Source organism: Canis lupus, chromosome X (genome assembly GCF_048164855.1).
Source record: "Canis lupus baileyi chromosome X, mCanLup2.hap1, whole genome shotgun sequence".
Taxonomy (NCBI): Eukaryota; Metazoa; Chordata; class Mammalia; order Carnivora; family Canidae; genus Canis; species Canis lupus.
The window spans coordinates 37,289,117-37,433,295 of record NC_132876.1 but is presented as its reverse complement, the minus strand read 5'-3'; positions in this window follow the sequence as shown (position 1 = coordinate 37,433,295).

Genomic DNA, 144,179 nt, shown 5'->3' with positions numbered 1-144,179 from the left:
CCCAAAATAAGTTCCTCTGAAATGTGGTTTTGTAGGAGCTCATTCCTATGACCTATAAGATTTGGATGAGTTATAAGGGATTACAAAATCCTGGAGGGCATTTCATGAAATAGAAAGTATTATGCAAATGCAAGGAATTACAAAAATAATTACTATTATTATTCAAACAAAAGTTTGTTGATGTGAATATAATATATTCTACACAATGACTGTGCCTTCATACGGACTTTTTCTGGTTTCTGTCCCTGTAACAATTGCTCTCTATAATGAATTAACTAGACTATACTGTGCACTGAAAGGAAACTGAGTTAAGCCAAATTATTAACAATTTTTTTTATTATGCTTTCAAGAAGCAATTACTCTTGAATTATGTGAGCCAGCCTCCTTTTGCATCCTGGGTATTCCAAGAAAATAAAATCTTACCCAAAGTCCCTAATTTCAAATCACCAGTGCACAATACCTCAAATCAAAGGGATCTCACAAATAATGATATATAATGTATAAATTGAGGATGTTTTATGTAAGTATACATAATATATAAATTTTGTTCATTATGGAGAATATAAATGTGTGTGTGTCTATGTCCGTGTGTGTGATTTCAACATCACTAGTTCTTTGATGTCAGCCTAGCAGTTTTCTCTTTTAGTCCTGCAGACCTTATTTGTGACAAGAGTCTGGATCAGGTGTCTCACATATAGTAGGGGCTCGAACAATGTTCTGGATAATGAAACAATCTGTGTTAATTAAGTATTCAGAAAAAGCTCAGCAAAGTCATTTGACTGAGTTAGTAAATTGGTTGCCATGGCAATCTCTTTTCAGATTGGAAAGAAACCATAGGAGGGTCAAGAGCAGATTTTACACAAATTGGGGATGAGGAGAGGGGAGAGAAGCACCATCATTTTTTTTTTTTCATTTTTTTCCTGTTCTGGAGATGAATAGGTATATAGAAAAGGCAATTTATGGTTTTCATTTAGATTAGCAAGGGAGTTCTTTCAGGACAAGGATCAGCTATCACAATAAAATGCCATTTTCTTGGCTGAGTTCTGCCATTGGTAACCCTCAATAATACAGGTGGAAGGAGAAAGCACTATAATGACGTTTAGCATTGCTGTTGTCAGGAGCTTGCTGAGGGCTGTGGACAGGCAAAAGGCACAAAGATTTTCCTTGCCTGGAACCACATACTTGGTGAGAAAAAGTAATGCGATTTTTATTAGTTTGTTTTGCCTTATTTGTTTCTTGGCTGGAAAAAAGACTGCCCAACTCAGTCTGTGATTGAATAACAGTTGAATTAATGACAGGTTTTCAATCAGATACCAATTTGTAATCATTTATGCATGCCTTTTATTTTTTTTAGAATTGCATACTATAGAGTCACTATCAAGGTATAGCTAATTAGCAGGCAGGTACATTTTGTGTTGTTATATTCATAAAGAAACAATATAGTAGCATGGAAAGAACACTAGACTCAAAAGTCGGGAGATCAGGGTTATTATTCCAGCTTCATCATTTGCCAATTAGGTGGTCATACAAAGAACTTGTATAAATTGTATGCATGTATAATTGTATAAATGTCACAGGGAAAAATTTGAGAGCAATATTAGCTGCTCTACCTATCTCATGAGTGGTTATGAGAACCAAGTGAGGCAATTTGTGTGTATTACGCATAAAAGTAGTGTATAAGTGTCATCGGTTTTATGGGCATGCAATCTGCACAGTTGTACAAGGTCCCATACTTAGCCCCATACTTGGTTTCATAATCTATTGTCATTATTTTCAATAATTTTTGAACAAGGGGCCCACAAATTATGTAGCCATATCTGGATATATTATTAGAAAGAAATATCCTCTTACATAATAAGCCCTATTTTTGAACTGTGGCTATGAATCTGGGCAGTGTATCCCTATTGTTCATTGAATTTCAAACAGGAAAAACTGGAATGGATTAGTGAATGAGATGCTATAGGCATTTTTGAGGTTGTACACTTTTCATGTGATATCAAGCAAATCACATAGGTCAAGACTGAGTTAAAGTTAAGTAACAAGATTGAGTTTAATAGGTCTAAATGTGAGAAATAATTGCACATCATGGTCTACATCCATTTTCCACAAGTATATTTGATTTGTTTGGAGCATTTTAAAGGGAATCGAGTTCAGTGTGTGTGTGTGTAGAGGGACTGAGTTCTTAACATGATAATTGTCAGTAAGAACAGGATCAGGGGGCTATGTGGGAATGACACAAACTTTAGTCTACCTGCTGTTTTAGTTGACCCTAATTCCATGTAGATTTTGTTTTCCATTCCTAGTAGTCGAACTTGTTAGGCCACAATACATAGGGGATCTCTTCTGAAACCTGTCATGGCATTTATTCTGCCTGGTGCCATGTAAGATAGCTAGTCTACGTAGAGAAAAAGATTAAGAATACATAAATATCAGAGTCCAGTATGTAGCCTTATTGTGTGATATCTTCATGTGGGAACTTAATAAAGCTCAGGGCCTTGAATCCTACTGTTAAACCATGGAAAGAAAGAAAGACTTTAGGCTTCTGCTAGGAAATATATGACTTGTAAAATTCACCTGATTTTCAAATGCTTTACACATCTTCTCTCACCAAGATACCAAAGACCTTCTTGAACTAAGGAAACCTTACTTCAGACATATGGTTTCCATTGCTGATGGAAATGCAAAGAAGACTGGAGTGAATTAGTACATGTATTGTCTCTTCCATTCACAAATATAAAGAAAAAATGCATAGCTACTTTAAAAGAATGGATTTAATTAAACAGGGAAGACATTGTAAACCTATATGAAAGTTGGAATTTCTAAAATAATATTCTGGGTAGAAATTACAGTTAACACTAAAATTTTACCTGATTTCTTGGCAAAAAATGAAAATGTGCTAAGTGCTACTTTGTGTATGTGTTTCTTCCCTGTTCCCTCTCTCCACAAAAAATGTTTCCAGTTTACATTTGAGCTGAAAAAACTCCCCCTTTTGACCAACAGACATGTGAATTTAACTATCTGGAACCCTATACTCTTTGTTTTTAAGATTTTATTATCTATTTGTGGGGGAAGGCATGCAGGTGAGAGAGAGCATGAGAGTGGGGCAGTGGCAGAGGGAGAGGGACAAGCAGACTCCTCAATGAGCGGGGAGCCCAAAACCAGGCTCAATCCCAGGACCCCGCAATCATGACCCAAGTCAAAGGCAGATGTTTAGCCGACTGAGATACTCAGGCTCAGCCCTGCCTTTTACTCTTTTACTGCCTAGTTATAGCCTTACTCTAAATCACAGTGGGAAAATGCATTTCCTATACATTTAGCTTTTATGAACTACACGTATGGCAAAATACATAATAGGAGAAAACAAAGATAATTTATAATGGCCAGATAATATATGTAATTGACCCTCAATCCTTGAAACTATTTTTTTTCCTGCCTGAGTAATGAACAATTTTCAACATAAATGGAACAGTACACGCTATCTACACAAAACTAACATATGAAACAATATATAGAGTCAAAAATTAGGGATGCCTGGGTGGCTCAGTGGTTGAGCATCTGCCTTCAACTCAGGGCAGAATCCTGTTTCCTGGGATCTAGTCCCACATCAGGCTCCCCATGGGGAGCCTGCTTCTCTCTCTGCCAGTGTCTCTGCCTTTCTCTCTCTGTGTCTCTCATAAATAAATAAACATAAACAAAAATTAAAAGCATGCCCTACATGAATATTGAGTAATCATTACTGACATTGCTAATAATACTGTATTGTAAATTTGAACATTGTTAAGAGAATAGATCTTAAAGGTTCTTATCACACACAATAATTTGTAGCATTTGTGGTGATGAATGTTAACTTATTGTAGTGATCATTTTACAGTATCTACAAATATCAATTCATATTGTACACCTAGAACTAATAATAATGTTATATATCAATTATATCTCAATAAATAAATAATATCCTTAGTGTTATTTTGAAATAAACTAGAAATTCTCATGCAAGTCACAGTTATAAACAAGAGTCAGACCTTTCATCAGGCAAGATATTAAAGGAATACAAATTTGTCCTTGGTAGCACCTATTTTTGTCTTGAGTTCTCTTCTGCCTTTTGACCTCTCTCCCCTGGCTTTGAGAACCTCTCTATGAAAATACTCCATTTAAGGTTGTCCACCCCAAGCAACAATGAAATTTTCATTTTGTCCTTTTTTACTTCTCATCAGGTTTGGATTTGGATGGATTACCTAGTACCTGTGGTAAAATTATGCTATTTTTTGGAATATCATTAGAAAGCTACATCAGATTTGTCCACTGGGTGATTTTTTTGAGATCATCAAGCTAATGTGCTGCTCCTATGAAGATGCTGAATGGCCACTAAAGTTTAAATCATCCTTTCTTGGGCAGCCCGGGTGGCTCAGCAGTTTAGCGCCGCCTTCAGCCTAGGGCCTGATCTTGGAGACCCAGGATTGAGTCCCACATCAGGCTCCCTGCATGGAGCCTGCTTCTCCCTCTGCCTTTGTCTCTGCCTCTCTCTCCCTGTGTCTCTCACGAATAAATAAATAAAATCTTTTAAAAAATCATCCTTTCTTTCAAAACTAAACATCTCTTTCTTATTGGAGAACATTGTCTCCCTAAAGCTGGTTTATGTTTTAGTGCAGAAACCAGAAACTTGGTAATTGAATCTCCCCAAAATACTTTTACACCAGCATATGAGGATTTCTTTCTGTTGTTTTCATTTAGTTGCTGTCTAAGCTCAATTCTGCTCAGTTTTTGAGACATAGCAAGATTATACCCCAAAGGTGTTAGGAGATTTTAAAATTTTATAACAGCTCCTCAAGAGTTGAAAAAAGAAGTTGTAAAATTGGATAACTAGTATTTCTGCTTCCCACTAATTACTTTGGAACAGTTACAATTGGTATTTGTGACTACATCAAAAGTTGTTCTTAACTTTTTGCATCCTAGACTTGCAGAATTTTAAAAAATACTCAAAGAATCTTCTTCTTGAGATTCACTTTGTTTTGCAGTTACTAATCTCCTATGCAATGCCTCATTTTAGGAGCTGTCTTTTCTACCAGACTGTGAAACAAACAAAGTATTTATTTTATTTTATTTTATTTTATTTTATTTTATTTTACTTAAAATCAACTTATTAACAAATAGTTAATAGTGTGTTATTAGATTTAGATGTAGAATAGTGTGTTATTAGATTTAGATGTAGAATTTAGTGAGTCATCAGTTGCATATAACACCCAATGCTCATTCAATCAAATGCCCTCCTTAATGCCCATCACCCAATTATCCCATCTGCCACCCACCTCCCCTGCAGCAACCCTCAGTTTGTTTCCTAGAGTTAGGAGTCTCTTATGATTTGTCTCCCTCTCTGATTTCACCTTATTTCATTTTTTTTTCTCTTCCTCTATGTTCATCTGTTTCTTAAATTCCACAAATCAGTGAAAATATATATTTATCTTTCTCTGACTAACTTATTTTGTTTAGCATAATACCCTTTAGTTCTATCCAATCATTACAAATGGGAAGATTTCATTGTTTTTGAAGGCTGAGTAATATTCCATTATATATACATATATACATATATAAATATATAATTATATATAATATTCCATTATATATACATACATATACACAAATATGCATATATATACCACAACTTCTTTATCCATTCTTCTGTCAATGAGATCTGGGCTCTTTCCATATTTTGGCTATTGTGGATATTGCCACTATAAACATTGGGGTGCATGTGCCCCTTCAAATCACTAACAAACAAGGTATTTCTAATGTCTTCCCCAGGATCTGGTTCCATTGTGGCATCCTCCTTGAATCTACCTATTTCTGTCAGGCAGCAATTAAGGCTTTAGTGTAAACCTTTACTTTCCTCTTTTTTTTTTAAGATTTTATTTATTTATTCATGATAGTCACACAGAGAGAGAGAGAGAGAGAGGCAGAGACACAAGCAGAGGGAGAAGCAGGCTCCATGCAGGGAGCCCGACATGGGATTCGATTCCGGGGTCCAGGATCACACCCTGGGCCAAAGGCAGGCGCTAAACCGCTGGGCCACCCAGGGATCCCCTTTACTTTCCTCTTATGTCAGAATGTCTACCTTCCTGTTAGCTTTTTCATTTACAGCAGTGCTACTCAAAATATAGTCTATAGATAACTATAGAAGTTGAGAGTAAGCATTTAGAAAACTTGATAGCAATGTAGAGGGAGGGGAAACTGATCCTTTATCAGAAATAGCTTAAAAACTAATGTTTTAGGCCCCTACTCTGATTAACTGGATTTTGATAACAAATACTTCAGTATATTGAGATGGAAAGTTACTGCTTTGAGCTGACTTATCCATGTTCTGGAGGCACAAAGGAATAGTGTTAAGAATAGGAGTGTTGATCCTAAGACTGTAATTTGCTCAGAATGTGGTACATAGGGAAGACTTGATTTTCTGAAGTATAAGACAATATATAGCACATTATCTGAGTAATTCAGTTAGGGAAGCTTCTAAACTAAATGGTATATTAGGAAGTCTTAGATGGCCTTTTCCCATTAGAGACTCCAACCTATGTAGAGAGAAGTTACCTGGGTGATTTTTGCAAAATTAAACCTGTACTTTTCCCAAGTTAAAACTTAAGAGCTTAGTTTTATTTGGTGATAAAGAGTAAATATGCTTTTTCATCAAAGTGAAGAGCTCATCTGACAGAAGTAAATTTGATTTTCTTGAAAAAGAAATTCTGTCTCGGGAGGAATTATATTTTATTTTATTTACCATAAGACAGGATCAGGCCCACCAGTTTCTAATTCTGGTAGTGAAAAAACATTTCACCATAAGTATATATACCTCCTTTTTCTCAGAATGTATATAACTAATACTTCTTTATTAGTCCTATAAAGGATCAAAGGACTTGAATACTTCTTACTCTTTCTCCTTGAAATGGCAGTAAATCCCTTGATTAAATCTGACCCTCATCTTGAAGTGAAATGAGAATATGAGCATATCTCAGAGATCTTGCAGGTTCGGTTCCAGACCACCACAATAAAGCAAGTCAAATGAGTTTTTTAGTTTCCCAGTGCATGTGAAAGTTATGTTTACGCTATACTGTAGCATATTAAGTGTGCAATAGCATTATGTTTAAGGAATAATGTGTGTATCTTAATTAAAAATACTTTATTTCCTGGGCAGCCTTTGTGGCTTAGCGGTTTAGCGCTGCCTTCAGTCCAGGGCTGATCCTGGAGACCTGGGATCGAGTCCCATGTTGTGCTCCTTGCATGGAGATGCTCCTTGCATGGAGCCTGCTTCTCCCTCTGCCTGTGTCTCTGCCTCTTTATCTCTCTGTGTTTTGCATGAATAAATAAATAAAATCTTTTAAAAACTTTATTTATTAAAAAATGCTTTCAACAAGTCATAATCTTGGTGGGAGATCTTGCCTTGGTGTGGATGGCTGCTGACTGATCAGGGAGGTGATTACTGAAGGTTAGTGTGATTGTAGCAATTTCTCAAAATAAGACAATAAATTTGTTCGTGTCAGTTGACTCTTTCTTCCATGTATGATTTCTCTGTAGCATGTGGTGCTACTTGATAGCATTTTTTTTTTGCATAGTAGAACTTCTCAAAATCAGAGTCAATCCTCTTAAATCCTGCTACTATCTTATCAAATAAATTGATATAATGTTTTAAATCCTTGTTGTCATTTCAACAGACTTTATAGCATTTTCACCAAAAGTAGATTCCATTTCAAGAAACCAGTTTCTTTGCTCATCCATAGGAATCAACTCCTCATTCATTAAAAGTTTTATCATGAGATTGCAGCAATTGAATCCCATCTTCAGGCTTCCCTTCTAATTCTCCTCTTGCTGTTTATACCTCATCTACAGTCACTTCCTTCAGCAGAAGGAAGGAATCAATTTCTTTCAAACTCTTGTTAATTTTGATATTTTGACCTTTTCCTATGAATTGCAAATGTCCTTAATGACATCTAGAGTAGTGAATCCCGGGCACCTGGGTGTCTCAGTTGGTTAAGCATCTGCCTTTGGCTCAGGGTCCTGGGATTGAGTCCCTCATGGGCTCCCTGCTCAGTGGGGAGTCTGCTTCTCCCTCCTCACTGCTTATGGTCTCTCTCTTGCTCTCTTTCAAATAAATAAATAAGATCTCTTAAAAAATTAGAATGGTGAGTCCTTTTCAGAATTTTTTCAAATTATTTTGCCCACATCCATCAGAGGATCACTCTCTTTGGCACCTATGTTCTTACAAAATATATTTCTCAAGTAATAAGACTTGAAAGTTGAAATTACTCATTGATCCATGGGCTGCAGAATGGATGTTGTGTTAGCAGGCATGAAAACAACATGAATCTTGTACATCTCCAGCAAAGCTCATGAGTGACCAGATTAATTGTTCATGAGCAGTAATATTTTGAAAGGAATATATATATTTTTTCTGAGCAGTAGGTCTCAACAGTGGACTTAAAATATTCAGTAAATCATGTTGTAAGCCGATGTTCTGTCATCCAGGCTTGTGTTGTTCCGTTTGTAGAACACAGGCAGAGTAGTTTTAAGATCATTCTTAAGGGCCCTAGGATTTTCAGAATGGTGAATTAACATTGGCTTCAACTAAAAGTCACCAGCAGCATTGGCCCCTAACAAGGGAGACAGCCTGTCATTTGAAGCTTTGAAGCCATTGACTTCTCCTTTCTAGCTAAGAAAGACCTAGATGGCAACTTCTTCTAGTAGAAGATTATTTGTCTACATTGACAATCTGTTGTTTAGTGTAGCCGCTTCTACTAATTATCTTAGCTGGATCTTCTGGAGAACCTGCTGCAGCTTCTACATCAGCACTTGCACTTCTATGCTATGGAGATGGTTTCTTTCCTTAAACCTCATGAACCAATCTCTGCTAGTTTCAAAGTTCTTCTGCAACTTCCTCACCCCTCTCAGCCTTCATGGAATTGAAGTGTCAGGGCCTTGCTCTGGATTAGCATTGGCCTAAGGGAATGTTGTGGCTGGTTTGATCTTCTATCCAGACCACTCAAACGTTTTGCATATAAGCAGAAAATAAAGCTATTTCATTTTCTTATTTGTGTGTTCACTGGAATAGCACTTTTAATTTGCTTCAAGAACTTCTCCTTTGCATTCACAACTTGGCTGTTTCATGCCTTCCTCACTAAGCTTCATCATTTCTAGCTTTTGATTTATTTATTTTTTTAATTTTTATTTATTTATGATAGTCACACAGAGAGAGAGAGAGAGAGAGAGAGAAAGAGAGGCAGAGACATAGGCAGAGGGAGAAGCAGGCTCCATGCACTGGGAGCCCGACGTGGGATTTGATCCCGGGTCTCCAGGATCGCGCCCTGGGCCAAAGGCAGGCGCCAAACCGCTGCGCCACCCAGGGATCCCTGATTTATTTTTTAAAGGTTTTATTTCTTTATTCATGAGAGACACACACAGAGAGAGAGGCATAGGCATAGGCTCCCTGCAGGGATCCTGATGCAGGACTCAATCCCGGGACCCCGGGATCATGCCCTGAGCCAAAGGCAGACATTCAACCACTGAACCACCCAAGTGCTCCACTAGCTTTAGATTTAAAGTGAGAAATGTGTGACTCTTCCTTGCACTTGAACACTTAGAGGCCATTGTAGGGTTATTAATTGGACTAGTTTCAATGTTGCTATGTCTCAGGGAATAGGGAAGCCCAAGGAGAGGGAAAAAGATGAGGGATAGCAAGTTGTTGGAGTAGTCAGGACACATACAGAATTTACCAATTAAGTAAATTTATCAATCATATGGGTGTGGTTTATTGCACTCCCAAAACAATTGCAATGGTAACATCAAAGATCACACATCACTAACAAATATAAAACTCATGACAATTTTGAGATACAGTGAGAACTACCAAAATCTGGCACAGAGATGTGAACAAATTGTGTTGGCAAAAATGGTGCTGTAGACTTGCTGGATGCACGGTTGTCACTAACCTTCAATTTAAAAGTGAAGGGAAGGAAGGAAAAGAGAGAGAGAGAGGGAGAGACAGAGACAAATAAAGAAAACCCACTATATCTATAAAACATTAAAAAGCTAAGCAAATAAAACAAGTTGTGTCTGTATGTTACTAAAGCTGACGTTTATTTAAATTAGTCAAACTTTATTTTGACTCTGTGCTTCCTAAATGGTAGATTGCAATTTGAATGAAACAGTACCTTGTTACTCTTTTAATTTACACTGAAGTGATTTTAACTGGGTTTATTCCAATTTTTTCTAGTGAATGTTCTGTGCTTTGTTTTGTTTCACCATGCCTGACAAAAGTGCAAATGGAGTATACCAAAGATAAGTGAAGGCTTCCAAGTGCTAATATATTATTTAAGAAAAACTCACATTATCTTCCTACAAATCCAATTCAGCTGCTCTGTTTTGAAATTATTCCTAGAAATGCTATCTTCATAAAGCAACAAAGTCACTACAGCAACAAAACCATCTGATGTGTTATGAACATTTCCGGACTGTATTTTGATGGGAATATTTCTAAATATGACAATAACAGCATGACAATCAATTAGGTAATAAATTAAACAATGCTCGATTTGAATTCAGAGAGCACATTTGTAAAAGCATTTGCTTGAACCATAGTGTATGGTCTTTTGCCCATATTCCACGTTTGAAACCATTGTGGTACCCATTCTTATTCTGCTTTACAAATAGGGAAGGCATTTACAATCCTTGTAGTTCTCTTCATATGGCTTTTTAGATGAAGCTTTACAAAAACTTTCAATAGGAATAAAATGTTCTTTCTAACATTTACATATAAATTGTAGCAAAGCTCTGACTCTGAACATAATTTTCTCCATTATTTTATCTTAATAATTCAGTAACAAGGTAACTTTCTTTTAGAGATGAAATAAGGATTCTATAGTCCCCATATCATGTATAATTCTTTTTTTTAAGATTTATTTATTTATTTGAGAGGGAAGGAGGGGCAGAGGCAAAAAGAGAGAGAAACCCAAGCAGACTCCAAGGTGAGTGTGGAGCCCCGCATGGGGTTCCATCTTACCACCCTGAGATCAACCTGAGATCAACCTGAGCCAAAACCAAGAGTCAGATGCTCAACCAGCACCACCAAGGCACCCCTCATGTATCATTTTTAACTGCATTTCTCCATTAGTAGAATGAAGGACAAGATCTTTGGGGTATGTAAACTTTTTTTTGAGGGGGGGGATGTAAAGTTTTAAGACTACAGCATCTTTTCAGGATTCATGCCTAGGGCTAGCCAAGCCTAATAAAGCTGGCCTACTAGGCTTTCTTTCAGTAACCTTGCCTTTTTCTCTGAACATTCTATTTACTTCTGTTCTTCCTATTGCTTTGTTGGCTTTGATCCATTGCTCCATCTTAATACCTTATTTCTATGTGATCTCTGGCCCTTGGCTACTTGTTCAATTTTTTTATATCACTTTCTTGTCATCTGAGTTTTGGAAATAATTTATAGCTAGACTATTATTTTTATTTATACTTTTCTCTTATACTTTGTCTTGACATTTCTTATGCTGACTCATAGGCCTTTTCTTTTATTCACTGATACTCAAGACCTTGCCATATATCCAAAGAATGAGGTGTCCTGGTACCATAGTATACTCCCTTCTCCAGTAGCAAGGTTAAGGAAAGTCTGTGTGTGTTACTGATTATCATTTTAAGTTGGCTTTCTTCTGCTTTGGTTGATTGTAGTTTGGGTCTCATTGTATCTTAGTATGCAATACAGTATTTTATAGCATCTAAACTTAAAAACTACAAGTTATTAGATTACTTTCATAGAGTTTACCCTTTGTACTATATAACCAGTTTTTGCTTAGCCTTTGTTACCTGTTTTTATCTTGAGGAAATACATACTCTTTCCTTATTTTGAATTCGTGAGGACAGACAGAACATAATTTAAGTTAAATTATGAGCAAAAAAATGGAGGGGGTCACCTGGGTGGCACAGTCAGTCAAACAACTGACTTTTGGTTTTGGCTCAGGTCATGATCTCAGGGTTGTGAGATCAAGCCCTGCATCAGGCTCCACACTCAGTGCAGAGTCTGTTGAAGTTTCTCTTTCCCTCTCCCTCTGCCCCTAACCTGCACTCACTCCTCTCTCTCTTTCTTTCAAATAAATAAATAAATCTTTTTTTAAAAAGACTTAAATTATGTGCAATAAACTGAACTATGAAGCCTGACCCATTTTCATCCTGATACTCTAGCTGGCAGAAACATTCACTTAATCTAGAGCACCGGTTGTTCATACCACTTAGTTTATGTGTTTTTAACTGTTATTATTTCTTTTAATTGAAGGCTTTTCTCCCTATGCACCGTCTAAACTCCATACTATCATTGTATTCTCCATATCTAGCATATTGCTTTATATAACTATGGGCTCACTTTATGGACTGATAATATGCAATGAACCATGGAAATAAAAGGAAAGTGTTGGTATGTCCCTTTCAGAGGTCATTCTGAGAAGCTCTAAGAAGAGAAATTTATTAAAGAAAGACTCTAGAGAAGTTAATAAATCAACATAACCCCTCTAACTGGCTTTTCTTCTCTTAGAACTATAAAATGAGATGATTCAGCAAAGAATAAATTATGATAAAAATGCTTTATTCAGATATAAAACCTTAAGCCTTTTTGAATAGAGTTTGACAACCTCATGACATTTATGCTAATTCATGTGCTTGCAAATTGGTTCACACGTGCTAGGCTCTAACACCTTAGCAACTAATATATTCCAGATTTAATGCAGTCATAGTGTATTTATACTTTCATATAATGTTTCTTTCTTTCCTGTCAACAATTATTAGCACAAAATGTACTTGGACGATGTGATACAAGCACCATGTTGCACTTTCTTCTACTGTGGAATAACTATCCAATTAGATCCACTGACATGTTGAAAACATGTCCATTGTACCTATTTTATTTCTGCTTTATCCTTTTGTTTCATGGTAGACCAACAGAAAGCTCATATGTGTAACAGACATGAGTGTTTGCTACATAATATGTTCAAAAATTGCTATCTGAGGTACATTATGCCTTTTAGTTGGTACCCCAATTTTCTATATATTGTAATATAGTACAGCAAGTATTCTGGATATATTTTGAATTGTGATGCCAACCTCAGGGCAGGTCAGCAGTTCCTAGGGAAAAAGATACATTCTTAAGGACATCCACAGAGCCATTTGCACATACAGTGTGAAATATGAGGAGCACTGACTATAGAACTGTTTATAAAAAATACTGAGAACACGGGATGCCTGAGTGCCTCAGCAGTTGGGCATCTGCCTTTGGCTCAGGTTGTGATCCTGTAGCCCTGGTATCGAATCCCACATTGGGCTCCCTGCATGGAGCCTTCTTCTCTCTCTGCCTATGTCTTGGCCTCTCTCTCTCTCTCTCTTTGTCTCTCACGAATAAATAAATAAAATTTTTTTAAAAAATACTGAGAACAGACTTTGGAATCAGACAGATCAGAGTTTGCAAACTACTACTTGGTTTTATTAGTTGTATGGTTTCAAGCAAGTCACCACCTCTTTGTGAGCCTTGGTCTCCTAATCTCTGAAATAGAAAAGAATAATACATTTTATGTTTATGTATTAACTGAAATACAACAAATATTTGACAGTCATTGATTTTTCTGTCCCTTTCCTACTGTTCTACCACAATATCTAAAATTCCCTAATTAGATATTCATCTTAATGTTCAGGTGACAATACTACAATCTCTCTTAAAAGCACAATATTCTTAGAAAGAAAAACATATTAAACAAGAATGTTTTAAAATCTCAGGTATTACTTCATAAGGCCCTGAGGGAGTGAAACCAGATAGTTCTAGTGAGGAAGAAGTAGTTGGCAAATTTGAGTATAGATATTTTTTCCCCAGAGGTTGATAGAATAAAGCAAGACATTGCTGTTATGGGATATGGGCAATGTAGTCCAGACAATGGATACCGAACGATAAAGAGGACTCACAAAAGAAAAATGAGTAAAGGAGGCTCATCAAGAAAGAATGGTCACACAAGGGATGAACTCAGCTGCTTCTAAATTGTGCTAAGATTAGGCTGGTGAAAGGCAGTGTTCTCAATGTGGAAACATGTTCACATCATTGATTTGGATTATTGAAATAATGACAGTAAAGTACATGATGTTTCAGGCACATATCCAGTCATTTCACACTTGTTAACTTATTTATTGCTTGCAGTAACTCTAAGAGGTAGGATATACTATCATCTTCATTTTACAGATGAGGAAATAAGACACAGGGCAATTTGGTACTTGACTAAACATGACAACCGGTGGGTAGAAACGCCAGGACTTAACTCTAAGCAGTCTGCTTCCAGAGTCCATGTATTTAAACTTGGAATAATAGCTGGGTTTTATACCTAAAACATGAATTTATATCTTTAATTCCATATTCTTAAGGGATAGATAATTAGTATATTGGAAAGATATACAGACTGGAAAGCGGGAGACCTGGGTACTAGTATGAGTTCCATTGTTATAGGAACCTTGAACAAGTCATTTTCTGCCTTCTGGACCTCATTTTCTTGATCCATGAGATGATAGATTGGAGCTAAATAATTTCATGATCCTTTGCAATTATGGTTCTATCAAACATTATAAGAATTCATTATTTTTAAGGTCATTCAGAATTTTATTATGTATTTACTCAGGAGATGCTACATGTGATTTAAAAAACAATCATTCTAATCCTCTCTTTAGCAGCTATAGAGTTTTGGTGAAAGGTATAAGTTCATTTGAGCTTTGGAATATATAGGTACCTGCTGCTGATTTTGATTACCATAAAAGCACACTGAAGTTTCTTTTAGAATCTTCCTGACTTTTGAATAATTTTCTCTTTTTCAAGGAGTAAAAGCATCATGTTCTCTTTCTTTCTTCCTTTCATTTTTAAGGGCTTATTTACCAAGAGGAACTATTGACAACTATTATGGGTAGAGTGCACCCCTCTCCACCCCACAAAGGAAACCATGAAGATTCTACCACGCAGTGAATTAAATATCTTTTTCTCTAGCAGCAGCTTAAGTTAAATGGCATTTTAGGCAGCATAAATTTCATGAAATGGCAGTAATTTCACTTTTCTGCTCTCTGGGCAGGACTGGGGGAGGGTGTTGTACAGTTGGACTGGTAAAGTTATGGCTGTGTTCTATTTAGATTGAGTTCGGATTAGGTATGTTTGATTGAACTGCTGAGCTAATGCAGCAGCATTTTCATTTGACGCAGATATATAACTCTGTGTTTATCAGCTGCAGGATTCAGCATTACCCTCCTGGTTCCAAAGATCAGTTCTCAAAATGCGACTGCAAAGTTTTCCCAAGTTCACCTTCCAGATTTTTAAGTAAAAGCAAAAGAACAAACACTGGTGTTAATGTACATTCCTAAGAAGAAATCTGGACGTGATTAATGTCTCTCTCTCCTGTGGGCCCCACAACACTTTGTTTCTGGCTCTATTAAAGTACTTATTTCATATTGCTTTGCCTTCAAGTTAGCTGTGTACTTGTTTATCTTCTCTGTTGACTTAAATTCCTTGTGAATAGAAGCAGCTTCCCTTAGTGTATCCTCTGAGTGCCTAGCACAGCGCCGAACACAAAAGAGGTGCCCAATGCATAATCATGGAATGAATCAATTCTGTAAAATTCAGGAAGCTGTTCAAATTCTTTGAACTCAATGTAATCTTGAACCGAAAACTTAGTTTCACAAGACATTAATGTTCTGCCAAATTAAAGAGTGCTATACACTCTGGGAGACCAATCTAACCTACTAGGCCCTATTGTTTTTTTGGTTGAGTCTACCTTCTTGCTGTCATATAGATGCTGTTTGCCTTATGAAAATATATGGCATATAGCAAAAAATGCTGACTTGTTATCTGGGGTATATTAGCAACTACCCAGGGTATTTTCTCCTTGTCCCCAATTATTCACAATATGAATGAGGAGAGCAGTGTGAGCTTCTAATTTTAAAACTTCCAAACATATCTGAGACCTCAGCAAAAGCCAAAATAAAGAGGAAACTTTTCTCCCATTTTTATGCAAAGGTACAGCATGTATAATTGCTGCAGAATCCATCATCCTATCTTCCAAGATAGGTGACAGTTGAAGTAAGACTAAAGATCAGTTTGAGGTTCCCCAGAAATAAGAAAATCTACTATAGTTCTATGGCTAACAGTCTATGTCATTAGATGATACTAGTTAGTGGTAGTGTAACTGTTATATGTGAGACTCTTTGTTATGGATTGAAGTGTGTCCCTCCAAAAAAGATACGTCGGAGTCCTGGGCACCTGGGTGGCTCAGTTGGTTAAGAATCTGCCTTCAGCTCAGCTTGATCCCAGGATCAAGCCTGGCTGAGCAGGAAGTCTGCTCTCCCTCTCCCTCTGACCCTCCTTGCTGCTCATTCTCATGTTCTTTCTCTCAAATAAATCAACAAAATCTTAAAGAAAAAAAAAAAGGATATGTTGGTATCCTTACCCATAATACCTCAGGATGTGACCTTATTTGGTAGTAGGTTTTTACAGAAGTAATCAAGTTAAAATGAGGTCACTAGCGTGGGTCCTAATTCAATATGACTGATTTCCTTATACAAATGAGAATAGGGAAAAGGTGAGCATCAATGAGCCAAGTGGAGAGGACTGAAAGAGATCCTTCCCTCATAGCCCTCAGAAGGAAGCAAACTTGGAGATGCCTAAATTTTGGACTTTCAGCCTTCAGCACCTGTGAGACAATATGCTTATGTTATTTAGGCCACTTACCCTGTGGTATTCTATTCTGGCAGTCCTAACAGACAAACAGTTATAGTACAGAAATTCAGGATGCCGGAACTGGAGGAGATCTTAAGATCTGTTTCCTTCTTTGCACCCTGCTAATGTATAAACATTTATATCAAAGTGTGGTTCTTTGCTTAAGAGTGGAAAACCAATTATGTATATAGTGTCCAATGAATTGTCCAGTATTTTTCCCTCCATCAAGAAGTTCTTGTGGTTTTTTTTTTTTTTAAAGATTTAGCATATGTAACTGGGTTTTTCCCAGCTTGATTGAGGTATAATTGATAAGGTGTACTATGTGATGATTTGAGATATAGATAGATAGATGATAGATTATGAAATGATTACTGCAATTAAGCTATTTAACATATCCATCAACTCACATAGTTAGCTTTTGTGTGGGTGTGTAGTGAGAAGACCTAAGATCTATTCTCTTAGCAACTTTCAGGTATACAATACAGATTTATTAAACTATAGTCACTATGCTCTACACTCTAAATTTGTCATATGACTGAAAACTTGTGGTTTGACAAGCATCTTTTCATTTTCCCCAGCTCCAACCACCTCCATTCTACCTTCTTCTTCTGTGAGTTTGACTTAGAATTTTGCGTATTAATTTCATGAGTCTGTTATGCTAATTTTACTTATTTTTTCTTTTTTAAAATTATGACTACTTCCATCATTTCCCCTACCCCCACCCTACACCTCTGTCAACCACCAATCAGTTTTCTGTTTCTGTGGGTTCTTTTTTTTTTTAGATTCCACATATAAGTGAGATTGTACAGGATTTGCCTTTCTCTGTCTCACTTCTTTCACTTAGCATAGTATTCTCCAGGTCCATCTATGTTGTCAAAATGGCAGGATTTCTTTCTTTTTAATGACTAATATAATATATATATATATATATATATATATATATATATATAATTCATTCATCTGTTGATCTGTTCATAGACATTTAAATTGTTTTCATTTCTTAGCTAGTGTGAGTAATGCTTCAGTGACTGCAGGGCTACTGATATCTTTTTGAGATAATGATTTTATTTCCTATGATTTTATTTCCTATATCTCTTTGAGATAGTGATTTTATTTCCTTCTGATATATACCAACTAGTGCTATTGCTGGATCATATGGTAGTTCTATTTTTAATTTGTTGAAAAATCTCCATACTACTTTCCATACTGGCTATACCAATTTTCTTCATCTATTGAAATGATCATATGATTTTTATCCTTTATTCTGTTAAATTAGTATATTATGTTTATTGATTTTCATGTGTTGAGCCATCTCAGGAATAAATCCCACTTGATCATTGTGTATGACCTTTTTAAATGCTGTTGAATTCAGTTTGCTAATATTTCTTTAGGATTTTTTCCACTTATGTTCTTCAGGGATATTGGCTTATAGTTATTTAGTTATTTTTTTGTGGTGTTTGTCTGCTTTCGGTATCAGGGTAATCTTGACCTTGAAAAGGAGATTGGAAGTGTTCCCTCCTCTTTAATTTTTTTGGAAGGGTTTGAGAAAGATTGGCATTAATTCTTTTTTTTTTTTAATGTTTAGAAGAATTTCCTAGTGAAGCCATCTGGTCCTGGGATTGTCTCTGTTAGGAGGTTATTGATTACTGCTTCAATATCTTTACTCATTATTGATCTATTTAAATTTTCTATTCCTTCATGATTCAGTATTGATATTGTATATTTCTAGGAATTTATGCATTTCTTCCAGGTTATCCGATTTGTTGACATATAATTGTTGATAGTATTCTCTTATGATACCTTATATTTCTGTGGTATTAGTTGTAAGGTCTCTTCTTCCATTTATAATTTTATTTATATAAAGGTTCTCTTTTTTGTTTCTTTTGTTTAGTTCAGCTAAAGTTTTGTCAATTTTATTTGCTCTTTCTATTGTCTTTCTATTTTGTTTCTTTTTACTCTAATATTTATTATTTCCTTCCTTCTGTTAACTTAAGGATTAGTTTTTTCTTATTTTTCTAGTATTGAGCTGTAAAGTTAGGTTGTTCACTTGAGACCTTTTTTTTCCCTTAATATAGACATTTATCACTATAAAATTCCCTCTTAGCACTGCTTTTGATGCATCCTATAGGTTTTGGCTCATTGTGTTTCCATTTTCATTTGTCTCAAGAAACTTTTTGATTTTGCCTATGATTTCTTCTTTGGCCACATTGATTGTTTAGGGATATATTGTTTAATTTGTACATATTTGTTAATTTTTCAATTTCCTTTTGTTATTGACTTGTAAATCTATACCATTGTGGTCAGAAAAGATATTTGATATGATTTTAATATTCTTAAATTCATTAAGACTTGTTTTATGGCCTAATATACAATCTATCCTGGAAGGTTCCAGGTATGCTTGAGAAGAATATATATTCTGTTGTTGGATGAGATGCTCTGTATATGTCTGTTAGGTCCATTTGATCTGTAGTGTTATTCAAGTCCACTGTTTCCTCATTGATTTTCTGCCTGGATCATGTATCCATTGTTCAAAGTGAGATATTGAAGTACTCTACTATTATTATATTGCTATCTATTTCTCCCTTTAGTTCTGTTAATATTTGCTTTATATATTCAGATGTTATAATGTTGGCTGTATATATATTTACAATTGTTATATCCTCTTGACAAATTGATCCCTTTATCATTATATAGTGACCTTTGTCTATTGTGACAGGTTTTGACTGGGAGTCTGTGTTGTCTGATTTATTTAGTATAGTTATCTTTGCTTTTTTTGGTTATTATTTGCATGGGATCGTTTTTTTTTTTCATCCCTTGATTTTAAGCTTATGTGTATCCTTAAGGCTGAAAGGCAGCATACTTTTGAATCTATCCTTCTTCCTTCCTTCCTTCCTTCCTTCCTTCCTTCCTTCCTTCCTTCCTTCTTCCTTCCTTCCTTCTTTCCTTCTTTCCTTCCTTTCTTCTCCATTCAATTACTATGTATCTTTTGATTGAATAATTCAATCTATTTTAATTTAAACTAATTGTTTATAGGTAAGGATTTACTGTTGCCATTTTTAAATTACTTTATGACTGTTTTCTGGTTGCTTTGTTCCTTTCTTCCTCTCTTGGTGTTCTCTTTTGTAATTTGTTGATATTTCTTTTTTAGTGGTATGCTTTGATTTCTTTCTCTTTATTTTTTATATTCCTGCTAGAGTTTTTTTTTTCTTTCTGGTTACCATGAGGCTTACGCAAAACATCTTATAATTATAACACTTAATTATAAGCTGATAATACCTTAACTTGAATCATGTACAAAAACTACACTTTTACCCACCCACCCACCCCCGTTTTATGACACTGATGTCATTCTTTACATCTTTGTATGTTGTATATCCATTAACAGATTATTGTAGCTATACTTTTTAATATTTTTTAACTTTTATACTTGAGTTAAAACTGACTTATGCATCAGTATTACAGTATTAGAATATTCTGAGTGTTATTATATATTCATCTTAATCAGTAAATTAAACATATTGTCATAGGTTTACAGGTTGTTACTTAGTGTTTTTTGTGTATGTAAAACTGAAGGTCATTTAAAAGTAAATTATTTTGAAATCAGAAGGAATTTTCCTTGTAGGAACAACATTATAAAGGAAGATCAGGTCACATGTTAGCTCATAAAAATATCTCTTTAATCCACAATGTAGCTGACCTATTTTGTTAATTGTTTTGTAATCCCAACCACCTTTTAAACAAAGATGGTTAGTTAGATACATACTTGTATTAAGAAAAATACATTTAGTATACTCAGGGCACATCTCTTGTCCTACCTCTACTTTAATCAATACTAGGAGTCAAGGGAAATCTGTTCCTGCTCCTTTAGAAACAGGAGCAGCAAATATCTTCTGATGTGACCCCAGTGGAAGAAACCTCTTGGCCTTCACTGGTATGAGGAGGATAGGGATAGCAGCTCTGTAGTGGTAGTTTTGACAGCAGAGTAAAAGCCTTTAGTAAAACCCTTATTGGCAGGGTTTCTTGTTATATCCCCAATATTATCCCCAATAGCAATAACAATGTCAGAGGTGATAATAGTGATGTCAGCACTGGTGGCAGAGAGGAGATGGCAAGTTGCCCAATCTACATGGGCTCCTTCCCCCTGTATGACTAATCCATAAATAAAGAGTAATTGGAAAAACCAGGGACTTAGAATCTGAAGTCAATTTCTTTAATTATTGTATGATTTTCAATAAGCTACTTAAATCTTTTATGCCTCAGTTTATGCATTAGTTGAATGTGGATAATAATAATAATTTAGAGGATTGTGTTGATATAGTTATATAATAGTGCCTAGCTCATGTTCAGCACATGAGAGGTGTCCAATCAATGTCCCAAAAGTCAAGTCTATACTTCTCATTTTGAGAATGTCACGTAAGAAAGAATCAATGACCTTGTATGAATTCAGTTCATTAAATATGTTTTCCTTTTGCCAGTGAAACCCACTAAGTCTATGATTTCCCTTTCCAAATCTACATCAATTGTTGTACATGATTGTTTGTTCCTATGTGGTTTATAACTGGTTGTGAGTTCATGTTTTCTGAATATATTTTTTAAAATAACAATGTAAGAATAGTCTATTATTTGAAGGGTCTCTTTAACTTCTAAGTGTGTCTGCATGTTTTTCTTTTCCAGTCCTAGAAATCATATCTGTTCAATGATTTCTCAAATTATTAATAGCAACTTTCTAATATTTACCAATTCTTTGTATAACCATGTGGTTAGCTGCAAGCCCTGTGGATTGGTCCTCATTTTCTTTCCCAATGTCATGTTTACCTGTTTTTCCCTAAGTGATCCCTGTATTTGAAACTTTCCACTCTCCTCTAATGCAAGCTGCCCCTTGTTCTCCAACATTTTCTTGAATCTTCTTCTTTGCTTGATATATTTGAAGTCTGATTGAGTAAATATGCTTCCCTTTCAACTTAATTTTCCTTATTCAGTTCGTATATAGCTATTGGATCATAGGTAGGGGTGACTTTAGTGGTCCTGAAATAAGTATTCTATAAATATTCACAGTGGTACATGTTAATATATAATAATATTTGTCCTATAAAAATGTAGCTCTCACTATTCAATACTGAGCCATTTTATTTCTTGGACATTCTCCTGCTAACCTGATTGTTCCTGAGAATATTTAGAAAAATTTCTATGATCTTCCATCTCAGTTTTATTAATGTTTTATATATTTTCATAATTTAGGGGGACTTTGGTTTCATTGTATTTTGTTTTCCCTTTTTAAAAATTTGAATTCAATTAATTAGTTTCAGAGATAGAGTCTAGTGATTCATCAGTTGTGTATAACACCCAGTCATCATTAGAATCAAGTGCCCTTCTTAGTGCCCATCACCCAGTTACCCCATCCCCCCCACCTCCCTACCCTCCAGCAACCCTTAGTTTGTTTCCTATGGTTAAGAGTCTCTTAGGGTTTGTCTCCCTCTCTGATTAATGCTTGTTTTATTTTTCCCCTGTTTTTCCTTTTATTGAAACCCATTATTAAAAGTTTTCCAAAGAGCAGTGTCTTATTGTTTAGTCTGTAGTAGCAGCAGCAGTAGTAGTAGCTGATGTTGCTGTTTTAATGTGCTGAAGTGCCTTATTTGTTATGATGCTAGAGCTGAGAGTACTAGGCAGTAAACTTGGTATAATCACATTATTCCTCCTGAAAAGTTTTGTCCAATCACATTATTCCTCCTGAAAAGTTTTGTCCAGAGGAATAAAAACAAAGTAAACAAACATTGATGTATTAATATCTCTTATTTTATTTTCATATAAACCTGCCTGTCAGCTAGTTGATTTGTTTTCAGCTGAGCTATGTTATCTCTGTGTTTGAAATCAGATAAATACTGAAGTTACATCTGGGCAGGTTTCAAATGAAGATTTTAATTTTATCCTTAATTCTTGTTATAAATAGTTCTCGGGACTATATTTAATAAATATTCCAATTACAGTAATTGCTTTGGCAACATATTTTACCATGATTATTTTTCTCTTTCCAAATTGTACCTTCCATAGCTAGACATTATGTTCTTGTCATTAATCTAGTTTATTCTCAGCTTAATTTTATGTTCACAACTTATTTTTTAAGCTATGTGATAAAGAGTAAAGCCAATTTAAAATAGTTTGAGAAAATAAAGCAGGCTTGTTATGAAAGGGAAACATTAAAAATATTAAATTATTTAAATGGTGTATATTGGCCTAAATTATGTGGCTTCAGTTGCTTATGTACCTATAAAGAAAAGAGAGGAAGCCATGGGTAGGCAAGGCTGAAGTTAGAGCCACTAATCTGGCTGACATGGTGAGGCATTCCAAATTATAGTGCCAAAGGATGGTGGTGAGCTCTGGAATTGTCCTGGTTTGCCTCACTATACAAATGTTCCAGTGTGGGGAATCCCTGGGTGGTTCAGCAGTTTAGTGCCTGCTTTCAGCCCAGGGTGTGATCCTGGAGTCCCGGGATTGAGTTCCATGTCGGGATCCTTGCATGGAGCCTGCTTCTCCCTCTGCCTGTGTCTCTGCCTCCCTCTCTCTCATTCTCTCTCTGGGCCTCTCATGAATAAATAAATAAAATAAACAAACAAACAAATGTTCCAGTGTGGTTGGAGGAGTTGAGTCAGCACAAGTATCCAGCCCAGTGGTTCTTAAACTTTGCACATGGTTGTGCATGGATGTCATCTGCAGAGCTTTAAAAGACTTATACTAGGCCTCTCCTGCAGAGATTCTCATTCAACTGGTATGGGGTGAAGTTTGGGTGTCCAAGCACACCCTGCCCCAACCAAAAAGATTCTAATGTACAGTCAAGGTTGAAAGCCACTGGTTTTACTAAGTATTGTGATAATCAGAACAAGAGCACTAGACATGCTGAGTGGTTTGTGTGAAGGAGGACTTGGGCTCAAACAAACCAAATCATCAACTTAGTTACATCGCAGGCAAATAAGACAGGAGATGAGATAAATGATCTAACTGATAATAGGTAAGTGGTTATACACTAGACATCTACCAAGCTCAGGGAAATAAAAATCACTGAGCACATAAAGAGGCTTCTGAGGATGTTTAGCTACCATCGGAGAGCTTATTAAACTTCAATGAGCAGGGAGAATTATAATCCCTGGAAAAGATTTCAAACGTCTTCCATTGGTACTGTTCTCTCAAGATAAAATAATACTTATCTAATAAATTAATAAAAACAAAAGTTAGATTGGTGTGTGTGTGCAAATCATGATGTTGGATTTCTCCAAATGGAAGTTAGTTTTGATTTCATATTATAAACTCATAAAAAGAAGACAGTCAAAGATAATCCTTCAGTACATAAATTAGTTGGAAATATTTCTTTCATTGGTTCAATAAATATTAAATGAGTACTGTATCCCAAGTTTTGTGCTAGCCACTGGAGATAAAGCTGTGAGCAAGGTATAAACAGATTCTACCCTCAAAAAACACAGTCTTACACTATTACCATATTTTACTAAAAGATTTAAACAAAATAAGTTAATCAGAGAACAACAAATACCATATGATTTTACTAATATGTAGAATTTAAGAAACAAAGCAAATGAAAATAAAGAGAGAAAACAAGTGAACAAAGAGGAAAAAAAAAAGAGAGAGACAGAGAGGCAAATCAAGAAACAGACTCTTAACTATAGAGAACAAACTGATAGTTACCAGAGGGAAGGTGGATCAGGGAATGGGTTAAATAGATAATAGAGATTAAGGAGTGCACTTGTGATTAGCACCACTGTTGTATGGAAGTGTTGAATCACTGTATTGTACACCTGAAACTAATACTACACTATATGTTAACTAACTGGAATTTAAATACAAAATTTAAAAAAACAGAAGTTTTAAAATAGTTATATTTAAGCAAACAGAAAATCAGCTACTGTAGAGAGACAGACAGAAATTTTTATATAACATGAAGAACAAGTTATATCCTTCTCTTAGTTGAATCCTTTAAATGGAGTTGGGACTATTTTACACTTCACAATTCAGTAGATTGTAGCCATACCCATTTACCCTTTTGTAGTCATTCACTCCAACCTCAGCACATACACCTTAATCTTTCTACAATACAGAAAGCCAATCTTAATCTGGATTTGCATAGACTTTTATCCCCATTTCTTTCATTATCTTAGCTCTTTCATTATTTTTATTTATTCACTTAAGAAATACATTCTAATCACTGTATGTCTTTCTTTCCACATTTTCCCATATCAAAACATCAAACCAACTTGGCAGATAGCAAAAATAATGTACCATAGACAAAGTTATGTGTCTCACAGTTTGCATTCAACTAGAATCTGGGCAACCAAATTGGAAATGCTTGAATAGTTTCAGGGCAAATGATTGTTCAAAATTGACATTATTGAAATTATGCAAGGCTATCTTTAGAAATATTTGTAAATATACTTGGCATATCAAAATAAAAACTGCTGCCACTCCATCAGGATAAATTTTTACCCAAACGAAAGAATTTCCCTCAGGGTGTTAAGACATAGTGCCACTAATTATTACCAAATTTATTCTGGAAAGTTCATATTTGCTACCATATAGTATCAAATTTGTGTTGTTGATGAAGTACAAAAATGCTAAATACTGTTTATGGGTTAATGGTGTTTTTCAAGAGAAACTCTAAGTCAAAGTACTAATGGCTGTAGTCTAGATTTCTGCAAAACCTAACTAGAAAGGGTAATTCTCTTTAGGAATAATTGGTTATCTTTTTAGATGTTCATTTTATCATATATATTTTCCGTTTGAATTGAATCTTTAAAATCCATAATAATTAACAACTCCCAAAATATTTCAGTATTAAGAAAATCGTGGTAGCTGAATGTGTACTCACTGTTACTTATAAATATATCATAAGTAATTTAAAAAAACATTCCACAAACATTTTTAAGTATTTCCCATGGAAATAGTTCTATATAAGTGAACATCTGTGTATCATATAGCCAATTAGCTTCCAGATTGGTAATAGTAATATTTTCACTTCTAAACCAGTCTAATTTATATTACAGCTGTGTCTCCAAAGCACCAGATAGTCAACTTTTGCCAAGATCTTCATGCAGTGTAGTAATCTAAATCATTCTAACAATATTAGATAAAACTATCTACAAATCATGAGTTAGATTAGTTCCTTTATTATTATTGTTCCATTATTAGCTTAATAATGGCTTGGCATACCAGACAATAAATTATTATACTATATGTTATACGGCATTAAATTTTAGTGAAAGAGAATGAGGTTTTGCAAGTAAATGATTAAATGTTTTAACTGAGACTAGACTTTACTGACACTGAAAAGTGTTGGAAAACACATTCAAATAAGTAAGCGTAATAGTTTGACAAAAGATTCTGAAGCCATGTCATGTGCAGAAGTAACTAAAATCTTGGTCAAATCACCACATTCTTCCTTCCTTGATTCATCATGTGTTGATTACAAATTGAATGTTCTGGGAGTTGTATTAGTTTCTGGGAACACAAAGATGAGTAAAACAAGATTCCTTTACTTAGAGGAATTCACCATTAGGTGAAGAAAGCAAATCAATTAAATACTATTTACAATATACATCCCATTCAGTATTTGAAGTCCTACTATCTAAATATTTGGACTAACCATTTGCAAAACATGTCTATTCAAAATTTACTATCTAAATTTTAAACTTACTATTAGGACTCCTTAGGTACTCCAACAAAAATGATTACCTTGCACAGGAGCCCTGTCCAAAGGATATGGAATATACTACAATAGTATCTCAACTGTTCTCCTGATAGCATTGTATCTTGTGTTCTTGTTGTTTTAACCTGTTGTGGATTATCATTATCATTTTCCCACCCGTTCCTGGAGGGTTTCTCCCTTTGTCAGCCTCAGTGTTTGCTCTTTCATTGCTCATAGTATCTGTTCTTTGCAATGCAGAAGAAAATGTGATTAGTATAGAATACTGCTCAATATCATGGGATAGTGCCCAAAACAGATCCACTAATGAGTTTATCCCATATTAAATGATTATGTATTTATATTTGGGGAGCAGGAAGACAACAAACACTTATTTTTCACAGTTCTGGAGGCTAGGAAGTCCAGGATCAAGTTTCCGGAATGGTTGACTGGTAAAGGCCCTCAACCTGGCTTGCAGATGGCCTCCTTCATGCTGTGTTCTCACATCATGGAGGAGAGAGAGCTATAGCTTTCTGGTCTCTTCTTATAAGAATAATAATTCCATCATGAGGATCCCACTCTCATGACCTCATGTAAACCTAATTACCCCCCAAAATCCCCACCACTAAATATGTATTTGGTATTTTAACTGCTGTATGTTCTGCACAAATCCTCGATGGGTAGCAATTAAGACATTTTAAAATTTTTTAGTGATGGTTGAGAAACTAGAATTTTGGAGAAGAGCTGGGAATGCATTGTTAGCTTTCCTACCTGAAATAATGAAAGATAGATGTCTACTATCAGTGAACTCACATTCCAAAATATTTTAATTAACAAATTAAAGTCAAATATTGAGAGAGGCCAGATTTGAGCTGCAGAATTCTAAGAGACTATTTCAGAACCACCTCCTCTCACAACGATTTATGGCATTGATTGTGATGATGATTTCAAGGGTGTAGACATTTCTCCAAACTCATTAAGTCATCTACATTAAATATGTAAACTTTATGCATTCAATTATACCTCAAAAAAGTATTTCCTTTTTATTTATTTATTTATTTATTTATTTATTTATTTATAGTATTTTATTTTTAAATAATGGCCACAAACTAATATGAATTTTAATTTTAGCTATTTTCATATATATTGAAAAACTTACTATGCATTAAAAGGTTGCACTTATTGAATATAAAGTTTTTATAATCACAGAAAGCAGCATAGTGAGGATCACTGGACTTTAATCTTGGCAATAAAGTAACTACACAACTTTGGAAAAATCACTTTACTTATTCATGCCTCTGTAAAATTAGCATAACTATTATTTGGGCTTTCACATAAAGTTGTTGTGAGTCTCCAATAAGTTAACATATGGGGATGTGCTATGAAGAGCTCCATTACCATATAAATGCTAGGCATTAGTTCTACCTCCTGAGTAAGAGGTAGTGGCAGTTGTCACCTTGGGCCTGACCTAGGAATGTAGGAAGACTTACCACAGCAAATGTTTGTCAATTAGTCATTTCCCCAAGCCTACTTAAGCTCATTTTTGGCCATGACACCCTCTCTGGAAGTTTTATTTTGTTCTGAAAATCTCTACTTTAGTAGGCTTTACTCCAGTGAAACTGTCTTTCTTTGTTCTTTCTATATATGCAATATTCTTGAGGACAACAAATTTTGGAGAAATGATTTTAACCAACTGAAAATGAAGGGTCTTGTGAGGCTGCAAGGTTTTGGAGCTTTTAATAATCAGTTGACATTCAAGCTGTGTCTATATTACAAACAAATGATTGGGAAATGGCTAAAGTAAGATGTCAGTGTTAGTTTCGTTGTATGAAAATAACATATGTCCCATAAAAAGTTACATCAAAATGCTTATTTCAAGCAGTGGTGTTTGCGAGAGATTGCAAGTCTGATTGCTTTCTCTTAAGCGTTCCTAGTCAAGTATTACCCTTTTTCAGTTTATTCTAATTTTCTTTCTAGATTCTCAGAAACAGGGGTGGGAAGTGATGAACAGTAAACCTGGCATTGAATGTGAGTGGCTTTATATTTAAAGGTACAAGATGTCTAGAGAAAAGAGCAATAACTTTAGCATAACAATACCAGAATGGGACCTGCCTCTGTAGTTATATGCACTTGGACAAGTTGTTTAACTCACTCAGCCTTAGTTTCACTACCTGTAAAGTGGAGATAATGACTCTCTTCTCACAAAGTTCCTATGAGAATACAACTAAAATAATAAATGAATGTAAACCTTGCTATAGACCATTATATAAATTTGGGGGCCTAACATTATTTTGATCTTCTGAATAAAAATGTTTTCTTGATAGGAGTGACCATATTGTTTTGACTTTGAAAAAATAAAAACACAGAAAAGAGTTGAATCCATTTTCTGTCCTCCAAAGCATTTAGAATTGAGAAGAAATCACTATTTTTGTTTTCTGTGAAATTGGATCATGGGTAAGCTTAAATGTACAATTTTAGTGCTGGAGGTCTAGGACATGACAATCCAATATAACTTAAAACAAATAAAGAGGAGATCTTTGGGTGGCTCAGTGGTTGAGTGTCTGCCTTGGGCCTGGGGCGTGATCCTGGAGTCCTGGGATTGGGTCCTGTGTTGGGCTCCCTGCGTGGAGTCTGCTTCTCCCTCTGCCTGTGTCTCTGCCTCTCTCTCTCTCTGTCTCTCTCTCTCTCTCTGTCTCTCATGAATAAATAAATAAAATCTTAAAAAAAAATAAAGAAAGAAAATGGTAGCCTGAGTATGTTTCTAGTGCTCTCCCCTTCCTGTCTCACTGCTTAGATAGTTAACCACTAGAATAACTCTGTCTGATTATTGGGACTGGCAGATAAGGTCAGATACAATTGAGTCTGTGAGTTGTCCAGAAGAATGTGCAGATTTGGAGATGCTATTGTTTTTAACTACAGGGCTGGTTGAAGACCCAGCAATTTGGACATCAGCAAACTCCTCTTACCCTGTAAGGATTTGCAGGCCATCAGTGAATATATGTAGATCCCATTTGAGCTAGAAAGTATATATTTAAGATTCCTAGAAGAACTTACAAATTATTATGGCGGTTGGTGTGTGTGGGGGCCTTACTGAAAGGAAATTTAGTCAATCTAGCCAAACTATAGCATCTGAATAGAGAGGAAAGAATCTATAAATTATAGCAAATACTAAAAAGAATGTATAAGATATATGTCACCTATTAATTTGCATGTTAATGTGCTAAATTACCATTGCAAAAGAAAATCATTCAGATTGTATAAAAGGTACATTCTATAAGAAAATCTCATAAACTGAAGTGACAGAAAAGTTAAAAATAACAAAGACAAAAAGATACCAGGCAAATGCAAACAATAAAAGAATGAGATTGGCAGTATTAATATCAGAGATACTAAAATTTAAGATCAAAGGCAGCAAATAAGACGAAGGGTGGAATGATAATAGTATAATTAAGGTGATTATGTAGTTTTTCATCCAAATGGGAGACTTTTATGAGGCCTTATTAATGACTCTGGGACAAAAATAATGAAGAAAATGTAACAGTTTTAACCATTTAATGTAAAAATATGGCGACAAAGTACAAAATAGTCAAAAATATATTATGCAAGGAGAAATAGATAAAACTATAATTACAATAGAGATGTTAGTATATATCTTTCAGGTTTTGATCTACTAAGTGACTTTAAAAATAGAGAAAATAGAATTTGTGTAACCTCAGTAAGTTTGATATAAAACTTTGAACATTACAAATAGAGATTGTATTAGTTCATTCTCTTGACAACAATTTAATAAATTTAGAGGTCAACATAAAGGTGACACACTCCCAAACTTACACATTTAAAAAAAATTGTTAAGCTTTAAATTGAGGTAAAAATAAAATGTAAATGAAAAAAAATTTTTTTTTGAAAAAATTTTTTATAAAATAATAAAAATAGGGATACTTCATATCAACCTGTAGCTTACAGAGTCAACTGAGGAAAGTATTTATTTTTTCTACTTTAGCTATTTAAAACAAAGACTGAACACAATGAACTAAATATTGAGCTTCAAAAACAAGTAAAAGAATAAAAATTAACCAAAAGAAAGAGGAAGAGATTAATAAAGATAAATGCTGAAATATAAAATAGTATTCGTGCAAAACAGCCATATAAGTAAATAACAACAAAATATGCCTATATGAAGAGTGAATATAATGGCATAAGGAAAGAGTCACTTAATAAAAATGTTGCCTAGTTCAGTATAACCAAAATTTATAATGAAGAAAATATTTTGAAGCCATGGCATTTATAGATTCTTTATGTCAGAGTATATATATTGTTTTCCTGAAAACATATTTTTTTCTCCTCCTTATCACTACTCAATCTGATATCCTGACCCCAGGTGGCCATTTTCCTCTTTAAGTAGTGTGAAACTAGAACACAATTTTCATTTCAAAAAAAAAAATCCAATTTCTAACACAGAGGCACAATATTGCACATAGACAGCAACCCTTGTATCACCTTAATGGCTTAAGTTCCATGGAATAAGTTCGTTTTAGCTGCTGTTAAACTTTGACATATTACATCCTTCCTTCTCACATCTGCTAAGGAAAAAATTAGATGAAATGAATAAGCTGGAACCTCCAAAGATCTGAGATGGTAAACATTATAAAAAAGACTGTATGTAAAATTAATACCTTTTAAAATACTTCCTTTGGGCCTTACCTGTTCTCACTTCTTAAATGAGGAACATGAGATAGGATTCTCACTCAGTATACAATTGGATACAGGGCACAGACCATTTATTTGGTTCTCAACAAATATTCATTCTTTAGTTCCCATTGGAGTGTCAACAAATGGAAAGAGCTCTCTTTGTAATCCTAAAACAGGATTTTCCCAGAATTTGATATTCAATTCTAGTTGTTGGTTCAGTCCTAATTGGTGACTAGGTATTTTCACCTTTCTATTTGAACCCATAACTCTTCCTCCATCACCTTTAAATCTTCCTGTGAAGCAACCAGAAGACAACCTCTGTAGGCTCACTCTGTCACATCTGCACACTTACTTGCATTTATGTTCATATACTCCAGCTTCCTCATTTTAGCCTAGATAAAGTGTCAGTACTTCTAGATAAGTTCATCTCCTCCATTTGTACACTAAATATCATTCCTTCTTCACTATTTAGGGACATGGATCCAGCACTTCTCCCTTCACCATGAGTTTGCTTCTCTAATGAGTTATACCCATCACAGCACTGCTATATAATTCTTATGTAGTTGTCTACACAATGAGCATATACCTTGTGTCCAGTCCAGTGATAAAAGCTGTGAGAATATCTTTACCCAAAGTAAAAGATAGGTTTCTTCCCATGGAAGAGATTCTATACTGCTTGGTAAATCATTACTTACCTTCTTTATTTTTGCATGGTGCTTTCTACTTTCTAGTGAGGTAAGTAGAACAGGTATTATCACCATCCTCATAAACATCTCTTTATCATCTTTTATTATTACCATCTTTACCATCAGTCATCATCCTAGAAGCAGCTAACATTAAATGAGTATTTATTTTATGCTAAGTGTGTTACATCCATTATCTCATTTATTTTTAAAAATGCTCCAAATATAGTAGGTTCTATTATGAACTAATGCTCATAGAAGTCATATGATTCACTCTGACTTATTTCACTTAGCATAATTCCCTCTAGGTCCATCCGTGTTGTCTAAATGACATGATCTCATCCTTTTGTATAGCTGTGTAATATTCCTCTCTCTGTGTGTGTGTATACCACATCTTATCCATTTGCCTATTGCTAGATGCTTAAGTTGCCTCCATGTTTGTCTATTTTAAATAATGTTGCAATAAACATAAGGGTGTATATCTTTCTGAATTGGTGTTTTCATTTTCTTTGGGTAAATACTCAGTAGTGGAATTATTGGATCATATGGTATTTCTATTTTTAATTTTTTGAGAAACTTCCATACTGTCTTCCACAGTGGCTATACCAATTTACTTTCCCACCAATAATGTACAACAGTTCCTTTTTCTCCACCCTAAAGAGGCAGAGTCAGAATTTGAATTTAGGTTGATCCGACTGTAAAGCCTTCTCTTAGTCACTTTTTTCAAATGATGCAACTGAGGCTCAGAGTGTTTAAGTAACTTGACCATGACTAGTAAGTAAGTCTTTCAACTCTTTTCACCACTAGGATAAAATGATGATCAAAGTGTCAGAGATGTGTGCCATAAGAGCTCAGAGAAGAGAGACATTAGTATGCCCCAAAGAACCAAGAAAGGACATAAACAGTAGAGACAGGTTTTTAACCTTGCAAGAACTGTGCTCCATTATTTCTTATCAAAAAGTGATAGGTGAGAACTAAGTAAAACTTTTTGGATAAAAATTTTGTCTTTAGGTATACACTATTCATCATTAAATGCTTACAAACACTATGAGAAATTTAAATGTAATTAATTTTTTTTTCTTGTTAAGCTACTATTTGACATTTGGAAATGTCAGACTATTGCAAGTTGAAAAGAAAATCCCAATAGCTACCTGGAGCAAGGCAGGGAAGTTGTTGGTTGGTTCCACATTTGCTCAAACATAATGTGTCTCCTGTGGCATGCCCAATGGACTTGTCCAAGCCATTACGTTATAGACTCTATATTTTAATGGACTTCATTATTGAAAGGCTTAAATTCCGTTGAGAAGATTGTTGCCTTTTATAATAAGCTCTACCTTCTTGTTGAAATTGCTAATAAGTCTATTTCAGAAAAATAATGTAATAGATATTTTCTGTATCTTTATATTGTTTCCAACTCATGTTCCAGGTTGCCAGCTTCCAAAAAGAGCATGCCAGCAACAGTATCCATATCCCATGATATCAGTGATTTTATTCATAGTCATAAGTGTTGGTGTTATGCGCCCTCTCACCTGCCCCACCTGTCTAGGCCATACACACACACTAAATACCTCAGTGATCTTAAAGTTAAAAAAAAAAAGTAATTCCTACAAAACCATAAAAAAAGTAGCGGAAGACTACCCATTAATGTTAGGTATGACTTCTAAAAAGTAATAAAAATGTTCAAAACTGAGAAATTTTAGTACATAGAAGACATTAAAAAGGGCCAGAAGCTTTGAGCTCTTGTCTTTCCTTTCAGTATTTTGACTTGTGTACTTTTATCTCTTAGGTATCCCCCATCTACTCCTAAAACACAAACATTTCCTCCACATTCTTTCTCATTTCAACACCATGTTAGGCCACGTTGCTTGATGATAGGAGTAGAGTCTAGCTATTCTGTAGACTTGGAGCAGCTAAAGAGGAATGAAACATTTCATTTTCTAAAAATAAAAGTTCAAATGCTTAGAAAAGTGTTATAAGGAATTAAATGTGCCAAAGAAGTACCATCTCCTTAGAAAGAAAAGATGAGGATTTATTCTCCACCCTCAATTGCTTAAATCTTCCCACTGCCTTTGCTCTAGGAGGTAAATATTGAATCAAAAGAAACTGATATTATTTGCTCAAACTCTGGATCACCAGTCTTACATAACCCGATACTTTTTCTGAATATAAATATGGAAAAGATAGCTATTCAATGTATTTTCAACAGTGCCACCCAAATAATAGGTATCCATAGAATTCTAGCATTGTGCCTTTTGGCCCATCTGTTCAGTGGACCCTTGCCCACTGCAAAAAGATGTAAGAATAAATATGCCCTTTTGGTGAATCTCACCAATTACTACTACTCTCCTCTCTGGCTTGATAGTGTAAGAGCCCTGGAGAGATATATAATTATTGTTACAAACCTAATGCTTTCCATTTTCTGAATTGAAGCAAAACCTATTGAATTTGCAGAGAATGTCCCTGAAGCAAAAAAGTAACAGCTGGGCCCTCTTTGGTAATGGGTCTGCAGGACTGAAAAAATAAAATCCAGCATTTAAATGGCATAAATGAGTGACTAATAGGGCTTGATATCTCACAGAGTACAGGAGTCATTCATCCATAGTGAATTTTTTTTATCATGATGACAGGAGGATGTGAGAGGAATTTTAGGGCTCTGTTTTACAAAATGTGCCTTTTGTGTTCATTCACATCTCTTTAAAGAATCAAGGAAATGAGTAAAGAATAAGAAATGAGTCAAACATCCACATTGTCCACCAGAAAGTATATCTATAATGAATACTTGAAAATGAATGACTTTCCAGGGATTTAGGCTTTATTTTTAGGTGTGGATAAATGAAACTGATGCCTTATGCAAATGTCTTCAAAGCTCTCAGCAAAATGTATTCTTTTTCAAACTCACTAATATATTTTGATTGTTAAGTTCTCAAATTTGAGCATGTTTCTTAATTACCTGAAAGGCTTATTAAAACACAGATTATTGGGCCTTAGTGTCAGAGTTTTTTATTTGATGGGCCTGAAGTGGGAACCAAGTATAAGTTCTAAGTTTCCAAGTGATTCTGGTGCTGCTGAACCAAGAACTTCCAAGGACCATACTTGGAAAATGACTGGATTAAAAAGAGGTATCATTGATATTAATGGAGATAGTAATGAGGAGTTCTAGTTATGTAGCATACTTTCAAATGGCTCATAACACATAATGACTTCTCATATGTCACCTGAATATGTCTTGCAGGAACAGGAAGAAGTAATTATTCTTACTTTAGGGTTGAGAAACTGCTGCCTGGTTTATAAAATTATTTGTTGAGAAATTCTAGAATATGGTACTTTCTGCTGTTTAAGCTCCACCTCCCCAAACCTCAAAATTTCCCCTACACACACACACACACACACACACACATACACACACACACAGATCTGGACATTTGTAAGGAAAGTCTTTATTGAGTGGGGGAAGTAGAGGCAATTACAATAGGAATGGGGGACTATTGGAGCAGAGAGACACTCAAAGACCAAGCCAGGGAAAGCAAATAAGCAGAAACTGTTGGATAGGTAGCTGAGAAAGAGGAAGTGGAGTTGCTAAAACTGTTAGAGGAATCTTGAAGCTTAAAACTTACATCAAATGTTGCAATAACTGGAAAATTGAGAAAATTGTAGATCTGGGCTTGAGAAGGAGCAAACAAGTGAAAGAATGGGAAGTTCATGTAAGTTTAGGGCTTCCATGTCCTTGTCAAAATAGCCTATAATCATGTTAAGCACAAAGGTTGATTAGCCTTTTGAATCCCCAGCTGACTGGGATATCCTTGGAAGTAAAAGTTACAACTTCTATTCCATATAAAGGCCTACTGTTGTCTTTACTTGAGAGTAAGGATTTAATCGAATCAGAATTTAGAGAAAGCAATGTTATAAATGATGTGCTTTCCATTTTGTCTTCTGTTATATGAAGACTGTTTTCCAGGAAAAAACAGCTGGTAGCTGTTGTTGGGCTACCAGCAAGCCAAGTTCTTATCTGGCCTTTTCTTTAAGAACCTTTTTTAGCATAAAGCAAGAAGAGACATAGTAGGAGAAAAATAGTTTTTGTCAAACCATATATTTAAGAAACTTTTCCTATAGACCTAGTTTCATTAACTGCCAATAGTCACTTTTGATAAAATAATTCAGGAAAAGGAACTTCTACATATAAAAATGTATTTATTTGTATATCACCCCTTACACAGATTATTCTGTGATGTTCACATGAGTTTTGTAATCAAGAGAGTTCTCAAATTGGAAAAGTTAGAATGGTAGAGCCATTCTCTAAAACTGAAAAAAAAGTAAACATCCACGACCTCCAAATGGCCCAGATCCTGATTATTACTTCATTTTGGCAGTTTTCTCCAATGGATTTAGGTGTGGTCATCAGCATCCATCATGCTGGCAGTCTAAATGAACATGCCAGCAATGTCACAGTCTGGTTCGTATACTATCTATAGACAGAGTCTGAATACCTTTCCTCATCTAAGGAACTAATCAGACACACAGCATCTGCCACATTTGGACCCCAGCCCCTTTGCAAATTTGTCAAAAAGGTTAACAAAGAAAATGCAAAAAGAAACTTGAAAAGCAAATAAACCCTTATTAGATAACAGTTCAATGCAATTCTAAAATAATCACAACTACTGTCTTTGGGCCATTTTTACTTATATTTTAGCATTGATACCTCAAGCTTTTTCTTGTGCTTAATTGTAGTTAGTTCTATATTAACCTTGTATGGCATATCATTTTTGAGAACTACATAAAGAAATAAATACTAGAGTGAAGGATTATGTTTCTAAATCAGTACCTGGTGCTAAGGAAGTCAATGTCCAATTAAGTATTCTCTAATTGCCATAATCATGAAAAAGACATACTGAATATTTATTATATAAATCACTGGACTGGACTAGACATAAAGAATGCAGAGTATTCCAAGACATGTACGTACTGTCAGTAAAAATAATCTGATAAGTTTCTGTACACATAGTACATGCCAAGTTGGTGGTACAAGACTGTAGCAATAAATGCTAGCCCAGTTCTGAAGATAAAGAGATGATTGGGTTGGCCCATTATTTCTGAGAGGAGGTAGGGCATATTTAAAGAACATATGTTACTTAGAAAAGTTGATTATAGGGGGAGATATAACAGACCAGAAAACAAAGACTATATGTGGCATGTTTTGAACAAATACGACTCAAGAGAAGCATTAATGTAAAGAAATGTCTATACCCCTGATCCTAGTCAACTGTCTCATTAGAACTCGATAGCATGATATATCCGGTGAGAGCACAAGCCTTAAAGTTAAATTCTGATTCTTCAATTATTAGAGTCACTGAATTTCACCCTGCCCCCATTCCCCATTTTCTAAAACAAAAGCACACACACACACACACACACACACAAACTGACAACAATAATAAGCAAATGGCAGCATCTATCTCTTAGGATTATTGTGACAAGTAAATGATATGTACATTCATAATATACATACCTTAACACAGAATGAACTTAATTCAATTTCTATCTCCCTGTAAATATTTGCTGTCCACCACAAAAGGTAGTGATAACAGACCTATAAAATATACCTTACCAAAGAAAAACAAATCAAAATACCTAGTGCACCTAACAATGATTCAATAGTCATTACCTTTGCTTCCAAGAGGTAGGCTTTATACCGTCAGAGAAGGAGAAGTGCCATTTTCAATTGAGATTTAAGTTTCACAATTTTATTCTCTTCTATCTCTTGACCATGATTTTTTTTGTCATTTAAATTCATAAAATTCCATTTTGTAACATACAGATTCTCAGGGCTAAAAGAGTCCTTAAGTGTTAATTCTATACCAACCATTTCTGTTTGAAGAATTTTACTCACTCATTTGCATTTTGATAGATATGGCAGTAGCAGTGTACCTTTAGAAAGTATCAGTAGCCTGAGCTCTCAGTTCTGAGAGTCATTAAAATTCCTCTTCATCTGCAATCGGATTTCATCTGAACTGAACCTAACTTGTTAAAACTAAGAACCATGCCAGAATCACTCTGCATGGCTGACAATATATGTATATTTAATTTGACTTGTCTGGTGAGGGCATGAACTATGTGATGCTATAGGAATAGCAAACTACATAAAGTTGCATAGATGAGCTGTTTTCTTGGGCTTCCCTGCCTCTGTGCTTTCTGCTTCATCTCTGCTAAAATTATCTACTCCTCTATCCTGTCCCAGATACTCACCTGACAATTCTCTTTCCTTTAAGCCCCATCTAATTCTCCCAGACCAACTTAGATGCTGCTCCTTTTGAACTTTCATTACACTTTCTACATATTTCGGTATGTTCATGTTGTTTATAGACATAGTAGACCACATAGTGAACTGATTAAATAACTGTATCTTCCTTAAGAAGTGATCTCTTGGGGGTACAAAGTCATCTTTGTATCCTAACACCTAGTATAATGTATAGCACATAATAAATACTTAATATAAATTTGATGAATGAATGAATGAATAGAATCAAAGTCACTTTACATCTCAAAGGTTGTCACTTTTTTTCTCTGCCATTGCCCTCTTTCCTAATTCTGGGCTCTGACAGATTCATTAAAGAAAGGAATGAAATTGGAGATAGAATGGGTGGGAGGCTTAACAGCCCAATGTCACAACTGAAGATAGAACTCAAACTGCATATTCTATTATCACCGAGTTAGCTAGAACATCTCCATATACGGACCTCACATTAAATGTAGGATAAAGAGATCCCCTGGCACTTTACATGATGGTTTTTAGCAATAAAGCTGTTTATCATTAATATGATCATTATTCCTATTTGAGCACCTCAGTGGAATAGGGGACCAAACATCCACTGTCTCTTGCCTGTAATCCTGTCACAGCAATATCTGCTGAGAAAGAGGACAAAGCAAACACTGTTGTTTTCTTCCCCATTAACTATATTTTCACTATGGTATTATCTTATTCAGAATCAGAATTTGCTCTGTGTAACGAAGAACATGATATTAAGTTGCTGCAAAGCCGAGGAAGGGTTTCTTACTGCTGTGACTGCTTCAGTAATCACTAGCTGCTGATAGTGCATATAACCAGAATGAGCTTTACAGAGGCACAATAGAAAGGACATTGATGTCACAAGCTAGAAAGATAATTTTAATTGCTATGAGGTTTCACACTCATTGCCAGAAAACTAAAGTTTCCCGGTTGATTGAAGAGCAGATCCTTCTCTTTAAATAATAATTCTTCTCTACTTCTGGAAGTTATTCAAAACTTCAATTCTATTGCCTTTTGTATCTTCACAAGCTTCCTTTTAAGGTCAAAAGGGTAAATAGAATTTTTCCTTGGGAGAACATGTTTCTCCTCCCCAAGGGACTGGTGCTGAATCTTGGTAGAGAGGTTCTGGGATGTTTCTTTTATTTCAAAATTTTGAATGGCCGCTGAAGATCTTAAAAGGGAATTAGAAATTCAGAGGACTGCTTTTTAAAAGTGCCATTGTGCATTAAAATGCTGTCTAATCCAGGCGCAGGGTAATGTAGTCTAGAGGAGGTAAGGTAAAGCTAGGAATGTATTTAAGAGGAGAAGCCTGAGGTAGACACGAAGGCCTTGGAGGGATCACATAGGACTTATGGTAAATAGAGGATCCAAGGTCATGATGGTTAGACAAAGGGAATGGAAGAAGCACTCAGGGAGTACCTATCAAGTACCAAAGCCTGTGCTAGGTATTTTACATACGTGTGAATTGGGTCTTAGGTATACCCATTTTGCAGAGAACAAACTGAGAGCCAGAGAAGTGAAGTAACTTACCAGAGTTTACACAGCTAGTGTGTGATTGATCTAAGATTCAAAGTCAGAACTGTATGAAATTAAGAGGATCTTGTAATGAGGCAATAAAAATTCCAGGTGAAGGAAGAGCTTGGTTCTTGTCTCATGGAGTTGAAGAATGAATCTCAGGGACACAGGAGCGTGAGCAAAGTGATAGAAGTTTAAGTGAGGATACAAAGAAAGCTCTCAGAATTAAGAGGGATCCAGACAGCATTGCCACTGTGGGCTTGTAGGGTTGATCTGTTATTGAGAGCCCAATTGGGAACCTAAATCCTTTTAACATATCCATTGATATCACCACTGAGTAAGGACTAGTGATAACATCATTGGCTTACTTCCTTTTTAGAGTCTGATGATTTTTTTGTTAGTTACAAGTAGCTGTTTGTAGCAAGACACCCACCCTGCCTACACCTTAGGGCAGGGTGGTCTGGCTTGTTCCCTTATCTCTGGTTTCCTTACACCTCAGCATTTTGGGGATTTTGTGAGCCTGCTTCAGTGGCCCCCTACCTAGCCCTGGCTAGCCCCATTTGTTCCTAACTCACAGGGACTCCACAGACATAATAACAAAAGTGTTTAATAATGGTTATTTATATTGCTGAACGTAAAATTGCTGAACAGCACATGGCTTGAATAAGCCTTTAGCCCTCTATGATATGTAGTTTGTTGATGATGTTCCTTTAGATTTTAATTAAGCCTTACTATTTGCTCAAACTGTGTATCATATAGTATGGAGCATTATAGTGGACAAGAAGAAAGAAATGAAATATTGCTGAAGGAGGTAAGAGTTGGTAGGGGTGCCTGGGTGGCTTAGTCAGTTAAGCATCTGCTGTCAGCTCAGGTCATAATCCCAGGATCCTGGGATGGATTGTGCCCTGTGTCAGGCTCCCTGCTGAGCAGAGAGTCCCTTCTCCTTCTCCCTCTGCCCCTCCCCTTCCCATTCGTGCTCACTCGCACTCTCTCTCTCTCAGATAAAAAAAAAAAAAAAGAGTTGATGAGTCCCTACAAATGAAACCAAGGCTCTTTTTCTTATTTATTTATTCATGAGAGAAACAGAGAGAGAGAGAGAGAGGCAGAGACATAGGCAGAGGGAGAAGCAGGCTCCATGCAGGAAGCCTGACGTGGGACTCCAGGATCATGCCCTGAGCTGAAGGCAGACACTTAACCGCTGAGCCATCCAGGCGTCCCAAAACCAGGGGGTTTTTTTAGAGGGAAGCTTTCTCTTTTTTACACTTAGAAGATTGTGGCATTGGGGAATCTAACAGTGCATGAGATCAGGTATTAGAAGGCCATTAGCTGATAAAGAAACTGAGACACAGAGAAATGAAGCAATTTGCCTGAGATGGCACCTTTAGTTGACAAATATCACTGAAGTTAAGTCCAGTCTCTTGACTCCCAATCCTGTGCTTATTTCTGGATGATTTCCTCCCTCCCCCTACTGATATGTAGAGATATTTTAAAAAATCTTTCATTCATAGGTGGGGGCTTAGCTTTGCTTCTGAGCCTGTTTAACATAAAGTTGATCGGTATATTATTTTTCATTAAAGTTTTTGAAAAGGGCAGGTCCTGACCGCCTGCTCTTGCCAGCAGAATGTCTTATGATGTATTATGGCAATGACATTCCACTGATTGGTCCACAGACTCTCACTAGACCTCTTTGGAAAAGAAGCAAGAATGTTAAGAAGCCCTCAAGGAAAATATGACAGAAATAATGTATTCTTTCAAAAGAACAGATATCAGTATTTGCTGTTGATTGGCATTTTTATATGATGTGTTTGTTTGGCAGACAAGAGAGGAAAGAGAAGACACAAATATGAAAGGTCATTTTAAAACGTTAATGAATATTTTTACAAGGATTACATTCAGAATTTGGATACTTTTTAATACATAGTAAAGGCCAAGTTATTGCCCTCAAGGAGCTAAGCATCTAGGAGGAGAGAAAATTGATTCCAAGAGTAATATTTACTTAAATGAGGATGTCAGGGCTAGAAGGAAATTTCTTTTCCAAATATCTCAGACTGATTCCTGTCTGACTTCTCTTGGGATTTGTTGTTTGGCAATATTATAACATCAGAAGCTATTCAAGTTCCATTTTTAAGCATTTCTAGTTATTAAATACATTCTATTGATGTGAAATCTATTTAAAATTTTAATTTATACCTGACCTCTTTCCCCTGGAGGTACATAAAATACATTTTATCATATATATAATATATTACATATATATAATACTCTATAATTATTATTCTATAAAACATTCTAAAATAAATATATTCTATTTATATATATAAAGATACCGGCCATATACTCTTTTAAGCTTCTCTTCCTAAGCTAATCCCTCTCGTTCTTTTTCAAGTGGCATGATTTCTTGAGCATTCACCAATTTTGGTCATCTTTCTCTGAATATACCTGTAATATGTCAAGAGTTTTCTTAAAATATATAATTCAGAACTTATAACAGTGCTCTTGAACCATCCTGACCAGTTACAGTATACAAGTCTTACTGCCTTCATGGTTCTCCACACTATCTTTCCATGGATGCAGTCTTACATAATAATAGTTTTTTTCTTTTCTTTTTTTTTAATTTGCATGCCACTTCCCATTGCTATTTTATCTGAGCTTAGAGTCATTTCAATATGCACTCTTTTCCCCCCACATAGATTGGTAAAAGAACATGCCTAGTAGATTTCATTATTTACAGCTAAATGCTAGGGTTTCAGTATAAAGGTGACTCAACTATTCTGTCTCTGCTTCCACTGATCCTGCAGCTCCTGGCTAACTTTATTTCTGTTCTCAAATTTATTTATTTATTTTTTTTCTTTTTTTTTAAATTTTTATTTATTTATGATAGTCACAGAGAGAGAGAGAGAGAGAGAGGCAGAGACACAGGCAGAGGGAGAAGCAGGCTCCATGCACCGGGAGCCTGATGTGGGATTCAATCCAGGGTCTCCAGGATCGCGCCCTGGGCCAAAGGCAGGCGCCAAACCGCTGCGCCACCCAGGGATCCCTATTTTTTTTTTAATTTTATTTATTTATGATAGTCAGAGAGAGAGAGAGAGAGAGAGAGAGAGAGGCAGAGACACAGGCAGAGGGAGAAGCAGGCTCCATGCACCGGGAGCCCGATGTGGGATTCGATCCTGGGTCTCCAGGATCGCGCCCTAGGCCAAAGGCAGGCGCCAAACCGCTGCACCACCTAGGGATCCCTGTTCTCAAATTTAGACTGATCCAGATGAATATATTAGTTTAGCCCATCATTGTACAATATTAGTGAATCTTTATTGGTCCATATTATGATTCGAGCTACCCCATAGATTGCTGTCCAGTTTTTAGATCGTTGCCATTGTTTCAGACATCAGTATCAGGTCCAGCCAGTTGTGGCTTAGTTTTGCAAACACATGGGGCAACATTTTATACAGGAAAATGCTCAAAAAGGAGCTGTAGGCCAGGCATCTTTTAATACTTTGAAACATTTTTGTATAATAAGTACTTTATTACCTATAAAACTTGAAAGTGTTTTGGATTTTAATTGTTCTCTGTTTCGCTTTTCATTCATTAAGAACCATCATTTTGTTATTTTAGTGAAGGGTCATTTGGTGGCAAGGAAAAGAAATATAACCAAGCTAATCAAACTAGTTTAATCAAAGAGAGAAATTTATGGGAAGGATATAGGGTTATCTCAGAGAATAGATTGGAAGTGAATCTAGGACACACAGAAGACTTTCCAAAACTGAAAAGCTACCAGAAACCATCTCTCTCTCACTCACTCTCTTTCTGGGGCCACATAGTCTTGATTATTATTTTCTCTGTGCAGCTGTTTTTATTTTTCCTCTGTCTCTCTTCAGACTGGCTCCATTTATACATGGGCTCTAATAGAAGTCTCAAAATAATGTATTTAGCCCTCTTCCAAATTCAGCATCTGTAGCTAAATGATCCAGCTCCTACAGATTGCTCTGATTTATCCAGCCCAGCCATTGGATTGATTTCTCTTGAGTTAGGTCCAATCATCTGTGATAAGAGAAGAGTGAGAGTGTATAATGCAAACATGCTGCTAGGAGCCATCCCTGCAAGGAGAGTAGTCTCAGAGAAGAGGAGAAGAGGCTGCACAGGAATCCCAACATGCAACAAATACATTTTTCCTTTTTCAGTTACAGAGTATTTGCCTTGATAAGATCCTTCATTATAGCAGAGATACAAATAGCAAATAAGCACATGAAAAGATGATCAACATTACTAGTGGTTAGAAAAATGCACATTAAAACCATAAACTCACATCTAATAGAATAAGGGGAAAGGTAGTGGCAAGGATGTTAAGCAATTAGAACTCAGAGCAAACTAATAAAGTCATTTTGGAACACAGTTTGGTAGTTTCTAATAAAGCTAAACATATGCTTGTCATATGAGGCAGCAGTCCTCCTAGATATTCACTCAATAGAAATGAAGAAATGTCCTCACTAAAACTTGTACATGAATATATATAACAGCTTAATTCATGATCACACACACACAAAAAAACTAGAAATAGTCCCAACTATGCATTAACTGGTAACTGACTGAGCAATGTGTGGTACATTTATAAAAAGGAATATGCTCAGCAATAAAAAGAAAAGACCTACTAAAATAACCAATTACGTGGATCAATCGCAAAAGCATTATGCTAAGTGAAGAAAGCCAGACTCAAAAAGGCTATATGTTATATGATTACATTTTAGGATGTTCTAAATAAAAGCAGAACTATAAGGATAGAGAATAGATCGGTAGCTGCTAGAGGCTTGCTGTAGAGGAGCGAACTCCTCATGTACAAAAAAAAGAGTCTTAAAGTGACAGAAATAATCTATACATTGATTGTGATTATGGTAATTCAGCTTTACCCATTTTTCACAATTCATCGAGCTGTACACTTAAAAAAAGATTGAATTTTACTTTATGAAAATCACGCCTTGATATATCTGACATAAGGAAAACATTTACTTTCCTTGACAGGGAAGGCAGAAGTAAAACAAAAATACAGTGGCAGTGGTCAGGACTGGTGTAGCTTAATAGAAAAGTAATCTAATACTATTTATGCAAAGGGAATTGAAATCAAGTTTCACAGTTTCAGCTGTAATCTCTCTGCTGGCCTTAAAGATGTAGATAACCCACTAAATACCCAATTTTAAGACTTTCACCACAAACTATATCTTTGTTCATTCAACAAACACCTATTAAGCATATACTGGAAATACCATGAATATTCAAATATGCACTAAATTGAACAAAGTCTGTAGCTTGTCTCTCCTCTGTCTCTTCTTATGCTGACCTTGTACCTACCTACCCTTCCATTTATTCTCAGCAACCCACTCTTCTTTTACCCATCTTTTCTCCCATAAACAAGCTGTGGAAAGAATGCTACTTTAAGGTTATTTAAGGTAATAGCAGAGGGGCAGAGTCAATATGAGGGCTAGAGAGATAGTGAATAAAGGTTTTGTCCTGTTCATTTACCTAATAAGTAAGGGTACTTAAGGGTTTTTTGGTAATGATAACCATATTCATCTTTAATGAAAAAGAAATTTTTTATACTAACTGTGGAATTCAGTATGAACAGTTCTAAGTTCTGCCACCAAGCACTACTAATACTTTTCCTGATTGTAATGTTTGCTTTATTTTTAATACCTATTAAAATGGGAAGTAGTGTGCACTGAAAAGTATTTACCTTTTTGAAAGGTTTGCTTCTCCTCTCTCTGATTTAGTTTCACAATTTACAATAAATGGATACAGTCCCTTGTAGCTTGTTCCTTATTTGGGAAATCAAATCTATATATGCAAGAGGTATTTTAAAAATCATTAAAATGTTATTAAGTGAACATTTTTATGTTTATGAACTAAAATGACATTTGTTTATTTTCTATTCCTTGCATTGACCTTTAGCATTGTTGAGCTTGATGGTATTGTACTTATTTACATTTGAAACTCCATTATAGAGAAGGCTTTGGCAACATTTTAAGAAACAAGAAAATGGAATAGCAAATCTAATGCAATTTACGGGTGCTGTGCTATTAGCAGTAACCTGCTTATTTGTCTTTTGATATAGCTTACCTAAGAGAGCAAGTATCTGGAGATTTTAAAACAAACAAGACTGAATAACAGCCAAGGACAGAATTTTGGCTAAGCAGAATCTAACTAATAGAATCATGGGTTAAAATCTATTTATGATTCAAATAAACAAGATGAAAAATAAAACAAATAAACCAGTTGATTACTTAGCTATTAGGTTACATATTTATTAGTACTATTAGGAAGAGTTATTGATATATACTGATTTTAAAAAAGAGTGCATTTTCACAAATGGGATAGAATTTTACAACTCTTCCATTTCATAAGAAAAGAGCATATTCATATTTTGCAAAAATGGAATGTCAAACCTCTTAACCCTTCCAGACTAGGAGTTTCCTAAATGTGTTTTTATGATGCAGATTACTAAAGTATAACAACTAAATAATGACCTTGGCAAGTGAAAAATAAATCAAAGTTAATTTGTGAATTTATAAGTTATTCTGAAAAATATAAGTTATTCTATGTGTGTTGCAGATATTCCTATTTCTGACAAACAAGGTTATCAGTAACTTGAGCATACCCATAGGAATAATCACTAGCTAAACGCCAAACACAGAATGAGCACTCATTCATTCGTTCATTCATTTATTCATTCACTTCTTTTTCAGAAACATCTATTGACCACTCACTATGTGCTAGATGCTAGAGACAAAGCAATGAAGAAGAAAAACACTTTTGTTCAGTCCATGTTTGGGGGGAACTTAAATTTAGCATATATACACTTGTTTATTGAATAAGTTATAAATGGTTATAAAGTGAATAGCCATATAAGCACCACCTAAATCAAATAAAGTATTATTAGAACTCTCAATCTCTTCTCAGTTGCAAATCTTCTATCTTAACTTGCCACAATAGCTACCAAGTCAACTTTTTTTAGAAATCACCATTTTGCCTTTCTTTTACAGGTTGATCACCAAGTGTTGTATTGCTAAGCATAACAGTTTGGTTTCCTCTACTTTTGAAATTTATATGAATTGAATTATTCAGGATTTATGATATTGTGTTTGACTTCTTTCACTCAATATTATGTTTGTTGTGTGTGTGGGTATCACTTTCAATGCTATTTAGTATGCTTCTGAATTTTTATTTTTTATCTTTAATTTTTTTAAAAGATTTTATTTATTTATTCATGAAAGATGCAGAGAGAGAGAGAGGCAGAGACATAGGCAGAGGGAGAAGCAGGCTCCTTGCAGGGAGCCTGACGTGGGACTCGATCCCAGGACCCCAGGATCACTCTCTGGCCAAAGGCAGATGCTCAACCACTGAGCCAACCAGTCATCCCATGACACAGAATTTTAATACCTTCCCAGGCTTAAATTTTTTCAACATAAATTTAACTCATGAATATTCTAATTTTTCCACAGTAGATATGTTTTACTTATTCTCAAAATTCACATAAATGGATTCATATAGCAGTCACTCTTCTGTGTCTGCTTTTTTACTCTCAAAATGTTTCTGTTGGGATTTATCCATGATATTGTATGTAGCAGTTCATACTTCAAAAAAATTTCTCAAAATATATAATACTATCTCACAAGTTCTGAGGTTCTTTTCATTTTTTCAATCATTATCTCTGTTTCAGATTGGTTAATTTATATCTTTGAATAATAAGCTTATTTATTTTATAATTGAATAATTTGATAATCCATGATCAGATTTATGTTAAAAGAAATCACGATGGCTGTAGTGTAATTACTGCATTGACTGTTGAGACAGTGGAGGCCAGGACAATGGTCACTACTAGATTGTAGTGAAAGATGACATTGGCCTAAGCTAAGTTCATTTCATGGAAGTGGAGAAAATGCAGACAGGTTCTGAAATGTTAAGGAGATAAAATAATGCAATTTGACAACTGATTAGAGGTTGGTGATCAAGAATAAAACCCAGGTTTCTTTGTAGGTGTGTGTATGTATTACTCCTTGTCCTCTATGAAGCCATTATCTAGACTAAGAAATGTTTAACTTTGATCAAGATTTCATTAGAGGGGTCTGGCCTGGAGGTAGAGATGTCCAAGTCATCAAAATATCAATGGTAATTGGAGTCAAGGAATTGTATGAAATTACCCAAGGAGTGTGTGTTGTTGGAAGAGGGCCAAACACACGGTCCCTAACTTAAAAGACTGAACAAAGGAAGAAGCTAAAACAAAGATTGAAAGACATTGGTAGAGAAGTAGGAATTAAATCAGAAAAACAGTGTATTAGACACTATCATGTGTTAAAAATGGGAAGTGAAGTCAAAGAAGATAATGATGGCCATGGTGTTAGAAATTACAGTGAAGAAATGGGAATCTCAGCAGATTGTTGCCAGAGTAAACCACGTTAAGAGATAAATGTGAGATAATATGGAAACAAGAAGCTTTCAATATTTAACATAATTTTGATTATAAAGAGGAAAAAACTGGTAGGTGAAGGGAACTGAGGTTAAGATTTTTATACTTAAAACAGGAAAGATATAAAAAATTTAAAAAATTCATTAATGCCTTCCAAATTAGATGTAAATATGTATACTAATATAAAAATCCATTGTATTTTTATATACTAGCAGTAAATAAAATGTCTATTGACCATAACATCAAAATATAAAATATTTAGGAATTAATCTAACAAAGGATAGCCAAGATTTCCGCCCTACAAAATATGAAACATAGCTAAAAGAGTTTTCAGAGGCCTAAGTAAGTGGAGAGATATGATATGTTTATGAATAAGAAAACCACATTTTAAGATGGCTTTTTAAAAATACATTGGCAAGCTGATTATAATATTTATATAGAAATGCAGTAGACCTAGACAAACCACAGAAATTTGAAACACAAAAGGAAAGAAATGTTGGAGGAGTTATACTACTTGATTACAAGATTTAGTATAAATTATATTAGTTCAGTATGGCATTGTTGAAATGATGGACATGTGGATCCATGATGCAGAATAGAAAGTTCAGAGATAAACCTACACATATACATTATCAATTTAACAAAGATGGTAAGGCAATTCAAAGGTGGAAGGAAAACTTTTTGAGAGAGGCAAGCAAGATGGCAGAGGAGTAGGGATCCTCAACTCACTTGGCCCCACCAACTTACCTAGATAACTTTCAAATCATTCTGAACACTGATAAATTTGACCTGAGATTTAAAGACAGAACAGCCAGCCCGCTACAGAGAGAAGAGTTTTCGCTTCTAACAAGGCACTCTACACAGAGCAAAATCACTAGAAGGAACAACTCACCACAAAAGAAAGAATCAGAAACAGTACTCTGCCACAGAGTTAAAGAATTTGGATTACAATTCAATGTCTGAAAGCCAATTCAGAAGCACAATTATAAAGCTACTGATGGCTCAGGAAAAAAGCATAAAGGATTCAATAGACTTCATGGCTTCATAATTTAGATCTAATCAGGCCGAAATTAAAAATAAATTATTATTTTTTTAATTAATTTATTTTATATTGGTGTTCAATTTGCCAACATATAGAATAACACCCAGTGCTCATCCCATCAAGTGCCCCCCTCAGTGCCCGTCACCCAGTCACCCCCGCCTTCCGCCCAACTCCCCTTCCTCCACCCCTAGTTCGTTTCCCAGAGTTAGGAGTATCTCATGTTCTGTCTCCCTTTCTGATATTTCCCACTCATTTTTTCTCTTTTCCCCTTTATTCCCCTCCACTATTTTTTATATTCCCCAAATGAATGAGAACATATACCTCAGTGTCCATCAAAAGATGAATGGATAAAGAAGATGTGGTTTATGTATACAATGGAATAAAAATCAATCAATAAAAAAAACCCTTGAAATGCAATCCAAACTGGAGGTCCTAACAACAAGGGTTAATGAAGTGGAAGAAAGAGTGAGCAATATAGAAGACAAGTTGATGGCAAGGAAGGAAGCTGAGGAAAAAAGCGAAAAACAAGAGACCATGAGGAAATATTAAGGGAAATAAATTATAGCTTTAGAAGGAAAAATCCACATACAATTGGGGTTCCAGAGAGTGCTGAGAGGGACAGAGAGCCAGAAAGCATATTTGAACAAATCATAGCTGAGAATGTCCCTAATTTGGGGAGGGAAACAGGCATTCAGATGCAGGAGATAGAGAGGTTAGCCCCCCCCCCAAATCAATAAAATCCGTTCAACACCTTGACATTTAATAGTGAAACTCGCAAATTCTACAGATAAAGAGAAAATCCTTAAAGTGGTGAGAGACAAGATTTCTAACTTATATGGGGAGAAATATTAGATTAACAGCAGACCTCTCCACAGAGACCTGGCAGGCCAGAAACGGGTGGCAGGATATATTCAGGATACCAAATGAGAAGAACACACAGCCAAGAATACTCCATCCAGCAAGGCTCTCATTCAGAATAGAAGGAGAGATAAAGAGCTTCCAAAATACGCAGAAACTGAAAGAGTATGTGACCACCAAACCAGCTCTGCAAGAAATATTAAGGGGGACTCTGTAAAAGAAAGAGGAAGCCCAAAGAACCAATCCACAAAAACAGGGACTGAATAGGTATCATGATGACACTAAACTCATATCTTTCAATAGTTACTCTGAATGTGAATGGACTAAATGATCCCATCAAAAGACACAGGGTATCAGACTGGATAAAAAAGCAAGACTAATCCATTTGCTGTCTACAAGAGACTCATTTTAGATGTAAGGACACGTACAGCCTAACAATGAAAGGTTGGAGAACCATTTACCATTTAAATGGTCCTCAAAAGAAAGCAGAGGTGGCCATCTCATATCACATAAATGAAAATTTATCCCAGAGACTGTAGCAAGAGATGAAGAGGGACACTATATCATACTTAAATTGTCCAAAAAGAAGACCTAAAAATCATGAATATTTATGCCCCTAATAGGGGAGCTACCAAGGATATCAATCAATTAATAACCAAAGTAAAGACATACTTAGATAATACACTAATAGTAGGAGACTTCACCTTTGCACTTTTTGCAAATGACAGAGCTTCTAAGCACAACATCACCAAAGAAACAAGGGCTTTAAATGACACACTGGACCAGATGGATTTCACAGATATATAGAGAACTTCACATCCGAACGCAGCTGAAAACACATTCTTTTCAAGTGCACATGGAACTTTCTCCAGAATAGACCACATATTGGGTCACAAATCAGGTCTCACCTGATACCAAAAGATAGGGATTGTCCTCTGCATATTTTCAGACCACAATGCTTTAAAACTATAACTAAGTCACAAGAAGAAATTTGGAAGAAATTCAAACATGGGGAGATCAAAGAGCATCCTGCTAAAAGATGAATGGGTCAACCAGGAAATTAGAGAAGAATTAAAAAGATTAATGGAAACTAATGAAAATGAAGATACAACCATTCAAAATCTTTGGGATACAGCAAAAGCAGTCCTGAGGGGGAAATACATCGCAATACAAGCATCCATCCAAAACCTGGAAAGAACTCAAATACAAAAGCTAACCTTGCACCTAAAGGAGCTGGAGAAAAAAAAAACAGCAAATAGATCCTACACCCAGCAGAAGAAGAGAGTTAATAAAGATTCGAGCAGAACTCAATGAAACAGAGGCCAGAAGAACTGTGGAACAGATCAACAAAACCAGGAGTTGGTTCTTTGAAAGAATTAATAAGGTAAATAAACCATTAACCAGCCTTATTAAAAAGAAGAGAGAGGAGACTCAAATTAATAAAATCATGAATGAGAAAGGAGAGATCACCACCAACACCAAGGAAATACAAACGATTTTAAAAACATATCATGAGCAGCTATACGCCAAAAATTAGGCAATCTAAAAGAAATGGACGCATTTCTGGAAAACCACAATCTATCAAAACTGGAACAGGAAGAAATAGAAAACCTGAACAGGCCAATAACTAGGGCAGAAATTGAAGCAGTCCTCAAAAACCTCCCAAGACACAAAAGTCCAGGGCCATATGGCTTCCCAGGGGAATTCTATCAAACGTTTAAGAAGGAACCAAACATATTCTCCTAAAACTGTTCAGAAAGATAGAAAGAGATGGAATACTTCCAAACTCGTTCTATGATGCCAGCATCACCTTAATTCCCAAACCAGGAAAAGACCCCACCAAAAGAGGAGAAAGATAGACCAATATCCCTAATAAACACAGATACGAAACTTCTCAACAAGATACTAGCCAATAGGATACAACAATACATTAAGAAAATTATTCACCATGACCAAGTGGGATTTATTCCCGGGACACAAGGCTGGTTCAACACTCATAAATCAATGAATGTGATAGATCAACAAGACAAAATACAGCATTCATTTCTGACCAAAACTCTTCAGAGTGTAGGGATAGAGGGAACATTCCTCAGCATCTTAAAAGCCATCTATGAAAACCCCACAGCAAATATCATCCTCAATGGGGAAACACTGGGAGCGTTTTCCCTAAGATCAGGAACATGACAGGAATGTCCACTCTCACCACTGCTATTCAACATAGCACTAGAAGCCCTAGCCTCAGCAATCAGACAATAAAAAGAAATAAAAGGCATTCAAATGGACAAAGAAGTAGTCAAACTCTCCCTCCTCGCAGGTGACATGATACTGTACCTTGAAAACCCAAAAGACTCCACCCCAAGATCGCTAGAACTCATACAGCAATTCTGCAGTGTGGCAGGATACAAAATCAATGCCTAGAAATCAGTGGCATTTCTATACAGTAACAATGAGACTTAAGAAAGAGAAATGAAGGAGTCAATCCCATTTACTATGGCACCCAAAAGCATAAGATACCTAGGAATAAACCTAACCAAAGGGGTACAGGATCTATACCCTAAAAACTACAGAACCCTTCTGAAAGAAATTGAGGAAGACACAAATAGATGGAAAAATATTCCATGCTCATGGATTGGAACAATTAATATTGTGAAAATGCCAATGTTACCCATGGCAATGTACACATTTAATGCGATCCTTATTAAAATACTATGGACTTTCTTCAGAGAATTGGAACAAATCATCTTAAGATTTGTGTGGAATCAGAAAAGACCCTGAATATCCAGGGGAATATTAAAAAATGAAACTGGAGCCGGGGCATTACAATTCCTGATTTCAAGTTGTACTGCAAAGCGGTGATCATCAAGACAGTGTAATATTGGCACAAAAACAGACACATAGATCAATGGAACAGAATAGAGAATCCAGAAATGCACCCTCAACTCTATGGTCAACTAATATTTGACAAAGCTGGGAAGACTATCCACTGGAAAAAGGACAGTCTATTCAATAAACGGTGCTGGGAAAATTGGACAGCCACGTGCAGAAGAATGAAACTAGACCACTCTCTTACACCATACACACAGATAAACTCAAAATGGATGAAAGATCTAAATGTGAGACAAGATTCCATCAAAATCCTAGAGGAGAACACAGGCTACACCCTTTTTGAACTTGGCCACAGCAACTTCTTGCAAGATCCATCTATGAAGGCAAGGGAAACAAAAGCAAAAATGAATTATTGGGACTTAAGATAAAAAGCTTCTGCTCAGCTACAGAAACAGTCAACAAAACTAAAAGACAACCTACAGAATGGGAGAAGATATTTGCAAATGATCTATCAGATAAATGGTTACTATCCAGGATCTATATAGAACTTATTAAACTCAACAGTAAACAAGCAAACATTCCAATCATGAAATGGGCAAAAAACATGAACAGACATTTCATAGAGGAAACACAGACATGGCCAATAAGCATATGAGAAAATGCTCCGCATCACTTGCCATCAGGGAAATACAAATCAAAACCACAATGAGATACCACCTCACACCAGTGAGAATGGAGAAATTGAACAAGACAGGAAATAACAAATGTTGGAGAGGATGTGGAGAAAGGGGAACCCTCTTGCCCTGTTGGTGGGAATGTGAACTGGTACAGCCACTCTGGAAAACTGTGTGGAGGTTCCACAATGAGTTAAAAATAGAACTGCCCTGTGACCCAGCAATTCCACTACTGGGATTTACCCCAAAGATACAGATGCAGTGAAACACCGAGACACCTGCACTCCAATATTTATAGCAGCAATGTCCACAATAGCCAAACTCTGGAGGGAGCCTCAGGATCCATGGGCAGATGAATGGGTCAAGAAGATGTGTTATATGTATACAATGGAATATTACTAAGCCATTAGAAACCACAAATACCCATTATTTGCTTCAACGTGTATAGAACTGGAGGGTATTATGCTGAGTGAAGTAAGTCAGTCGGAGAAGGACAAACATTATATGGTTTCATTCATTCAGGGAATATAAGAAATAGTGAAAGGGATAATAGGGGAAAGGAGAGAAAATGAGTGGGAAACATCAGAGATGGTGACAGAACATGAGAGACTCCTAACTCTGGGAAAAGAACAAGGGGTAGTGGAAGGGGAGGTGGGCAGAGTGATGAGGTGACTGGGTTATGGGCACTGATGGGGGCACTTGATGGGATGAACACTGGCTATTATACTATATGTTGGCAAATCAAACTGCAATAAAAAATATACAAATAAAAAAGAAGGAAAATCTTTTCAATGGGTGGTATTGATTCAACTGGGTATCCATATGTAAATAAATGAACAATTAAATAAGTGGATTATGTAAAACCTAGAGGTACTAACTGTCTAGAAGAAGACTTAGCAGAAAATCTTTGGGGCAGCCCCGGTGGCCCAGAAATTTAGCACTGTCTTTGGCCCAGGGTGTGATCCTGGAGACCTGGGTTAATTCCCTGCATGGAGCCTGCTTCTCCCCCTACCTCTCTCTCTCTCTCTTTCTGTGTCTGTCATGAATAAATAAATTAATTAATTAATTAATAATCTTTAAAAAAAAGAAAATCTTTGTAAGCTTAATATAGGTGGTTTCTTTGACAGAACAACATAAGTAAAAAGAAAATCCATAAATAGGGAAAAAGATAAAATTATTTTTAAATACTGCTCTACGAAAAACAACCTTAAGAAACGTAAAAAGCAAAACCACAGACTAGAAGAAAAATCTTGCAACACATATAATAAAAAGGAACTTGTATCCCGAATAGATAATCTTTAATGGCAAAAAAAAAAAAAAATTCAATGGCAAAAAGACAACTCAATAAAAAATGGACAAAAGATATGAAGTCATTTCACCAAAGCAGATATATGAATGGCTAACAAGCATGTTAAAAATGATCAACATCAGTAATCATCAGAGAAACAGGGGATCCCTGGGTGGCTCAGCAGTTTAGCGCCTGCCTTCGGCCCAGGGCGCGATCCTGGAGTCCCGGGATCAAGTCCCACGTCGGGCTCCTGGTATGGAGCCTACTTCTCCCTCTGCCTGTGTCTCTGCCTCTCTCTCTCTCTCTAAGTCTATCATGAATAAATAAATAAAAATCTTTTTAAAAAAATCATCAGAGAAACAAACTAACCCCATGGCGTGTGTGATATCAAAACAAATCAATACCCATTTGAATGGCCAAAGGTAAAAAAACAAAACAAAACAAAAAAAAAACAACCATACAAAATGTTTGTAAGGATAAAAAGTAACTGAGACATTCCCACAGTGTTGGTAGGAACATAACATAATACAAACACTTTTAAAGGTTTGGTGGTTAAATAGTTAAATATACACTAGCATATTCACTTCAAGATATTTATCCAAGGTGTATGCACAAGTACTTGTGTCCAAATTTTCATAATAGTTTTTATTTGTAAAACTGCAAACCAGAAACTATCTAAATGTTCATCAATACATGGATGGATGATAGATGATAGTATATGAATACAATGGTAGAAAATGGAACAACACATGGATGGATGATTTTATATCCATACAATGGTACAAAATGGAACAACTACTGATGCAGTCAACTACTTGGATAATCTCAAAATCATGATCCTCTTACAGAAGTCACATAATCCCCTCAAAAGTATGCACTGTATGATCCTATTTGTATAAACTTCCTGGAAATGCCAAAAAATCTACAATGAAAGATCAGTGGTTGCCTGGAGACTGGGGTAGATGGAGTTGATAATGTAAGATTTTAAAAAGGCATGGTGGTATTGGGAGGAGATAATTAAAATACTCATTATCTTGATTGTGGTGATGGTTTCAGAAGTATATACATATGTCAAAACTTATCAGATAATATATGCAGTTTATTGATGCCAAATTTGTTTCAAAATTATAGAAAAATGTAGGTTTCCGTACATAAACATTAGAAAATACTGGCAGTTCAAAAAGAGGGGGAAAATCTCATCCTTTATATGTAACTCTTTATCACAAAAAGTGGTGCAAATCATTTCTAGTCCAAGATGACTCGCATGTTGATTTTCTGAATCTCTTCCTGGCCAATATTATGTCTCACTGTAATGAAGTGCCTAATACTGGAACATAAGTCTTAAGAGCTTGTTCTCTGATATCATGGAGATCTCGGTTTGAGTCCTCTATTTGTCATTTACCGTCTATAAGATATTAAGCAAGTTACTTAATCACCATAAACTTAGTTTTCATATCTGAAAAATGGAAGATAATGATAGTACCTCCTCAACAGGATTGGTATGAGGAGAAAATTTTAAAATAAAGAATCTTATATGCAAGCTACATTGCAGTTTGCCTACATATAATAAGTGCTCAATAAATGCTAATTAAAAAAATAACATCCATGTGGCTGATATTTTCTTTCTATGTGTTTATGGCACAATTTCTCCAAGGCAAATAAGGCACACTGTTTAGTTTTTATGGTTTTTTAATGAGCAACAGTCTGTGTTTTTTTTTTTTTTCTTTTTGAAGGGAACAAGGGTCTCATTTTGAACTCAGATGTTTTTTCTTTTTCTCTATAAAGTGTCAATTAGGTCTTTGTCTGGGGACACCTGGCTGGCTCAGTTGGTAGTGCATGTGACTCTTGAACTAGGGGTTGCAAGTTCAAGACCCACATTGGGTGTAGAGATTACTTAAAAATAAAATCTTTAAAAAAAGAGTAGGTCTTTGTTTGATAGTAAACTTCTCCCATTAAAACTCTTGTAAAATCCCATTTTGAAATGTTCAAAAGTGGCTTTTTCATGATTTCTTGAAAAACTGCTGTTGATGGATAGATATTACCCTTTTAGTATGGAGACAAACTACAGGTGTTTTCTTTAGTAGTAACACAAAGATGAAAAATATCACTATAACCTTACAGCATTTTGGTAATATTTTATATCTATTTCTTAAAAATTGTAAAAAACATATGAAGGCTGAGGCACTTGGTTTTGTCGGGTGACATAACTATAGCTTATGGCCCCAAGCATTACCTTTGATTTTTACTTACTCTTCAGCCCTTAAGTTTGACACTTAGTGTGAAAAACAGTATTCACTTCAGTGAGCCAAGTTTTCATACCTCATTCCAATTCTCACCTTTAACTTGCAATTTTATTTTGAATCCCGTTACCTTGAGGTCACGTAATATATTATCCAACATTTTTCATTTAAGTGACCAAAAATTCACCACACATTCATATTATAGGCAATGAAGGCAAAATAAAAAGAAATGCTAACTGAATGAGACCTACAAAACTTCATGTTACCAAAGATTAAAGTTTAATGGACAAAATTGGCCATCTTCCTCTAATCTAGTTGAGATCAATCAAGCAAAAGTTGTATTTGACTTTTATATAATTCCAATTAACCTTGTAATCACATTTTAGTCAGAGTGAATACATGAGCAAGGTAGGTCATCATAATATTAAAAACTTCTATTCTGTGTAATTCATTTTTAAGTATTAAAGATGTACTTATTCTGCAGGAGAAAGTCCATTTTCTACATATATTTTTAAGAACGTATTTGCTGAGACAGATTTGTTAGGTCAAAGAAAAAAAGAGCCAAAAGACCATATTTCAATTTTTCTATACATATATATAACAGCAACAGATGTTTATTGTTTCTTTTATGCAGGCATTTCCTAGGCCCACTCCAGGATCTCTGGAATCTTCATTTGAGACCTTACCTCTGACAGATGGATCCTTATTATTACTTTCTTGAACTGTGGCAAGCTCTAGAAAATAGTCCATAAATGCTAGGTACTCTCTTTCCTGCATGTAGCCTGTACCCAATCACTCTACCAATTCTACTGAGATTTCACAGATTTAAATAAGAGCCAGAGTTGCTTCCTTGATATAAGAAGGTGGGGGAAACCAGCCATTCTACAAATACAAAACTATATCTTCTTCCTAAACAAAAAGAATGTGTTTGACAAGAGAGTCACTGGCAGTCAGTACAAAGACATTTGACCTGAATTTTCCATGACCTCTATTATCATGCAGATCCCAGTAGTGACTTAAATAAACACTAATATTTGTCAAGGTAGGGTTTACAATTTTAGAGAAGATTTTTGTTTTTTTGGATTTTGGATATTTCTTTTTTTTTATTGGAGTTCAATTTGCCAACGTATAGCATAACACCCAGTGCTCATTCCATCAAGTGCCCCCTTCAGTGCCCATCACCCAGTCACCTCCACTCCCCGCCCACCTCCCTTTCCACCACCCCTTGTTCATTTCCCAGAGTTAGGAGTCTCTCATGTTCTGTCTCCTTTTCTGATATTTCCCACTCATTTTTTCTCCTTTCCCCTTAATTCCCTTTCACTATTTTTTATATTACCCAAATGAATGAGACCATATAATGTTTGTCCTTCTCCAATTGACTTATTTCACTCAGCATAATACCCTCCAGTTCCATCCACGTCGAAGCAAAAGGTGGGTATTTGTCGTTGCTAATGGCTGAGTAATATTCCATTGTATACATAAACCACATCTTCTTTATCCATTCATCTTTCGATGGACACCGAGGCTCCTTCCACAGTTTGGCTATTGTGGACATTGCTGCTATAAACATCGGGGTGCAGGTGTTCTGGTGTTTCACTGCATCTGTATCTTTGGGGTAAATCCCCAGCAGTGCAATTGCTGGGTCATAGGGCAGATCTATTTTTAACTCTTTGAGAAACCTCCACACAGTTTTCCAGAGTGGCTGTACCACTTCACATTCCCACCAAAAGTGCAGGAGGGTTCCCCTTTCTCCACATCCTCTCCAAAATTTGTGGTTTCCTGCTTTGTTAGTTTTCGCCATTCTCACTGGTGTGAAGTGGTATCTCATTGTGGTTTTGATTTGTATTTCCCTGATGGCAAGTGATGCAGAGCATTTTCTCATGTGTGTGTTGGTCATGTCTATGTCTTCCTCTGTAAGATTTCTGTTCATGTCTTTTGCCCATTTCATGATTGGATTGTTTGTTTCTTTGGTGTTGAGTTTAAGAAGTTCTTTATAGATCTTGGAAACTAGCCCTTTATCTGATATGTCATTTGCAAATATCTTCTCCCATTCTGTAGGTTGTCTTTGAGTTTTGTTGACTGTTTCTTTTGCTGTGCAAAAGCTTCTTATCTTGATGAAGTCCCAATAGTTCATTTTTGCTTTTGTTTCTCTTGCCTTCGTGGATGTATCTTGCAAGAAGTTACTGTGGCCGAGTTCAAAAAGGATGTTGCCTGAGTTCTCCTCTAGGATTTTGATGGAATCTTGTCTCACATTTAGATCTTTCATCCATTTTGAGTTTATCTGTGTGTATGGTGTAAGAGAATGGTCTAGTTTCATTCTTCTGCACGTGGTTGTCCAATTTTCCCAGCACCATTTATTGAAGAGACTGTCCTTTTTCCAGTGGATAGTGTTCCCTGCTTTGTCAAATATTAGTTGACCATAGAGTTGAGGGTGCATTTCTGGATTCTCTATTCTGTTCCATTGATCTATGTGTCTGTTTTTGTGCCAATATTACACTGTCTTGATGATCACCGCTTTGCAGTACAACTTGAAATCAGGAATTGTAATGCCCCGGCTCCAGTTTCATTTTTTAATATTCCCCTGGATATTCAGGGTCTTTTCTGATTCCACACAAATCTTAAGATGATTTGTTCCAATTCTCTGAAGAAAGTCCATAGTATTTTGAAAGGGATTACATTAAACGTGTAAACTGCCCTGGGTAACATTGACATTTTCACAATATTAATTCTTCCAATCCATGAGAATGGAATATTTTTCCATCTCTTTGTGTCTTCCTCAATTTCGTTCTGAAATGTTCTGTAGTTTTTAGGGTATAGATCCTGTACCTCTTTGGTTAGGTTTTTTCCTAGGTATCTTATGCTTTTGGGTGCCATAGTAAATGGGATTGACTCCTTAATTTCTCTTTCTTCAGTCTCATTGTTAGTGTATAGAAATGCCACTGATTTCTGGGCATTGATTTTGTATCCTGCCACACTGCCGAATTGCTGTATGAGTTCTAGCAATCTTGGGGTGGATTCTTTTGGGCTTTCTACATACACTATCATGTCATCTGCATAGAAGGAGAGTTTGACTTCTTCTTTGTCCATTTGAATGCCTTTTATTTCTTTTTGTTGTCTGATTGCTGAGGCTAGGACTTCTAGTACTATGTTGAATAGCAGTGGTGAGAGTGGACATCCCTGTCTTGTTCCTGATCTTAGGGGAAAGGCTCCCAGTGCTTCCCCATTGAGAATGATATTTGCTGTGGGCTTTCCGTAGATGGCTTTTAAAATGCTGTGGAATGTTCCCTCTATCCCTACACTCTGAAGAGTTTTGGTCAGAAATGGATGCTGTATTTTGTCAAATGCTTTCTCTGCAGCTATTGAGAGGATCATATGGTTCTTTGGTTTTCTCTTGCTGATATGATGAATCACATTGATTGTTTTACGGGTGTTGAATCAACCTTGCATCCCGGGGATAAATCCCACCTAGTCATGATGAATAATCTTCTTAATGTACTCTTGTATCCTATTGGCTAGTATCTTGTTCAGAATTTTTGCATCGATGTTCAACAGGGATATTGGTCTATAATTCTCCTTTTTCATGGGATCTTTTCCTGGTTTTGGAATTAAGGTGATGCTGGCCCCATAGAACGAATTTGGAAGTACTCCATCTCTTTCTATCTTTCCAAACAGCTTTAGTAGAATAGGTATGGTGTCTTCTTTAAACGTTTGATAGAATTCCCCTGGGAAGCCATCTGACCCTGGACTTTTGTGTCTTGGGAGGTTTTTGAGGACTGCTTCAATTTCTGCCCTGGTTATTGGCCTGTTCAGGTTTTCTATTTCTTCCTGTTCCAGTTTTGATAGTTTGTGGTTTTCCAGAAATGCGTCCATTTCTTCTAGATTGTCTAATTTATTGGCGTATAGCTGCTCGTGATATGTTTTTAAAATCGTTTGTATTTCCTTGGTGTTGGTAGTGATCTCTCCTTTCTCATTCATGATTTTATTAATTTGAGTCTCCTCTCTCTTCTTTTTAATAAGGCTGGTTAATGGTTTATCTACCTTATTAATTCTTTCAAAGAACCAACTCCTGGTTTTGTTGATCTGTTCCACAATTCTTCTGGTCTCTATTTCATTGAGTTCTGCTCGAATCTTTATTAACTCTCTTCTTCTGCTGGGTGTAGGATCTATTTGCTGTTTTTTTCTCCAGCTCCTTTAGGTGCAAGGTTAGCTTTTGTATTTGAGTTCTTTCCAGGTTATGGACGGATGCTTGTATTGCGATGTATTTCCCCCTCAGGACTGCTTTTGCTGTATCCCAAAGATTTTGAACGGTTGTATCTTCATTCTCTTTACTTTCTATGAATCTTGTTAATTCTTCTCTAATTTCTTGGTTGACCCTTTCATCTTTTAGCAGGATGGTCCTTAACCTCCACGTGTTTGAAATCCTTCCAAACTTCTTCTTGTGATTTAGTTCTAATATCAAAGCATTATGGTCTGCAAATATGCAGGGGACAATCCCAATCTTTTGGTATCGGTTCAGACCCGATTTGTGACCCAGTATGTGGTCTATTCTGGAGAAAGTTCCATGTGCACTTGAGAAGAATGTGTATTCAGTTGTGTTTGAGTGTAAAGTTCTGTAAATATCTGTGAAATTCATCTGGTCCAGTGTATCATTTAAAGCTCTTGTTTCTTTGGAGATGTTGTGCTTAGAAACCTGTCGATTGTAGAAAGTGCTACACTGAAGTCATCAAGTATAAGTGTACTATTATCTAAGTATATGTTAATTTTAATTATTAATTGATATACTTGGCAGCTCCCACATTCGGGGCATAAATAGTGATTATTGTTAAGTCCTCTTGTTGGTTAGATTCTTTAATTATGATATAGTGTCCCTCTTAATCTCTTATTACAGGCTTCGGAATAACTTTAGTTTATCTGATATAAGGATGGCTACCCTTGCTTTCTCTTGAGGGCCTTTTGAATGGTACTTGGTTCTCCAACTTTTTATTTTCAGGCTGTAGGTGTCCTTAGGTCTAAAATGAGTTTCTTGTAGATAACAAATAGATGAGTTTTGCTTTTTTATCCAGTCTGAAACCCTGGATCAAACCTTTTGATGGCGTCATTAAGCCCATTCACGTTCAGAGTTACTATTGAAAGATATGAATTTAGTGTCATCATGATACCTATTCAGTCCCTGTTTTTGTGGATTGTTCCCTTGGACTTCCTATTTCTTTTACAGAGTCTCCCTTAGTATTTCTTGGAGAACTGGTTTGGTGGTCACATATTCTTTCAGTTTCTGCCTAGCTTGGAAGCTCTTTATCTCTCCTTCCATTATGAATGAGAGCCTTCCTGTATAAAGTATTCTTGGCTGCAGGTTCTTCTCATTTAGGACCCTGAATATATCCTGCCAGCCCTTTCTGGCCCACCAGGTTCTGTGGGGAGGTCTGCTCTTAATCTCATATTTCTCCGCATAAAAGTTAGATATTTCATTTCTCTTGCTGCCTTAAGGATCTTCTCTTTATCTTTGGAATTTGCAAGCTTCATTATAAAATATCGAGGTGTTGAGCGGTTTTATTGATTTTAGGGCGGGATCCCTCTATTTCCTGTATCTGAATGCCTGTTTCCCTTCCCAGATTAGGAAAGTTTTCAACTATGATTTGTTCAAATACATATTCTGGACCTCTGTCCCTTTCAGTGCCCTCTGGAACCTCAATTAAACATAGATTCTTCTTTCTGAGGCTGTCATTTATTTCCCTTAACCTATCCTCATGATGTTTTAATTGTTTGTCTCTTTTTTCCTCAGTTTCCCTCTTTGACATCAACTTGTCTTCTATGTCACTCACTCGTTATTCCAACTCATTAACCCTCATCGTTAGGACTTCTAGTTTGGATTGCATCTCATTTAATTGAGTTTTAATTTCTGCCTGATTAGCTCTAAATTCTGCAGTCATGAAGTCTCTTGAGTACTTTATGCTTTTTTCTAGAGCCACCAGTAGCTTTATAATAGTGCTTCTGAATTGGCTTTCTAATATAGAATTGTAATCCAAATTTTGTAACTCTGTGGGAGAGAGGACTGTTTCTGATTCTTTCTTTTGAAGTGAGTTTTTCCTTCTATCATTTTGCTCAGTTCAGAGTGGCCAAAAACAAGTTGTACTGGGAAAAAGAGAGATGAGAAAAAAGAAAAGAAAAATAAAAAAGAAGAAGAGAAAAAAGGGGGCGGGGATGCAAACAGAAAATAAAAAACAAGGGGGAGTATCCTCTGATTCTATATACTGTAAATCCTTCGACTTCCCCTGGAACTTTCCAGTACTTCTTTATCTATAACATGCTTTTCCCCTGTCCTTCTAGCTGGTCTTCTGGGGGAGGGTCCTGCTGTGCTGATTCTCAGGTGTGAGCACCTGGGGGAGCTGCCCTGCCCCCTGCCTGGTGCAGGGCTCAGTGGGAGTTTTTTATCCTGTTCATTGTGTGAGGCCACTGTGAGGCTCAGTGGGGTTTGTTTATCCTGTGAGGCCCCAGGTGGAACAACAGTGGCGGTGGCCAGCTCTCCAGCCCTGGAGTCAGCTCCCACAGTAACTACCGCAGCCTGGATGCTACAGGGGCCTGGATGCTACAGAGGGGGCAGGGATGGTGCCGATCTGTATAGCTCGGGGTGCCCAGCGGCTGGAGCGTCCTTGCTGTCCTGGGCCCTCCTGGCTTCTGCCTGTCCTGGGGGGAGCCGGATCCTGGGCTGTGTCCCCCAGCACCCTGGGCTCCGGAGCCTGCGCCGCTGGAATCGAGCTCCTGGGCCGCACAGCCCCCTCTGCGCGGAGCCGTTGCCTGAGATGCTCCCGGGTCCAGCCGGGCGTGTGCTGCAGCCCTTTAGGGAGGTCAGCTGCGTGGTGTGGCGTGCTCTCCCCCCGGGCCAGGTCCTCTGTTAGTGCCCCTGGGAGCCTGACAGCATCCCTGCCCCTCCTGGAATCCTGCTCCAACTCCCTGCGAGTGCCTTTCCCTCCTGAAGATTGGTGAAGCTCCTGCTTCTCCAGGACAGGGCTTTCCTATCCTGGGGGCACTTGCCCCGCGGCCTTATCCCACTCCTGCTGGGGCCCCTCCTCCTTGGATGCTTTTTATTTCTTTATTTCTTTTTTCCGCGTCTTCTTACCTTGATAGAAGTGGGAACTCTTCTCACTGTAGCATTCCGACTGTTCTCTCTAAATCTTAGGACAAATTCATAGGTTTTCAGGATGATTTGAAAGTTATCTAGGTAATTTGGTGGGGACCGGTGACTTGGGGATCCTACTCTTCCACTATCTTGCCCCGCCCTCCTATAAAGAAGTTTTACACTCCTTATTTCCTCTGCTGTTCAACAATAAAACCTGTAAGCATTAGGTGTGCAGAAAAAAGCTAACCTATCTAGGCAATCAGACAAGAAAATAAAATAATAAACATGAAATTGGAGAGGAGGAAACAAAATTGTATTTGCAGATGACACTATCTTATACATAGAAAATCCTAAGAAATCCACTAAAATACCGTTAGAATTAATAAACAAGTCCAACAAAGTTGTAGGATACAAGATCAATATACAAACTATAATTGTATTTCTATATACTTGAAATGAATAATCCAAAAATAAAATTAAGAAAATTCCATTTATAATAACCAAAAATATGAAATACTTAAGGATAAATTTAATAAAAGTGTAAAACTAAATCTCTCAGAACTATAAAATATTACTGAAAGAAATTAAAAAGGAATAAATTCCATTTTCATTGATTGGAGTATTTTATATTGTTAAGATTGTAATACTCCCCAAATCAATCCATATATTTGACACAATCTTCATAAAAATCCTTGATGGCACTTTCTTTTGCAGAAATAAGTAAGTTTATCCTAAAATTAATATGGAATTTCAAGGGATCTAGAACAGCCAAGCCAATGTAGAAAAAATAGAACAAAGTTGGAGGACTCTCACTTATCAATTTCAAAATTTGCCTTGAAACTACAGTTGATAAAAAGAATGTGATGTTGGCACAAATATAGACATATAGATAATGGAAAATAATTGAAAGTCCAGAAATAAACACTTGAATTTATGGGCAATCGGTATTTGACAAGGATGCCAAAAAAATTACTAGGGATAAGAGTAGTCTTTTTAACAATCATTGTTGGGACAACTGGATATTCACATGCAAAAGAATGAAATTGAACTCCCTCATACTGTACATAAAAATTAACTCAAAACCAATCATTGATCTAAATGTAGGAGATAAAATTTTTATTTTTAAAAAAATTTATTTATTTATTCATGAGAGACCCACACAGAGAGAGAGGCAGAGACATAGGCAGAGGGAGAAGCAGGTTCTTCGCAGGAGCCTGATGTGGGACCAGATCCTGGATCCCGGGATCACAACCTGAGCCAAAAGCAGCCTCCCAACTGCTGAGCCACCCAGGTATCCCAGGAGATAAAATTTTTAAAACAATTCTTAGAGGAAAACATGGGAGTAAATCTTTATGGCTTTGGTTATGCAAAGCACAAGTGACATCTTAGATGTGACACTAAGAACATAAGTGCCAAAGGAAAAATCTGACACATTGGACTTTACCAAAGTTAAAAACATTTGTGATTCAAAGGACGCCATAAAGAAAGTGAAAAGGTTATCCGTGGAATGGAAGAAATATATTTGCAAGTCATACATCTGATAAGGGACTGTATCAAACATATAAAAAGTATACTTATAACTCAGTATTTAAAAGAAAAATAACACAATTTTTAAAAAGCACAAGGGATCTGAATAGAAATTTCTCCAAAAAAGATATACAAATGACCACTAAGTACATGAAAAGATGCTCAATATTACTAGTCATTAGTGAAATGCAGACTAAAACCACAATGAGGTATCAGTTAACAGCTGCTAAGATGGCTATAATAATAATAGGAAAGGAAGGGAGGGAGGGAGGGAAAGAGTGAAGGAAGAAAATAGCAAGGGGTGTGGAGAACTTGGAACACTCACATTGCTGATGGAAATGTAAAATGGTATAGAGGCTATGGAAAACAGTTTGGTGGTTCCTCAAAATTTTATACACAGAATTACCATATAACCCAGCAATTTCACTCCTAGATATACTCCCAAAAGAACTAAAAACTGGTTGGTATTCAAACAAATATCCTTACAGAGATATTCAGAATAGCTCTATTCATGGCAGCCAAAGACTGGAAACAACCTGAAAATCTATCAACTAATAAATGGATTTTTTAAAATGTGGTCTCTCCATATAAAATAATATTATTTAACCATGAAAAAGAATGAAGTTCTGATGCATACTACAACATAGATCAGCCTTGAAAACATCCTAATTTAAAGAAGCTAGCCACAAAAGGCCACATATGATATGATCAAATTTATATGACATGTCCAAAGTAGGCAAATCTATAGAGATAGAAATTAGATTAGTAGGTGCCAGACACAGAAGATAGGAATGGGGTGGGAGGAGCATGACTGCTTAACAGATACTGAGTTTGTTGTGGGTGTTATTAAAGTATTCTAAAATTTATTTTAGTGATGGCTAATGATAGTGAATAGTGAATCTATGAATATTGGAGTGCTCTTGGGGACCCCTGACACAGCTATGACTATGGTGGATCTCACCTAGAATGACCCTGATTCACTGAAATATGATTGCAATGCTATTTGGGAAAAAGAAAGAGAGAGGGATGGGGGATGGCAAAACCCTAGTGTCTGGGTGGTTATGGAGCTAAGCCGTTGTCTTTGATGAAAGGTAAAAATTACCTATGGATTTCAAAATGATAGATCCAACACCAAGAGAGTTGTCTCCCTGGAACCCCTAGATGTTTTTGGTTTGCTAGCTAAAATAAGGGGGAAATATCAGCCCAGGTGATGCCTTTGGTTTGTGTTTTCCTCCAGGTAGGAGGAGAAAGAACCCAAACATTCCCCAGAGATAGGCTTTGGATGGGAAAAAGTCAAGAAAAAGTAGTTTGTAGCTATTCTTTTCACCAGGTGGCAAGGGACATAATGCAAAAAATCCTGAAGTTGGGCATTGAGTGGACCAAAAATATTAAAGATGTGCATTGCTCACTCCTTCAAGTAGGATGAAAAAGGTTAGATCAGCTCACAGGGCTGGAGCAAAGGTTTAGATAAAACAGAGGAGAAAAAGAAAATGAAACTACTCCAGCCTCATTGGTGTCACTGCTACAGCAGCCACCCTGCTCCCATCTTAATCTTTTCATTGCTAAATTTACTGCTAGATGTTTGAGTAGATTTGTAGGGAAATAAAAGGGGTAGGGTGATTTTAATGACTGGTCTTGTACTTTACGGCTGTAGTATATGGGTGCATGATAAAAATTAATGTCAAATGTTATATACTTATAATTTCATAAATATTAAAGGGAAAGCCATATACATGCATACACAATTTCATGTGAAATGAAACAACTTCCTTGCTTTTTGCTGCTAATGGTTGTATTGGAATTTAAACTCTAAATTTTGGAAACAAAATGATTCTCTGTAAGCAGTGATTTTTTTTTTTAATGATTTTTGGCCCATTGGAACCTCTAGAAAACGGGAGACAAGACAAAAAGAGAGGTGATCTTTGCATGGAGACACACTTTTAGAGTTTTAAAATGTACTTTTTTGGTTTGCTCATGAGCTCTTATAAAATTAGATTTGTGACCCATAGAGGCTGATGATTTTCCTGCCTGATGCGCATGTTTGAGAGCTGGGTCAATTTGGACTCCAAGACCGACAAAATAAAATGGGCTTAGGGAAGCCTTACTTTGGCTCGTGGATTTGAAACACCCAGTCTGGCTCTACCACATCTGAAGGCTTTGTTGCTCCCTAAGAAAAGCCACTGCTGGCTTTTGGGATCCTGAATTCTCAGATCTTAATTTCCTGGATCTGACTGAACTGAAACCTTTTACAGTCTGCTGTGGGCTATTTTCATCTCAGCAAGATATGTGCTGAACTGAAAGCAGGCATGGGCTCAATGAATAGAACCCAGATTCTTGGACCCTTACTAATTTAGGATACCCCTCTCTGAGCCCATAAATGACAACATTATGGATGCTGCCTGGACTGGCTGGGTCATTTGCAGATGCCCATGGAAAGGGCTTGTTTTCCGATGAAGCCATCTGAAATTGGGCTGCCCATAGGCTTTATGTTTCTGACACAGGCTAACTCCACTTCTAACTTGTGATTACTGAGAAAGTTCCAAGTCCCAGGAGGGCATGTTACCAGTACAGTGACCCTTGTACCCGCTCCTGACTGACTAGACTTTCATCCCTAGCTCAAGGAGACTTGATGTTATTGACATGAAGTGTGTTCTTTGGCTTTCTGGATTAGTTGCAGTTTGCAACAACAGACTGACAGCCTGGTGCTATTTCTTTCCCCCTTTTCCTAATAAATATACCTAGCGAGGCAGTTTAATTATTAAATTCTGCTGTCCCCCAGAATAGATGGATTTTATTTTTTCTTGGCTTCTCACTGGATAAATGGTCAGGGGAAACTGGATTGGGGGTGGTGGGAATTGGGTAATCTTATTTTTAAAAACAAAATTAGAGATTCAAGATTTTTTCAGGATGATCTCCTGAACATGAGTTGTCTTTCTAGTTAAAATATATGAACATGTTTTTCCATAAACATGATTCTGTCTTTCTTGCATACAACCCTTCCCAATGAAAAGTCTGTATGAGATTATGGGATAACTTAAAATATAATAAAGTTAGGGGGTGCCTGGGTGGCTCAGTTGGTTAAGCATCTACCGTCAGCTCAAGTCACAATATCAGGGTCCTGGGATAGAGCCCTGTGTTGAGCTTGCTTCTCTCTCTCTCTCTCTCTCTCTGCCCCTCCCCTCCACTCACGCTCTCTCTCATACTCTCTCTCGTGCTCTCTCTCTCTCTCAAATGAATACATTAAATCTTTTAAAAAATAGAATAAAAACAAAAGTTTAAAAATCATAAAGCTATGAACACTGAGTGGAACACACTGATTTTACAATGGAAGAAAAACAAAAACCCAGCACCTTGGGAAGGCAGGAGGGAGAGAAAAGGGAACTAATGATATTTGTTTTCCAAAACTCCTCCTAAAAGTTCTCTCCTCTTTCCAAAGAAAAACCTTCCATGCTACCTTCTCAAACTGCTGCAAGTGCTTTGAATTCAAACTGACAGCAGAGCCTACTGTCACATGAGATAGTGGGGACAGTGCCAACTATGAGACCTACTGAAAGAGCTCCTGCACTTTCCACACAGAAAGAGCTCCTGCACTTTCCACACAGAACACCGACCTGTGTAGGCCATGCACATGAGGCAGATAAACTGTTGTCACAGACAGGCAAAACTGTTGGGAACTGATGGCCCTTCTGGCAGTCCCTCTGAAACCAGTGACTGAACTAATTTTCTTGGACTGAATGAAGAATACTAGCATGGAAGACTCCACATAGGAGGTCACAGTAGGGCCCTGTTTACCTGTTAATGCCTGACTAATGTATGTCCTGCTTGGGATACCCAACCAACACAATCTCCTTGTTTCCATAAGAACCCTATATGTTCCATGGGATTGTATTTATGTGTGCACCCTGGCTATCATGATGTTACCTTGGCCCTGGAAGACACTTATGTCAGTTTCAACTTACCTGCTACATTTGTGTTATAACTGAATGGATACCTCAGACCAAGTAAAAAAAAAATAATATAAAAATGTAGGGAGAGAGCCACCAGCTTTCTAAGATAGACCTTTATGATTAATGGGATTTGTTTTAACTGTCTTAGTCTAGGGCACTAGAGGGTATCACTGAGGCAAGGCCAGTGTACCTATGTGACTGACCCCAATTAAAACCTTGGCTGCTGAGTCTGTAAAGAGCCTCCCTGGTAGACAACACTTCACATGGATTATCTCAACTCTGTTGCTAAAGGAATTAGGTCTGTCAGTGCAACATCATGGGGAAAGATTCTTGGTAGCTTGTGCCTGATTTCCTTTAGACTTCATCCCATGTGTCTTTTTCCTTTGCTAGATTTCCTTTGTGTCCTCTCACTGCAATAAACTGTAGCCATAGTTATGACTTTTGAAAACTGTGCATCTTTCTAGAGAATCACTGAACCTGGCAGTAGTCCTAGAGACCACCTAAACAATAGGCAAATAAAATAATTCTCCACATTTTCATAGATGACAAAATAGAGGCTCAGCTCTACTTCCATCATCAACAGACCCAAGGTTTGGAGTTACTATAGGAGCTGACTCTATAAATCCCATGTATTTCTCACTATACCCCAAATGCTTACTAGAGATGCCAAGCCTTTCATATCAAGTTATATCTTTCATTGCTCTATTGCTACTATTTCATTGCCCTATTGCTAAATTTTCCTTTACAGTCTTTCTCTTTCCAGAAATAAGACCAGTATAACCTTCAGAGGTAGATTTATAATTAGTAGGTGGGAAGGAAACTAACATTCCCTGAGTACTATATACCAACAGTTGCATTGCTACTCACAATAAATATCTCTATAGTAGTTACTGTTGTTCTATTTTATAGTTTGAGAATAAGAAAGAATACATAAACTATCTAAAATCATATTCCTGATAAGTAATGGAGCTGAAAGCTACATCTAAGTCTGTGTAATCCTCATGCTTATACTCTTAACAACTATACTGAGTCACTATTTCTCAATCAACAGCAATGCTTTGAAACACGTTAATATAAACAACAGTGGAACACTGATTGTGGTCTACCAAATTTGCAGTGTTACAATCCCAAGAGCCATCTATCTTGGCCAGAAAGCAATGAAAAACTCAGACGCATCAACTGCTGGAAGAGAAGTCCATTGCTACAAGTGTTCTGGAGGACAGTTTGTCAATATGATAATCATGCTTTTAATCAAGTATAATGCAAATGTTAGTCTGCTTGATATTATCTCATTGTTCCCTTAAGGGACTTTTCCAAGTGCTTATGTTCTGCACGCTGTGGTGAGTGAGTCTATACAAGAGCCCTTTTAAGAGCCACAGTTCACCACAGTGAAGAGGTCTTCACTCTTTCATTCCTTTTTTTTTTCTTTTTTCTGTTTTTGATTGGATGAGTCCTTCTGCTCTGTTTGAGTTCATTTATTCTTTTTTTCTGCTTCATCTAGTCTGCTATTGAACTCTTCTATTGTATTTTTTAAGTTATGGCGTACTTCAGCTCTCCTATTTGGTACAATCTTATATTTTTTTCTCATTGTTGAAATTCTTATTGTGTTCACCCATTCTTCTCCTGAGCTTGGCGAGCATCTTTATGACTATTATTTTGAAATCTTTATATGGTAAATCACTTATGTTTGTTTTATTCTTTTTCTGAGGTTTTATCTTCTTCTTTAGTTTGAAACATATTCCTCTGTTTCTTCATTTTCCTTGATTCTCTGTGTTGGTTTTTATACATTAGATAAAATAGCCACCTTTCCCATACTTAAAGAAATGGCCTTGTATAGGAGATTAACCTTATTGTTCAACCCTGCCATAAGTAGGCCAAAGAACCAGGATAAGCAAATAGACCTTTTCCACAGAAGAGTGAGGTTGTGTTTCTGTCTAATTCTGCATTGTGCCTGTGGGTACTATCCTGCCAAGAACTATCTCTACAACTTTTATAGTCCCAGAGAACACAGGAATGCAAGCCCCTCTGGCCTCCAGAACCCGGAGCTCAAAGCACATAACCTGAGTGGCAGCCACAAAAACTGGATCATCAGATGTAAAAATTGGATTGCTGGATGTGTCTAGAAGCTCCCCTCTGGGAGATACTGGTGCTCTGGAATGTGGCAGAGGGAGAATACAAAATGTCACCCACTGGCTAGAGCTAAGTAGAGGGGGCATGCAAAGGTGGCACCTGTCAAAAAAAGGAAAAAAAGAAAAGGAAAGGAAAGAAAAAGTAAAGAAAAAAAAGAAAAAAATGGAAGTAGAGAAAAAGATGGCATCGCTCAGCTTTAGCAAGGCAGAGGGAAAGTATGGAAGATGGTGTCTGCTGGAGCATAAGATGCTGGAGCACAAAGATGGCATCTGCTTGAAAAGAAAAAAAAAAAGGAGAAAAAGATGACATCCGCCAGCTTTAGCAAGGAAGAGAGAGAGCAGGAAGATGGCACCCTTCAACCTCTGTCCCCAGATAATATCCCAGCAGGGCCCTGCCCCTCAGACCAAAGATTTAAAATGAGCAAATGAGCAAGTGAGTCTGTTTCACATAACTCTAGGAACTTTTCCAAGTGCTTATGTTATGCACGCTGTAGTGAGTGAGTCTATACAAGAGCCCTTTTAAGAGCCACAGTTCACCACTTCTCAGGAGGTCTTATTGGCCTTCGAAACCCTATTAGTCTTCAAAGTCAGATGTTTAGGGGGGCTCATATCTGAGATGCTGATCTTCAAAGTTGGGTGCCTGATGTAGGATACAAACCCTTTGCTCCTCAAGGAGAAGCGTGGGGCTTTGAGTTCCCTCCTGATTGTGAGTCACCATGCCAGAGTGGTATTTATAGTGACATTGTGTCTCAGCTTTTCCTACTCACTTTGATGTGGATTTTTTTCTCATTCTACTCAGTGTATATGAGTTGTTTAGCTTGCTTCTTTCTTCAGAGGAGATGGCTCTCTGTAGGTTCAGTGTGTTGTTGGGAGGACATGAGTCCAGACTCCTCCTACCTCTCCCACATCCCTCCTCTTTTCTTAAAGATGTATAAATTTATTTTTCCCAATTTTGTATTTAAATTCCTGGTAGTTAAAATACAGTGTAAAATTAATTTCAGGTGTAGGATTTAGTGATTCATCACTTACATACAACACCCAGTGCTCATCACAAGTGCATTCCTTAATCCTCATCACCCATTTAATTCATCCCCTCACCCACCTCCCCTCTAGTAAACCTCAGTTTGTTCTCTGTAGTTGAGTGTTTCCTGGTTTGCTTCTCTCTTTTTTCCCCCCATGTTCATATCTTTTGTTTCTTAAATACCACACAGGAGTAAAATCATATGGTATTTGTTTCTCTGACTGACTTATTTCACTTAGCATAATACTCTCCAGCTCTATCCAAGTCATTGCAAATGAAGATGTATACATTTCTTAAAACTTTGAAGATATTTAACAACTTATTGAAGTCAGGCAAATAAATTCTTAATATATTAACTCCGGAAACCTGAAAGTCCTAAGATTTACATTTTAAAGGATTTAGAAACAATTTCTTCTAAAAGCTCTTAATCTTACATTCTTCATTAAACTGAGACCTTTTGAGATTTCTCCCTGGCCCATTGCCTTGATAAATTAGCAGTAACACATGAAATCATGGATAGATGAGAGATTAATATTCACGTTATACAAATGTAACAAATAGCACCATATTTCCTATTTAATGGAACAACAATTTCTTCTGCAATTCTTTGGTGCATTATAATAAGCCTTTGGACACCCCATTTTCCCCACTCAAAGGGGGCCCATTCCTGCCTTTGGTCCTAGCCTCTCTGACAACTTATCAAGACTTAAAACACTGGCTGAATAATCACTTTAGACTCCTATATGAATGCAGATAAAAATGTCTCAGAAGATCATTGATACTGTTCTCTTCTTTCATATCTTAAATCTTCACTGGGCTGGTCAAAGGCAGGTAGAAATGGGTTAAAAATATTAGAACTCATGATAATTTTGCCTAGAAATCAATGAAGATTGTTACCATAAAGCATGACAGAAGAGCCCAGACCAGCAATCTTTTCTAAAAGGATGATAGTAAAGATATGAAGAAGAAACAAAAGCTACAGTCATGGATGATATTGACCTCCCACTCCAAGTACATGATGGCCCCCACTGTGGCCTTTCAGAGTGTCTCTGTAAAGATCAAGAATGTCACCATGCAGCCCCAACTGAAGGCTGGGTAGTTGCTGCATATCTCCTATACCATTGGTTCCACCATCTTGATGTGGTTCTTGGAGTAGCCATGGTAGGAGGACAAAAAGAATGGGTTGAGCCCTTGTGGGCTGCCACAGGGCATGGGGTGGTGGCCTCAGGCATGGACCATAGCTTCAAGCATGGACCATTGCCTCACATGGTGGCCACAGGTACGGATGGCTTTGTGTGATGGTGCCAGGCTTCTGGGTCAGTAGCCACACCATGTGCTCTCTCGATATTTCCACCTTTGCCCCACTATTCTTATTTATTTATTTTTTTATATGAACTTTAGATTCAAATTTTAAGTTAGGAAAAAAATAACTGTTGGTATTTTTGGCATTGTAATATATTTATAAGTTGCCTTATTATAAACTATGCTGAATTGTACCATTTCTACGGCATGTCTCAATTTTATTCATGTCTACTTTTACATCTTTTGGGAGTGTTTTAAATTGATTTTTTTTCAAAAAAATTTAATATGTTTCAATTTCTCAGGTAATTTATCTTTTCTGTAATTGTAAATTAGCTTATTCTTTCATTCTTTGCATTCTAATTTGTTTCATTTTGTATATATGAAGGTCTTTTTTTTATTTATTTCCTTTGTTCTATTGCTTATGGATGTTATCCATTGCATTATCTTTGGTTTTCCAGGTGTACAAACTGGAAATGTTTTTACATTAATAATGGTGATAATTTCACCTTTTTTTTCTGAATTTAATATGTCTGATTTTCTTTACTGGTTGAGTTGGGTAATGAACTTAAGTACAATCAGGGTTCAGTAGGGATGGTGGATAACCTGTTCTTAGTCTTCAGTGGGAATTGTCTTTAGTGTGTCTTCATTAAGGATGGAACTTGTCTTTTCAACTGCAGCTGCATAAAATCAGAGTAAGGAAGTAACCATTAATTCCTATTTTATTGAGTGTTTTATTTTAAATTTTTTAATTCAGGGATGGTATTGGATTTTGTCAAATGCTTATCACCTTTTATGGAAATGATTACATAATCTTTTCTCTCTTTCAATTTGTCGGCATGATGAATTACATTAAGATTTTCTACCTTTATTTTACTGTTTTTATTTTTAACTTTTGGAACCATTTCTTCATTTTTTTTATTATTGCAAGCATTTAAAGCTCTGAATTTTCTCTAATCTCTCTTTTAGTGATATTGCTAAATACACTAAATACAGTGTATATTGTCAAATACAGTGTTTTTGCTTTCACTATTTTCTCGAAATCCTATACCTTCTGTTTGTACTTTTCCCTTGACCTAAGAATTATGTGAAAGAGATGTGTCCCAATATATAGATGAAAAAGGAGTCTTGTTTTCTGACCTTGTTCTTAATTTCTAATATTATAGTATCTTTTTTTAAAAGATTTTATTTATTCATTCATGAAAGACAAAGAGAGAGAGGCAAAGACACAGGCAGAGGGAGAAGCAGGCTCCATGCAGAAAGCCCGACACGGGACTCGATTCCGGGACTCCAGAATGACGACCTGAACCAAACGCAGATGCCCAACCGCTGAGCCACCCAGGCATCTCTAATTTTATAGTATCTTAATAAAATATCTGTACCAATTGTATTGTTGAAGAATTTATTTCTGTTGTCTTTGTGAAAAAAATATAGGGTCGGGCAGCCCCAGTGGTGCAGCGGTTTGGCGCCTCCTGCAGCCTGGGGTGTGATCCTGGAGACCTGGGATCGAGTCCCACATCGGGCTTCCTGCATGGAGCCTGCTTCTCCCTTTGCCTGTGTCTCTGCCTTTCTCTCTCTTTCTCTCTCTCTCTCTCTCTCTCTCTCTCTCTCTCTCTCAATAAATAAATATATCTTTAAAAAAACACTAGCCTTTAAAAATATATATATATATATATAGGGTCGATTTTCCTGGAGCATCTGTGGACAATTGAAAAGAAGATACAGGGATCCCTGGGTGGCGCAGCGGTTTGGCGCCTGCCTTTGGCCCAGGGTGCGATCCTGGAGACCCGGGATTGAATCCCACGTCGGGCCCCTGGTACATGGAGCCTGCTTCTCCTTCTGCCTGTGTCTGTGCCTCTCTCTCTCTCTCTCTCTCTGTGTGACTATCATAAATAAAAATTAAAAAAAAAGAAGACACACTCTATATATTATTGAACTTCTGAGTTCAGTATACAGTTGTCAGAATTCCCTCATTATTTATGCTGTTTGGGTAAGTTATATTCTTTCTTATGTTATGTCTACTTGCTGTCTTGGGCTTAATTTGGTGAGTTGAAGTCTTCTAATATTAGAGTATTTCTTTTATATTTGTAATTCCCTTTCTTTTACAATGTATATTTATTGATGATTTTTTTTTTTGAGATCTTGCATCTTGAGGACCCTTTATGTTCCTATTCTTTCTTGCAATGCCTGTGTTGACTTCTTATGGGGCTTCCTAAATGGCTTTGCTGGTTTTATCTATTTTGTGCAGAGTTACATGTTCTTTGGATTTCACAGGTTTCTTCTGTTTCCTAGATTCACTGGAAATATAGTTTACAATTTTTTTCCTCATGCTTATTTTTGCTTTTGTCTTGTTTCAAGGAGATGGGCGGGGGATATTGAGAGCTAATATATCATATTTTACTGTAAGAATCCTATATCTGATCATTGCCATTTAGCTGATCAGAAAACTAAGGCTCAGAGAAATTAATAATTTTCCCAACATTACATGACTAGTATGTGCCTCTGTGGATTAGGACCTTAGCTTGTATCTAGTCTATTCATTTCCACCTTATGGCTTCCCACACATACCACATCTACCCTACCCAAGTTTTAAGGTAGGCCTGAAATATACTTCCTTCTTTATTTTTAAGTTTGTATTTATGTATGTTTTAATTCCAGTGTAGTTAGCATACAAGGTTATTTTAGTTTCAGGTATATATAACATAGTAATTTAACAATTCTATATGTTACTCAGTGCTCACCATGGTAAGTGTATTCTTTAATCCCCATCACTATTTTACCCATCCACCCACTCACCTCTCCCTCTCTGATAACCATCAGTTTGTTCTCTAAAGTTAAGAGTCTGTCTTTTGGTTTGTCTTTATTTTTCTTTGTTTTGTTCTTAAATTCCATGTACAAGTGAAACCATATGGTATTTGTCTTTTTCTGACTTATCTCAGTTAACATTACACCTTCAAGATCCATCTATGTTATTACAAATGGCAAGATTGCATTCTTTTTTGTGGCTGAGGGATATTCCATTATATATATTATATATATTACACACATTTATATTATATATATATATATATATATATATATATATATATATATCACGTCTTCTTTTTTTTTTTTATCACATCTTCTTTATCCCTTAATCTGTGGATGGATACCCAGGATCCTTCCATATCTTGGCTTGACTATTGTAAATAATGCTTTAATAAACATACGGGTGCATATATCTTTTCAAATGATTGTTTTCATTTTTTGGGGGGGTGGTAAATGCCCAGTAGTGGAATTACTAGATTATTTGGTAATTCTATTTTTAATTTTTTGAAGAACTTTTATACTATTTTCCACAGTGACTCTACCAGCTTGCATTCTCACTAACAGTGCACCAGAGGTTTCTTTTTCTCCACGTCTTCTTTTCTTCCATTTTTTGTGATATCTTTTTGTCTTGTTGATGGTTCGCCTTGCTGTACAAAAACCTTTTATTTTGATGTAGTCTCAATAGTCTCATTTTGCTTTTATTTTCCTTGCTTCAGGAGATGTATCTAGAAAAATGTTTAAATGGCTGATGTCAAAGAGATTACTGCCTATGTGTCCTTTTAGGAATTTTAAGGTTTCAGGTCCCATATTTAGGTCTTTAATCCATTATGAGGGTATTTTTGTGTATGGCATAAGAATGGGATCCAGTTTCATTCCAGTATCCAATTTTCCCAATACCATTTTTTTGAAGAGACTTTTTCCCACTGTATATTCCTTCCTCCCATCATAGATTAATTAACCAAATAGTTGTGAGTTTATTTCTGGAAACTCTATTCTGTTCCATTGATCTATTTGTCTGTTTTTCAATACAGCTGTCAGTTATGGAAAACAGTAAAAACAAAACAAAACAACAAAACAACAACAACAACAAAAAACCCTGCAGTAAGCCAATGGTGGGGTCCTCTCTAGAAATTTGGCCTGTAGTCAGGAAATGAACTGAATTATATTTTTAAATATCGAATGCCAGTAATGAAGCTAGTATCTTTTAATTAGAAGTACAATGAAAATGTGCCTAGGTGACACAATCAGTTAAGCATCCAGCTCTTGGTTTCTGCTCAGGTTGTGATCTCAGAGTCGTGAGATCAAGCCCTACATCAGACTCCATACTCAGCACAGTGCCTATTTAAAAGACTCTCCTTCTCCCTCTGCCCCTGCCCCACACACTGCTCATTCTCTCTCTCAAATAAATAAATCTTTAAAAAAATTACAGTGGGAACTCTCCCTTAATTTCAATTAGTATGTCATGGTTTCACAATATAATTTGAAAATGATAAATTTTTACAAGGCAATCTCTTTTTCTGATACAACTGCTCATCTAGTTTAGTTCTGGTGTTGACATGTGATTTTCTTAAGAAAGTTGTATGTGTCTAATCAGATGTAAAATTTAAAAGAGTAAAAATATCAGCATAAGGAAATAAAGTTAACATCACATAATTTTACCTAGAATTGGTGACAGTAAACTCTGAGTATCAAAGAAGCAAAAAACCTATTTGTTATTCATGAAAAATATAACCTATTTCCATTCTCAGTAGGTAAGACTTTTTAAAAAATAACTATTTGAGGAAGGTCATGTATTGGGCCAAAAGTGCTTTTCTTGGCTTTTCATGTTGTAAAAAGTTCCTTTGATCTCGATTCAATCCCTTAGCTAATAACATAGATTACAGTCTTTTTATGCCTTGCATTTTCAGTCTTTTTCTTAGTCTCAATAACTTGTTTAGGTTTGATTACCCATTGGAAGCTAGCTCCCTAGCTTCATACTTCCCAATTCTAGATAATATTTGCAGTAAATTGGATTTACCACTTCCAACTTTAAACCTATAAGTCATTTAGGTAAAAAATAAAAACAAAAACAAACAAGGAATTGTACATGCAGGAATACAAAAACTGAATCTGATAGCAACTATTGATCATATTTATTAATTACATGAGAACTTTAGACACCTTTTCAACAAATTTTGAACTACATTTTGAGCAATCTTCAATTACAGCACATATGTATTTTATTTTTTCTTTCTATTGTTTAAATTCCATTTGGTAACATATAGTACACATCATCATTTTCCAATGTAGTTTTCAATAATTCATCAGTTGCATATCACACCTAGTGCTCATCACACCATGTGTCCTTCCTAATGCCCATCACCCAGTTACCCCATCTTCCAAGCCACCTCCCCTCCAGCACTCCTCAGTTTGTTTCTCAGAGTTAAGATTCTCTCATGGTTTATCTGCCTCTCTGATTTTTTCCTATTCAGTTTCCCCTCCTTCCCTTATAGTTTTCTGCACTATTTCTTATATTCTGCATATGAGTGAAACCATATGATAATTGTCTTTCTCCAGTTGACTTATTTACATATGTAGTTTTAAACCCCAACTCTGCTACTCAATGGCTGTGAAGTTAGACAAGTTACCTCACCTCTTTATTTCAGTTTCCACATCTGTAAACATGTGATAATTATATTTACCCTGGTGACTAGTGATACTTATATTTGCTTTGAGGTTATTTTGAAGATTAAATTTGGAAAGTGGTGTTAATTAGGTGCACAATGAATGATCTTTTTACGCTTTTTCCATTATCCTTTTATTTCTTCCCTCTTCCATCATCTCATGTACTATATTGACTCTTTTGGTTCCCTTAATCTCTGTTATGATGCCCCCACCCACCACATTACCATCCAGTCTGCTTTTGGCCTTTCATATCTATTCCTTCCCAATCTGTTGTATCTCTTAGGTCCCATTCTTATATATCACTCCAGAGGACTCAAAGCTGGCTGGAAAAATAAATCCACAAATTATTCATAAAGAATAACAACTTGATATATGATATCATTTGGGTATGATTTACATTTCAAGCAAAGACTTTGGTAGGACTTCATCAAGGGAAGGACTAATAATGAGTCTTTTCAAGTATTATAGCTAGCTGATGAGGGAAATCTCAGGCAAAGCACTTTTAGACTAGCTTTAATGAGGCATAATTTACATATAATTAAATTCACCAATTTTAAGTATATTGTTCCATGAGTATTATTAACATATATAGGCATATAGCCATCACCACAATCAGGATATAGAACATTCTATTACCATAAAATGTTCCTTCAGTGCTTATTTCAATCAATACCTTCCCCCTTTACTGAGCCTGAGAAACCAATGATCTGCTTTCTGTCACTATAGTTTTGACTTTTCTAGAATTTCATATAATTGGTATTATATGGTATACAGTCTTTTGTGCTCAATGTACTTGACTTAAGATCTGTGTTGCTAAATTTATCAGTGGTCGGTTGATTTTTATTACAGAGTAGTACCACATTGAATGCAGTTAGTTCATTCAAACATGGCTTGATGGACATTTGCACCTTGTTTTAAGCTATTACAATTATTGCCTCTATGAACATTCATGCATTAGTCTTCTCTATAAATACATTTCATTTTCTTTTGGGAATGTTTTTAAGAGTGGATTACTACTTTGTATGGTAAATTTACACTTCACTTCATAAGAAACTTCCCAATTGTTTTCTAAAGTGTCTGCATCATTTGTATTCCCACTAGCAATTTGTGAGAATTCAATTGCTCTGTATCTTCATCAGCACTTGGTATGGTCACCTCTTTTATTTTAGTCATTCTAAAAGATGCAAAATTGTATCTCGCTGTGATTTTTATTTGCATGGCCCTTTTGACTAATGATATTGAATATATTTTCATGAGTTTATTTTCTATCTGGATATCTCCCTTAGTGAAGTGTCTTTTTAAGTCTTTGAGAAAAAGGCATTTTTAATGTTTGTTAAATCTATGTGTAGGCTGTGTTTAACCAGTCTGGTACTGTTCTTTGAGTTAGGATAGTATGAATTCTCTGGAGAAATAGTGAATAAGACTTTAACTGAAAAATTTGGGCAAAACCAAACATGTTAGAATATTATATCAAGTTCTGGAGAAATTGTATCACAAAATGATAGATAATTATTTGAGAAAATAGAAGAGAAACCTCTAGATCACTATTTTAATATTAAAAAGTCCATAGATACTAAGTTCTTATAATAGTGGCCTTTCAAGTAAGTATTCTTGGGAATAATGGCAGTGGAAATAGATGCATTAGACAATAGTTTTCATACATGAAGTGCAGTGGGAAATTCTCAACACCAGATATCCTGCACACTGTTCTCAAATTCTACAATGACTAATTTGTTATTGTTGTCCCAAGTATACTAATCAATGGAAACATTTTTTGGAAGAGGAGAGAATAAATACTACTATTTAATAAGCTTCCATTCAACATTTATTGAATGTTTATTGAACATTTCTTGTGTACTAAGCATTGTGCTATGTATGAGAGATGGAGTGATAAGGAAGGTAGGCCAGATGTCAGGCTAGATGCCCTGCTACATCTTACATTCTATCACTTGTTATTAGCTTATTTCTCACTAAGGGGAGGGATCAGGAGTAAGATGGGCAAATCATACTACATAAAAAAGACATTTAATACAAGGGTAGTTTCATTTCAAATTAAATTATAGGGATCCCTGGGTGGCGCAGCGGTTTGGTGCCTGCCTTTGGCCCAGGGCGCAATCCTGGAGACCCGGGATCGAATCCCACATCAGGCTCCCGGTGCATGGAGCCTGCTTCTCCCTCTGCCTGTGTCTCTGCCTCTCTCTCTCTCTCTCTGTGACTATAATAAATAAATTAATTAATTAATTTAATTAAATTATAAATTTCACTTCAAATGTGATTTAATTTCAAAGGTAAGTACTTTATTCATTCATTCAACATGCATTTTGAAACATCTCCCAATTGCAAAGCAATATAAGGGAAAGCTTATTCAAGATTTGGATTGTGGGACCCTCTTGCACTGTTGGTGGAAATGCAAGCTAGTGCAGCCACTCTGGAAAATAGTGTGGAGGTTCTTCAAGAAGTCAAAACTAGAGGTGCCCTATGACCCAGCAATTGCATTACTGGGTACTTACCCCAAAGATACAGATGTAGTGAAATGACGAGACACCTGCACCCCACTGTTTATAGCGGCAATGTCAACAATAGCCAAACTATGGAAGGAGCCAAGATGAATGGATAAAGAAGATGTGATATATATATATAATGGAATTGGAATATTACTCAGCCATCAGAAAGGATGAATACCTACCATTTGCTTTGATGTGAATGGAACTGAAGGGTATTATGCTGAGTGAAATAAGTCAATTAGAGAAAGACAATCATGGTTTCACTCATATGTGGAATATAAGAAATAGTGGAAGGGACTATAAGGGAAAGGAAGGAAACTGAATGGGGAAAAATTAGAGAGGAAGACAAACCATGAAAAACTCCTAGACTTTGAGAAACAAAGTGTTGCAGAAAGGGAAGAGAGTGAGTGGATGGGGTAACTGTGTGACAGGCACTAAAGAGAGCAATTGATGGGATGAGCACTGGATGTTATACTATATGTTGGCAAATTGAATTTAAATAAAATACTAAAAGAAAAACAAACGATTTGGATTGTGATGGGGTATCTAGATGGCTGAGTCCATTAAGTGTCTAACTCCTCATTTCAACTCAGGTCATGACCTCAGCATTGTGAGATCGAGCCCCAAGGCTGGCTCTGCTCTCAGCAGGGAGTCTGCTTGAGATTCTCTCTGTCCCTCTCCCTCTGCCCCCCTCCCTTCCTTACTCATGCACACACACATGCTCTCTTTCAAAAAAAAAAACTGGATTGTGATAACAGCACATAGAAGCTAGTAATGCATCACACAGTCTATACACTGATGATCAGGACCATAGCTTTGTATTTACTCTTCCCTTGAACGTGTCTTCTGCAACTTGTCTGTCACTGCTCTTCTCTAGAGGTTTCTGTTACTACATTGCTCTACAAGGGCAAAGTTATGACTTAAGGAGGGAAGGTGGTCAGAAGGCAAGAAATACCATAACCTAGTTTACCAAAGTTTAGAATGCACAGATATACAGTGTCTTTAACTACTTTCTACAAATAGGTTAGATATAACATTTACCAGATTGCTTGAAATATGAAAGGCTACCTTTAATCTTTTTATTTTTTTAATCTTTTTAAAGACTTATGTTTATTATTTATTTATGAGAGAAAGAGAGGGAGAGCACAAGCATGGGGACCTGCAGAAGGTGAGGGAGAAGCAGGCTCCCCATGGAGCAGGGAGCCTGACATGCGACTTGAGCACCTGGACCATGAGATCATGACCTGAGCTGAAAGCAGATGCTTAACAACATGAGCCACCTAGGAACCCTTTAAAAAATATTTCCACTATGTTTCCTTTTAGGAGGTTTTTTTGTTTTATATGGAAGATCCTTTGCCCTTTTTTTCTGAGGGAAGTTCCCTGTATTTGAAAGAAGAGTAGGGTGCTGTGTGCTAGTCCCAGCACTTTGCCTAAATATTCACATGATCTTCGGCAAGTCAAATTTTCTCTAGTCTTTAATTTCCAGATTTTTAAAATGAGGATGTTGACCTGAATAGCCTCTTCTATCACTGAATGCTCACATCTTGAATATCCACATTCAGAAATGCTTTACTTTATACATCCTTATTTCAAATCAGTCTATCATCAAAGCCCACCTTGTACAAGACCATAATTAAATCTAAGACCTAGATTCTTATACAGAAAATAATTATAGTTTATTTTCTCTTCAAAGATGGGCATATCGGAAATGGGGGTAAGGGAAGAAAATAGCAGAATTGCCTATTTTCCTAAGAGCTACTGTATTAGAAATATGTGTACCACCTCAAGTCTAATGTCCTACATGTATGTACCAACCCCTCTTGCTCTAAAAATGCTAACTTGGAATCTTATATTAATTCTACCTTTCAGGGCTTCCCACAGATGTCTATGACTCTTTGAACTGCAAGAGTAGCCAGATAGAGGTCTTTAGACAAAATTCTTATAATGCAAGAACATCAATTATTTCTTAGATTTCACTGAGAAAGCAGTAGAAAGAAGTCATTAGCTGACCATTCTTGACCTGGATGCACATATGCATTTGTGTCTCAACATCTCATTCTGCCACTCTAATAGCTTCAGCCTGTCATAAAAATTAATTTCCAGTCCTGAGAACCCTCACCAAGTAATCATCCATTCTCTTTCTGATTATATTTAATAATTATTCAGTAGGAAACAATAGAACAAACATCTGAAAAAAACTTTTAGTTGGGATGTCTTAACTCTCAAGACACCAAATATAACAGTGTGTTTATTCATTCATTTTTCCTTGCATTTATCTGTTTAATTATTTCACATTTATTGATCACCTACTATATATCAAGAAATGAAATAAACACTGGAGGTACAAAGATCAGTAAGGATGCAGAGTTCCTGCTCAAAAAAAGTATTTTCAAGAAAAAAATCACATATATAAGACATTTTAATGTATGTAGTAATTGCCATGAGAGATATATATTAGTTATGATGGAAGTATAGAGAGAGGAAGGCTTGATGTTCAGCTTTTTAAAACTATATTTATCTTAATTTCTTTCTTCTCATTCTTTTTGTATTACATCCAGCTTCAGTTAGTCATTTGCAAGAACAGAGGCTTTAATTTTTTTTTCAATTTTTAGTTAAATTCCAGTTAGTTAACATATTGTGTAATATTATTTTCAGGAGTAGAATTTAGTGATTTATCACTCATATATGACACCCAGTGCTCATCACAAGTGTCCTCCTTAATCCCCAATACCCATCTAGCCCACCTCCCTTCCACCAACCCTCATTTTGTTATCTATTGTTAAGAGTCTATTTTATGGTTGACTTTATTTTGTTTTTCCCCTAGGTTCATCAGTTTCATTTCTTAAATTCCACATATGCATGAAATCATATGATATTTGTCTTTTTCTGACTGATTTATTTCACTTAGTTTAACACACTCTAGCTCTATCCACATTGTTGCAGATGGCAAGATTTCATTCTTTTTTATTACTGAGCTATATTCCACTGTGTGTGTGTGTGTGTGTGTGTGTGTGTGTGTACCACAACTTCCATATCCATTCATCAATTGATGGACATTTGGGCTCTTTCCATAAACTGACTATCAGTGAAAATTACCTGGAAGTAGTAGATAATAAAAGGTAACTTTTTGCTTGAATATAGATGTTTCTATTAGTTTATTTCATTTAATTCATCACGCATTTTTGAGCATGCATTATGTGGCAAATACTGTGCTTAATAAATACTCTGGGAGAATAATTTCACACAGGCACTGTTTTTAAGGAGTTTATGATACACAGTCACAGACACAAAAATGTAGAACTGGAAGACTTTATAAATCTTATCTGATCCTATACCTTATTTTTTGTATTAGCATATCTAATATGTGGTGACCATTTTGTAAGTGCCAGTATTCCAGTTTCTTTGCTTTAAGCTCACCTAGTCTTCCCAGCAACCTTGTAAGTTTAAGACTATTATCTCCACTATGGCACACATAAATTAAGTATCTTATCCATGGTCACATATGTGGTAAATAGCAGAGCCAGGATTTCAGTCCATGGAGAATGGATTCATAGCCCACGCCTCTTAACAAATTACACTATTGCCTAAAATGAGGAAAACAAGGTTTAGAGGATGGAAAAGACTTATCCAGGGCCACATCCTCTTTAGTATCAAAGAAAAGATTAAATCCCAAATGTCTCAATAATCTACCAATTGTTGTCCACTATTCCATGCTAAATTACCCATCCATTTTCATGCAAAATGACAAAAGAATGAAATTGTTATGATTGTATTTTTTTTGTTTGAGAAACCAGAGATATATAAAAACAGAACTAATGGACAGCATAGGAAATATACTGAGCTGTGTAGTAATATATTGTTGTTGTTGTTTACCATCAGCATAACTCATTGGTATCTTTTTAAACGGGGTGAGCATGGCTGCTTAAAGTACCAGTATTAATGAGCTGGACAAGTATAAATGCTGTCCATAACATAGCTTTGACAGCAAGGTCAACAGTGCACAAGAAACACATGTTGCAGAAGATCCAACAATCAATTCAGGCATTAAAAAGCTCTGATTGAGATGCAAAAGGTTGTACTAATTGTCTACTTACATATCCAAGTGTATAAAATGCAGAGTGGAAGGCCATTTTAAGGGAAATGTTTTTTGAAATTCATTTGAATGAAATCAGGAACTTTTAGAGCACCTCAGATTACCTGCTTTCTAGATTATTCTTTAGACAATAAGGTAGAAGAGATCCGTCCTAAGAGTACCAGGCAAGGTATTCTCAGATATTGCTGTAATAGCCAACAGGGGCAGCCCCAGTGGCTCAGCAGTTTAGCTCCTTCAGCCCTGGGTGTGGTCCTGGAGACCCAGGATCAAGTCCCACATCAGGCTTCCTGCATGGAGCCTGCTTCTCCCTCTGCCTGAGTCTCTGCCTCTCTCGCTCTCTGTGTCTCTCATGAATAAATAAATAAAATCTTAATAAATAAATTGCCAACAGTATAATATGAAATTTGACTCTTTTCAGTGTATCAAAATTTGATAAAGGCACATTCCATAAAATCATTTAAAAATACCTTTTGCCGGGATCCCTGGGTGGCGCAGCGGTTTGGCGCCTGCCTTTGGCCCAGGGCGCGATCCTGGAGACCCAGGATCGAATCCCATGTCAGGCTCCCGGTGCTTGGAGCCTGCTTCTCCCTCTGCCTGTGTCTCTGCCTCTCTCTCTCCCTGTGTGACTATCATAAATAAATAAAAATTTAAAAAAAAATACCTTTTGCCAAAGACACAAAAATGTATGTTTTTCAAAAATCACAATGTCAAATAAAAAGTTTATGTAACAAGTGCCTTTGATGCTAAATTACAAGATCATTCTCTCAGAAAGATATATCATTCCTTGCTGCAAAGGCAAGACTCAAAAGCATTTTTGAATGAAAAAATTCAAACAAATCAGGAATTTGAATGTAAGTTATGTATAATTTTAGGAAAGATTGTTTAAAGAAAGAGTTACCGGACAGCCCCTGTGGCGCAGCGGTTTGGCGCCGCCTGCAGCCTGGGGTGTGATCCTGGAGACCCGGGATCAAGTCCCACATCGGGCTCCCTGCACGGAGCCTGCTTCTCCCTCTCCCTCTGCCTGTGTCTCTGCCTCTCTCTCTGTGTCTATGAATAAATAAATAAAATCTTAAAAAAAATAAATAAAAGAGTTAGCAGATTCCCCAGGGTATGTTCTAGGAAAATAAGAGCACATAAAAGGAAGCTAAAGTAATTTTGTCTTAACATTTAGGTGTATATTTTTTTATCATTTTGGAGGGATGGGGTAAGGGTAGAAGGAGAACTTGAACAATTGATAAATTGAGGGGACTTTAATCTTCCAAATATTCACTGAGCTACTAGAGTGAGCTAAGTCCTATCAGGAACTAAAAGATCAAAGTGAAGGGGCACCTGGGTGACCCAGTTGGTTGAGCTGCTGACTCTTGGTTGCAACTGGGGTCATGGTCTCTGGGTCATGAGGTCGAGCCCTGTGTCCGGTTCCATGCTCAGTGCAGAGTCTGCTTAGGATTCTCTCTCTCTTTCTTTCTGACCCTCCGTAACTCATTCTAAATTAATTAATTAATTAATTAATTAAAAAAATCTTGAAAAAAATAAAAGATGAAAGTGAAATCTGATACTGGAAATCATAAGTGTATTGTGAATAATCCAATTACAAAAGATGCTTTTGCTGGTAAGGAATTCTTTCCTCACATTTGAAAATGTGGTTGCAGATGTTCAAGTGATGATCATTACTTATTAAATGTATTTCAAGTAAGTGTCTTCAGTTTGGAATTTTTGTTACCTCCAAGAGAAGCTTTTTTTTTTTTTTTTGCCTTGATGACATATTATACTATCCTCATCATGGACATAGCAGAGAATGTATATGCCAGAAGATTTCAAGATTTCATTATTTCAATGTATTAGGTAGCAGAAAGAATAAATAGAAATGAGACAGCAGAACTTAATAATCCTTCCTTCTTTTTTTATAAAGATTTTTTATTGATTTTTATTTATTCATGAGAGAGAGAGAGAGAGAGAGGCAGAGGGAGAAGCAGGCTCCATGCAGAGATCCTGACGTGGGACTCGATCCCAGGTCTCCAGGATCAGGCCCTGGGTTGAAGGCAGTGCTAAACCGCTGAGCCACCCGGGCTTCCCCTAATCCTTCCTTCTTATATAATTGTTCAGTTATCGTAGGAATTAACCCAACTTTATATAAGACACTGAAGCCCAATACTCTTACTATCCATTCAAACAAAACCAACTCTCCTTACTATCCACCCAAACAAAGCCACCTCTCCTTGCCCTTCTCTACCAAGTTGTCTCTCAGAATGTCTAGGCCTATTGCTTTCCTATAATTTGCTATTCTTTTCACAGAGGTGAATTTGGACCACTGTATCTTACAACTAATACTTCTTCAGTTACTGATTCATCAGGTGGGCAATGCTCAATTCTATTTGCTCAGTTTTATTCTAAGCCAATCAATAGTAAATATGGAACAGCTGTTGCCAATGTAGGCCTTCTGCTTTATCTAATACTGCAATTTTTAGGTTATGTTCAGTCATCAGCCTTAAGGAACAGCAAATGGACAAGGATATACCCTGGGAAAACCACATGTAAGGAGTAAATTGAGCAAGGAAGAGAAACTGAGAGGTAGTAGTCAAATATAAGAGGAGGACCAGGAAAGTACAGCAAAAATAGAAGTCAACATCAGGGATCCCTGGGTGGCGCGGCGGTTTGGCGCCTGCCTTTGGCCCAGGGCGCGATCCTGGAGACCCGGGATCGAATCCCACATCGGGCTCCCTGCATGGAGCCCGCTTCTCCCTCTGCCTGTGTCTCTGCCTCTCTCTCTCTCTCTCTGTGACTATCATGAATAAATAAATAAAATCTTTAAAAAAAAAAAAAAAAGAAGAAGTCAACATCAGAGTATTAATGAGTGTGATCAAGTACAGCCATCGACAATTATGATAGTTCTTTGACATCTCCTGTACTTTGTATTTTCATGCAAATTTTGTATTCCACCTCACAATTATTTTTTCTCATAATTATTTTTGATATAAAATATGTTTCTTGAATCTTTATGCAAACTTAATGGATCTGTAAGATGTACATTTATTCAGTTTTTTATATATCCTCTAGCATACTAACAAGATGAAAATAAAGAAAGGGCCATGATCTGACAGTTGGGATGATTTTTAAGAGAATGGTATCAGCATGGAGGGAACAACCTAGAACCTAGGGACAAAGGGGAATAAAAGGAAAGAATCCAGGACAGGGTAGTTATTTAAAGAAGATTGCTAGTAAAATAAAGAAGGACACAATCACAGTATTTTGAGTAAGGATCAAAGAAAGATATTCCTATGAAAGGGAAGACTTAATTATGGAGGCCCAATTAAGAATCTATAGTTGTTACAAAGGATGCTTTCAGGAATTGAATTTCTTGTTTATAAAACATTTAGAGTGGTTCAAATAATTTCTTAACCCCATCTCAAAACTTGTAGCAATAATTGTAACTTCTGATTAGATATTTGTACTACAGAGAATGCTAAACACAACCATTTTTTTAATATATTGTCCATTTCTTTTCTTTTTTTAAAATTTTTATTTATTTATGATAGTCACAGAGAGAGAAAGAGAGGCAGAGACACAGGCAGAGAGAAGCAGGCTCCATGCACCGGGAGCCCGACGTGGGAATCGATCCCGGGTCTCCAGGATCGCGCCCTAGGCCAAAGGCAGGCGCCAAACCGCTGCGCCACCCAGGGATCCCCACAACCATTTTTAATAATGTTGTCTTCAATGAGTTTAAAATTTTTGAAAAGAACCTTATCTGAATTCATGGATTCATGAACCTTGAGAAGGGGATGAGAAAGGTTTTTATTTTGGGATACCTACTATGTGATAGGACCTATGGTAGATATTTTACACACATTATTAGATTAAATATTAAAATTTAACCTATAACATAATATTTTATACACATTTTATACATGAAAGGGTGGATGCTTGAAGTAGTGAGGCAGTAGTGCCTGCAAATCATTACACTAGTTAAACAGAAAACCTGACATTTGATTCTAGAACTATCTGACCCTGACACCATCCAACTCCAAAACTTAAAATTTCCCATAACACCAAGAAAGGGTAGTGGAGATTCTTCAAGATTCTCTGGAGCCTATTTTGGGAAGTGGTTGATTATTTCTTAGGATTTCTCTCTGCTTAGCTGTACGTATTAGTCTTGTTGAGAAAAAAAACTATAATGAGTACTGATTATTGTAGTATTATACTTAAGTCCATATACATGTTCAAAGGTTATAAAGCATCTCTCAAAATGTTTAATATACCCTGAGGGAGTAACACCCTCAGATTACTCAGGTCATAGAAGGACCAACTCCATCAAAATGTATTTATATTATTCCTCCCTAATTTACTTTTTTAAACTTTTTTTTTCTCAATTTGTTTGGTCAATGGCACCACCATCCTCAATGGTCTTCTTAAGCTCAATATTTTATTTTTTTAAGATTTTATTTATTCATGAGAGACACAGAGAGAGAGGCAGAGACATAGACAGAGGGAGAAGCAGGCTCCCCAATGTGAGCCTGATGTGGGACTTGATCCCAGGACCCGGGGATCACTCCCTGAGCCAAAGGCAGACACTCAACTGCTGAGCTACCCAGGCATCCTAAGCTCAGTAGTTTAGAATAGCTATGATTCTCTTCCATTCTTTTTTACCGGATACAATCAGTTAAGAACTATTGCTTCTGGGCAGTACTGTCAGTGGTTTCCCTTAGTGTCCATTCCCACTATTAATACCCTTGTATGGGCCAAAAATAATACCTAAATCATTTCCATAGCTTCCTAATTATTCTTTTAGAATATTGTAAAGGCTTCTGTTGTAGTTCTTTTTACTAGTCTGTGGAATAATGAAGGATAATAAGCACATTACTTTTTGTCTCCTACCTTTATTGAGATGTAGTTGACATATAACATTGTATAAGTTTAAGGTGTACAGTCATGATGATTTTATATATATATATATATATATATATATATATATATATATTTCAGTGATGACTACGATAAGGTTCATTAATACCTTTATCACCTCACATAATTAGCACCTTTTTCCTATGGTAAGACATTTAATGTTTACTCTCTTAGGAACTTTAAAGTATATAATACAGCATTGTTAACTATAGTTGCCATGCAGTAGATTATATCCCCAGGACTTATAACTGGAAGTTTGTATCTTTTGACCTACATTTCCCCATTATGCCCTACCATTTCTCTGAGTTCAAATTTTAAGATTCTACAGATAAGTGAGATCATATAGTATTTGTTTTTCTCTCTCTGACTTATTTCACCTAGTATAATACCCTCTAGGTCTACCTGTGTTGTCTCAAATAACAAGATCTCACCCTTTTTTATGGTGACATAATACTCCAGTGTGTGTGTATATACACCACATTTCCTTATCCATTTTTCTATTGATAGACACATAGGTTGCTTCCATATCTTGACTATTGTAAATAATGTTGCAATAAACATAGGAATGCATATATCTTTTCAAGTTAGAGTTTTCATTTTCTTTGGGTAAATACCCAATAGTGGAATTTTTGGATCATATGTTATTTCTATTTTTAATTTTTTGGGGAAAAATATTTTCCAGGGGCTGTACCAATTTACATTCTGTGAATGTATAAAAGTTAATTTTTCCTCTACATCCTCATCAACACTTATTATTTCTCATAATTTTGAATTTGGCCATTCTAACTGGTATAAAGTCATGCACCTCATTGTAGTTTTTATTTGTATTTCCTTGATGATTAGTGATGTTGAGCATCTTTTCATGTGCCTGCTGGCCATCTGTATGTCGTCTTTGGGAAAATGTCAATTCAGGTCCTCTATTTTTAAATTAGACTGTATTTTTGGTGTTAAGTTGTGTAAGTTCTTTATATATTTTGGATATTGACCTCTTACTATGTATATCATTTGCAAATATCTTCTTCCATTCAGTAGGTTGTTTTGTTTTGTTGGTGGCTTCTTTTACTGTGTAAAAGCTTTTTATTTTGATGTAGTCCCAATAGTTTAATTTTATTTTTGTTTCCCTTGCCTTAGGAAACTTATCTAGAGAAATGTTGTTATGGCTAATGTCAGAGAAATGACTACCTGTGCTCTCTTCTAGGATTTTTATATTTAGGTCTTTATCTCATATTTAGGTCTTTAATCTACTTTGAGCTTATTTTTTGCGTATGGTGTTAGATAGTGGTCAGTTTCATTCTTTTACATGTAGCTGTCCAGTTGTCCCAGCACAATTTATTGTAAAGATTATCTTGTCCCCATTGTATATTCTTGCTTCCTTTGCTAAAGATTAATAGATCCTATAACTGTGGGTTTATTTCTGGGTTTTCTATTCTGCACCATTGATCTATGTGTCTACTTTGGTGCTAGTATCATACTGTTGTAATTACTATAGCTTTGTAGTATATCTTGAAATCTGGGATTGTGATACCTCCAGCTTTGTTCTTTATCAAGATTGCTTTGGATCTTTGGGGTCTTTTGTGGTTCCATTCAAATTTTCATATTATTTGTTCTTTTTTATGTCAAAAATACTATCAGTGTTTTATAGTTTTTGGAGTACAGATCTTTCTTCACTTTTGTTAAGTTTATTCATAGGTATTTTATTATTTTTAGTGCAATTGTCCACATTTAGTTTTTATAGAAATGCTAAGGTAATTGATTTATTATAATAAATAGAAAGCAGGAGGGTACTGTGCTCAGGAACAGAAAGTTCTCCCTGAATTCTCTGAAGTACTGTATTATTGAAACATAGAATATTCTATTAGTAGATATAAGTTAGAAACTTTTCATTCTTAAGTCTTAGTATGGAACTTTTTTATTTCTTCTTTTTTCTTATTTTCTTTTGATTTTATTCCAGTTTTATCCATTAAGATTTTTTGGATTATAGAAGACAAAACCGATTTTTCTATTCTCATTAAATAAAAAAAATGAATCAAACTTGAACTGTAAGCTAATTCATATAGAAGAGACATGACTAGGTCATTTGCAGTGGGTAAAGGCTAAGTATGTTCAGGGTCATTGAGATTTTTAAAGATCCATTAAAAATATGGATCTTGTTCTTTTCAGAGTCCATTTCATGGGGTTCTAAATTACTAAATGTATCACTGCTAATTTTCTATTTAAGTTAGAAACCAAAAGAATTGTAGCACATTAAGAGTCACCAGAAACAAAGATTGTAGTAAAAGCATGACTTTTGCTGCACAAACTTCTAGATAACTGATTCTACATTGGAGCTGGATCTGGATAGCAAATAAGTTAACTTTATGAAATCTAAGGAATACAGTGGTGTTAAGTTTCTATTTTTCAGGCAGAAATTATTTTATTCGATGTGACTTGTTTCTAGCCTCCTGAAGTAAAGTCAGGGTAAGGGGGATATGTTCTATGTAACTATATGAGTTAAGGACATTTTTTTCTTCAAATCTAGAAGATGTTTACTGAAATAAATGGACTGGAGATAAGGAGACCTGATGGCTACTCATGGAATAATTATTTTCTTATATTTCATGTGATCTTGGTCTGCTCATTTTTTAAAGATTTTATTTATTTATTTATGAGAGACACACACAGAGAAAGAGAGAGAGAGAGAGAGAGAGAAGCAGAGACATAGGCAGAGGGAGAAGCAGGCTCCATACAGGGAGCCCAATGTGAGACTCGATCCCGGGGCTCCAGCATCATGCCCTGAGCCCAAGGCAGACACTCAACCACTGAGCCACCCAGGCATCCTCTTGGTCTGCTCATTAATTGAAACTAAAAAATTTATAACTCCACCTGCAAAACAGTGATTTTTTTCAGATCTCCTGGCTTTCAGAAAGGAAAACAAGTATGTCCCAATAACATGGTGGCAAAAACGTTAGAATAAAAGTGCTCAGTAACACTAAATATTACTATGCAACAGCTAGATGTATCTCTTGTCTTACAAAATTTGTGAATTCTAAAGTGATTCAGGATACCCTGAATTTTTAATTTAAGATCATGAGCATATCAATCAAAGATTTTCTATGCTCTGTCTGGCACCATGCCAATGGTCTTAGCCAAGTATTTTACATACGAGTTTTCAGAACAAATTTTCCCTTCACTCATTTCCCTTTATTATTTTGTCTTCAAAATGTATGATAAAAGTGAAGAATGGAAGTAGAGAATCTAAATCAAGGCTGGCCAGGGTCTGAATTTGTCACTGGTAAAAGATGTTTCTGTGATAGAGAAATGAAGATCAAGGAAGTTTTTAAAGTATATTTAAGACATACTTGCAGCAAATATATTCAATGACAAAGAATCTTATACTCCATTGCTGATCTGTTCTAAAATATATTCAGAAAGGGATTATTTGTCTTTTATTGACTACCAATTAACCTTTCCACATGGATACAACTGGAATTCTAAATTTCTATCTTTTTACATTAAAAGAAAATTAGTCACCAGAGGACAAAGTCACAGATTGTGAGTAATTGGCTGGAAGGATTTTGGTTCAGTTTTCTATGAAAGGAGCATAATCACCAACTATGTTATAAATGATATCATCTTTCATTAATCAATAATTTTTTTTCCATTATAAGCATATCCTCATCTGTCTTAGTTCAGACTTCTAGAACAAATTACCATACACTGGATGGCTTAGATAACAAACATTTATTTCTTACAGTTCTGAAGGCTGAGAAGTCTGAAATCAAAGTGCCAGCAGACTGAGGGTTTGGTGAGAACAGTCTTCTTGGTTTTGCAAATGGCTTTTTGTTATGTCTTAACATGAGAGGGAGGAAGGAAGAGGGAGAGGAAGAGGAGAGGAAGAGGGAGTGATAAAACCTCTCTCATATTGTTCCCATAAGGACACTAATCCCAAACCTAATTACTTCCCAAAGGGCCCATATCCAAACATCACATTGGAGATTATGATATAAACATAAGAATTGGGGGAATACAAACATTCAGTCCATAGCACCATTCCAGCCTCAGAAAGGAGTTCAGGGTAGGGGTAAAGCATTATGAACCATAGAAAAAGAGTTGAAAATAATTGTAACTGACCTGTTTACTAAAACCTGCTTCATCTATACTTGATTTTTATTAGTCTTTTCGTTTTTAGTCTTGTATCTTCTCTCAGTGCAAGTCTGAAAGCTGAGTCTCCAAAGACAGTAAAAGGAGGAATTTTATCTTATGAATATGATCAACTTAAGTGATTATGATGACAAATAAAACATATGTTTAATTCTTTTGCATTAAGCTTTATGTAGAGTTCCCTCAAATATACCCATTTCTTTTGGGGCTGCAGACGTTCCTTAATATGATTATCATTCTACTTCTTCATAGGATTTTAGGTGTAAGTGGTCTCATCGAGTACAAGATGATTCAATGTAACTCAAACATCACTTTAAAGGCCCTAGTGAGCATGGCTAAATTAGGTTTAATCATGCCAAAGATTGTGTCATAATTGTTCTACATGGATCATTTTATTAATATGATATTTGTGTGTTTTTAAATGGCATTCATTTAGGGTTTATTGAGCTTATCAAGATTTTTACCTTCTTATAGTGTGTGTCAAATTTAGGTGTAAGGGATGTGACATATTTTCAGTTCCACTCCTTCTTTATATACATTTTTCTGGCTTTTAGTCTATGGTACACTAAACATAATTTATTGGTATGGTCTTGTTATTGAAAAAAGTAATCATTGGGAACTAATTAACTTTTCTTTGCTTGAAAATTTGTCCTTAAGATGGCAGAAGAGTAGGATCGCCAAGTCACCTGTCCCCACCAACTTACCTAGATAATTTTCAAACCATCCTGAAAACCTATGAATTCGGCCTGAGATTTAAAGAGAGAACAGCTGGGATGCTACAGAGAGAAGAGTTCGGGCTTCTATCAAGGGAAGAAGACGAAAAATAAATAAATAAAAAAGAATCCAGTAGGGGAGGGGCCCCGCGAGGAGCTGGGCTAAGGCCGGGCAACAGTTGCCCCCAGGACAGAAAAGCCCAGCCCGGGAGAAGGAGGAGCTTTACCAATCTTCCCCGACAGAAAGGTGCTCTCAGGGAACTTGGGCAGGATCTCAGGAGGGACAGTGTAGCCCCCAGGTTCCCAGGGTCACCAACAGAGGAAGTGCGCCCCGGGGAGAGCGCCCCACACTCCAGCGGGCGGAGCTCCCTAAAGGGCTGCAGAGCGAACCGGGTGGGTCCCGGGAGCAGCTCAGGTGGCAGCTCGGGCGGTGGCTCGGTGCGGAGGGGGCTTAGCACCCCGGAAGCACGATTCAAGCGGCTCAGGCCCTGGATCCCAGGGCACTGGGGGACACAGCCCAGGATCCCATGCTTCTCCTGGGAGAGGTGGAAGCCGGGAGGACACAGGACAGCAAGGATGCTCCTGCCGCGGGGCACCCCCGAGCTGTGCAGATCCACGCCCCCCGTCCCCCAGAGCATCCAGGCCAGTGCAGACTGGGAGCTGCGGGAGTCACTGCGGGAGCTGACTCCAGCGCTGAAGAGCTGGCCGCGCCAGTGTGGTTGTTCCTCTTTGTGTAACCTGTACCTGGGACGGAGTGGGGACACCGGGAAACAGGGGACTCACAGCATAAACAGCTCCCACTGAGCCATGCACCTGGCAGGGGGCGAGGCAGCTTCCCCAGGTGCACACACCTGATAATCGGCACAGCAGCCCCACCCCCAGAAGACCAGCTGGAAGGACAGGGGAAGAGCAAGTTCTTGGCCGATCAGCCCTGAAAAGCTCCAGGGGGAGTCAAGGAATTTACAGTATATAGAACCGGAGGCTACCCCTCCTTGTTGTTTCTTGTTTTGTTTTGTTTTGTTTTGTTTGTTTTTTATTTTGTTTTTGTTTTTTGTCGTTTGTTTTCCCCTTTTTTATCTCTCTTTTTTTTCTTACTTTTTCCAGTACAACTTGTTTTTAGGCACTCTGCACTGAGCAAAATAACTAGAAAAAACTCACAACAAAAGAAAGAATCAAAATAGTAATCTCTTGCACAGAGTTACAGAATTTGGTTACAATTAGATGTCAGAAAGCCAATTCAGAAGCACAATTATAAAGCTACTGGAAAAAAGCATAAAGGATTCAAGAGACTTCATGACTTCAGAATTTAGATCTAATCAGGCAGAAATTAAAAATCAATTGAATGAGATGCAATCCAAACTGGAGGTCCTACCGATGGGGTTAAGGAGGTAGAAGAATGAGTGAGTGACATAGAAGACAAGTTGATGGCAAGGAAGGAAGCTGAGGAAAAAAGGAGAAAAACAATTAAGAGACCATGAGGAAAGGTTAAGGGAAATAAATGACAGCCTCAGAAGGAAAAAGCTACGTTTAATTGGGGTTCCAGAGGGCACCGAAAGGGACAGAGGTCCAGAAAGTATATTTGAACAAATCATAGCTGAGAACTTCCCTAACTTGGGAGGGGAAACAGGCATTCAGATCCAAGAGATAGAGAGATTCGCCCCTAAAATCAATAAAAACCGTTTAACACCCCAACATTTAATAGTGAAACTTGCAAATTCCAAAGATAAAGAGAAGATCCTTAAAGCAGCAAGAAACAAGAGATCCCTAACTTATATGGAGAGAAATATCAGATTAACAGCAGACGTCTCCACAGAGACCTGGCAGGCCCGAAAGAGCTGGCAGGATATATTCAGGGTCCTAAATGAGAAAAACATGCAGCCAAGAATACTCTATCTAGCAAAGCTCTCATTCATAATAGAAGGAGAGATAAAGAGCTTCCAAGATAGGCAGAAACTGAAAGAATATGTGGCCACCAAACCAGGTCTGCAAGAAATTTTAAGAGGGACTCTGTAAAAGAAAGAGTAAGTTCAAAGAAACAATCCACAAAAACAGGGACTGAATAGGTATCATGATGACACTAAATTCATATTTTTCAATAGTAACTCTGAATGTGAACGGGCTTAATGATCCCATCAAAAGGCACAGGGTTTCAGACTGGATAAAAAAGCAAGAACCATCTATTTGCTGTCTACAAGAGACTCATTTTAGACATAAGGGCACCTACGGCCTGAAAATAAAAGGTTGGAGAACAATGTACCATTCAAATGGTCCTCAATGAAAGCAGGGGTAGCCAGCCTCATATCACATAAACTGAAGTTTATCCCAAAGACTGTAGTGAGAGATGAAGAGGGACACTATATCATACTTAAAGGATTTATGCAACAAGTGGACTTAACAATCCTCAATATATATGCCCCGAATGTGGGAAATGTCAAGTATATCAATCAATTAATAACCAAAGTTAAGACATAATTAGATAATAATACACTTATACTTGGTGACTTCAATGTAGTGCTTTCTACAATCGACAGTTATTCCAAGCACAACATCTCCAAAGAAACGAGATCTTTAAATGATACACTGGACCAGATGGATTTCACACATATCTACAGAACTTTACATCCAAACTCAACTGAATACACATTCTTCTCAAGTGCACGTGGATATTTCTCCAGAATAGACCACATACTGGGTCAAAAATCATATCTTAACTGATACCAAAAGATTGGGATTGCCCTCTGCATATTTTCAGACCATAATGCTTTAAAACTAGAACTCAATCACAAGAACAAATTTGGAAGAAATTCACACACATCGAGGTTAAATACCATCCTACTAAAAGATGAAAGGGTCAACCAGGAAATTAGAGAGGAATTAAAAAGATTCATGGAAACTAATGAAAATGAAGATACAACAGTTCAAAATCTTTGGGATACAACAAAGGCAGTCCTGAGAGGGAAATACTTCGCAATATAAGCATTCCTCAAAAAACTGGAAAAACTCAAATACAAAAGCCAACCTTGCACCTAAAGGAGCTGAATAAAGAACAGCAAATAAAACCTACACCCAGCAGAAGAAGAGAGTTAATAAAGATTCGAGCAGAACTCAATGAAATAGAGACCAGAAGAACTGTGGAACAGATCAACAAAACCAGGAGTTGGTTCTTTGAAAGAATTAATAAGGTAGATAAACCCCTAGCCAGGCTTATTAAAAACAAAAGAGAAAAGACTCGAATTAATAAAATCATGAATGAAAGAGGAGAGATCACCACCAATTCCAAGGAAATACAAATGATTTTAAAAACTTATTATGAGGGGATCCCTGGTGGCTCAGCGGTTTGGTACCTGCCTTTGGCCCAGGGCGTGGTTCTGGAGTCCCAGGATCGAGTCCCACGTCGGGCTCCCTGCATGGAGCCTGCTTCTCTCTCTCTCTCTCTCTCTCTCTCTCTCTCTCTCTCTGTGTGTGTCTCTCATGAATAAATAAATAAAATCTTTAAAAAAAAACCTATTATGAGCAGCTATATGCCAATAAATTAGGCAATCTAGAAGAAATGGACGCATTTCTGGAAAACCACAAACTACCAAAACTAGAACAGGAAGAAATAGAAAACCTGAACAGGCCTGAAAACCAGGGAGGAAATTGAAGCAGTCATCACAAACCTCCCAAGACACAGAAGTCCAGGGCCAGATGGCTTCCCAGGGGAATTCTATCAAATGTTTAAAGAAGAAACAATACCTATTCTACTAAAGTTGTTCCAAAAGATAGAAAGAGATGGAGTACTTCCAAACTCGTTCTATGAGGTCAGCATCACCTTAATTCCAAAACCAGACAGAATGAGCACTGGTGTTATGCTATATGTTGGCATATTGAACAATAAATAAATAAATAAATAAATAAATAAATAAATAAATAAATAAATAAAATTTGTCCTTAGGGAAGCAACCTTTGAATTTTCTTTTTTATAGCCAAATCAGGTATTATCATTGAGAGATTTCTTTTTAGCTATTAGGAATTAATCTTTGTACTGTAAATATTCCTTTAATCGGTACTGTGATGGCTAGTTTTCTATGTCAACTTGGCTAAGCTATAGTACCTAGTTATTCAATCAAATGCTAACCTAGGCATTGCTGGGTAGTTATTTTGTAGAGCAGTTAACCTCTATCATCAGTTTACTTTAACTAAGGGAGATTATCCTCAGTAATATGGGTGGGCCTCATTCCATCAATTAAAGGCCTCCTCCTCCAGGGCACATTACTGGACTACATTTCCCAGCCCCCTTTGCAGTTTTGGCCATATGGATGATTTATAGCCAAAAGTATGTGGAGAGAAATAATACATGCTCTTTCAAGTTTGACTCATTAAAATATTTTATTTGTCATCCTTTATGCTCTTTCTTAATGTTCTAGCTGTGTATTCTCTCCGAGGGTGACCTTGGAAATCATCCACTGAAAATTGCAGAGCTGCAAGCAGCCTGGACTCCTGAATAACTATGCTTCAAAAGTTACTCTACCCTCATTGCTACCATCAAAACATACTGAGTAAAGAAATACACTTACATTTTCTCACATGGTGAGGCTTATACTTGTCTTATTATAGACATTCATCTACCTCAACTAAAAATCATTGTATTTATTGCTCTCTTTCTCTGTCATCTTATTAGATTGCTAAATGGAAAATAAACCACAGAAACAGAAAACAAACAAACAAACAAAAAAACAGTGATCAGGCCTCCTGTCCCTTCCCATTAGAAATTTGATCCAAGTTACCCAATGTCATTTAAAATGGAGTAAGAAGCTTTAGATGGGGTTTTTCAATCTATGTATCTTTACTTCCATCTTCCAAGAAAGACAGAAAAAAAAAAGTTAGAATAATAGATACCAAATTGACTTCAAAAGCAGTTCATCTACTGAGTAGTTTCTGGTCAGAGAATAACTTTAAAAATAGCATATACCCTGGGCACTTGGGTGGCTCAGTTGGTTAAGTGTCTGACTCTTAATTTTTGCTTAGGTCAGGATCTCAGGGTCATGGAATCAAGCCCAGTATCTGCTCCAGGTTCAGTGGGGAGTCTGCTTCTCTCCTTCTCCTCCTCCCCCTACTTGCACACTCTTGGGCATGCTCTTTCTCTCTTTCAAATAAACCGTTAAAAAATAAAAATAATATAAACCTCATCGTTCAGAAAGTACCCTCTTTATTGAAAATATAGCAATAAGACCAATTATAATCATGTGGCTGTATAAAAGATGGATTTTTTCATCAATTAAGAAGAACTTATTTGGGACTTTTGACACATGGAACTGGTTGTGCCAATCAGGAATACCGAGAAAGCAGGAGCCTCTGCCCTGGCCACTGAGCTGCCCCCCAGCTAGTCAGCATGCTCGGGGTCCCTCTTGGTCCCAGAGGCTCTCTGTGACAAGAACAGCATGAGCTAAGTGCCCTACTTCTAAGTGCAGGGCACCACCCCCAGAAGTAGCCTGTGAGCCGCACTAAGCTCTATTCCTGTCCAAATCTGTTCTCACACTTGGGTCTGTGGGGAAAGCTCCTCAGAAAGGTCTTCAGTGCCCCCACCCCCGTTATGGTCCACCTTATTTTCAGGATCACGCAGGTGGGAAATGACCGCGACTTCTCCGGCTCTGCCTCGGAATCTGGCCAGCCCATGTCTCTGCTGATCTGGACTTCCTCCAGATCTTGGAGATCAAGGGCATACAATGGTGGCTGAGAGAACACCTCCGGGTTGCAGTCAGGGGAGCCCTGTTGATAAGTATGGACATGAAGCAGGGCTCGTGGTGGGCCCCAGGTGTCCCTGGTGATGCAAGATTGACAGAGGACGAGACAGGAGGAGGCCCCAGGGTCACCGTCTTCCCCACGGCCCGCTAAAGGTATGCACCCCTGGGACTTGAAATTAGGCATCATGCCCCCAGGGTTCTGCTCACGACGCTGTGCAAACGGATTACCTGTGACCGCCTGAAACCAGTACACTCATTGTGGCTCGCCACGCCGTGGAGCCTTCTTCTCCACTCCAGGCAGCTGGGTACCTGCTCGTGCCCCCGGGCTGGCCTGGGCCAGAGTTACAGCGGAGTGGGGACAGAGGCGGCCAGGATGGGATTTTCGCAGATGATGTGTGACAGGAAGGTGAGCGGGCACCCCTGCGGCCGCTTGCCACCAGCTCTACACACACTAAGGACTAATTGATTTTTAAATTTAAAATATTCGAAGTTTGGAATCCTAGGACCCTTCATTCAAAATGCCTTTAGATATTTGGAGAATCTCTTGGCACAACAGCACTTTGGAAGTAGGATCCCAAGGATATTTCACGTGCTCGATTCTGTCCTTTAACTTAGAGAAACTGAGGCCGAGAGAGCTGAAGTACTGGTTAGTTAAGCACCAGGCTTGGAGTCAGAGGTTGACTTCTGGAGACTCTGTGTGTGTGTGTTTAGATTTTAAAGAAATCAGAAAAAGAAAACCAGTTTGTCTCTTCAGGAAGCAACAAATGTTGGAGAGGATGTGGAGAAAGGGGAACCCACTTGCAGTATTGGTGGGAATGTGAACTGGTGCAGCCACTCTGGAAAACTGTGTGGAGGTTCCTCAAAGAGTTAAAAATAGAACCGCCCTACAACCCAGCAATTGCTCTGCTGGGGATTTACCCTAAAGATACAGATGCAGTGAAACGGCAGGACACCTGCACCCCAATGTTTATAGCAGCAATATCCACAATAGCCAAACTGTGGAAGGAGCCTCGGTGTCCATCGAAAGATGAATAGATAAAGAAGATGTGGTCTATGTATACAATGGAATATTACTCAGCCATTAGAAATGACAAATACCCACCATTTGCTTCGACTTGGATGGAACTAGAGGGTATTATGCTAGTGAAGTAAGTCAATCAGAGAAGGACAAACATTACATGGTCTCATTCATTTGGGGGATATAAAAAATAATGAAAGGGATTAAAGGGGAAAGGAGAGACAATGAGCAGGAAAATCAGTGAGGGTGACAGAACATGAGAGACCCCTAACTCTGGGAAACAAACAAGGGGTAGTGGAAGAGGAGGTGGGCGGGGGGATGGGGTGACTGGGTGATGGGCACTGAGGGGGGCACTTGATGGGATGAGTAGTGGGTGTTATACTATATGTTGGCAAATTGAACTCCAATAAAAAAATATACAAAAAAAGAGCAAAGTTTGTCTCTTCATAGGATTTATACAGTAAGAGAGACAGACCAGATAAAACTCCTTAAAATATGTTAACAAACAGGTGGGATGGCTTTCATTTCGTCCTGGCTGATCTCAGATAATTTTCCTCTTTGTTTTTAAATATTTATTCATTTATTTGAGAGAGATAGAGAGAGAGAACGGGATGAAGAGAGGCAGAGGGAGAATCTCAAGCAGATTCCTTGCTGAGCACAGAGCCCAAGTCTGGCTGAGCCAAAATCAAGAATCAGATGCTTAACCAACTGAGCCACCCAGGTGTCCCTACATAATTTTTCTAATCAATATTTTGTCATGCTGGAAATTATATCTTAGTATAAGGATATGGAGTTTCCTTTACCTATTAACTTTAAGCAACTAAAATTGTAAACTTTTGACTGAAAAATGGCAGATTTCTTCCTTGAGAAAAACATATTAGTTGGAAACTCTTGGCCTTGAGGAGTTTTTAAATAAAGCCTTCTAATTTTTTCCATTTTTAGCGATCTTTCTTAGTTTCAAGATATATATTTCCTTCCCGGTATAGTCATGGTGACTTACTGGTTCTTTGTCAATTAACCCAGGAAGAAAATAACTGACAGGGTAGCAAAGTTTAGTGAAAAAGAGCTATGCACTAGGTTAGACGAGGCCTCAATTTTAACAGACTTCTAATCATTTATTAGCTATTTGGTCTTGGGTAGGTTACCATAGTAGGCCAACACCACTCTTCTCCCAAAGATATCCATGTCCTAATTCCAGATTTTGTGATTACCTTCTGTGGCAAAAGTGAATTTTCTTATGTAATTAAGGGTACAAGCCTTAACATAAGGAGGTTATTTTGGATTATCTGGGTGGGCTCCATCTAATCCTATGAGCCCTTAAAAGGAGAGAAATTTCTCAAAGTGAAAATAGGAAAGATGAAGCAGAAGGAGCAGAGGGATTTGAGATTTAAGGATTCAAGCCATCTCTGCTGACTCTGAAGATTAAAGGAATACACGTCAGGGAATGCAGGTGGTCTCCTAAAGATAAAAGCAACCCCTGACGTAGAGCCAGCAAGGAAACAGTGACCTCAATCGTACAGCTGCATTGAACTGAATCCTGCCAAAAATTGAAGTAAGCAGAAGATTTGCTCCTAAAGCCTTCAATTAAGAGCCCTGACCATTCAGTACCTTGATTCCAGCATGTGAAACCTGGAAGAGAGAAATCAGCCACACCTACCCAGATTCTGACCTACAGAACTGTGAGGTAATAATTTTTTGTTGTTCTAAGCTACTGTATTTTCATTAAAAAAATGATTTTATTTATTCATGAAAGACACAGAGAAAGAGGCAGAGGGAGAAGCAGGCTCCTTGTGGGGACCCCAATGCGGGACTTGATCCCAGGATCCCAGGATCACGACCCGAGCCCAAGGCATTCGCTCAGCCACTGAGCCACCCAGGTGCCTGCTACTGCATTTTCAATAATGTGTTACACAGCAATAGAAAACTAAGACAGTTATTTCACTTTTCCTGCTTTGGTTATCCCTTTGATAAAATGCCTTATCTTCCACATTTATGTAAAAGTAATGACATAGGTAGAATTTTCCTTAAAACATAGTCCTAAAAAAAAAACATAGTCCTGTGATATAATAGGAATATTATAGGAAGAAATATGAAATATAATCACATAGTCCATTTAATAAGAAAGATCTCAAATGTCTCTTTCGTCCATCCATTCCTCCCCTAACCCTCAATTTGATGTTTCTCTTATCTAGGCATAGGGAAAAAATGACAAGGGCTTGTTTGTGAGAAAGATACTATGTTACTGATATCCTAGAATTTGGATAAATAAATAATGTCATCTGGACTATTTTCCAACTATATCTAAGTGGATACTTATTAAATTTAGGGAAATTACACTTTCAGTTCTGTCGGTAAGATATAGCCCTTGTATATTTTGAACTTAACTATATTTTTTTTTTCATTTGTGGTAAAAATTAATTGGCTGGTCATTGGGCCGGTGAAAGAAAGTCCCCAAAGACAATATGTAGTTGAAGGAAATTGGGAAGTGAAAAGAAAAATGATTGTACTTTTCACTTCCTGGGAATTGGAATAGCAAAGGAAACTTCATAGAACAATAATAATGAGAAAACATGAAGGCTGCTTTCAGCCAGTTTAGGTAAATCAGAAAATACAGATACTGTCTTATCTCAGGGCCACCCATATCTCCTGTTAAGTACTTCCCCTAATTCTTAAATATCTGTAAAATAAAAACTATCTCTGCTAGCCATAAGTTCAAATTCTAATGAATCTTGATTATATCTATTGCTTCTTATAACATTATTATGCAGCCTCTTTATTGGATCTTCTCTTTTATTACCTGTCATGGTTGTCACACAACCACATAGCCTAATTCCCAACTCAAAGTAATCAGGAGCTTCATTTTAGAGTTGTGATTATCTGGATCACCTTTGGTGACCATTATAGGTGTTTGGATTTACATATACAATCTGTCTATTTGGTTTTTACCCAATTACATTCGCTCATTTTTTTTGTATAGTTATGATTCTGTCCGTTGCATCGAATACTCTTCTGTGCGGTGGTTGATATTATAAAAGAAAAAGCATTGCTTTTCTGGTATGCGAATGAATTTCATGACAAATGTGATTTTGTTATCTTTGTAATTACCCTGGTTGCTTTCAGCAACATCTGCCTTCAAAATTGCAATCCACAGAAGAGCACCGTTCCATGAGGAAAATTTGGCTGGGGTATTCTGCATCAGGCAGTTTGATTATTTTCTAGTGTTTTCCTAAAATGCATTTGTGTTAACTGGGCTGTTGGCAAACTTCACAGTTTTTATAAAGTACTGCTTTAAGAGATCTGGACTAGTCTTGGAACCACTATCAATTGGCTCTGTGATTTTAAAGTGTTCACATAGCCTCCCTCTGTCTGTTTTCTCATGTAGCATATAAAGGTGAAAACATCTCACACATTTGTTCACCTTAAAACTGTAGTTATTTCATGCAATCTATTTCCCTGAAAGAGATGAGGAAAAAATCTTGACTGACTTGCACAGTGTTCAGCAAACTCTTCCCTCATCTCTCAAGAATGTAGTGATAATGAACTGGTGAGCAGCAAACATTAGGGATTGGAAGAGGAACGAGAATAAAGCTCATAACCCAATTTCATGACTTAATATTTTGCGCAAAGTGTAATACTTATACTGATACTTAGGGAAAGAAATACAGTTATGTATCTAGTGAACTTCTTGGAAATGCAAATACCAGGATAAGAGTGTTCTCAAAAAACAAGAAATTTATTTTCCATTATGAGAATGTCTGGCATAAATAAATAAGGACACCTGAAGCAAAAATTTTCAGGAACTGCTACTAAATGGACCCAGTACTCTGCTATGTAACATTGAGATCTAGAATGGAAGACTTGGCTGGCAATTCAGCTAGAAAAGCAGGATTTGTTAAAGAACATTTCATACAAATATAACTACAGAACAGTGTGAGATGACATATAATGCTGTGCTTGATGTCTAACATGTTAACAGAGAGGTTACTTATAGCTTCAATAAAGAGGATAGAGTTTCTTAACTAAGAATCTAAGACTTCACAGATTGACTCTAGTTTACTCTCCTGTTCCTTTCTGCCTCTCTGTACCACATACCCTACACTTCCTAGGCATTATTTCCTATTCAAGTATGTTATAGCTTTCTGAATTTGTCACTGTTTCTCTTTGTATTAAATATATGTTTCTGCTTGGTAAACTTCTACTTCCTTCCCTGTGAATTACTTATCCATGTAGTGTTATTTCCTACACTACTATTCTCCATTCTACTTTGGCACTTGTAATATTTAGAATTATTTATGTTTCTGTTTACAAGTCCACTATAGCACCAAGTACCCAACAGAATGTTTGACTCATAGTTGATGCTTAATAAAGATTTGTTGTTCCATTCCAATAAAGATTTGTTTATCCATTCAATTTGTACATACGTAAGTTTGGAAAAATAAGGTAAGAATCAACTGATGAAGGAAACTTGCTTATCTACCTGAAGAGTTTGGGATTTTTTTCTGCAGACATGGGAAGCCACAATAGGTTTTGAGCAGAGAATGGAAGCACTTTTGTAAGGAAATGATTCTGGATATGGTGCAAATGGACAGAGGATGGAGATGATTTTTTTCTAAAGATTTTATTTATTTATTTATGAGAGACACACAGAGAGACAGAGAGAGACAGAGAGGCAGAGACACAGGCAGAGGGAGAAGCAGGCTCCTTGCAGGGAGCCTGACGTGGGACTCAATCCCTGGTCTCCAGGATCAAACTCTAGGCCAAAGGCAGTGCTAAACCACAGAGCCACCCAGTCTGCCCCAGATTTTTAAGAAGCTGAAGACACAGCAGTAAGATAGATCTTAGCAAGACCCATAAACAATTTAATAGATAATTTAAATGGATGTATATATGTGTGTCTACACACACACAAACACACACACACACACTCACTCCATTAAGATCCTCTTTCTATTCCAGGACTCAATCCAGGGTATCGCCTTACATTTACTTCCCATTTCCTTTAGTCCATGATATTTTCTTAGTCTTTCCATATTTTTCATAATCTTGAACAACTATAGGGGCATGACCAGGTATCTTGTAGAATATCCCCTGATCTGAATTTATCTGGTGTTTTCTGGAGCTATAGATTTCTGGGAAGAATACTACAAAGATCAAGTGCCCTTCTCATCAAAGCTATCAGAGTTTACATGATATCTTTATAGCACTACTGATGATGTTAACCTGCATCATTTGGTTAATGTAGTGTTTGCCAGGTGTATTGATAAAGTTATAATTTTTCCCTCTCCCTACTTTATTCTGTGGAAATCAGTCACTAAGTCCAGCCTATCCTATGGAAGGATTGGGTTGGGGAGGATTAAGTTCTACCTCCTTGGGGGCGGGGATATATTTGGATTTTTTTTTTTTTGTAAGATTTTTCTCCACATCTACATTTAGTTATTCCACAATTTATTAATATCACTATGGACTCATGTATGTGTATTTATTTTATACCTTGAGTTATAATCCAATCCTGTTTTACTGATTTTGTTGTTCACATTGTTCCACATTTGGCCGTTTGAGCTGCAGTTGTTTCCAGTGTTCCTCTGACATATCCCCATCGTTGTGAATTTTTCTTGGGGAAGGGAATCACTTCTGTAATTCCTGGCAATCTAAAGGGCTCCAGGCTCATTTTGTATATTCCTCACTTCAGCCCTAGTATCAGTTTTTTCTCCCAGGAGCGGTGGTGCCCTTTATTGGAGAATGGCATTGACAGACCGAGATGTAGATACTGACTATGCTTATTGCTACTGGAACATCATTGTTTCTAGGCCTCTTCAGTGGACAGGGCAAGAAAATACATACATGTATGCTAAACTATACATATAAACATATTAAATATTTCTGTATGTCCACAGTTTTATCTCTATTAGGCAAATTATGAGTTCATTCATATGTCTGCTACTCTAATCCAGTATTATGGTTCATTCTAGTCTGCCTCTTGTGCTTATTTGTAATTGCACACTTCAACTCTAAGAAACCTAGATGTTACTATTCACCATACATTTATTTACTTATCCCCTCAACAGCAATATCTATGGACAACAGTTGCAGAATGATTAACTAGTATCCCCATGAGAAACAAATTTATCAGCTAAAGTACGGTATTTATATACAATTCCTTTTATCTTTCATTTACAGTGTTCAGTCAGAACTTTTTTCGTACATTACTTAGGACAGCCCACTTTCCCTGCCCCTGTCAGGGTGGTCATATCATACATTTGTAATCGCGATAGATTGATTTATCACAGACTTCATTCCATCCGAAATACTTTCACATCACAATTGATTTTAATTTTTAGTTTGCATACACTAAATAAAATACACTCTGTATAATTTATAGTTCCATAGGTTTTGACTAATGTTTACATGTATTTATTATGACCCAAATACAGTAAAGGTTCTTTTTTCTTTAACTTTTTTCATTTTCTTTCTTTTTTTAAAGATTTTATTTATTTATCCATGAGAAACAAAGAGAGAGAGAGAGGAACAGACATAGGCAGAGGGAGGATAAGCAGGATCCATGCAGGGAGCCGGATGCGGCACTTGATCCCAGAACTCTGGGATCACGACCTGAGCCAAAGGCAGACGCTCAACCACTGAGCCACCCAGGCATCCCTACAGTAAAGGTTCTTTATCCTAAATTTGAAGAATAGTTATTTTACCCTTACAGTTCCCCTGTGCATCTTTATAATCAGTCAATTCTCTAGCCTATGGCAACCACTCATCTGTTTTCCTTTTACTTATAACATTTTGATGAAATAATTTGCTAGCTAATTAATAGCTACTTTTGTCTCTATCACATGAATATAAGCTCTGTGAGGGTAAGTACTCTGTGTCTGGTTAATCATTGTATGCCTTCTGACTAGGAGAGTGCCTTGTACATCATGAGTACTTAATAAATATTTGTTGAACAAACAAATCAATGGGAAATTAAGGAATAAGAGTGGAATTATTTATTTTAGACATGATAATGCTTTTTAATGCACAGAGGACTCTTTTAGGCATTAGAGATTTAAAGATATAGTATCTTCCTTCAAAAAACAAATACTTAAAAAAAAAAAAAAACAAATACTTTAGTCAAAGGACAAAACATGTACACCAGCTGCTGTGATACATATTAAACTGTGATACAGATGCCAAAAGAGTGGTAGGAATAGAGTTCAGGAAAGGAAGAAGTCACTTCTAGTTGGGATGTGTTATGGTCTGAATGTTTGTGTTTCCTCCCAAATTCTTATGTTGAAACTCTAACCCCCAGGGCATGGGGCCCTTCAAAAGTGATTAGGTCATGGAATATAGCTCTCATGTGTGAGATTAGTGTGTTTATAAAAGAGGCTCCAGGAAGATCCTTCGCCACTTCTTCCATGTGAGTGTATAGCTAGACCGTGTTGTGAATCAGAAAATGAGTTCTCACCTGATATCAAATTTACAAGTGTCTTGATATTGTACTTGCCAGCCTCCAGAACTATGAGAAATAAGTTTCTGTTGTTTACAAAGCCACCTAGTCTATGGTTTTGTGATAGCAGCCCAGATAGACTAAGACAAGCTGTCTGGTAAAGGCTTCATAGTGAATGTAATAATGAGTTCATTTTAAAGGATTCTATTATAATTTACTTGGATTTCATGTGAGTTTGTTACTAGGGTGTATTTGCTGCCAATAGAACCTGGTTCTATCATCTTCCTGGGGAGTGTTGAGAGGGGTTGTATTCTGACATGGGTAGAGGACATAGTGTTTTCATATATTTTTAAGATGCTAAAGTTATTAATGGTTCAAAGATATTTTTGTTTTAATTTTCAGGGCTGCACTGTAGTCTACATTAGCCTTGATGAAGACTCATTTTTTTTTCATTATCTATAATCAGGTTTTCAATCTTCTTTATCCTTTATTTTTTGGTTAATTTTATATTGCATTGATTTCCTTTCAAAATATGAACAGTTTTTATCTTCAGGGAATAGACTCCATTGAAATATGATAATAGCATTTGAGAAATATCATAATTGAACTATACAGAGAAAATAGTATCCAAAATACTTTCAATATTGAGCACATTTTTAGGTAAAGAGTAAATGTGTGCTGGAGTGTTTAACTGTGTATAAATACACATTCTTAGGAGGTAATTCTTCAGAAACCAAGTAGAAATTTGATGGCTGCAATATTGACAGCATGATATGTTTTGAAGGGTGTTTCAAAGATAATCCCAACTCACAATATAGCCCCCTTACCAGTCAAACTTATTTGAGTGAAAACATGAAAAACCAAGGAAATATAAAACTATATTTATTAGTAGGAATTGTATCTTAACTCATAATTCAGTCATTAATACCAAACAAGATTTTATTTATTGGATTAACCTTACTAGAGATCTAGGTTCTGAAATAATGGATCAGGGGATAGGTAAGTCTTGATGGAAGCAGATAGCAGGGATTGTCTGCAGAAGATGACACTACATAAAATGATGAACTTGAATCGAGGATGCTGGGAGTTTGTAAAGCAGACAAGACAAGTTAAACACTGTATGTAAGGAATGCTAAGAAGAATTGTGAAAATGTCATGCAAAGGTACCTGTGGACATCTAACAACGAAGTTCAGAGGAAACACTGGGCTAGGAGTTACGTGGCAGGGAAAAAAAGAAAAGTCTAGGAGGGATCCCTGGGTGGCGCAGCGGTTTGGCGCCTGCCTTTGGCCCAGGGCGCGATCCTGGAGACCCGGGATCAAGTCCCACATTGGGCTCCCGGTGCATGGAGCCTGCTTCTCCCTCTGCCTATGTCTCTGCCTCTCTCTCTCTCTCTCTCTGTGTGACTATCATAAATAAATAAAAAATTAATTAAAAAAAAAAAAAGAAAAGAAAAGTCTAGGATACGGTGAATAAAACTGACTTTGAAAGAAGAGGGATGCCAAAGTAGAAATCAGGCAAAGAGATGAGATGACAAGTCCAGGTAAGTGAATGAAGGCAGGGAGGAGTAGATGAGCACTTTATGATTCAAATTTCTGGTACTCATAATGGCATATAAATGGAATATAGGCAGATTATTTCACTGCAAATGCCCTGAAATTCAGGTACCACTGAGGCACAATAGCAACAAGGATTCTGTTATTAGCTTGCATTTTACCCAGTACCAGCACTAATGCCGGATTTGAGAGGGATAAGCATTTCCAAATAGGTAGGGAAAATCACACCTGGCTAAAGGGAAGAATGGACATGGGAAGCAGAGACAGCTTCTGATAATAAGTTTTATTTTTTTTAAGTTGGCCTAGCTCTGGAGGGCCTGGGTGGCTCATTTGATTAAGCATCTGCCTTCCATTCAGGTCATGATCCCAGGGTCCTGGGATGGAGCCCCACATGGGGCTCCCTGCTCAGTAGGGAATCTGCTTCTCCCTCTCCTCCCTGCTCGTACTGTCTCTCAATATCTCTCTCTCTCAAATAAATAAATAAAATCTTTTTAAAAAGTTGACCTAGCTTTATCTTTGTATATGCTAGAATTCATATTCAGAAAACAAAGTATTTTTTAAGAATTATAAAAGTTCAAATATAAAATACAACCTAGCATTGCGTTAGCCTCCAGTACCACCACAATTTGCTAATTTGTGTAGCCTCTTGCAGATTCACATTCCAGAACTATCAATTTATAAAGCAGTTTTGGAATTATATCCAACATATGATGGATTTATACTTGTTCAATACTTGGGAAGAGACATGGACTTGTAGTCCTGAGAAGAGAAACTGAAAGAGTAATGTTGACTTTGTCAAATGATGAACACTTGTGTGTTAGAGCAAGAAAATAGAAATGGCAGAATTTTTCCAAGGACAGTTATTAAGTATATATGTATATACACACACATATATATAGTCATTTTAATGATGGCTTGAAAAGAGAATAGCAGTTGATGTTGCAAATGACAAGTGCATTAAAATGTATATTTACTCATATGACAGAGTGTGTCCTTGGAGAGAAACTTTTTCAGTAGGATGTGCTCTCAAAATTAAATGCAAACTTTAATGAGAAAGAAGTAAATGAAGAAAGGAAGAAACTAGTGTGTAATTAAGAATATGTCCAACAGAGGACTAGATGTTTGTATTTATTGTCTAATTATGTTTATATGTGAGGAAACTGGGATTTAAGGAGGTTATTGCCCAGTAAGGTTATAATCTGGTAAATGACAGAGCCAGGCTTCAAATCCAGTTTGTCTGAGTAGTTGATTTTTTATTTCAATACCCTCTAAGGACCATAGCATGTAAGCAAGGATATTTTGATAGTAAAAAATTTGTCCAATTTGTAAACTTTTTAATTTTTTAGTGAATTCAGGCCCAATGATCATAGAGTCAGTTAGATCTGGATTGGTTTTCTGGGTCCATTGACTTTATGTCATAAATAAATTTCATAAATCACTTATCTCTGAAACTTGTCTTCTTCACATATACAAATAGGATTATTAAAATCTATTTGAAGATCATTAGAATAATTATATGAGACAATATGAGTAAAATGCCTAACAGAATATCTGACAAGTAACAGATGATCAAGGAAAGTAGATTGACTTTGAATAGAGTCCCTTATTGTGGCATATTTTCTAGCTTATAAAAAATTGACAATTGTTAGAAAAAGGTTTTCAATTGTCCAGGAACAAAAATTCTCTCACCTTTGTATTTAATTTTTGGTCACTTTATCTGATATCAAGGCTTCATTCAACTCATGTTGCCAGGGTAGACTCTCAGTCTGATTCAGCAATTCTGACCACAAGCAAGAATCTTGTACTCGAATAGGATGATATATCAAAAACTGAATTCATTTTTATTCCTCAAAGTACCCCTTCCCCTGATCACTTCTTATTTTTTTTAATTGGGCTGCTATTATAATAACAAGTATAGTACATTTCCCAGTAAATGTTTGTACACAGGAAGTTTTCAAATCAAGCTTTGATGCCTACTTTTAATTTTAGATCATTTGTCTAAATATCAAGTAAAGAAAACAGAAAAGAAGGAATTATCCTTTGAGCACATATGTGTCAGGCACTTTGCTGTGCACTTTGTGTGATTTGTCTCATACATTCCTCTCTATAATAACACAGTACATTGCCATCTCATGAGTAGATTGATGCTCGAAAGTGTTATATAACTTTCCCAAGTCCTATAGGATTTTCATAGCAGAATTTTCTCATTCCCACTGTCATATGGCTAACTCAGAAGCCTATCTCAGTTGGCTAACTGACTTGGTGGAACATATTACTCTTGATCTCAGGATTGTGAAGTCAAGCCTTACGTTGGGTATACAGGTTACTTAAAAATAAAATCTTAAAAAAATAAAAGTCCCTCATTTGTAGTCCAGGCATTTATTAGGTATTTTGTTCTTTCCTTCTTTTTCTCCCTCCCTGCCCCCATCTCTCTTCCTCTCTTCCTTTCTTCCACGTATTTATTTATTTAACTTTGGACCAGGTAAATATACCACAGGAATATTGTGGTAATTCCTTACTTGGCCTCTCTGCTTCCAGACTCTCCTCATCACTCCTGCTCACCATTGCCAGATTAATATTCCTAAATCACCAAATTCTTTAATTTCTAGCTGAAAAAGATTGATAGTTTCCCATTTCCCAGAGGATAAAATTAAAACTACCCATTGACATGTGCAAAGACTTTCACAATTTGGTACCAATCTGACTTATCAGCATTAACTTCCACCCTGCCCTTAAAAAAAGCTGTTCAGTTAACTTGTTCTATTTGCTACTCCCCTAAACAGTTTTAAAATGGTCTTCCATGCATTTGATCATTCTTCTCCCCTGTCTGCTTCCTCCTTTCTATCCATCAAAGGCTATTCCATTTTAGGACCTAGAGAAAATACTTCATGTGAATTCATGTATGACTGCTCCATCTATAATGGCATACATTTAATGCATTTGTTGCTTGGGACATCAAATGTGAATCTTTTTCAATTAATCATTAGAATAAATTTTTACTTACATACATAATAACCACTATCTTCCACTGCTACAATAGTATCCAAATCACCATCACTTCCTACCTAAATTACTATAATACCATCCTAAAAGGTAGGTATTGTTTCCAGTCTCCCCCCTCCTATGCACAATGTACACAGTGGTCCTTAAACACACACACACACACACACACACACACACACACCACACACCAAATTGGATCATGCAGCAGCTCTGTTTTAAAACACTTGAGCATTATTACTAGTCATGTGACCAACACAGTAGTGCCCAAGCTTTTCTATGACCACATAGTTTCTGCAAGTCAAGGTGACATAGCTGTAATAGTGGCTAGATCAACATCCTGAGATTGGTAGCTGAGTGTAGCCACTCCAGAGCCCAGATGAGTTTTAGCTGCCACCCTAGCCCTGGGGACATTTTTCTTCATTACACTGAGCTTATAGGCAACCATGGATGGTATCTTAGCAGAGCAGGTGAACACACTGGGTTGCATCATTTGCCTAGACCATACCATCTGGTCTTGACAGTAGACCCAGAGCTGATTCAGAAAACCAGAAGTCTCAATGGCTTCATGAATTAGACCCACAATCTGCTGAGAGAGATTTGTAGTTTTTAGCAACTGTGTTGGTATCAGGGCTCTCTTGTGTTCAGAGAAGTCAATGGAAATTCATAATGGACTGAGCTAATCTATCTTGATCTGTCTGAATGACTTGGTCAGCAGCATGCTGTTGGGACTTTGCATTTTAGAAAGCCACGTACAGATAGAACCACTGGCTAACTGGTATAATGTAGCCATCTGTCAACCAGACAAAGATAATCTCTATGCTATTATCTAGGATGGAATATACAGATTCCTCTAGACTACTTTTCTAGAGGGGTTGTCCAAGAAAGATGTGACAGTCTTCATCATAGGAGGCCTGAGCAGAAGCAAGGTCAGGGACTGCTTTTAGAAAATGATGGCAGCAAGCATATTCAAGCTGTCCAAGGTCAAGCCTTGATACCTCACTGGTGTAGATACATATCTTCTCCCAAAAGGGCCATGTATTTTGGCTTGTCCTTGGTTCTCACAAGTAATCTCTAGGTGAAGAAAAAGTAATATCAGAAGAATTTTGGCCTCATCAACCTAGAGTGTATCTGACCCATCTGCAGTGTCACTGGCAGCCCTTTACTATATGTCACTTTGTGCAGTGACACCGTGGCAGTCTTGCACCATGTTTTCATTTGTATTGCTATCAGCTGATGAGTACCATGTGGGTAAGGATCACAACAAAACATTTTTTTCTGACTTGGTGCCAGGCACACTATACAGAAACACTGCATTCTTTCTTGTCTGGATCAAACACCTTGGCATCTGTGCATCACCCTGGACTGTAGCCTGACTGACCTTACAGTGGTTATGGCTTCATCATCAGGAGCTTTGGCCAGGGAAGTTAGAAGATACTGAAATTTTAAAAAATATATTTGTTGTTTCTCTGTACTTTCTTGAGGAAATAATTGGTAACTTACCAATACCTTATCTGAAATTTATTGCTGCTTATATTGCTCTCTTCCTCCTCAAATATTCATCAATAATAACAATTGTAATAATAATATCAACTGGTATCTATAAACACTCAATATAACTTGGCAGATAGGAAGTGCCCACCAAGTTGGGGCTGTTATGATTGTGGCACAGGTCTCACAACCACCCTGGCTGTAAGCTCTCTAATTGTCCATATTTACAGTAAGAAGCTTAGAGAAGGTATATGACCTGATACAAGTCACTCAATGAATATTTTGCAGAAAGAGATTTGAACTCCATTCTGACTACACAGCTCAAGTTCTTAACTGTTGTGCTCTCCTGACCTGTGTGGTTTAGCTTTCAATAAAGGTAAAACTAAAGGAAATAGGTAAGGTATAGTGAATGCTTCTCATGTGTCAGACTCTATCTTAAGCACTTCTCATCAATTTAATCCTGAGGACCGTTGGCATGAATATGTTTATTCCCCTTATTTAGATGGGAAGAAACTGAGGTTCAGAGAGGTGAAGTCACTTGCCCAGTGTCACACAGTGAGTAAGCAGATCAATATTCTAACCTATCTATGTCTGATCACAGTATCATGGTCATTAAAATTTTTTGTTTATTTGAAAAAGAAATCATGTACTTGAACAAAAACACAAATAATGTAAAAGGGTATAAACTACCACCCCAGACCATAAATCCTCCATTGCCAGAGACAATAAACACTGTCAGTTTATTTTGTAATTTTCAGAAGTTTTCTATTTTAAAAACACGTGTATCTTAATTTTTAGTAAACCTTAGCCTCTGTACACTGTGTTCTGCATTTTGTTTTTTTACTTAATATATCTTAAATATTTTCTCATGATTAAAAAATTCCTTCAGCAACATCTCATCGCATTAAGAATAAAGATAAAACTTCTTAAAAAGCCAATAAAACTCTACATGATCTTGGACTGTCTAGCTCTCCAGCCTCATGTTGCAATTTCCACCTTTTTTCTCCTTGTGATCCATCCATACTTTTCTTCCAGTCATCTCTATTGTTCACTTAAAATTACTGCATATACACAAACCTGAGACTCTAAGTCTTTCTCTATGTTCTCACAAGTAGGTTTATGCATCCCAGTCATCCTACAACCATCACACTGCCAATGGGACAATAAGGACAAAGGACTTTTAGAATCGATCCTCTAACATGTTACTGTAATATGATGCCATGATACAACCAAGTTGACAGTACTAGAGTTACACTGAAGAGGACACCTAATCTGTCTTTGAATAATTAAGGAATACTTTATGGAGAAAGTAACATCTGACCTGGAAAAATGTTCTGGTGATTAGGTGGGAAGACTGAGAGAATTAAAAAACTCTAGAAAGCACAAATTACAAGTACAAAAGTCTGGAGGAAATTGGTGACAAAGGGAGGCTTCATAAACCCCTCATAAACTCTATTAGTACCGCCGTCCCGCTACAAAACACATGCACAAAAATGTTTGTTTGTTATGGAAATACACCTTCAAATCAACACTTTTAGCATCATCTTCCAACAATACTGTTTTCCTTAAACACTTCTAATAGCATTGTTGCCCCTAAAGCCTTTCAGACCTTTTGGAGTCTTGACCCGTCCGGAGGTGTATTTTAGTAGTTGCAAATTATTTAGTGTAGATGGAACACATTTTGCAAGCATTTGATGGAAAGAGGAGATAAATGGTGAAGGCAAGAGATAAGACTGGGGAAATAAGCAGGAGCCTGATCATTAAGCATTTGATGAGTTAAAACATAGTCAACAGACTTTATCTAAAAATAGGAAGAAATGAAGGTTTTTTAACAGAGGAATTATATGACCAGTTTTGTGATTTGTGTTTTAGGAAATCAATTTGGACTATACCCTAGAGAAAGGGTTTGGAAAGGGCAGAAAATGAAGGCAAAGGGATGAGTTGAGAGAAAGTCATTTCAGTAATCCAGAGGAGAGATAATGATGGTTTAAGATAAAGTAATGGCAGTTCTTCCATGGGTTTTAGAGATAGGTAGTTTGTAGAAAAAACAAAGTGGCTGATTGGGGAGATTGAACAATCAAGAATGGCTGCTTACCTTGAGTTGGCAGGCATTGCAGGAGAAGCAAGTTTAAGGTAAATTCAGCTTTGATAAATTTGATTTTTTAAATGTTTGAACATAATAGAAAAGATCACCGTAGAGTGAGGTGAATCATCACAAAGTAAATACATAACAATCACCTATAACTGAGAAATAGAGCATTGCCGGTGTTCTCAAGGCCATCTCATGTTTTCTGATCAGTCATTACTCTGACTCACTGACCCACGGTTGAATGATAATACCTGATGGATAATGTCATAGCTTAGTTTTACCCTATAATTGTTCTAGGTATTTTTTTTTTTAAATAATAAATTTATTTTTTATTGGTGTTCAATTTGCCAACATACAGAATAACACCCAGTGCTCATCCCGTCAAGTGCCCCCCTCAGTGCCCATCACCCATTCACCCCCACCCCCCGCCCTCCTCCCCTTCCACCACCCCTAGTTCGTTTCCCAGAGTTAGGAGTCTTCATGTTCTGTCTCCCTTTCTGATATTTCCTACCCATTTCTTCTCCCTTCCCTTCTATTCCCTTTCACTATTATTTATATTCCCCAAATGAATGAGACCATATAATGTTTGTCCTCCTCCAATTGACTTATTTCACTCAGCATCATACCCTCCAGTTCCATGCATGTCGAAGCAAATGGTGGGTATTTGTCATTTCTAATGGCTGAGTAATATTCCATTGTATACATAAACCACATCTTCTTTATCCATTCATCTTTCGATGGACACCGAGGCTCCTTCCACAGTTTGGCTATTGTGGACATTGTTCTTGTTCTAGGTATTTTATGGAAACTGTCTCTGAAATTAAGGAAGTTTCATTCTATTCCTAATTTTATTTTATATATTTATTTTCAATTTTTTATTTAAATTCTAGTTAGTTAACATATAGTGTAACATTGGTTTCAGGAGTAGAATTTAGTGATTCATCATTTAAATATAACATCCAATGGTCATTACAAATGCTCTCCTTAGTACCCGTCACCCATTTAGCACATCCCCCTGCCCACTTCCTTTCCAGCAACCCTCAGTTTGTTCTCTATAGTTAAAAGCTATGGTTTGCCTCCCTCTCTCTTTTTTCCCCCTTCCCCTATGTTCATCTGTTTTGTTTCTTAAATTCCACATATGAGTGAACTCATGTGGTATTTGTCTTTCTTTGGCTTGTTTCACTTAGCATAATATATTCTAGCTCTATCCATATCATTGTGAATGGCAAGATTTCATTCTTTTTGATGGCTGAGCAACATTCCATTGTAAATATTTACTTCTTTATCCATTCATTAGTCGATAAACATTTGGGGTCTTTCCATAATTTAGCTATTTTTTTAAGATTTTATTTATTTATTCATGAGAGACACACACAGAAAGAGGCAGAGACACAGGCAGAGGTAGAAGCAGGCTCCATGCAAGAAGCCCGATGTCGGACTCCATCCCAATACTCCAGGATCATGCCCTGAGCCAAATGCAGATGCTCAACCGCTGAGCACCCAGGCATCCCTTAGCTATTGTTGATAATGCTGCTATAAACATAGGGGTGCATGTTTCCCTTCAAATCAGTATTTTTATATCCTTTGGATAAATACCTAGTAGTGCAACTGCGGGCTTGTAAGGTAGTTATATTTTTAACTGTTTGAGGAAACTCCATACTGTTTTCCCATTAATAAAAGAAAGCATAAGAACCATATGAGCCTCTCAATAGATGCAGAAAAAGCATTTGATAAAATATGACATCCATTCTTGACAAAAACTCTTGACCAAGTAAGGACAGAGGAAACATACCTCAACATCATAAAGGCCATATATACAAAAGACTCAGAGCTAATATTCCTAATTTTCTAAGAATTTTTTCCCTCTCATATCATTAAGGAATCTTGAATTTTATCAAATACTTTTATTATATCTATTGAGATCATCATATGATTTTTCTCCTTTATTCTTTGTAGTGAATTTTTTCTTTGTAGTGAATTTTAATGATTGCTTTTGTAAATGTTAAACCAATCTTGCATCCCCTCAAAAAATCCAATTTCATTATGTATTATATTTATTATATATTGCTGGTTTCAGTTTATGCTTTTTGCATGTACATTTATGGTAGGAATAGACTTGTAATATACCATCCATACATTGACCTTGTCAGGTTTTAGTGTTAAAGTTATGTTGGCCTTATAAAATGAATTGGGAAGTAGTGAATATTTCTCTATATACTGGAAGAGTTTGAGTAAGGTTGAGGACATTTATAAATGTGTGGGGAAGTTTACTGGTAAAGCTATCCTTTTTAAGTATAAATTTAATATTCTTTCTTAGTTGAATTATTCAGATCTATATTTTGTGTACATTGTATAGGTTGTACTTTTCCAGGAAATTATCAATTTTATTTAAATTGTCAAATTTGTTGACATAAAGCTGTTCATAATATCTTCTTATTTGTTTGATGTTTGTAGGTTCAATAAAATTTTTACTTCTTAATATTCACAACGTGTACCTTTTCTATTTGGCTTTTCTCTTTCTTTCTCAATCTTGCCAGAGGTTTATCGATTTTATTGGTCTTTTTCAAAGAAACAAACTGTGCTTATTGATATTTTCTCTAGTATAGTTCTTCTATATTAACTTCTGCTTTTGCTATTTCATTATGGTTGCTTTCTTTAACTTGTTTCTTTTTTTTTTTTACTTGAAATGAATATTGTATTGGGCACATATTGGGCTTCACTTCGCAAGTGCAAAGCCTGCCATTTTTGCCATTGTGGCTACTAACTTCACACAGGTGTAACTTGACAGCACTTTACCTCATTTCATCAGGGTTTATCATACTCAGCAATGGTGGGTATCAGTGAAAATCTGCTCTGCACCTGTGAGCATATAGCCTAGACATGTGGGAGCCCATGGAAAAATTCTTCATTAATTGAAGATAGAAGCAAGAGGGTAAGCTCCCTTCTCTTTCCATGAGCTGATAATTCTCAGGCACATTCTTTTTGCCCCCTCAGTATATTCCTCTTTATTCGTTTTCTAATAGATGTATTTCAGGCTATACATTACACTATAAGAGTGTTTTATCTCTAACGAGTTTTAATATTATAATTTATAATGCAATTTATATTTAATATTATCATTTTCATTCATTATATATCCTAGTTAACGTTTTTGTCAGTGTTTTCAAGATTATGCCCATTCTGGTCAGATTATATAATTTGTGTGATTTTGGTTCTTAAAATTAGCTGAGGTTTATATTATTGATCAGCATATGGTCAATTTTGGTAGGTGTTCCAAGAATTTGCATTGTGTAGTCGACATGCATTTCTATAAATGTGAGTTGGATTAATGTATTACTCAGAATGATGTGTTGAAATCTACTACTATAAGTGTAATTTTAAAATAATATTTTTCCCCTTTTACTCTGTCAATTTTTACTCTATTTTTAAGCTATGATGTTAGGGGCATATAAATTATTATATTATTGTACTTTATTGATCTTTATTATAAAATATCCCCTTTATTTCTTGTAAGCTTTATTACCTTAAAATATGCTTTATCCAATATTAGTATTACTTCACTAGATATCTTTAATTAATATTTGCATGATATATATATTTATCATACTGCTTTCAAGCTCTCTGAATTTTTGTTTAAATTGTGTCTTATGAAAAGTAGCTTTAAAAATTAATTCTAGGGGTGCTCAGGTGGTACAGTCAGTTAAGTGTCTAACTCTTGGTTTTGGCTTAGGTTGTGATCTCAGAGTTGTGAGATCAAGCCCAGCATCAGGCACTATACTCAGTATGGAGTCTGTTTGCTCACTCTTCCTCTCTCTCTCTGCCCCTCCCACTTGTGCACTCTTTCTCTCTTTCTCTTTAAAATAAATAAATAAATCTTTTAAAATTTCATTTTAAACGTTTATTTTCATTTGGAGGTTGTTCTTTAATGAAGCTTTGGGTTAAATTTACCAATTTAACTTTTTATTATTTATATGTGGATCTGTTCTATCATTTATTTTTTTTATTCCCTACTTTTATTCTGTTTCCCCTCTAGTAGTTAATCAGTTATACTTTCTTTTGTTCTTTCTTTAGTATTGTTTTGTGTAGTGAATATTCATTTATATTTACCTATATATATATATTCTCTGCATTGTTCCTTTTTCTTTCTTACATTTCTAGGCTTCTATCTGCATTAATATTTGGGTTTTCACTTGAATAACTCCCTTTTGGTATTTCTTTTAATTCAGGGCTACTGATGATAAAGTTTCCTAGTTTCTTGTTTTTCTGAAAATGCCTTGATTACAGTTTATTTTTAAGGAGTTTGGCTCTTGGCCAAAAATGAACTAGGTGAGTTTTTTAAGGCCTTATGTGTGATTGTTGCATCACCAATTACCAAAGATTTACCTAGCAGTTCTTAGAAAAGCTGCCCTTTCCGTACTAGGTTGTGTACACAGCCAGTCTCTGAAGAGAGTTGCAGTCAAGGACTCAAACTCCACTGGCTGGCCATGTTCTTATATGTATTTTGTATTCCTTTTTTTTTTTTTTTTTTTGTATTTTGCATTCCTACCTCAGGTACCTTTAGAAGTCTTTATCTGGAGCCTTCCTCAGGCACATCTGTGTAGGCCTTCTATTGGCAGAGGGGGAAATCTTGAAGATACTTTTCTCCACTCTGACTCAGTACTTGGTACTTACTAGACATTCTCCTACTTTCCCCCCCACAGCTCCTTGTTCAGAGTCTACAAAACACCAGGAGCCTTTTTTCTTTTTTTGAGGCTCCTTTAGCAGTAAAAAAAAACCACCACATCTATTGATCCATTTGATCCTCAATGAGCATGGCATTCCATGAAGGAAAATGGAACAGGGGAGAGTCAGAGTTTTCTCTAGTTTAGCCCCTTGCTATATGATTAAGGGTTGAATGTTACTTTCATTTTTGGCTTGTTGCTTTAATCAATAACTCCAATATCTGACAATTTGCTTTCTCTAATTCATCTGGGCTTGTGACACTTTTTTGAGGTATTTTTTCCTTGGTGCAAGATTCTAAATCCAAGATTATTATCTATAATCAGCATTTTGAAATGTAATTACATGGTTTTGAGGCTTCCACTATTTCTGTTGGAGAATTAGCTATCTGTTAGTGTTGCTCCTTTTATAATAATATGGTTATTTTTATATGGTTGTATTACAATTTTTATTTTTATCTTTACGTATTATTACTGTGATATACTTAGATGTGACTTGCATTGAATTTATCGTAATTAGAGGATATAGAGTTTCTTGAAATCATGGCTTTTGAGGACTTTGGACACTTGTTGATCATTATGGTTCAATTATTTCATATATGTCACTTTTTCTCTCCTTGGCTTCTGGTCTACCAAGTTAAACATATTAGACCTACCATATGACTTTCATTCTCTTTTGTAGTATCTAAACTTTTTTTTTTCTTCTATCGTTCGGTTTGGCTATGTTATTTGGATCTACCTATTCCCTCTTCTACTATATCTATTATGCCCTTAAGCACATCTCTTGCTCTTTTGAACAGCTGCAATAAGATATGATTGATACAAAGCATACTGTGTGTATTTCAAATACATAATTTATAATTTCTTATGTAAGCATATACCCAAGAAACTATCACAAGATAATGTACACGTCTTCATTCTTCCAAAAGTTTTCTGGTGCTTCTTTATAATTCCCCTTCAAACCCTATCTCCACTGATTTCTAGATAATCACTGATATAATTTGCATCATTCTTGCATTTTATAGAATTAATAATTGGAATAATCAATTATATACTTTATGTTTTTTATTGTCTTTAAGCATAGTTATTTTGAGGACATTGGTGTGGGTATCAATCGTGCTTCTTTTTATTGCTGAGTAGTTTTCTACTGATTGCATATACTATAATTTGTTTATTTACATGTATTTGCACATTTGTATTTTCTCTAGTTTGGGGATATTATGAGTAATGCTTTTTTGGACATTTGTGTACAAGTCCTTCAGTGGATTTATGCTTTTATTTCTCTTAGGTAACTACCTAGAAGTAGGATGATAGTGTTATATGGTAGATGTATGTTTAAGTTTTTATGATGATTCCAAACAAATTTCCAAAGTGTTTGTACCATTTTACAGCTCCATCAGCAATTTATGAGTGGTCCAGTTACTATACATCTTTGGTGAATGTTGGTATAGTCAGGATTTTTTAAATCTATTTTTGTACATGTTGTGAGATATGAGTCCAACTTTATTCTTCTGAATATGGTTATCCAGTTGTTCCAGTACCATTTGTTGAAAAGCCTGTTCTTTCCCCATGGGATAGTTTTGGCACCCTTGTCAAAAATCATTGGCCATTGATACAGTGTTATGTGAGGACTTTCAATTCTGTTCTATTAATCTATATGTCTATGCTTATGCCATTACTACAGTCTCTTGACCACTGTTGCTTTGTAGTAAGTTTTGAATTTGGGAAGTGTGAGTCTTCCAACTTTGTTTTCAGGTTGCCTTGACTATTTTAGCTCCACTGAGTTTTCATGCAAACTTTAGGAAGTAATTCATGTTTTTTGGGTCTCTTCATTGTAAAGTTGCTCTTTTCTCCCTTTATATACTGTACTATTTGAAAGGAAGTCACTATGTGTTGCCCACACTTAAGGAATGGAAACATATGTTCCCCCTCCTTTAGAGTGGAATATTTACAAAGTTCATTTGTAATTCTTCAGCATAAGAGATTTGTCTCTTCTTCATTTTTAAAGATTTTTTATTTATTCACTTGACAGAGAGAAAGAGAACACAAGCAGGGGGAGCAGGCAGAGGGAGAAGGAGAAGTAGACTCCCCACTGAGCAGAGAGCCTGATGGGGGCTCAATCCAAGGGTCCTGGGATCATGACCTAAGCCAAAGGCAGATGCTCAAATGATTGAGCCACCCAGGTGCCCCTCTTCTCCATTTTTTAAAACATGTATTGATTCACTTATTTGTATCAGTATGGACTGATGTATATTTATTTCAAACTTCGTGTTTGTTATGAACCAAATTGTGTCTCACTAAAATTTATATGTTGAAATCCTTTTTTAAAATTTTTATTCTTTATTGGAGTTCAATTTGCCAACATATAGCATAACACCCAGTGCTCATCCCATCAAGTGCCCCCCTCAGTGCCCATCACCCAGTCACCCCCACCCCCCGCCCACCTCCCTTTCCACCACCCCTTGTTCATTTCCTAGAGTTAGGAGTCTCTCATGTTCTGTCTCCCTCTCTGATATTTCCCACTCATTTTTTCTCCTTTCCCCTTTATTCCCTTTCACTATTTTTTATATTCCCCAAATGAATGAGACCATATAATGTTTGTCCACTACAAAGCTGTGGTCATCAAGACAGTGCGGTACTGGCACAAAAACAGACACATAGATCAATGGAACAGAATAGAGAATCCAGAAGTGGACCCTCAACTTTATGGTCAATTAATATTCGACAAAGGAGGAAAGACTATCCAATGGATAAAAGTCTCTTCAATAAATGGTGCTGTGAAAATTGGACATCCACATGCAGAAGAATGAAACTGGACCATTCTCTTACACCATGCACAAAGATAAACTCAAAATGGATGAAAGATCTAAATGTGACATGAGATTCCATATGTTGAAATCCTAACCCTAGTACCTGCATTTGAAGGTAGGGCCTTTTAAAAACTAATTAAATTAAAAAGAATGGATTAGGGTGGGCTGTAAACCAATCTGTCTGATGTACTTATGAAAAGAAATTAGGACATACAGAGAGATAACAGAGTATATACATGCACAAAGCAAAGGAATTCTGTGTGGGCACACAGCAAGAAGGCAGTCATCTATATAGGTCAAAGAGGCCTCAGAAGAAACTAAACCTTCAATGTATAATTTTCAGAGCCATAAGAAAATATATTTCTGTTGTTTAAGTGACCTAGTCTGTGGTTTTGTTATGACAGCCCTAGTAAAGTAATACAGCATTAGAATCCAATGCTGCTTCATTTATTTTGTTATTCAAGTAATTCCAGCTTTGATCTTTGGTATTTCTTTCAGATAGTTTCTGTTTCATTTTGACATGCCTCCTCTTCATTTTTTCCCCCAATAGTTCCCTATGTTCTGGCAGTATAAAGAGCTATAAGCTCAAATTGGATATATCTTGCCCCAATCCTAAAATCAGCCATTTCTCCAAGGAGTCTCTTTATTGGAAAGTGGTATTAGAAACCATGATCTGAGTGCTAGTATATATTTCCTCTCTCCTATCTTCTTTATTTTCCTATTCCTTTTTTTTTAACCGCATTTTCTCGCATTAGGTTAATGTTTTTCTCATGTAGCATTTTAAATTCCTTAATGAGTTTTCACTATATATTTTTGAGTTATACATCTTAACCTACCAGAATATACTTCATATTTGTATTAACTTAATTCCAGTGTGATGCAAAAATGTTATTCCTATATATCCCTACTCCTCTTCCCCTCTTTCTGTGGTATTATTATGCATATTACATAATGTATGATACAAATACAATAATGCATTGTTAAATTATTTGTATAAATTTTTATTTTTTAAAATATGAGAGGAGAAAGGAGGGACAAGTTATATTTATAGAATTTGTTTTATTAGCTTCACTCCCCCCCTTCACAGTGCAAAACTCATGGTGTTGTTACTAACAGGATTCAGCCATAGGAATGCCTATTGTCACCCTCCCTGTGATGACACTGGCTTCATTAGGTTTCTCTTTTATTGTTCCTTTGACCACTCCCCGTTGTCAAGCTCCACTAATTGCTGGAGGACTGCTCCAGCAGATTACAAAAAATGACCTGGACATAAATTGCTTCACCAACTGATCAAATTAAATTTAGACACCTTTGTAGGGTGAGTTGGTGCGGTCAGTGCTTGAGATTTGTCCTGACTCCAAGAGGGCTCTCTTTCCCTGGATCTTTCTGGTAAATTAGATGGCCTACAGTTTAGCTTATATGTTTAATAAATCTACCAGTCTCCTCTTAATTGCTTTATTCCATAACCTCCATTGTTTCTGAGGGTCTTCAGGCTTGAACTTCCTGATAATTTAGTGCAAATGAACTCAGTTACTTTGGAGCTCTTTGTTTTAAGGCCTGCTTTTTCCCCAGAGCAAAGTCTCTGAGCTATGGCTGAAATCTGGCATTGTGATGCCCCCAGCTATGGTTTTCTTTTGTAAAATTCCCCTGGCTATTCAGGGTCTTGCCTGATTCCACACAAATCTTAAAATAATTTGTTCTACCTCTCTGAAGAAAGCCTATGGTATTTTGATAGGGATTGCATTAAGCGTGTAAATTACCCTGGGTATCATTGACATTTTCACAATATTAATTCTGCCAATCCATGAGCATGGAATATTTTTCCATCTCCTTGTGTCTTCCTCAATTTCTTTCAGAAGTGTTCTATAGTTTTTAGGGCATAGATCCTTTACATCTTTGGTTAGGTTTATTCCTAGGTATCTTATGCTTTTGGGTGCAATTGTAAAAGGGATTGACTCCTTAATTTCTCTTTCTTCAGTCTCCTTGTTAGTATAGAAATGCCACTGACTTCTGGGCATTGATTTTGTATCCTGCCACACTGCCAAATTGCTGTATGAGTTCTAGCAATCTTGGAGTGGAGGCTTGTGGGTTTTCTATGTAGAGTATCATGTCATCGGTGAAGAGGGAGAGTTTGACTTCTTCTTTGCCAATTTGAATGCCTTTAATGTCTTTTTGTTGTCTGGTTGCTGAGGCTAGGACTTCCAGTACTATTTTGAATAGCAGTGGTGAGAGAGGACATCCCTGTCTTGTTCCTGACCTTAGGGGAAAGGCTCCCAGTGCTTCCCCATTGAGAATTATATTTGCTGTGGGCTTTTCATAGATGGCTTTTAAGATGTTGAGGAATGTTCCCTCAATTCCTACACTCTGAAGAGTTTTGATCAGGAATGGATGCTGTATTTTGTCCAATGCTTTCTCTGCATCTAATGAGAGGATCATATGGTTCTTGGTTTTTCTCTTGCTGATATGATGAATCACGTTGATTGTTTTACGAGTGTTGAACCAGCCTTGCATCCCGGGGATAAATCCCACTTAGTCATGGTGAATAATCTTCTTCATGTACTGTTGGATCCTATTGGCTAGTATCTTGTTGAGAATTTTTGCATCCATGTTCATCAGGGATATTGGTCTGTAATTCCCCTTTTTGGTGGGGTCTTTGTCTGGTTTTGGAATTAAGGAGATGCTGGCCTCATAGAACGAATTTGGAAGTACTCCATCTCTTTCTATCTTTCCAAACAGATTTAGTAGAATAGGTTTGGTTTCTTCTTTAAACATTTGAAAGAATTACCCTGGGAAGCCATCTGGCCCTGGAATTTTGTGTCCTGGGAGGTTTTTGATGACTGCTTCAATTTCCTCCCTGGTTATTGACCTGTTCAGGTTTTCTATTTCTTCCTGTTCCAGTTTTGGTAGTTTGTGGCTTTCCAGGAATGCATCCATTTCTTCTAGATTGCCTAATTTATTGGCGTATAGATGTTCATAATATGTTTTTAAAATCGTTTGTATTTCCTTGGTGTTGGTGGTGATCTCTCCTTTCTCATTCGTGATTTTATTAATTTGAGTCATTTCTCTCTTCTTTTTAATAAGGCTGGTTAATGGTTTATCTACCTTATTAATTCTTTCAAAGAACCAACTCCTGGTTTTGTTGATCTGTTCCACAGTTCTTCTGGTCTCGATTTTGTTGAGTTCTGCTCGAATCTTTATTAACTCTCTTCTTCTGCTGGGTGTAGGGTCTATTTGCTGTTTTTTCTCTAGCTCCTTTAGGTGTAAGGTTAGCTTTTGTATTTGAGTTCTTTCCAGTTTTTGAATGGATGCTTGTATTGCGATGTATTTCCCCCTCAGGACTGCTTTAGCTGCATCCCAAAGATTTTGAACGGTTGTATCTTCATTCTCATTAGTTTCCATGAATCTTTTTAGTTCTTCCTTAATTTCCTGGTTGACCCTTTCATCTTTTAGCAGGATGGTCCTTAACCTCCACGTGTTTGAAGTCCTTCCAAACTTCTTGTTGTGATTTAGTTCTAATTTCAAAGCATTATGGTCTGAGAACACACAGGGGAAGATCCCAATCTTTTGGTATCAGTTCAGACCCGATTTGTGACCCAGTATGTAGTATATTCTGGAGAAAGTTCCATGTGCACTTGAGAAGAATGAATGTGTATTCAGTTGAGTTTGGATGTAAAGTTCTGTAGATATGTGTGAAATCCATCTGGTCCAGTGTATCATTAAAGGTCTCGTTTCTTTGGAGATGTTGTGCTTAGAAGACCTATCGAGTGTAGAAAGTGCTAGATTGAAGTCAACAAGTATAAGTGTATTATTATCTAAGTATGTTTTAACTTTGGTTATTAATTGATTGATATATTTGCCAGCTCCTACATTCGGGGCATATATATTGAGGATTGTTAAGTCCTCTTGTTGGATAGATCCTTTAAGTATGATATAGTGTCCCTCTTCATCTCTCACTACAGTCTTCGGGGTAAATGTTAGTTTATCTGATATAAGGATGGCTACCCCTGCTTTCTTTTGAGGACCATTTGAATGGTAAATGGTTCTCCAACCTTTTATTTTCAGGCTGTTGGTGTCGTTCTGTCTAAAATGAGTCTCTTGTAGACAGCAAATAGATGGGTCCTGCTTTTTTATCCAGTCTGACACCCTGCGCCTCTTGATAGGGTCATTAAGCCCGTTCACGTTCAGAGATACTATTGAAAGATATGAGTTTATTGTCATCATGATATCTATTCAGTCCTTGTTTTTGTGGATTGTTCCACTGGACTTCTTCTTAAATGGGAATTTTGAGAGTCCCCCTTAAAATTTCTTGCATAGCTGGTTTAGAGGTCACATATTCTTTCAGTTCCTGCCTGTCTTGGAAGCTCTGTATCTCTCCTTCCATTTTGAATGAGAGCCTTGCTGGATAAAGTATTCTTGGTTGCATGTTCTTCTCATTTAGGACCCTGAATATATCCTGCCAGCCCTTTCTGGCCTGCCAGGTCTCTGTAGAGAGGTCTGCTGTTGCACTAATACTCCTCCCCATAAAAGTCAGGGATTTCTTGTCTCTTGATGCTTTAAGGATCTTCTCTTTATCTTTGGAATTTGTAAACTTAACTATTAAATAGCGAAGTGTTGAACGGTTTTTATTGATTTTAGGGGCGGGGGGGATCTCTCTATTTCCTGGATCTGAATCCCTGTTTCCCCTCCCAGATTAGGAAAGTTTTCAGCTATGATTTGTTCAAATACATATTCTGGCCCTCTGGCCCTTTCGGCGCCCTCGGGAACCCCAATTAAACGTAGGTTTTTCTTCCTCAGGCTGTCGTTTATTTCCCTTAATTTATCCTCATGGTCTTTTGTTTGTCTCTTTTTTCCTCAGTTTCCTTCTTTGCCATCAACTTGTCTTCTATGTCACTCACTCGTTCTTCCACCTCGTGAACCCTCGTCGTTATGACTTCTAGTTTGGATTGCATCTCATTCAATTGATTTTTAATTTCTGCCTGATTGGATCTAAATTCTGCAGTCAAGAAGTCTCTTGAGTCCTTTATGCTTTTTTCTAGAGCCACCAGTAGCTGTATAATAGTACTTCTGAATTGGCTTTCTGACATTGAATTGTAATCCAGATTTTGTAACTCTGTGGGAGAGAGGACTGTTTCTGATTCTTTCTTTTGAGGTGAGGTTTTCCTTCTAGTCATTTTGCTCAGTGCAGAGTGGCCAAAAACAAGTTGTATTGGGAAAAGGAAAAAGAGAGAAGAGAAAGAAGGAAAGAAAAGAGAAAAAGAAAAAAAGAAAACAGGAAGAAAAAAAGAAAAAAGAGAAGAAAAAGAGAAAGAAAAAGAAAGAAAGGAAAAAAGGGGGTGAAGCAAACAGAAATCAAAAATCAAAAACAAACAAACAAAACAAAACAAAACAAAAAAAACCACGGGGGAGTATCTTCTGATTCTGTATACTTTAAGTCCCTTGACTTCCCCTGGAACTTGTCCGTGTAGCTGGTGTTCTGGGGGAGGGGCCTGTTGTGCTGATTTTCAGGTGTTAGCACTTGGGGGAGCTGCTCTGCCCCTGCCTGGTGCAGGGCTCAGTGGGCGTTGTTTACCCCATGAGGCCCCAGGAGGACCAACCACAGTGGCGGCGGCCAGCTCTGGAGCCCTGGATTCAGCTCCTGCAGTAGCTACAGAGCTCTCTGTCTGCAGGGCCTAGAGGCTCCGGGGCGGGGCCGCTGATCTGCTCAGCTCGGGGCAGGAGCGTCCTTGCTGTCCTGGGCCCTCCCAGCCTCTGCATGTCCCGGGGGGAGGCCGGATCCTGGGCCGTGTCCCCGGCACCCTGTGCTCCGGGGCCTGCGCTGTTGGATTCGCACTCCCGGCCCGCAGCCCCCTCTCGGCGGAGCCGCCGCCCGAGCCCCTCAGAGCTGCTCCCGGGCCCCGCCGTGCATGCTGCAGCCCTTAGGGAGCTCGGCGCACTCTCCCCGGGGCGCAGGTGTCTGTTAGTGCCCCGGGGAGCCCGAGGGCATCCCCGCCCTCCTGGTTCCTGCTCTAACTCCCTGCGAGCCCCTTTCCTCCCGGGAAGGTTGGTGCAGCTCCTGCGTCTCCGGGACGGGGCTCTCCTGTCCTGGGGACACTCGCCCCGGCCTCAGCCCGGCTCCTCGCGGGGCCCCTCCCCCTTGGAGGCCTTTTGTTTCTTTATTTCTTTTTCCCCGTCTTCCTACCTTGATAGAAGCCCGAACTCTTCTCACTGTAGCATTCCAGGTGTTCTCTCTTTAAATCTCAGGCCGAATTCGGAGATTTTCAGGATGATTTGAAGGTTATCTAGGTAATTTGGTGGGGACAGGTGATTTGGAGACCCTACTCTTCTGCCGTCTTGCCCCTCCCCTAATTTCCTTTTTGATTCCTCTTTTTTGTCTCATGTATTATTTAGAAATGTGTTTTGTAGTTGTGAAATATTTAGGTATTATATAGATATCTTTTAGTTATTGATATTTAATTCATTTACATTATGATCAAATAAGATATTTTGTATAATTTTGAATCTTTTAAAATATATTGAGAATTGTCTTAGACTCAGAATATGGTATCTCAGTAAATTTCTATGTGTACTTGTAAATAATGTTTATTTTGATATTATCACATGGAGTGTTTATAAATGCAAATTAGGTCAATTTAGTCAGTAAATAGTGTTGTACAATTTTTCAGTGTCTTACTGATTCTAATTGTCCCTATCAATTATTAAGAAAGAGTTGTTGGAATATCCTATTTTATTTATGAATGCCCATTTATTGCTATTCTACGTATTTTCATTTCATGTATTTGAAGCTTCATTGTTAGTTGCATAAATGCTTAGCATTGTTATGTTATAGATTGATTGTGTGATTATGAAATGACCCTCTTTATTCCAGATAACGTGTTTGTATTGCTATATATTTAGACTAATATTAATTTAGCCACCCAGCTTTTTCTTCATTAGTTTTACCATGGTATACAGTTCTCCATCCTTTTGACTTATAACATTATATTTATCCTGAGTTCCTTGTATGCAGCACGTTGCTGAGTCTTGCCTTTCTATACAAAATGACAATCTGTGCTTTTAATTGGAGTGTTTAGACAATTTATATTACCTGTGTATGAAGAAGTTGGCTTTACATCTTGCTTTTTGTGTTTTTTAAATTTGATTCATCTACTCATTTTCCTGTTACCCCTTTTCTTCCTTCTTTTTGACAAATTTTTATAGTTCCATTTTATCTCCTTTGTTGTCTTATTAGCTATAACCCTTTTCAAAAATTTAGTGGTTGCTTTATGATTTATAGTATATATTTTTATAATTTCCCAGCCTACTGAAAGTAATAATGTATTTTACTTATTTTATAAGATTATTACAATAATTTACTTCTCTTTCACACCTTCTTGGCTTTTGGGTTATTGTCATAAATTTTATTGCTAATTATCTTAAACCCTTTAAACCCTTTTCAATATTTTCAAATGTTAAATTTGCTTCGACGTGGATGGAACTGGAGAGTATCATGCTGAGTGAAGTAAGTCAATCGGAGAAGGACAATCATATGGTTTCACTCATATGGGACATATAAAAAATAGTGAAAGGGATTAAAGGGGAAAAGACAGAAAATGAGTGAGAAATATCAGAGAGGGTGACAGAACATGAGAAACTCCTAACTGGGAAATTAACAAGAGATAGTGGAAGGGGAGGTTGTGGGGTGGTGGGAATGGGGTGATTGGGTGATGGGCACTGAAGGAGGCACTTGACAGAATGAGCACTGGGCAATATGTTGGCAAATCAAACATATACTATACTATAGTATATGTTGGCAAATCAAACTCCAAAAAAATACAAATTTTTAAAAATATATAGTTTATAATTATACATATTTACCACTTCTGGTCCTCCTTATCCCTTTGTGTAAAACCAGATTTTTTGGGATGCCTGAGTGGCTCAGCGATTGAGCATCTGACTTTGGCTGAGGGCATGATCCTCGAGACCCAGCATCAAATCCCACATCCGGCTCCCTGCATGGAGCCTGGTTCTCCCTCTGCCTCTGTCTCTGCCTCACTCTGTGTGTCTCTCATGAATAAATAAAGATTTTTTGAATTGAAGTATAATTAACATGCAGTGCTATATTAGTTTCAGGTGTACAACATAGTGATTCAACAATTCTATACATTACTCAGTGCTTACTATGATAAGTATAGTCACCATCTGCCACCAAACAATAGTAATATGGTATTACTATTAATATTCCCATATTCCCATGTTAACTACATTCCCTATGCTATACTTTTCATCCTTGTGACTTATTTCATAACTAGAAGTTTGTACCTTTTTTAAATTCTTTTTTTAAGATTTTATTTATTTATTCATGAGAGACACACACAGAGAGAGAGGCAGAGACAGGCAGAGGGAGAAGCAGGCTCTATGCAGGGAGCCGGACGTGGGACTCGATCCCGGGTCTCCAGGATCAGGCCATGGGCTGAAGGCGGTGCTAAACCGCTGAGCCACCCAGGATACCCATGTTTGTACCTTTTAATTCCTTTTACCTGTTTTGCTCATCCCCCATACTGACCTCCCCTCTAGTAACCACCAGTTTATTCTCTGGATTTATGAGTCTAAAACAAGATCTTCATCTCTATGGTTTTTTTCTGTCTAAGTATATCCCTTTAATATTTTTAGCAATGAAGTTCTGCTGGTAGTGAATTCTTTCAATTTTTCTATGTTTAAGAAAGTCTTTATTTCATCTTTATTTTTAGAAGATTTTTTCTGGTATAGTATTTTAAGATAATAGCAATTTTTTTCTTTCTGTTTTTTAAAGATGTTGCTGTACTGTCTTCTCTTTTGCATTGTTCTAGGCATGGAATTGGCTGTTATTATATTTTTTCCTCTGAACATAATGTGACTTTTCTTTCTGGCTACTTTTTAGATTTTCTCTTCATCACTAGTTTAAGTAGTTTGAATATCATGTTTCTTGCTGTAATTTTCTTAATGTATTTTTCTGCTTGAGTTTTTGTTCAACATCTTGGATTTATGGATTCATAATTTTAATCAATATCGGGACATTTTTGGCCTTCATTTCTTTAAATATTTTTCTTTCTCAGTCTCTTCTTTGGTGAATATCATTACACATATATTGTCCCAGTGTTTACTGATGCTCTGTCCATTTTTACGACTTTCTTCTTCTCTACATGTTTTATTTTGGGTAGTTTTCTACTGCTATCTTCAAGTTTGCTATAATTTTTTTTCTAGTTTTGAATCTGCTGTTGATCTTATCCAGTATATTTTTTATCTCAATATTGTATTTTTATTCTCTAGGAGTTTTATTTTGGTCTTTTCTATATCTACCACAACTCTACTTAATATCTCTCGTTGAGTATATGGAAGATCATTATAACTGTTTTAATGTCATTGCCTACTAATTTTATCATCTGTTTTGTTTCTGGGTCTATTGATTAGTTTTTCTCCTCATTCTGGGTTCCATTTTCCTGCTTCTTTACATGCTTGGTAATTTTTAACTGAATGCTACACATTGTGAATTTTATCTTGCTGATTATATTTATATTGCTGTGAATATTCTTGATTTTTTAATAATTTTTTAAAATATTTTATTTATTCATTCATGAGAGACACAAAGAAAGGCAGAGAGAGAGGCAGAGACATGGGCAGAGGGAGGAGAAGCAGGCTCCATGCAAGGAGCACAACATGAGACTCAATCACAGGACTCCAGGATCACACCCTGAGCTGAAGGCAGATGCTCAGCCACTGAGCCACGCAAGCATGCCTCTTGAGTTTTTTTTTCCTACAATGCAGTTAATTTATTCAGGAATAATTTGGTCTTTTTGAAGTTTACTTTTTGGTTTTGTTAGGTTGTATCAGTGCAACCTTTATTCTAGGTCTAACTTTGTCCTTATTGAGGCAATAGCCTTCTAAATATCCTATCCAAATTGCTGTGAAGTATGAGGCTTTTTTTTCCCCTCATTGTGGCTCGTGGAAACACAAACTATTTCCAGCTCCAGGTATTGCTGCCTGTAATTAATTCAGGTGTGTGTGTGTGTGTGTGTGTGTGTGTGTGTTGTTTGTTTATTTGTTTCTGGTTTGGGTATTTTTTTCCCCACACGTGTTCTGATTTATACATGTCTAAAGAATTGAAAGGACCCCTTTGGAGTCCTTGAGCACTTTTTTCATCTGAATTTCTCCTCCATATACTTTAGCTTCAAATCTCTCCCCATCAAGTAAATCAGAACAGTCTTAGGACTCTCTTGTTTGTTTCCCATTTCTCTAGAAACACTGTCCTGTGTGCTACCAGATACCTAATGTCTAAAACCTATTATTTTGTATATTTTTTCTGATTTTTTTTTAATTCTTTCAGGCAGGGAGATAAATCTTATTTGTGAAATTCAGTCTTGAACAGACAGAAATCTACTCTTCCGAATTCTAAATTCAGTTATTATATTTCTTAAGTATAGAATTATTGTTTTTGACTACCAGTCCTCTGATATTTTACACTTTTAATTTATTTTTTGAACATTTCATGAGAATCATTCTAAAGCCTCTATTGCCTTTTTAACAACTTTTATAATTTTTATATTATGAAGAATTTTAAACATATGTAAAGCAGATAGGATAATATGATGAATTCTAATATACTATTCAACAATTCTCAGCAATCATAATGTAGTCCATCTGGCTCATCCCCTTCCTTCATACTGTTTTAAAGCAAATCTCAGATGTTACCTCATTTTTTAATAAATGCTTCAAAATGTATCTCTTAAATACAAGGATATTTAAAAAAAATAGTAATCACACTATGATTATGATACCTAAATATTAATTAAAATTACTATACATCATAGAATATCCAGTCAGCATTTAATTTTCTATTTGTCATAAATATCGTATTTTTTACTATTTATTTATTTATTTATTTATTTATTTATTCATTTATTTATTTGCAGGGGGAGGGGCAGAGAGAGACTCTTATGCAGACTCCACACCCATTGCAGGGCCCAATAGGGGTCTCAGTCTCACAACCCTGAGATCATGACTTGAGCTGAAATCCAGTTGGTCACTTAACCAACTAAGCTACCCAGGAGCTCTTATTTTTTTTTTTACCATTTAAAAATTAAAGTTGATATAATATCCACACATTGCCACTGACAGATATGTATTTTAAATTATTTTTATCTGTAGGTTCACTCTCCAATTTTTAATGCAACTTATTTATAGCAAGGAAAAAGAAACCTTGTCATTTTTTTCTGGATAGTTTACAAATGGCTTCTGTATAGTATAGATCAATATGTTTCCCTGCCTTTTATATTTTATGTGAATCAGAGCTGGTCAACTATAGTCCTTGGACCAAATTTGATCAACCATGTACTTTTATATGGTGTGCATGCTAAGAATGCTCTTTTCATTTTTAATGGTTGAAAATTTTTAAAAAGAAGAACATGCAGGAAAGACCACCTCTAGTCCACAAATCTTACAATATTTACTTTCTGACCCCTTATAAAAATTTTTCACAGATCCCTGATCTTAAGTAAAAGCTGGATCCAGAGATTCAGGACTGATCTATGTTTAACCTTTTTTCTTCTTTTTGTAAGAATATTGCATAAGGTGTCTTGATTTCTTCTATGTATGACATAAAATATCTGGTTGACATTTAACTGACTAGATTTGATTGAATGTCAGACATTCTAAATAAAAAGAGATTTAGAATCTGAACATTATTATTCTCTAGAAAAGCTTTAGTGCTCATTTTACAAATTATTCAGATTAGGGGTAGATCACCTTAATCTAATCAAGGAATATACTGATTCAAAGCTGTGTTTTAGTATGTATAAGGGCTAATCTATTTTATTTCACCAGTACTTCCAAGATATATTCTTTTCAGGTCAGAAATAAAAGCTTGAAGTGTTTATCAGATCTCATCCTCCTTTTGGGACCTTGAACTTCAATAAATTTCCTCAACCATGTGAAATTGCTCAAATTTCTGCACATAGCTCTCCTGGGGAAAGTTATACCAAATGTCAAGCTTTCCCTTGATACCTTTTCTCTGGGATATTGGTCCCACATGTGCTTTCTACATCTAAAGCTTTCCAATACCTTCAAGTAGATTTGTCTAGCTTTTCCTCATGTCCTTATCAGTAGGGTTGTCAACAGACTGTTGTACCATTGCCATCAATGGTAACTAGCCATTTTATGTGAAATGCTTATACAATATCTAAAAAGGAAATGTCTGGAGGGCAATTAGATATAAGGATCTGAAATAATTCTTCTCCCTGTCTCCTAAATATTGGTGTCTTCCTAAATTTCTTCTCATCTCCTTGTCCTTGAGTGGCCTATAAACCCCTATGACTTCATTTACCATTTATATGCTTATGCCTCTTCTTCCTAATATATTCCATCCAGGGTTTTCTTCTAAGATATACCTTTAATTTATAACTCCCTATGAATTATCTACGTTGATATTCTGCACACACTTCAAATTCAGATCTCTTGGGCAGCCCGGGTGGCTCAGTGGTTTAGCCCGGGGCATCATCCTGGAGACCTGGGATCAAGTCCCACGTCAGGCTCCCTGCCTGGAGCCTGCTTCTACCTCTGCTTGTGTCTCTGCCTCTCTCTCTCTCCTTCTGTGTTTCTCATGAATAAATAAATAAAATCTTTTAAAAAAAATCAGATCTCTTGATTGCTTCCCAACCCACCAACTAACTTATTCTTTGTTCTGAGTTCAACTTCTTAAAACTGTCATCTAATTCTTCACCAAGTTCTGACTGTTTCCTAAATATCTCTCAATTCAACTCATTTCCCTCCATATTCATTGTTACCATATTGATCTTTTTAAAGTCAGGAGCATAAATTATTACTCACTATTTTATCTCTAAGGGTCTAGTAGAATACTAAATACTCAAAAACATTTAAGGACTCAGTGTACTTTTTATTGAAATTTGAGGACAAATTATATACAAATATGTGAATTCAATTTAGCATCTTAAAATTGGAAAACATGAGCCTTTGGAATATGAGTTCTATTTTCTCACACATGGTTAGGAAAATAGGTTCAAGGGTCAGACTCTGTGGATTCAAATACTGTATTTCTGGTTTACTATATGAAGTTGAGTAAAGTTTTTAATTGCTTGGTGTCTCAGTTTCTTTACCTGAAAAATGACCTAATCCTGATACATTCTTTCTAAGATTGTAAAGATGAAATTAAATAAGGAATGTAGAAAACTTAAAGCATTATCTGGGACATAGGGAGTATTTATTAAAGGTTAGATATTAGTAGTATGAGTAATACAATTATATATCTTATGTCATTTTATATAGTGTAAAAATCTGATGAGTACATCTGTGCATCCATCCATGTACTGATCACGGTCTTTTAAACTGTCAAGATTTTATAAGTGCTACCAAGAATGAGAAAATATATTCGTACATTTCAGTGTTTACAGATGATATTTACTTATTTTTGTTTGTTGTTATAGATGATATTTAAAACTAATAGTATTTTGATATAATTTATTTAGAAACTTTAAGAAATCAAATTCATAGAACAAAAAAATCAAATTCATAGAACAGTTTTTTAATCATTAAAAATATAGCACTACCTAAACTAAAACATTATTACACATTCATGGATTTGGGGAAACACAAATTTACTTATGGTATTCTAAAGTTCTTCATTCTGGATACCTTTGTACCTGACACATATTTTTTTAAAAACTATATTTTTCTTTTTAGTATTCCATCAATATCTATGCCTCTTCTATGTGCTTGATTTTCTGACACTTTGGAAAAATTTTCTATTCTTTACATGAGCATCATATGTAACCAGAAATGTATATGATCCTAAGAGGAAACTAGAAAATTAGTGCTTTGAGCTCGGGTTTTTAAAACTTCATTTTAGTTTTTACTAGTGATTATAATAAAAAGCTTCAAAAATTATAATAAAATTATAGTCTTAGGATTTACACAGTCACCCAACTATTGCCCTAAGCTTTGCCATTTGAACAATACAGCTGTCTGCCTGCTTAAAAATGACCAGGTCTTCATCAAAGCATTCTTAGTTATTCCTATATTTGCACTCACCTTGTCATGAAGTATTCAAATGAACACCATATATCTTGTATGAAGCACTTTTCTAAGGTAAAATTATATATGACCAATATATTTATTGCTTGTGGGGACTAATTTTTTTTGAGAAATAAAATGGCAAATATGAAACACTGCAAACTAAGCTTTTAAAAACTGTGCATATCAGTCAACTGTTGGGGAAAAAACAATCTGGACATTCACTGAAGCCTGACCTAGAAATAAATGAGAGAGTTACACTGGAATATCAATGTCTAGCGTAACATTGCAACTCTTCAATACATGGGAGGAGGCCTGTAAAAGCTAAGATGTCAGCATGGCAACCCACTATTCTGATGGTTAGATGGTTTATTAATATTGTTTAAATTATTTCTTTTGTTGCTAATCCCTCTCCTTGGTTTGGTGTGAGTGTGGTGGTGATGGAAGTATACATAAGGTAGAAACCAGTGAATGAGGGTATCTGGGACCTAAGTGAAGGTGGTAACCTGAGGTGGGAGAGGCTTGAACATTAATATGCTCTGGGTATATTGATCACATGAAAAATAGTTACATTCTTTACATAAGAAATAGGCTAGGAAGTAGTTTGACTATGGGTAGACTTTATTAAAAAGGAAACCGAACTCGTCTGCTTGCTTGTGTTGGGGAATGACTATGATGGGGAGATTCTTGAAGATATAGATCTTGTCTATCTTGTTTAAATTGGGTATCCTTAAGTACTTAGCACACAGCAGTGCTAAAACCTAGTTGCTATATAAGACATAAGAGCATCCCACATGTAGAGAAGTTTTATATTAAAATGACTGCCTAAATGCTGAGAATCCCAGGAATTAGAGATTTCAAACAGGGTGAGGAGTTGGAAATTTGGAATATTAGAAACATAGGAAAGTAGATCTGGATGCACTAGGGAGAATACTTGGTCAGCTAAACAGAAGAAAGACAATAGTGAGTACTTGGAAAAAAGACATAGAGTTCAGGAAATAAGATATTCTTATCAAAAAGTATTTGTTGAGAACCTACCATGTGCCAGGCTCTGAGGTAAAGTTATAGAGGAACAGTGAGAACGAGTTAGGCAGTATCCATGCCTACATGAAACTTACATTTTGGCAGGGTTATAGATAGTAATCAACATTACTGTGTAGCATATTTTCAAGTAGCAGATAAATTCTATGAAAAAAAGGAGAGCAGAGTATGAAGGCACAATGTTATAGGGGTTGAAGATCACATTAGGGTTTTCTGAGGCCACTCTGGGGAGATAATCTCCTCAGAGACCTGAGCAAAATAAGAAAATCATGTGAAGATCTGGAGAAAGATCAGTTCAGGGAAAGGAAATAGCTAGTGTAAATGCCTTGGAGTGGAAACAAACTTGATGTGTCTAGAGCAGAGTGAAAAAGGCAGTGTTATTGTGGTTCAAAGTAGCTTTGTTGAATAAATGCTTGAATGGCAGGCACATCAGCAGCTTTTTAAACTCCGTTAGCCCTCTCTGTCAAGGCCACAATGGCTGCCAGATGTTAACCTAAGAGAAGATGCTGGGATTCATTACAGGAAAATGTTCCCCATTAATTTAATCAGACCAAAAAAAAAAAAAAAAAAAGGCAGCCTCTGTTCCCACTAAGCAGTGCCAGATAAATTAGTCTGTATCTCTGGACCTCTCTCTGCTGACTTCAGAAAGAAAAAAAAAAAAAAAAGAGTTGTCATGGACAGATTAACCAGGAAAGATTAACCAAGGCATTGAAAGGACCTCCTAAAGAACTGTACAGTTCAGCTGAAGCACTAAAGAAGAGGCTGCAGAACTCTGAAAGAAACTAAAGCTAAAGTAAAATCTTAGGGCTAAGGAAGTCACGAACAATTGTCCTTGTTTGTCACATATCTCTCTTTACTTAAAAACTCCAAAGAACACAGATAAGCCCTATGTGAGAAAAGGAGCAATTCGGAGAGAATTTTGCTTGTCTGATAAAGTAATATGGAGCTCCACATCAAGGTACATGGTGGAGTTTATGAAACTCCAAGGTTAAAAAGTAGATATTGTAAATTAGTGAGAAGTTTAACTTATATTCTCTGTAAACCTGTAAGTTTATAGAAAGGAATACAACCCGTGATATATGATTATATTCTGAATCTTGTGAACCAAAGCAAGAACTGTATATTCAAGCAGGAAGTAATCAGTGTTCCACATTCTGTAATCATTCAAGCAAAACTTTTATTTTCAGGGGAAATTCAGCATATATATTTGATGGAACAATGTAGCTTTGTGCTGTAGAATCTGGCTCAATACATGACAAAACAATATTACACTTAACCTCCCAGATTAGAATTTACTTATTAAAAAAAATAATAAAGTACTTATATTTTGAAAGCTTCCCACCCCCACCACTCCAACGCCCAACAGTTGAAACATTAGCAAATTCAGAAAATATATATTGAGATAAAGCTTGTCTTGCTAATTCTAAAGCCTTATCCAACTTATTAAAGTAACATTAAAAAGACCTATTTTGAAGGAAATTTTTGAGTCAGCTCTATGGTCTTAGAATCAAGAAGGGTACCTCTTCTTTTTTTTTTTTAATTTTTATTTATTTATTTATTTATTTATGATAGTCACAGAGAGAGAGAGAGAGAGAGAGGCAGAGACACAGGCAGAGGGAGAAGCAGGCTCCATGCACTGGGAGCCCAATGTGGGATTCGATCCTGGGTCTCCAGGATCGCGCCCTGGGCCAAAGGCAGGCGCCAAACCGCTGTGCCACCCAGGGATCCCGGGTACCTCTTCTTGAATTCATTTTGTAGAGGAGTTTAAGTAGGCATAGAGAAAAAACAGTGCCTTTTTAAAAAATCACAGGCAATTAAATGTACCATTACCAACATCACTGTCATCAATATTAACCAATTATTTAGTACATGGAACAGCATGGCTATGATGAGTTATCCATAGATTAAATTGGGAAGTGAGGTTTGATAATCCAGATTCTTTTACTGCCCTTTTTGAGATCACACCTATTGTATCATTCACTCATTTATCAAATATGTAAGCCTTTGCTATATGCTAAACATACTATTTATATAGTTTTTGTTTCAGGGAACTCACCTTGACCTGGCTCTAGATATTCAAGATGTACACAATAGTTTCTAAGTAAGCATTTATCGAGTGAGTGAAAGAAAAGATTCTTTTCATATAGAGGTTTATAGTCCAAGATATCTCTTATCATTTAATATGAAGACAAAAGTATGGAATAAGACATAGTAGAATAATAGTATCTACACTTCTATTTCTAAAATTCTGTCATTTTATGTCAAAATGTTGGTAACTAAGCATACATTTTATCTGCTGGTCGGGGGTAAACAGATTCTAAGAATGGAGCAAGAATAAGTTCGTACTAGGGACAAATTTGAAAAGTAAAGCAGTGGGCCCAAAGCTCTTTTCTGACAATCTGATTAACATAAGAGTTTATCCTGACGAAAGTAGAATCCTTAGAACTATGAAAAGATAAGAGTGTGACATTGTTGATATTTTCTGCTGCCATCTCCTTCTAGAGTGGTAGTGTTAGGGCAATGGAATTATCCATAATTTTAGGGGTATGAGTCTAGCATTCAAGAAATATGTTATTTCTTGGTACTGTGCCTCAAATGATATACTCTGATAACAGATGGCAGATAGGCAGTATTCCTTCCTATATTAGTGGGTAACTGAGAAAATATAGTCAACTTAGTTTTACTTCATTATTACTATTTAAAACAAGAAGATGATGCTGCTAACTATGTATGACTGTGATTGTTTAACTTTGGGTGCTTTAGTTTCCTCATTGTTAAAGTGAGGCTTTTTTAAAGCTGATGCCTGATGTTTTTCCTTGATCTCTAATTTTGTGATTCTAATATTCACCAAGTTCAACCCTTTTACCTTTGTACTTTAAAAGTAGACACTGTATGGTTTCCCATTTATTTTGAGTTACCTCCCTATAAACAACACCCCCACCCTAAAACTCCTTTTGTTGTTGAGATAATAAACTACTTTTAATACAGAGATAAGATTTCTAAAATCAAGCTTACTGGAACCTTACTTAGCCACTTTTAATCTTTTCTGGAAGAGAGTGAGATATAAATAATAAATAAATGACATGAAAATAAAACAGCATATTTAAAAGCCCATTTAAACAAAACTTTAACGGGGTTTTTAAGCACAGGAAGCAGAGACATCAAGATCTCTCACCCCAGGGAATCCACTTAGTGGGCTAGGGCAAAGAGTATTACAGGAATAAAATACTGCAGAAAAGATATCAAAGGTGAGAAGAACACTTATACCCAGACATATCTTCAGCTTGACCAAAATGATAGGGATGTTTAGGGTCACAGAAGCTAATCAAGAAATAATGCAGCCCTTATTTTATAAACTGAAGAAACTGAGACTTAGAAAGTTAATTAAATGTTCCAACATCCCACAGCCTGTATGTATCAGAGCCT